The 144,179-nt window shown below is 41.6% G+C and overlaps 1 protein-coding gene and 1 pseudogene across 1 annotated transcript; both read left to right on the top strand.

The window, feature by feature from the left end:
* Positions 1-22,521: 22,521 nt before the first annotated feature.
* Positions 22,522-22,639, top strand: LOC126207391 (5S ribosomal RNA; annotated as a pseudogene).
* Positions 22,640-32,378: 9,739 nt separating this feature from the next.
* LOC126237524 (uncharacterized) lies at positions 32,379-108,653 on the top strand. Its single transcript, XM_049947704.1, has 5 exons — positions 32,379-32,461; positions 64,316-64,561; positions 91,896-91,960; positions 92,056-92,087; positions 106,033-108,653. The coding sequence occupies exons 2-5, from the start codon at positions 64,449-64,451 to the stop codon at positions 106,147-106,149; spliced, it is 327 nt and encodes a 108-aa protein (XP_049803661.1). The 5' UTR covers positions 32,379-32,461; positions 64,316-64,448; the 3' UTR covers positions 106,150-108,653.
* The last annotated feature ends 35,526 nt before the right edge of the window (positions 108,654-144,179 follow it).

Genomic DNA, 144,179 nt, shown 5'->3' with positions numbered 1-144,179 from the left:
CACTTTCTGTAATGGAGCTTGGATTAGGGTTGCCAACGTAGTTGTTTTGTGACTGCATTTAGAATTTTTGATCATAGTCAGTCGCTATAGCGAGGTAGGGAGGGAGGTGGGAGACGCATTTTATGGGAGACTGTAAAGATCACATTAACATTGACTTTTTCAGTTATGAATACGTAAGAGAAATAGTGAATACAAGATACGAAGGAATATGATATCGATGCAGTTAATGATCAAACGCCTAGTCCCCTTAATCGCACGTGGATCCCAAACTCCGCTCAAGCATGAGCCTGAACAGGGTCTAAATCATTTATGATAAAAATATCCAATTTTCAAACTAACAGCTCAATTCATGGTATCAATAGCAGAAACACGGATAATCTTCATAAATATTTTAAGTCACTTCCTTTTCTCCAGAAAGATGGCCATTATTCAAGAATACATTTTTAGCAACTTGCCAGCAACCATAACAATTTGACTACTGATGAAGTTCAGTTTAAGAGGGCACCAAATAACCTACTGGTAGCCAACTCCTCTTATTCCACTACTCCAATGACGAATTTCTTACCAGAAACGACTGATGTCTATAAATTATTAATAATATCGAATAACGTGAATATTACGAAACATTCTGACGTCTGTCTATCTTCACTGCAACCAGTATAAATAAATGTCGTAAACTGATTTTTTGTTTGTTGATGTGACAGCATAACCTGACAATTACCACATCCACTTCAGTGTATTGTGCGTACTACCTATTTTGTGAGAAATTTGTTACTGCTGTATCTGTTAAATGAAATGTCTGAGATTTTTCGTCTTATTCCACATCCGTGAGGACAGTTTCACTTAGGAGCTTGTTGTAAATGTGTATTATGTATTCCTGTTTTATGACACGTTCTACACCCTTGAGGATCTCCTCACTATGCATCTATGGAACTAAAAGTATATCTAATCTAATCTGCAAATTTTAGAGGATCTCCACCTGATTATTTTGATATGAGAAACCAGTTGTTGTAAACGAACGTTTTAGGTGATTGGCGGTCTAGAATGAGTAATGAACGTGAGACATGTAATTCTAGAGTACCTGTGTTTCTACATTTACATGGTAGCGGTTACTTGACACATAACACTGAAACATCCGTGACATTTTACTGTGGTATTCTTTTTTTTTTTTTCATCTGGACTTACACGGAGTAATTGGTGCGTGAAACTCCAGTACGAACTGAATAGGAACTGGTCGGTAGAGTAACCCTAGCTGCCTGTCTCACTGCACAACAAACAAGTATGTTTGAAAGAGTGTGTCAAAATTTTATGTGCAGTTGTAAAACATGTATTGTGACTGGTGACCGTCACTCTGAACAGCTCCTACGGACTGAATTTTTCACCATAAGGTATGCAGGGATGGATCTAGGATGGACTCCAGAGAATAAAGGTGGCTGTTGTTTATTACCTCATAAGTAAACTTTTTATGGTGCTTTACGCGATTTAGGACATATAGGGCTATTGAAAAAAATCGAAAGAATTACATCGTTTTTAGGCTGAGTTATGAGGATCCGGGCAGCTTCAGCACTGGTGTCTGTACTGTATTGGGGGGGGGGGGATCAAATGATCCTTCCCCTCCACCCCCCCACCCCCCAAACTCGCTTCGAGCCGTCTATGAGAGCATGCATTATTAATTCCAGCAAAAACATAAAAATCAATTTCTGACAATTAGTTCTTTATCTCAAATTAATCGTTTTAAGCTCCTCTAGTATTTGTAATATTTTTGACTTGAAAGCTTGGAAAACCTACATAAACCGACACGTTTATGCTAGGCGTTTTACTAGCTTCAGCGAAACTGATACACGACCGAAGAAAGTGAACACCTCTGTAAAAGACAGATTATTTATATCTTTTAATTTATATACATGTTTCCGTATCTACTCTTGTACTAACTTTAGCCTGTGTTTTCTTTTATTCGTATTTTACTGTGTATACAGTACTTTCTAATAATTTAGTGGCCTTGTTTTTTTTTCTTAAACAACGCCGTGACGTTCGTCTTTTGACTGAGAATGCCACTTCCTCCTCTTGTGTTGTTTTGACGCGCAATATTTTATATGGAAGCGGTTGCATATTTCAAATTTTTTATGTTTCCTTGGATGTTTCTTTCGTGTCATTTTTCTCGTTCTCATGGCTATATAGAACAAGTTAAGATAATATTTCAGCTGATTGAGTTTCTGCGACAGTGTTAACCCTTTAATGCATAGTGTAGCTGTTGAGCTACAACTTCATTTCTTCTATGTATCCTATACTGAGCAACATTTTGTAACAAATTCGTTGTGTAGTTAAGTGTATACACTCTACTGCAGCTGCTAAGCTGCTAGTAGTTCTTCATAACGATCGTAAATTGCAAGATGAACTGAACCAGTTTGACAATCAGCTGTGTAGATGTACTGCCGCGTGCGTGTTTTGGCGGAAAGTAGAGACTTTTTTTGGTGTTTGTGCACTGATTTGTGGGTTTGAAAAATACTTTTTTATTTTGAAAACCTAAGTAGATATGCTGAGACACTTAATTCGAGTGTCTTTACGATAGATTTGAAATTAGGCCTGTTTTTGTGTTTGTAGCGATCGTCAACAATAATGCTTTGTTAATTTAATTAAAATTTTTTTCAATATTATTTTCGTAAGGTAGTCATTATAAACTAGACGTGGTAATTTTTACAGCTTGAAATTAAAAAATCATGCATTTAAGGGGTAAGCTTTAAGAAATGAGTGTCGTAATCGAAAGAGAGCTACAGAAATCTATGTGACTGTTTCAAATAACACGTCCCACGCAGAAAGATGCAGTGGAAAAATAGGCGCATGAGAGAATTATAAAATCATAACAAAAAGCTGAACGCTCGCTGCAGATTGCAGTGGTGCGAAAAAGGTTGACGATGTACTTTGGAATAATGCCAGACTTTCAAATGAAGTGAAAAAGTGTTGTATGACGTGGCAGTGATATGAATATGGAATCAGCGAACGTTAGGTACATCGTTACATACATTGTTAACTACATGAATCTGGTGTTGGAGGTACGTGGGCCACCGTCCATTGTTCGATCTTTACCTGCTAGGTACTGTGCCTCAGTCCTGTCGGGCAATATCAACTCCGTCATACGCTGTAGCCACGAGTGAGAAAGTGCATCTGTGAGACGTGAAATTCGTAGTCTGCAGAAGTGGATTTCAGATCCTCTGCAGGTCCTCTTCATTTAGATTTTCTCTGGTTTCCCCAAAACTCTTTGGGCGAATTCTGTGTGGCTCCTTCGTTTTACGTCTCTTCTCATTTTGCAACTGAGCTCGAGCTCCGCTGGCTCTGTTGTTGGATTGGCCATCGTCATTCTCAAGAAGAAAATCGTCAGTTCGCGACATAAGTGACTAGACAAAACGAAAGTTCAAGAAATCGAACGGACTGCTGTGAAACGTGGTCTACTCTTAACGGAGAATTTGTGGAACGAATTGTAGCTGCGCTAGATAGCCAAAACGGGTAAAGGACGGTGGGTTGATCATTCATTACACTACCGAGGCGTGCATAAACAGATTTTTTTTTAAATACAAAAACAAACCAAAAAAACTTTGAACAAGCTATCTGAAATCTCACACTTGGGAAATGATGAAGCAACATGGATGCAAATTCAATTTCGTTTTATTTAAGAATGTGTTAGTGACATTTTGGTTAGTTATATCTCCGTTAGCTTTTTACGATGAGCATTTCATGTATTTTACCAATGTTTTTTCACAGAGTGATTGCTTTTTCCGTTTTTACGAAGTTAAACTGTATGTAAGTGTGCCAGTGTGCCAGTGATACCTTTCACGTATTTCTCTTGTAGAGCCTTTGCAAATGGCTTAAGACCAAAACGCGCAACGCAGTATAAAATCAATAAATACAGTGGTAAAGACGAATAACAGTTTTTGAGTGAATGGATTCTATTCTGAAGTCTGCAAAGTTACACGAAATGACCAACACAAGGAAGATAAAGGAGGAAATTGGCACAGACTAAGGAACTTTTCTTCAGTAAAAGGGTGTTATCAAACATGGACACAACATTTAGAAACTGCTTCTTGAAAGTATCTATGGGGCATATCACAATATGGAGGCGAAACGTGCAGCGTGCGACAACTGGAAAAGAAGAATTTAAAGTGAATGAAAGTTAGTGCTGGATAAGGATTTTAAAAATGAATAAATGATATACGAAATGCTACCAAGACCATGACAAAAGAAGAACACGGAAAAGTTTTACCATTAGAAGAAAGATCGCTGGACCATTCTCTAAGACGTCCATAAACAGTTCTGGAAGGAACAGTAGCCTGTAAAAAAACATCAGCGTTGACAAAAAATATAAGTGTTTCTTGAAACAGAAAATCGAGGATGTTAGCTTTAGGGGTAAGTTCCTTATACTAAAAACAATAAAAAAACTTCATATTAATTTATGTCCGAAAATCCTTATTTTCGAGTTACTAATGGAAGTTGACATTCAACGGCTTTCCAGATACAATCCAACAACTTCATTTATCCATGCATGCGTTTGACTCATTGTTTCCTAGATGGCGATATGTTGCCAGGAAGACTAGTTCACATTCGTTATCCGTCTATCTTCAGCGTGTCCATTGTGTACACGTACTACAAGTAGTGCGTTAGCTGAAAGTGTTCTATTGAAACGTGGCAAGATATGTTTTTCGTCAGTAGAGAGACATGACTCGTGTTTCCCGAGCACGGGGTCCCGGGTTCGATTCCCGGCGGGGTTAGGGATTTTCTCTGCCTGGTGATGACTGGGTGTTGTGTGATGTCCTTAGGTTAGTTAGGTTTAAGTAGTTCTAAGTTCTAGGGGACTGATGACCATAGCTGTTAAGTCCCATAGTGCTCAGAGCCATTTGAACCATTTGAACCATTTGAACCATGACTCGTGTTTGGCCGCGAGAAAGATAAATGGACACAAAGCCACTTGGCTGTCGGGCGGCGTTTCTAGAAGGAAGGCAGCCGAGTCATCCAACCTTCGGTGCTGTATACCGTCGCGTTGCCGAGACAGGATACGTACCACCACAGGCTATTCACCGAGAAAGACCACGTGTTGCTCGTGCGCCTGACCAGGAAGAGCACGCTCCTAAGGGCTGTCGCCACTTTTCCCTACACATTATTTTGAAACATTGAAGTTAGACTATCTGATCATGCATAAAATTTTAAAAAATCGGTTTTAACCCGATAAATATGGTGTGATCAAATATGATGCACATGGTCCATTTTAAACGAAGGATGCAGTTGGAAGCTTTATACTGCCATGTGCATCACTCCTGATGCACATTCATATATCCGAGGAAGATATTATTATTGGAAAATGAAAGCTCCAAATAGCTGTTATATAATTGCTCTAGTTATCAAAACAAAAAACTTTCCACACATTTGTGCATTGCAAAAAAAAAAAAAAAAAAACAGCCCATACACATGAAACTCTGAGGGAAAATTTGGCATTTCAGTGACACCTGCTTGCTATGTTTGATACCATGCTTTCGCCCATGTGCTTTGGAGAGTTTGTGGTAACAGCTGTTACAATGTCTTATCACTGGAGTTTCAATCAGTTTGTGATTGCCATTCATTGATGTCTTGCGAATCATCAGCAGCCCCGAGTAACGCAATGAGACCCATTTTTTGTTTTGTAATTTGAACATATAAAGTATGAGCATTTACAAGAATAGTATTGAATAGTAATTCAAAGGCCACTTTGAGGTACCACTTCATTGATATCCTCAAGCATGAGCCACAGGTTTTCTTTTGAGCTGAAAAGATCAATGAAGGGTTTGGCTGCATTGTAATTCACAACTGCGTTTGGTTTTTTCACTTCATCTCTCGTTGTTTTCACTGCCACAAGCTCAGGTTTGTGTTTGGTTGTCATAAAAATGACTCTTGGCACGCCACTTTCCAACAACAACCTTTGAGTTGCTTTCCGCAACCACCATTAACCCCATTCTTCAACATTTTTGTGATGATAGTTTTCTGATTTCCCTTCTTTTTGCGCTGAGTGTTCACACCAGATGGGTTTGTTTTCTAGAAGAATGGGCGCCAAGTTCATAGAAGTGTAGAAGTTATCTACAAAGAGTGTCCTTCCAGAATTCAAAAGTCAATCCATTAACTCAAAAAGAGCTGCTGTTGTTACATCTATAGCATTAACTTCTTTTTCACAATACACTTTAACATTTCAAGTATATTCACCTACAGCACACACTTTGTGTAATTTCACTCCGTATTACTGAGGAAATCATAACCTTGTTTCATCATACAAGCAGCTTCACATGGAATGAAAGCTTCCTGGAATTTTGTGTTCAGACGATTCACCAGCTTCCTGATTTTGAACACCTTGTCATGTCCATCAATGTTTCCACTGTCGCAAAAATGTATACAACTGAGGAAAAAATCAGACATATTTCGGGACATAATAGAAGATACCTGGTTTTTGTAAAGCGGATTCCGGAACCGATAATCCTCCATTCGTGGCTTATGATTAAGTCCATCCAAAATATAAGTCCCATAATTTTCCTCAAATCATCAACACAGATACCACTCCCTAAAGTCAGTCTGGACGATGACGATAATGTTTCTGCAGCTATTCCACTAACAATCTCTTGCTCAGCGTAACGGTTTGGTTCATTCACTAAGAAATTGCATATTTCTTCATAAAGAAAAAAATTGTAAGCGTCAATGGGACGAATATTTGCAGGTAGATTGTCCGAAAGCGCATTGGTTACCCCACAATTACCAGAAAAAAAACTGTTTAGGTTTCCCTATACATCAGACCACTTTATTCGTGCAATAAGGAGCTCGTCAGCACAAGAGATCTCTTCAAGTGACAGCTCACTTTCACTGCCTTGGTCAGTCGAAGATGAAACTTTGTTTTCCCCATTTGTAGACGTATTATTGGTAACTTTCACGTGTATCTTTGTTTCTTCAAAGAAATTACTTCATCTTCACTACTAGTCTCACTCTAGGAATGAGCATGGTAATCTGGGTCGGAGTCACTACCACTTCCAAACAGTGACTCCTCAGATAATCTCGATTCCTCCAACCATTTTCGGATCTCACCTCTCGTGAATCCATTTTTCACCGAACATCCACAAAATCTTACTGAAAACAAGCACTACACAACGCCACGTATGTAAACAAAATGCCAGTGCCAGCAAGGAACACTTACTGACGCTACATCGTAAACAGTTAACAATCTCCTGTCATCCATTGCTGTCACTACGATACCAAGGTCACAATACTTTTACCACTGGCCGGTATAATGTGACGCCCATTTCATTTCAACGCAGGTATGATCATGTATGCACCACAAGCAGATACTCACGAGCCCTCGCGTGATCGAATATGACGCACATGGCGGAAACGGAAAAACCGATGTGCATCAGATTTGATGTACATGGCGGTGAAAGTGTTAAAAGTCGCCCTGGCATGTCGTACATCGTAGCATGGAGGATACTGCACGAGCAACTCACGTTTCCGCATTATCTTCAACGTGTGCAGGGCCTGCGCCTGCCGACCATCACACGCCACGGGAGAACTTTTGCCGATGGTTTGTTTCACGAACTGTCCATCCGTTGTTCGTCTCTTCAATTTTGTTTACAGACGAGGCAACCTTAGGAAGAGGTGGAATAATACGTTTCCACAACCGACACATACGGACCGACCGCAAGAAATCATCAGTTCAGTGGGCTGGAACAAGTGTGCGTGACTGTCTGGTAAGGCCACACTTACATTCAGCACGTCTTACAGGTGTTGTCTACAGGGACTTTATTCAGGACACCCTCCAAGATATACTACAACATGTGCCCCTACAATTTACAAATAACAAGGAACTTGTAGTTTATGCGTGATGGAGCGCCATCACATTTCAGGTTCAGTGTTCCCGATGCGCTGGCCGGTATCTTCCTCGACTGATGGATAGCCGCGCGGTCTGGGGCGTCTTGTCACGGCCCGCGTGGCTTCCCCCCGTCGGAGGTTCGAGTCCTCCCTCGGACATGGGTGTGTGTGTGTGTTGTCCTTAGCATAAGTTAGTTTAAGCTAGATTACGTAGTGTGTAGGCTTAGTGACCGATGACTTCCCATAAGATATTACCACAAATTTCCAATTTTCCAAATTTCTGATGGATAGATAGGGGAGGCCAATTATATGGGCTGCACGTTGTGAAACTTCCCCTTTGAATCTAAAGAATGGCAGTGCTGGAAAACCTCTTACATTATTAGATTTTTAAACAGCTGAGCAAAACTGAACGTACTCAGACATTTCTCTGTTTACTTATTCTGATCAACACTAAACTGACACACAATATTTTTTTTAGCGCAACGCAATCTGACTTTCAATAATCCCTACAAAAGAATGGCCCTGACTAACTGCGTGTCATGAACTTATAGAGCGCTACGTGGCGTTACCAACATAAAAACCTAAACAGCCTACTTACAGTTGCCCCGACCTCATTCCTTTAGATTATTGTATCTGAGGGCACCTTAAACAACACTGGTCTATGCAGAAGAACACCCAGATGGAGAAACTCTTCATCCACATGTCATGGAAGCCTGCGAAACCATTAGAAACCGTCAGGGAGTATTTGAAAGGGTGTGACTGACCATGATTCGACAGGTACATGCTCGTTTAGATACAAGAGTAGAATATTTGCAGCACGTATTATGAGTCTGTCTGTTGATGAACTACAATCACCTAAATTGTAAAGTGCTTTTCGGACATAGATTTATATGAACGTTTCTCCTTATTTTGTTGTAAGGAGCCTGTTCCCAAAGTTTGGAAAAGTACACTGACGGGAGAAAATCATAACACCAAGAAGGAATTGCGCGACAAAAAGAAAAGTTGGTGATCGTGTTTCTGTATGCGAAAGATGATGTGTATTCGAATTTCATGCCAGTCATATAAGAGTGGCGCATCCACTATGAGGATGCAAATCAAATTTGCTTTTAATACACATTGTAGCGGTCGTGAGCGTTACTTAACGTTGAAGTTGGACGTGGTGTCCTATGAGATACGACGTGGTAAATTCATATTAGTCAAGAATGTCTTTAAGCCGATAAAGACGCCATTTTCAACATCTCCATGAGGCCGTGTAATAGGGCTCCGAGCAGTTGGATGTTCCTTCTGCGATATTGCACGAAGAGTTGGTAGGAATGTAGTCACTGTACATGACTGCTGCCACTGGTGGTCACGGTCACAAGAAGGGAAGACTTTGTTCGGAGTATGGTTCTGGAGCTTCATACCGCATCTGCAGTAGCAATTAGACGAGCAGTTGGTTTCACAGTGACACAGTGATTTGTTACAAACCAGTTACTTCATTGACAGCTCCGATCCAGACGTCCTGTAGCACGCATTTCACTGATGCAAACATCGCCATTTGCGACTTCTGTGGGTCAGACGAGAACTCATTGGAGAGCAGGGAGGATGAAAGCTGGTTCTGACTCGGTGCCAGTAATGGCCGTGCGTTGATGGGAACAAGGCCAGCTGAGGGCCTCCAACAAAACTTTCTGCGTGCTAGACACAATGGACCTTCAACTGGAGTTGTCGTCTGTGGTGCGATTCAGTATGACAGCAGGAGCTGTCTCGTGCTTATCCCACGCATCCTGACTGCAAATTTGTACGTCAGTTTATTGATTCGACCTGTTGTACTGCCATTCATGAACAGTATTCCAGGGAGCCAGCAGGATAACTCTAGCCCACACACCACTGTTGTAACCCAAGATGCTCTACAGTGTGTCGAAATGTTGCCTTGGACTATCGAGGGAGGTGGCGCTGTGGTTAGCACATTGGACTCACATTCGGGAGGACGACGGTTCAATCCCGCCTTTTGGCAATCCTGATACAGGTTTTCCGTGATTTCCCTAAATCACTTCAGGCAAATACCGGGACGGTTCCTTTGAAAGGGAACAGCCGACTTCCTTCCCTAATCCAATGAGACCGATGACCTCGCTTTTTGGTCTCGATCCCCAAACCAGCCCAACCCCCAACCCCTTGGACTTTGGTTCAAATGGCTCTGAGCACTATGGGACTTAACTTCTGAGGTCATCAGTCCCCTAGAACTTAGAACTACTTAAACCTAACTAACCTAAGGACATCACACACGTCCATGCCCGAGGCACGATCCGACCCTGCGACCGTAGCGGTCGCGCGGTTCCAGACTGAAGCGCCTAGAACCGCTCGGCCACTCTGGCCGGCCACAACCTAACATCCGACACCTGCACAACACAATATATGATCGTTTGCATGCTTGCATTCAGCTTTCTGGCTGTTACACCAGTTATTAATGTACTAGCTTAGCACTTCACCTTTGCAATGGATTATCTCGCACTTGCATTAAACCTGGATCTTGAATTAATCAGTTAAATAGGTTACCTAGACAGATGTATTTCAGAAATTTCATTATTCTACGTTAATTATTTTTGGTGTTGCGATTTTTTCCCGTCAGCATATTTTTGAAACCTCATGTACAGGGTGTTTCAAAAATGACCGGTATATTTGAAACAGCAATAAAAACTAAACGAGCAGCGATAGAAATACACCGTTTGTTGCAATATGCTTGGGACAACAGTACATTTTCAGGCAGACAAACTTTCGAAATTACAGTAGTTACAATTTTCAACAACAGATGGCGCTGCGGTCTGGGAAACTCTATAGTACGATATTTTCCACATATCCACCATGCGTAGCAATAATATGGCGTAGTCTCTGAATGAAATTACCCGAAACCTTTGACAACGTGTCTGGCGGAATGGCTTCACATGCAGATGAGATGTACTGCTTCAGCTGTTCAATTGTTTCTGGATTCTGTCGGTACACCTGGTCTTTCAAGTGTCCCCACAGAAAGACGTCACAGGGGTTCATGTCTGGCGAATAGGGAGGCCAATCCACGCCGCCTCCTGTATGTTTAGGATAGCCCAAAGCAATCACACGATCATCGAAATATTCATTCAGGAAATTAAAGACGTCGGCCGTGCGATGTGGCCGGGCACCATCTTGCATAAACCACGAGGTGTTCGCAGTGTCGTCTAAGGCCGTTTGTACCGCCACAAAGTCACGAAGAATGTCCAGATAGCGTGATGCAGTAATCGTTTCGGATCTGAAAAATGGGCCAATGATTCCTTTGGAAGACATGGCGGCCCAGACCAGTACTTTTTGAGGATGCAGGGACGATGGGACTACAACATGGGGCTTTTCGGTTCCCCATATGCGCCAGTTCTGTTTATTGACGAAGCCGTCCAGGTAAAAATAAGCTTCGTCAGTAAACCAAATGCTGCCCACATGCATATCGCCGTCATCAATCCTGTGCACTATATCGTTAGCGAATGTCTCTCGTGCAGCAATGGTAGTGGCGCTGAGGGGTTGCCGCGTTTGAATTTTGTATGGATAGAGGTGTAAACTCTGGCGCATGAGACGATACGTGGACGTTAAGGCGTCATTTGGACCGCAGCTGCAACACGGCGAACGGAAACCCAAGGCCGCTGTTGGATCACCTGCTGCACTAGCTGTGCGTTGCCCTCTGTGGTTGCCGTACGCGGTCGCCCTACCTTTCCAGCACGTTCATCCGTCACGTTCCCAGTCCGTTGAAATTTTTCAAACAGATCCTTATTGTATCGCTTTTCGGTCCTTTGGTTACATTAAACCTCCGTTGAAAACTTCGTCTTGTTGCAACAACATTGTGTTCTAGGCGGTTGAATTCCAACACCAGAAAAATCCTCTGTTCTAAGGAATAAACCATGTTGTCTACAGCACACTTGCACGTTGTGAACAGCACACGCTTACAGCAGAAAGACGACGTGCAGAATGGCGCACCGACAGACTGCGTTGTCTTCTATATCTTTCACATCACTTGCAGCGCCATCTGTTGTTGAAAATTGTAACTACTGTAATTTCGAAAGTTTGTCCGCCTGAAAATGTACTGTTGTCCCAAGCATATTGCAACAAACGGTGTATTTCTATCGCTGCTCGTTTAGTTTTTATTGCCGTTTCAAATATACCGGTCATTTTTGAAACACCCTGTATATACAGAGATGAAGTATTCCTTCGTAGAAAGAGATGAAGATCGATAACAGGGGTCGCTGTGCCTGCAACGGAGTTCAGTCCCAGATAGCGCACTGGCGTCATTAATATTTCCTTCCAGTTTTGCGGCTACTGTAATAATGGCAACAGTGTGTGCTCGTGCATAAATACAAGAAGCGACAAATAGTCTACCTTCTTTAGATTTTCCAACCCATTATGGATTGTTTTTCCGTGTGGCTTCATGTGCAAACGCGTTTTCGAGGGCGTCGTCGTACTCTCGATGTCTCAACTCTCATCGCTTAACTGCCAGGGAAGTTTTTCAGTTTGTATTTTGGGAACACCAATGAACAACGTTTTATGTCTTCTCGGTTACTCGACACAGCAGTTACCGTGTAGAACTGCGATCTTAATTTAAACAGTTTGCTGCACATCGCCAAGGTTTCTTGAATCACGACTTGTGGCGTCAGCATACCATTTGCTTGTTCCAATAAATAAGCTGTCCGTTGCGCAAGTCCGCAGCCCGAAATTAAACACTGGCTGGATTCGTAACGGGAGGTTAAAAGTGAACGCCATTCGAGAAACGATCCAACACTGTTCTTCTCTCCTCTAAGAAATTATTGTCCCGTTCATTGGAGTAGTCGTATGTACTTCACTGACTGACCTGAACAAAAAGTAATTCATTTAACTTATTTAGCGTATGACGATATCATATGCATATAAAGAGTAGTTTAATGGACGCATGTCTGCAAATCAGTAGACGGCCGCTGTGGCCGAGCGGTTCTACGAGCTTCAGTCCGGAACCCCGCTGCTGCTACGGTCGCAGGTTCGAATCCTGCCTCGGGCGTGGATATGTGTGATGTCCTTAGGTTAGTTAGGCTTAAGTAGTTCTACCTCTAGGGGGCTGATGACCTCAGATGTTAAGTCCCATAGTGCTTAGAGGCATTTGAACCATTTTTTGCAAATCAGTAATTGATTATCAGTCAGTCTTATGTTTTTCTTTCTAGGAACGGTAATAGTCTGTGTATCAGGAAAAATTGCGTTTTACCTTGATTTGGATTTCACATTGTACTGTTGATACCTTTACAACTGCTAGTATGAGCTGGTTATCAGTTTAGGGAAAGTCAAGAATATCGCTTTTAATGGAGGAATGTTTAGCATAGTGACAAAGCAGTGCCCAAATACACATCATACTGGGCAAATACACACTATACGAACAGTTATTCAAAAAGCAAACTTATACAGAAAATTCAGTTAATTCTAAATTTGTTGGGTTCAAATGGTTCAAATGGCTCTGAGCACTATGGGACTTAACTTCTGAGGTCATCAGTCCCCTAGAACTTAGAACTACTTAAACCTAACTAACCTAAGGACATAACACACATCCATGCCCGAGGCAGGATTCGAACCTAGCGCCTAGAACCGCTCGGTCACCACGGCCGGATAAATTTGTTGGGCCTTTTAAATTTCTGTACATAGATGCAGGTCACCAATTCTTTGAAATTTATCTGAAAACATTTTACGTGATTTCGAAAGCTCCAAGTAGACAATCGATAACTGCAGCAGTGAAATGGGATCTTTTATTTCTCTTCCTGTAAAGTGTTTCCATAACTTGTGGTGACAGTTCGTATGTGGTTTAGGACGCTTTACTTCTATAAAGGCAAATGAAATCCAGGAAGGCGCTCTGAGTAGTCGTTGACTCATAGTGATGAGTCAACGGACATAAGAAACAGAGCAAAATCTATGATTAGAACATGCAAGTGGGAATGTTCTCTCTGTACTAGTGTTTTAGCGGTACAGTGACAGCGGACCATCAGCACTGTTTCAGCTTCAGTGTATAGCTAGGGATTATTGGCGACCGCCTCGTGAGACTAGTCATCTTTCAACAAAGAAACACGGGCGAGGAGGTTTATCTGCATTCCCTCCCGGTGGCCCTGCCTCCCTTGCTGGAAGACGAGCCTTTGGTGGTACGAAGGGTATTGTGGCTACAAAATGATGGTGCTCCACCTTACTTCTGCGTTCCCGTGTGGAGGCATCTCGGCAACGTCTACCCCGACCACACATGGAAGCTCAACCAGTGCTAATTGTTCGCTGCGACCACACCAGTAAAATACTATATATATATTCTGAAGAGCCAAAGAAAATGTTACACCTGCCTAATATCGTACAGGGCCCCTGCGAGCACACAGAAATGTCGCAACACGACGTGGCATGGGCTCGACAAATGTCTGAAGAAGTGCTGGCACCATGAATCCTGCAGGGCAGTCCATAAATCCTAAAGAATACGAGGGGGTGGAGATTTCTTCCGAACAACATGTTGCAAGACATCCCAAATGTTCTCAAAACTGTTCATGTGTGGGGAGTTAGGTACTGTAAGAGTACGAGGGGTGGAGATCTCTTCTGCAAGGCACGTTGCAAGGCATCCCAGATATGTCTGGGGAGTTTGGTGGCCAGTAGAAATGTTTAAACTCAGAAAAGTGTTCCTGGAGCGATTCTCTAGCCATTGTGGACGTTTGGGGCTGTCGTATTGTCCTGCTGGAATTGCCCAAATCCGTCGGAATGCACAATGGACATGAATGGATACAGGGGATCAGACAGGATGCTTACGTACGTGTCACCTGTCTGAGTCGTATCGAGACGTATCAGGGGCCCCATATCACTCCAGCTGCATACGCCCCACACAATTACAGAGAGTCCACCAGCCTCAACAGTGCCCTGTTGACATGCAGGGGACTGTTCAAGTTGGATTCATGAGGTTGTCTCCATACTCGCACGCGTCCATCCGCTCGATACAATTTGAAACGAGACTATTCCGACTAGGTAAAATGTTTTGAGTCATCAACAGTCCAATGTCTGTGTTGACGGGCCCACAGGAAAGGTGTAAAGTTTTGTGTCGTGCGGTCATCATAGGTACACGATTGGTCCTTCGGCTCCGAAAGCCCATATCGATGATGTTTCGTTGAATGGTTTGCAAGCTGACACTTGTTGATGCCCCATCATTGAAATCTGGAGCAATTTGCGGTACGGTTGCACTTCTGTCTAGCTGAACGATTACCTTCAGTCGTCGTTGGTCCCATTCTTGCAGGGTCTTTTTCCAGCCGCAGCGATGTCGGAGATCTGATGCTTTACCGAATTCCTGACATTCACACTACACTCGTGAAATGGTCGTAAGGGAAAATCCCCACCTCATCGCTATCTCGGAGATGCTGTGTCTCATCGCTCTTGCGCCGACTGTAACACCACTTTCAAACTCACTTAAACCTTGATAACCTGCCATTGTAGCAGCAGTAAGTAATCTTACAACTGCGCCAGACACTTGTCTTGTATAGGCGTTGCCGACCGCAGCGCCATATTCTGCCTATTTACATATCTCTGTATTTGAATACGCATGCCTATACCAGTTTCTTTGGCGCTTCAGTTTAGTACAGGAAGAACATTTCCAACCACTTGGCGTATTCTGATGCGCGCTTTCAGTCACAGAAAGCTACACTGTCAAATATCTTTTATTTCCACTGTGCAGTGGGTGTATCTCGTCTGAAAATCATTTCCAGCCACATGTCCATATGGCCCCTTTAGCTCCTTATCCTCTCAGGGATAGTTTCATGCCGTTGTCCCTATTTAGGTAATCCCCCCTATATACTGCAGCCGCACAGCTATTGTATGTAATGCCATGTGTGCTCCTGATAAGATCCTGCTGAAGACGAGAACAGTAGTATCAGTACATAGGTCCCATTTCACGTTACTGGGTAGGAATGTAACACTCCATACGGATGTGCCAGACAAACAGATGACATGAATAGTCCATTCGTCTTAAACTACGATATATACATAAACAGAACACTACGCCAACGTCTACAGTGGGCAACATACCACACTCGTTACGCTCTGCACTGTCTTTGTGTGAGAGGAAATAATGTGACGGGTTAGGAATTAGAACAATGCCTCAAGATATAAACAGTCTGTCTAGAAATGTGTCATTCAAAGGATACCACAAGGTCTCTAGCTAGTGAAGGACTTGTTTTGTTTGGTCCTATTCGGACTGGGTCTTAGCTCCCTCCTCCTGCAATATCTTCCGCAGTCCTGAAATAACGTTACTGTTGGCTGGTTGGTTGATTTGGGAGAGAGACCAAACAGCGAGATCATCGGTCCCATCGTATTAGGGAAGGAAGTTGCACATGACTTTTCAAAGGAATCATCCAAGTTTTTGCCTGAAGCTATTAAGGGAAATCGGGAAGAACCTAAATCCAGATGGCTGGACGCGGGTTTGAACCTCCGTCCTCCCGAGTGCGAGTCCAGTGTGCTAACCACTGCGCCACTTCGCTCGGTAAACACTAGTGTTTACGTTCAATTTCCTGCACTGGCTGTGACTGCTTACTAATGTAACAATGTTCTGCCACACACAATGTACTCCACACATGTTAGACATGTCATCTTGCTTCCATATAATCGGAATACTGTGTGGCAAGTGCTCGCAACTTACAGTCAGAATATGCGCGAGTTCTTTGCCCCATAGTCTGTTGCAGGAGCACAAGGTGGTCTGTTACAAGCGTACCACGCTTATCACGTGTTTCTGTGTCTTAACATGACTGTTTAGTGTACTCATTGACACCGTAAGACAACGTTTTTCGCGAATCTCAAAGATTCCGTAAATGACAACATTGTCCAGCAAAAAGTGTATTTGATTCAACATTGTATAAGCCATTACATTCCAAACTCCAGACTTACGAAGATTAACGTAATCTGCCCTACACAATACGACTGAAACGAAAGGGCATAATTACGAAATAAGTTATCAGAAGACCGGCGATGCAGAGTTAAAAGTTGTCGTCTTCGCAAAGAGGGTAGTTCCAGCAAGTTGATCTCACATTGAATACTAATCCTGCTGCACCAACCGAAAATGCTGGTCAAATCAGGCCTGCCAAATTTGAGCTCTTTCAAACGGTATGTCCGTGATTGATACAGCGAATGACGTCCTGGGAACACACCGATACTTCGTATTAGGGGTTAACTAGGCTGAGGCTAGCTTCCACACTTAGTGTTTAGTGACGATGCAACATTCCATTTAAATGGAAAGATGAACCGTCATAATGTGAGAATATGGGGTGCGGAACAACCACCTGAAGTTGAGCAACATGGGGGGAACCCTCCAAAATTTAATGTGTTTTGAGCAGTTTTACGGGAAAAGGTGTATGGTCCATTTTTCTTTGCCGAGGACATTGTTACAGGAAGCATATATCTCGATACACTTGAGAACTTTCTTTTCCAACAGTTGGCTACTGATCCGAACGACTTCATTTACCAACAGGATGGGGAACCACCTCACTGGCATCTGGAAACGCGGGAATTTTTAAATCAAAGGATTATTGAACGATGGATCGGTCGCACTGGACCAAATGATTCAGCCTTACATTACTCGCCTCCAAGGTTACCGGACCTGACTGTATGTGGTCATTTCTTGTGGGGGTTTATAAAAGACTGTTTATATGCCTCCATTACCAACAACAATGAATGAACTGAGACATCGCATAACAGCAGCTGTGGAAGCTGCAACACAGGACGTGCTCGCTGCAATGTGGAAACAATTTGAATGCCGCCTTAACATATGCCAGGCATCTCAAGGGAAGGATATTGAACACCTATGAAAAGGTATAAAAAGCTTTTTGAGTTTCCCGTTCATCAAAAACCAAAATTCGTTATATATGTTTATTAGTTTCAGCAATATAGACGTGTCAAATCGGATCATTCTTTTTGATACATCCTGTATTTTATTTGCTGTGATATGTGCACTGAAATGCTGTGTTCAAGACAATTGCTGAACATTATCTGCATGAAAGAATGCAGAAGTGTCGTTGTCATGGAAACTTCCTGAATTTATAATTAAAGTAAGGCGATTTTTCTGTAATCGCAAGATTTATAACATTCAGACTTCTCCAACTCAAACTGCATCAGAGAAGCCGTGATATACAATCTTGATGACTGGTTCAGGAAATGAAATTACTCTGAATGTAACTCCCGTGTCTAAGATCTCCTTATTCAGTACACATATAAGCTTCTGGGAAAAATCATGTTCTGCGTCCGAAGAAAGGTGCAATCGATTTGTGTGTGTTTTCGATGTCACGGATTGGCAGAACTTTCCTTTTTGATGACTTACCTCCTGACTGCTATCGTTGTTCCATGCTTCTGCTGCATCAAATGGTTTTCTTGGGTATTCTTAAGATTGTGATCGGTGGAGACGGATTCAGCAATGCTGCTCGCCGTTCGTCTCTTCTGAAACTGTTGCTGAGCAACGCTATGGGTAGCTGCAGGGACACCTCTATTATTGAGAACGCAGTAAGTCACGATTTGTTTACTCTTTGATGAAACTTTCAGCATCTGTGAATCGAGAACGGAACGATAACAGTAACAATGAAAGTTGACACAGTCTTAACTAAAATTAGAATTAGGCTAATTTACACAATGAGTGACAATATTTATTCGCAACCAAATATCTAATTTTAGGTAACGAAATAATTCACAGACGCATGCGGTGCGATGATCTTCGTAAGCGCTTTATAGAAACTGTTCGAATAGAAGGCTTGGCATAGCTAATGCAAAACCATGCTGTTGCATCTCATACAACCTATGGCTATTGCAGAACCGGAGTTTTTTCTTTTTTTCCCCTTCAGCTCAAAAGCATTTAAAAAATATTTACATTGTATACTGGGTCAGGAACCTTTATCTGATTTGGCAATACTTTCAGTAAGAGAAGGGCAGTTTGCATGGCGACAGGCTTGTTTGATTGGCGAGCAATAGTAACAAGAATTTAAAACAATATTAACTGGTAGAAGTCTAAGCAACATTCAGCAGGCCGCATTTAGCAAGAACGTGTTCGGAGAATTCCAACACCCATCTTTCAGCTCATTAACTACAGATCTTCAGTAGAGATCACAGAGATAAATTAGGCGAACAACATCTCGCAAATAGACGTTTGGTTAGCCATTTTACCCACACTCCATCTGTGAGTAGAAGAGGGACAGACTTTACTGTGTGGTTCGATAAAAGTATCCCCATCCATTGACTTCACAGTGATTTTCAGAGTATAGATGAGCATGTAGATTCGTCCATAGCAAATGAAATAGCATGAAATATTGGTTTTTCTAAAATAATAGATCGTTTTGCATACACAAGAACGAGGTAAGACACATTTAAGTAAGAAGCGAATTCGTATTACTAAGGATATAGTTTTCATTAGCAGTCTACATTTTTACTTGTTCATACTTGGGCCAAGGAAATGACCTGGAGGAGTCTCTGCGAACACATTGAGATAATGGCAAGAAAAAAATTGGGGCGATACGCTGTTACAAGAGCTCAGCAAGAGAGTTCTCTGACCTCTGTCACATGAGTTCGCCAACTTCTTACCTACATGTGGTGCCTCTGTTGAGCCAAGCGACTCAGCGAAAGGTTGAGTAACCAACCCCATCGTGAAACAGTCGACTAGTGGATAGGTTTTGGAGCTCAGTGGAAGGCAAGAAAAACCACCTCTGAAAATTTTTCCCGAGAGTACCCCATGCCATTACTCAATTCTAAATTATCCGCAGCATAAAGCCTACCAGTAAAATCTCCAAGAGTGACAGGATTGAAAGTAATTATTATACCAGCACCACACTGCAAATTATCCCTGTGCATTGAAAGAAAGATTGTAACATAGAATGTTCTTGGACTACTTCGACGGGAAAGCTTGCCATAGTAGAAGGAGAAATGAGTGCGAATGACTTCGATATTCTTGGATTTAGTGAGGCTCACTGAAGAGGAAGTGGCCATTTCTCGACCCAGGGTAGAACACTATTTTTCAGGGGGTAGTGACCAAACAGAAACTGTGTTGCAATAGTCGTTCCTAGAAGTTTGAACAACTATGTTATGGGTTATGACTCCGTTAATGACAGGATTATGTCTACCAAATTGACTGTTTCTCGGTGTAAACGCAGCATCATTCACGTCTATGCCACTACTGCTGAAGCATCCCTTGAGCAGAGAGAGGAGTTCTATGAACAACTGGAATAAGTCCTTAGTAAGATCCCCAACAAACAACAGGCAGTAATTCAAGGAGACTTCAATGCTAAAACTGGAGATACTACACAAGACACGCAGTTATAATCTGTGATTGGACTTTACGGTCTAGGTGACAGAGATGGATGATACAGGTACTTACCAATTTTCTGTGTTAGTAACGACGTGAACGTCTGTAACACTATCTCCCATCATTATCCAAGAGGAATGTAAGCTTGGATATCACCTGTGGATCGATTTAGAAAACAGACTGACTTCATCTTAGCGTGAAGACGTTGGAAAACTTCGGTCTTTAAGTGTAAGATCTTTTCTGGAGCTGACTGTGGAAATAAGCACATTCTGCTGTCGCCGGCCGCGGTGGTCTCGCGGTTCTAGGCGCGCAGTCCGGGACCGTGCGACTGCTACGGTCGCAGGTTCGAATCCTGCCTCGGGCATGGATGTGTGTGATGTCCTTAGGTTAGTTAGGTTTAAGTAGTTCTAAGTTCTAGGGGACTGATGACCACAGCAGTTGAGTCCCATAGTGCTCAGAGCCATTTGAACCATTTTGAACATTCTGCTGTCCATGAAAATGCAGATTATGCTGAAAACCAACATCAAGTGCGGAGAACGACAACTATCACTCACAAACAAGGAGGCTCTTCGGGAATTTGGTGAGCTTAAGACCAAAACTCTACAACGTGAAGCCTGGTTAAGGAAGGTCTAGCATCACAAACATGAGACAGAATGAAGGAGGTCGTGTCCTTGTAAATTCCGACATCACAACGACCACAAAGAGCAAAAAATCATTGAATATCACAGTCCACACTACAGTTAATTGAATAGAGAAGCAATCTGAAAAAACTGGTATCCATACTACCCAGGATCAAGACAGATATTAGAACCCGTGCAGACACATACAAAGTAATTGTAGAAAGGACAAGTCACTCATCATTAACGGTATCTGTGATGAGGTAGAACAACATCATTATCACAGTCAAGAACGTGATATCTTCAAGAAACTCAACATCATCACCGGCGAATATAATTCTCTTACGTGGGTGGTAGACAATGAGAATGGCAACTCTATCAGAGATAAGGAAGATCCTGTTGCGAGGTGGAAACAGTACTGTGAAAAGTTGAATTCTGGAATTATGAAGAATACAGACAGTCACGCAGATGAACAACTTACATCGGAACCTATAATCTTACGCAGCGAAATAGAGAAAGCAACGTGTTGATGCGCTGCACTGAATGTGTACAAGAATATGGGGAACAGAGGAGTAGTCAGAAGACTGGTCTAAGTCTCTCTTCATGCTCCTATACATGAAAGGGTCAATATGGAACTGCTCCAATTACCGAATTACTGCTCTCATACACCATGGAAGCAAAATTTTGATCCACTTATTGAAACAGTGTTCGAAGCCGTATATTCTATCCCACATATCCACAGATAGGTTTTGTTGAAGGAAAAGGAACTCACGAAAAAATTTTCATCGTACGACAAATAATTGAGAAATCGCGAGAGCTCTGTGTTCCTGTGGCCAAGCGGTTCTAGGCGCTACAGTCCGGAACCGCGCTGCTGCTACGGTCGCAGGTTCTAATCCTGCCTCGGGCATGGATGTGTGTGATGTCCTTAGGTTAGTTAGGTTTAAGTAGTTCTAAGTTCTAGGGGACTGATGACCTCAGAAGTTAAGTCCCATAGTGCTTAGAGCCGTTTCAACCATCTGTGTTCCTGTTTTCATCTGCTTCCTTGACTATAGAAAATCCTTTGACTGTGTTGCTGGAGAAAATTGCGTCAGGTTGGGACAGGTATGGCAAGAATTCGATTTTTGCTCTGACGTTTGCCGGGTCACTCATGGTTTGTATATCGAATGTTTCTATAAAAAACCGTCAGAGTTTCTCCTCAAAATGAAATATATATGACATCTGTACAATGTTTAGTTCTTGTGCAATAAAAAACTGGAAGTTTTCCTGACCTTTATGTACACTCTGTATACATCATTGCAGTCAGCTATGCACAATATATAACAAAAAGACCATTACAGCTAGGGTTGCCATATCTAACTGGGACCTTGATGGAACACTCTGACATGGGGGTGTAGAAATGCAGTAAAAAATGTATTTGATATAATTTAGGACACAATTACATGGAACTTGTTGCGGCAGTAATAGTTGGTACTCCATATTTTTCGGAATATTTCACCTTTTTCAGCAAGTCTTTCTTTCCTTTTACTTATTTATAAAACTCCATGCAAGACAGCTTGTAGTTAAACTTGCCCGGTATGATAGATTCCACAGTCACTGGTAGCAATTGATTTCCTTAATCAGTCCATTGGGTCGACATCAGCGAAAATACTCTTTCCACAATGGCGTTGTATGCGAGAGTAGAAAACAAATACTCGCATAATTTTAGCAGTTGGCATTTGCGTTCAGGTTTTTCGGTTTTCTTAAGAAAGTAAAGCCAACGGCCTTGCCGCAGTGGTAACACCGGTTCCCGTCAGATCACCGAAGTTCAGCGGTGTCGGACTGGGCTAGCACTTGGATGGGTGACCATCCGGTCTTCCGAGCGCTATTGGCAAGCGGGGTGCACTCAGCCCTTGTGAGGCAAAATGAGGAGCTACTTGATTGAGAAGTAGCGGCTCCGGTCTCGGAAAGTGACATACGGTCGGGAGAGCGGTGTGCTGATCACATGCCACTCCATATCCGCATCCAGTGACGCCTGTGGGCTGAGGATGACGCGGCGGCAGGTCGGTACCGTTGGTCCTTCCTGTTCGGACGAAGTTTAGTTTAGTTAAGAAAGTCAAGCTACGTTTCTTCCAGGAAGTGTTTAGATTTCCATTCTTCCAAGTCACGCTTAGTTTCTAAAAGCTCTTCAGATACATATAATGCTGAAAACGATTGTCGCTTGAAATCTTCTCGCCATTTTTAGTCACGTGTGTAATAGTGCTTTCAGTCATCATCAATCTAGGGTTTCGCCGGCCACGATGGCCGAGCGGTTCTAGGCGCTACAGTCTGGAACCGCGCGACCGCACACATCCTGCCTCGGGCATGGATGTGTGTGATGTCCTTAGGTTAGTTACGTTTAAGTAGTTTTAAGTTCTAGGGGACGGATGACCTCAAAAGTTAAGTCCCATAGTGCTCAGAGCTATTTGAACCAATCTGGGGTTTCAGATAGCGTCATTCAGTCGAATACTTGATATTTATTACAAGGAACAGCCCATTTCTCTAAGTGATTAAATGCTATAGTATAGAAAGACATTGTCTGTTCATCAGTTTCGAAATCTATTTCTTGGTTAGGGTTCTTATTCTATAATTTGTTCAAATTCATCTTGGTTTGCATGCCAATAGAACTGGTAGCGGTTTTTGCATTCAGCCGTCTTTGAGTGTCGATTAATATATTTCTTATTCAGTTATCGAGACTTAATTGTCTCCATCCTATCTGTGAGACGAAGTTGCCAACATATACTTGTTGCCCGCATCTCGTGGTCGTGTGGTAGCGTTCTCGCTTCCCACGCCCGGGTTCCCGGGTTCGATTCCCGGCGGGGTCAGGGATTTTCTCTGCCTCGTGATGGCTGGGTGTTGTGTGATGTCCTTAGGTTAGTTAGGGGACTGATAACCATAGATGTTAAGTCCCATAGTGCTCAGAGCCATTTGAACCATTTTTTATACTTGTTGACATAAATATAACTAACTGAGGCTGTATTTACATGTTGCACTAACGGATGGCGTTACTTCAGTACTTCAGCCAAGCTCGTAACAGTATTTTGCAAAATCGGAACCAAATAGGATCTTTTCGGGATGTCGGGACAAGAAGGTCAATAACGGTGACGGTCCCGATACACCGGAACGGACGGCAAGCCTAGTTACAACGTGACAATATGTTGTAGCTTTGTATGTTCGATTTCGAAAAATCCAAAAGAGTCGTCAGGTATAATGTACATGCACAGTCGCTCAGAGTAAAACTTCAAATGTGTGAAGGAGTCACATTTTTGTCAATTAAGTTTTCACGTTATCTCGACGGCAAAAAAGATTTTTCATCATTTTCCCATACAACCTGCACACTAGGAATGAAAGCGTAACGAATCTTTGGTAGTTATGCAGAAACAGCTGAAACATATCAACTAAACCGACTACGGTACCCAAAGAAAACTTCGAACTCGAAGGCCAGACCGAGTTCTAAACATGATACATTCTGCGATTACCAGTACTCTGTACCATTCATTGTTATCACTTCTGTCCACGTACAGTAAATCATATACACACATCAAAAAAAGTTTTGCATCTCCCTGGTTCCCAGGACTCCTGAAGATAGACGTTGACTGTGGATGTTCTATCAGCGACATAGTCCCTTTGACTGTTTAGATATGTCACTAGCAGGCCGGAGTGGCCGTCAGTCTGGTACCGCGCAACGGCTACGGTCGCAGGTTCGAATCCTGCCTTGGACATGGATGTGTGTGTCGTCCTTAGGTTAGTTATGTTTAAGTAGTTCTAAGTTCTAGGGGAGTGATGACCTCAGAAGTTAAGTCCCATAGTGCTCAGAGCCATTTTTGATATGTCACTAAACCCGCTCAAAGATGTAAACAACCATGCATGAGCAGCGCCAATTAGACGGAGGGGGTCCGTCAGCCGACCAGTTCCAGTCATTCCACCAGGAAGGAGGTACACAGCTCGTGTTGTCTGTAGTTCGACCATGCGTAGACGGTCAATACCGCGGTTCGATCGCGCCCGCATTGTTACTTTGTGCCAGGAAGGGCTCTCAACAAGGGAAGTGTCCAGGCGTCTCGGAGTGAACCAAAGCGATGTTGTCCGGAAATGGAGGAGATACACAGACAGGAACTGTCGATGACATGCCTCGCTCAGGCCGCCCAAGGCCTACTAATGTAGTGGATGGCCGCTGCCTACGGATTATGGCTCGGAGGAACCCTGACAGCAACGTCATGCTTTTCGTGCAGACACAGGACGTCGTGTTACTACTCAAACTGTGTGCAATAGGCTATATGATGCGCAAATTCACTCCCGAGGTCCATGGTGAGGTCCATCTTTGCAACCACGACACCATGCAGCGAGGTACAGATGGGCCCAACAACATGCCGAATGGACCGCTCAGGATTGGCATCACGTTCTCTTCGCCGATAAGTGTCGCATATGCCTTCAACCAGACAATCATCAAAGACGTATTTGGAAGCAATCCGGTCAGGCTGAACGCCTTAGACACACTGTCCAGCGAGTGCAGCTAGGTGAAGGTGCCCTACTGTTTTGGGGTGGCATTATGTGGAGCCGACGTACGCCGCTGGTGGTCATGGAAGGCACCGTAACGGCTGTACGATACGTGAATGCCATCCTCCGATCGATAGTGGAAACATACTGGCAGCATATTCGTGAGGCATTGGTCTTCATGGACGACAATTCGCGCCCCCATCTTGCACATCTTGTGAATGATAACGATATCACTCGACTAGAGTGGCCAGCATGTTCTCCAGACACGAACTCTATCGAACATGCCTGCGCTGTTTATGGACGACGTGACCCACCAACCACTCAGGGATCTATGCCGAATCGCCGTTGAGGAGTGGGACAATCTAGACCAACAGTGCCTTGATGAACTTGTGGATAGTATGCCACGACAAGTACAGGCATGCATCAATGCAAGAGCACGTGCTACTGGGCATTAGAGGTACCGGTGTGTACAGCAATTTGGACCACCACCTCTGAAGGTCTCGCTGTATGGTGGTACAACATGCAATGTGTGGTTTTCATGAACAATAAAAAGGGCAAAAATGATGTTTATGTTGATCTCTATTCCAATTTTCTGTTCAGGTTCCGGAACTCTTTTGGTAGAATAAACCAAAAAGGATGAGGAGAAAGTGAAAGTGGTTGTCAACTTTTGAGGTATAGTGCTCCCTGAACCGTTCAACAGGAGACGTCGAAATCTCGAAAAATACCAATAGTACAAAAAAAAAAAAGAAAATGATAGCAATAAAAATTTTGGTATGAAACGGACACATAGTGACACTTCTATTTTTGTAATAAACAGTGTTCTTGGCACATAAAAGCGGCTTTTTTTGATTTTTTTAAATTGTGTCGTCCACAGCAAATGCTATCTTATTACATCTCTTAAGTTATCGGATTTATCATTTCAGTGATGTGTTTTTCATCTATATTCTGAGAATTTCCGCCTTGAGCAAATGGAAATATGTATCGTTCTGCTGGGATAGCTAAATCCAAAACGTTTTTATGGAGGACAGCTTTTGACAGAAGAGGCTGAACATATTCCAGGTTGTTGAACGCTTACTGCAAATTGCAGCTTATACGAAATTTAGGCGATTACAAGAATGAGTCTATTTTTACATGATGCCTCAAAACACGAATGCAGCTCAAATCTGAAACTGTTAAGAGAGTCCTACAGGCCCCAGAGCTACATTTGGATGTAGCGTGGCGAAAAGTAGAAAAAATGTTCAAATGTGTGTGAAATCTTATGTGACTTAACTGCTAAGGCCATCAGTCCCTAAGCTTACACACTACTTAACCTAAATTATCGTAAGGACAAACACACACACCCATGCCCGAGGGAGGACCCGAACCTCCGCCGGGACTATCCGCACAGTCCATAACTGCAGCGCCTCAGACAGCTCGGCTAATCCCGCGCGGCGAAAAATAGAGAAAGAGCTTAGGGACAGTCGGGATATTGTTTATGAACTGGAAGCGTGGAACGAAACGTTGGTATCTGTCTGTTACGATTAGATTGCGAAATGAAACTGGTGGAATTCACCAGTAATAAAAAAGCAAGAATGATTGGGTTTAACGAATGCGCCACTATTCTATGAAGTTAGTAGAGAAGAGACCAATAATTTTTTCAATGGGAGAACGTTGTCCAAGAGAGATCCAAAATAGCCTGTATGCACACGCACACACAAGCACGTGTCGGATTACTCAGAAGACATCTTGTTAAGAACGTGATTATCCACAAATCCTGTTCCGCAGTTCCGATTTTTGAAGGTACTGTAATCAGGAGCGAGCAGATATGTTTCGTGTCCTAGATCTCACTTCTTTCACTGACCTCCCCAATTCTGACGTCAAGGAAGTAAGTTTTTTCTATTACTTTTCGTTACTTTAATCTTTGTTTTCCTTAATCACATTCTGTTCAAGGTTACTAAATAATAAGGTTGGGCAGTAAGCGCTCTGCTCTGCCATTGGCTGGCCTAGTGACGTCAGCGTGGAAGGAAGCGCTCAGAAGCAGACGACACGGCATGCGCGTTTACGTCAAGTTTTCGGCGGAAGATTTTGTTTATAACCAGAATTGAGATGTCTAAACTGCTTTTCTGCTGCTAAAATATTGCAGTTAAAACTGATGAGTTATATTCTTTCGCAGATTATGCCTTACACATCGGTAAAATATCATAACGACACTGACATATACTTGAAATTCGAAACCTCGGCTCAAATAAATCAGAAACTATTCATTTAATCGCATTGAAATGAATTTACTTAAGAGCTCGAAGTTGCACACACTTGTTTGTAAGAACAGCGTTCCTTCTTTCTAATGCCGCTATAGTATTCATCAAAGTAACTTTATCTGTCTGAAAAAAAAACTGTCATCTGTACATGTGCTCTTATTATGATGTTTCTTACTGGGTGACAGCTTTTCCAGAGATCTCTTATGTACTTCTCGTTTCTTATACCGTTTGGTTCTGTCTTCTGTTGCGGGTGACACATTGACAGTCGCACTACTGCACGGCAAATTGCACGAAGGAACTGCATCCGGCTTGAGCATTCTTTTTTGGGGCAAATTAAGCAATTCAGACTGTAAATCCCTTAAGTAATCTCTTTCCGCGAAATGTCGAGAGCATATTCGTGCATGCGCAACATTTACACTGTCTTTCCTACAACATTTCGAAAACCATAGTTTTTGTAATGTTTCATTACGCGGGAAACTGTGATACATTACGTCAGTTCCCTTTGTGCTCCGGTTGTAGGAAAAACAGCCCGTAACAGCACAGCCTGGCATTGTAGAAATTAATTTTCCCTTTCACGTGTAGTTTCTCCAATCAGAATTTCACAGGACGAACCCTAAACTATAGAGTTGGCGAACACAATGTTGATCCCGCTGTCCACTATCGCTATTTCAGTTCGGAATCAAATATCAATTACAGCAAAAACCGTAACATTCCAGTGCTCCTTCAAACACAACACAACACACAACAACAACAATCACACACAATTCGAACTGTGTACTGTTTGGCACAGCTGCTACCACCGTGACGTCATGCGCACAACTGAGAAAACACGTTGCTTTCTGCGCCCCCCTACATTCTGTTCTAATTATGCTGATCATAATATTCGATAGTTAATTGTTACGAAGAGGTCTATAGTCTGTGAAACATACATATCTTTGGGATCTGTTGATCCTGAACTTCGTAACTGTTCTAACTTTTTGCACATCCCCATTAATTTCGACATGAAAGATAATCTGTCATGCTACCTTACGCTTGGATTGCCACAACCCAATCTTTCACAACTGGATAATTTTATTTCATCAACTTGAATTTTATTGGTATTGTACATTACTCCTATCTGTACTTTATCGTTTAGCTTCTCAGCATTTCGAGTATCTTATTGTATAGTAGATTGTCGAAGGCTTTCTCTTTAACCATTTACTCTGTGTATGCATTCTGGGTTTTTCTTTATCCTTCAGGTTTGCCACATGAATGTAATAATTCCATTAAGAAGTAATATCGGTCACTGCCACGGATATATAATTTCAATTGATTTTGCGTTTTCGACGACTTCAGTCTGCAGAGGTTAACGATACAGATGACCTAAGAGTATGCAGCTGCAACAATACAGATAACCTAAGAGTATGCAGCTGCAACAATACAGTATAAAACAAAACAATAGTAGGGACCTAATCCGCGATCTACAATGGCGTAGGTCAAGAGTGTATGTGGTACGAAATTGGTCCCATGGCATTTCTTGATGGCACAAGTACCGAAATAGAAAACAGAAAAATCTCAAAATGAAATACTGAATAACCTGCTTTCAGTTATTTCTTTCCAGGAAAGGCTAAGATTGCTGCCACCGTTGTATCACTGAAAAGAAGAAGAATATAAATCTTAGAACTAGTGGCGCTGAAAAGCAGCTGAAATTGCTAAAACTCAAAAATTCTGCACGGACCATCGTCAAATTCCTTTAAGTTTCTGTACGGAATTTGTAAGTGAATTAGCTGCACTCTTTATGCATCTATCCCTAATTTACTGCACATTATTAGGGAGATTTTTGCCAGTGATTAGAAGTAAGCACAGGCCACACTTATAAACAGGAGAGCTAACACTCATAAAAAGAGAAGCAGCAAAACTGACTCAAAGAACTATTGTGCTCTGTCTGTCAATTTTATCTGTAGTTGAGTTCTACAATGTATTCTGAGTCCCAACAGAATTAACTATTTGGAACGAAACAGCCTTCTCATTAACAAATATTTGATCCGGAAATCAAGTAGCGTGCGAAAACCAGTTCGTGTTGTATGGATGGTAACGTTCTAATAACAATGGTCATAGTGTGCACTCTCAAACCTTTCAAATGTGATCGAGGTTTTATCGATAAAAATTGCAGTGTTCAATTACATCTTGGCGAAATACAGGGCGAACGTTAATAAAACCGACTAACTGCGGGGCCGGATTCCTGACGGGAAATGGAGGAAGAAAGGTCCTATGAACACATATCCGAAAATGCATCGTTGTCACGATGGATGACGCTGATCACGTGCCATATGTTCCTTGTATGTCGCAGACTGTGTGATTGACGCAGCGTACTGGAAGCAGCAGAATGGTCCGGTATTCTAGTCGGGAGCGGAGATGGTGTCTGCCTACGGCCAAGCAGATGGAAACGGTCGAGAGGCAGCCAGGCTATAACAAAACATCTACCCTCACAGACACCAACCACACAGCACAGCATTTCAAGCCCTTTTTGGGCGTTTGCATGATCCATGGGTCCTCTGAGACAGACGAACGTTGTGTTATGTGGGCCATTCGGATTTAGGTTTTCTATGACTTTCGTAAATCGCTTAAAGCAAATGCCGGGATGATTCCGTTAAAGGCGCTGCCGTTTCCCTTCCTCACGCTTCATCAGTCAGAAAAGGTGACATCGAGGTCCTTAGAGTGAAACGGAAGGCACTAACTACTGCAAATGAAAGATTTTAATAGAGAACAAACAATGTATTTACCTTAATAGTCATAATATATATAGCAGTTCATGACATCCAGTCTAACAAATTTCAAAACTCCGCCATCTCTCTCCCCACATCCACCACTGCTGGCGCTCACCTCCAATTGCGCAACGCTATGCGCTGTTCACATCCAGCTGCCCAACACTACAATGGCCAACAACAATGCAAACCAGCCACAGACTGCACTCAGCACAGCCAGTGATTTTCATACAGAGCGCTACGTAACGTTGCCAATAAGAAAACATAAACAGCCTACTTACAAGAGATGGAGTACAAGCTAAGAATGTTTCAGGGCCGGGGAAGGAAATCGGCTGTGCCCTGTCAAAGGCATCATCCCGGCATTTGCTAGGAACTATTTATGGAAATCATACAAAACCCAAATCTGGATGGTCGGATTCGGATTTGAAACATCACTCTATCGAATGCGAGTCCCGAGTGTGCCACCTCGCTCGGCCCTTAAGGCCGACCTTGTGCCGTCTCTAATAGTCTCGCAGTCGATGGAACGTTAGACCCTAATCTTCCTTCCTTAATTCATTTGGACTGTACAATAATCCACATACATCTTCACTCACATTTCGTACAAGTACCTGGAAGTAGGAAGTAGTGAGGCTGTTAAGTGGTACTATTGCATAATTCCATTTGTAGGCGAAACAACTCGTTATAGGTAGCAACTCATTTGTAGGTTATTAAAAAACTGTAGCATCTCTACGAAACAGATTTCCTGTAAACCATTTGCAGGACCAGTGTCATAGTTCTGCTCAAGTAATTGAGAGTTGTATGTGGTTTACCCATGATGGGACGTCGAACGTACTCATTTATCTATCTTAACTAACAGACACCGAAAAACAGCCTAATACCGAGCAAAACTCTGCTTGAAAAATTTAAAGGACTTTTTTTCAGAGCGGATATTACGAATGATCTCAAGCCGTGTGCCTGTTACCGCCTACGAACCGCGAGGAAAAACAATGGTACGCACAGAGGTATACACGTTGTTTCACAGTTTAGGTTAAAATCAGCAGTCGAGATGGCTTACGCTAAAGCCATCTTCAGAATTTTTGGCCTCCTAAGGCTGGAACAGGCGGCTTCTCGGTTCTCTCGTGATACCACGATCGTACGCATCAGCAGGTGGCTTTAACATAAGCTGAAACCGGGAAAATAAACAAATATTATTGCGATCTCGACTGTTGATTTCACCCTATATATGGCACCACTCCATAGACAATGTTGTCTAAATTTAAGTTTCACAATTCCCATTACAGGTTGTTAGGAGTTGTAGATTGAAATTAGGACTTTAAGTTTTTGCGATGAGCCCATGTCCGGAAATGAACCGCTTGGAGATCGGATCATTTTCAAATTTCCCGCTTCACGGTACGGTAGGTAATGACAGAGCTACACCAACGCATGTATCGAGAACATTTTCCGGATCACCTTAGTCCATCGCATACCATTTTCGTCCGACTACGACATCTGCGAGAAAGTGGTACATTCACGACTAGGAGGTTTGACTGTTGCGTTCCACGGCCGCTCACCAGTGTTTGTGGAAGCATGCGTCGCAGATACAACTTGTGCAACGAGCAGCAGAGACACAGCGTCGAGCCACTCCTGATTTGAAAGTGATCCAATCTTCAAACTTATTTTATATCCAGACGGTACGTTTCTAGTCCTGCGTTCCGTATCTATTAAGTCCCCTCTACAATCCGTAGAAGCCTATAATAGCAACTGTGAAACATACTGCACAAAACGTGAGTGAAACGGGAAGCAACATTAACGTGAAAAGTGCCTTCAGCTACGCACTTTCATGTGGTGTATACAGTATAGATGCAGGTGTCGAAGCAATAGCTGCGAACGTGTTGTAAACTTCTGCACCTTATGAAGAGGTCTGGGAATATGAAAATGCATAAACGAAAAGCTTACAGTCGAATTATGAGAATTCAAGATCTGATGAACACGTAATGCTTTAGAAAACGAAAAGAATTTTTTCCCATAAATGACGCGCACACGCCAGGCAGCGATTGCAAGTGAAACATTCGGTGCGATAGTTGTCGGGGCAACCGCAGAGGGCCGTGGCATTTCCTGTCAGCGGAAACTCGCGGTTCCTTGAATTGGGCACCACAACAAGCAACTCACCTGGCAAGCAGTGTGGCGCTGACCTGCTCGTTGCACGTAACCTAAGAGTCTCAGGTAACACAAAACAACATACATTCTTTACTGTTTAGGAATTTTTGTTAGTTAGTGACACATACTTTCAGTGCTTGTGGCTACTTCGCATACGCTCCGTTCGCTGGACATCTTATTGTGGCGAACAGAGTGTGAACAGTCAAGCTACGATATTTTTTCGGACATTCTCGTTCGACACTTATATTCAAATTTTGTGGTGCTTATAATTCCTTTAGTATTAAAGGAGAATGTAACATCACAGCACAGATTTTATGCAACATTATCAAAAATTATTTATTTATTTACTGTCATTTACAAATGACCTGCCTTCTCGTTACTAAGACAGGTCGCACTTTCACAATATGAAATTGTACATGAACAGAATGTGATACTTATTATTTCTTATTTTTAATAACGCTTAATAATATTGCAGCTTTAAATACTTACTTCCAAGTAATTAAGAAACGAAAAATCTTAAAATTAGTGATTTATGAATGGAATTTTCCTGGAAAATTTAATGTCGGTATTAGTAACTTGCGACAAGTAGAGGAGAGGTACTGCGACCCACCATTTCGCATAGCTTCGACGTTTTAGTTAACGGCCACTCAGAAGTGACTCCTGTCAAAGTGTTTGTCACCAAGCTTCTGCTTCCGAAAAAAGTTAAGTCACATTCATGATACATGATTCAACTCGGACAAGGTCGAATCATTAGAACCCTCGAAATTTAGGAAATTTATTTTTAGGTATGAGGTATGCAACCTAATGCTTTCCGAGAAATGGAAGAAGTATTTCTATCAGTTGCAGGTACGCATTTATGAGGAGGAGGGAGAGCTCTTGCTGACTGTGGCGGCAGCCAATTTTGTAAGGCCTCCCTTATCACAGGAAACTTTGATGTGCATGGGTTCGAATCTAACTTCTTCCAATTCTTTTTTTCTTCAGTTTTAGGCACGATAATGGTGTCCGTTTTAGGGAGTGTGAAGATAGAAACACAAAGTGCTGCTTCATTTCCCCTCCCCTTCCTTTTTCTCGAACACTGACAGTTTTTTCCGTATTTTGGAAAGCATCAGTGTCTCAGGTGGTATGCATCATAGAAGCAGGGAAAGTAGAGAAATATTAGCTGATCACTTCCTTCCTCTTGTTTACAATAGCATTAATTTAAAATACGTAAATTTGCTGACAGTTTCCATACGCTTGCTAAAGAGAACTGCGACATGCATTGTAAGAACTAAAATTGGAACCCGCGCGCGTTAGTTTCTTGAGACATGAACGCAATTCCTGTACCACTTGACTGAAGCTGCAGTTAGCACGTCCTTATCTTTTTCAAGTGTATAGTATATGTAATGGGTCTAAATCAGTAATTCGATTTTCTGGAAACTGTGAAGCTGCAGGTGGGATGTGTGAATAGAACTTCCTTATTTGCGACTCGCGTTGTGACCTAAGCCTCTTTGCAGGAGTTGCTTTTCAGTGGCCCCCTATTAGTAGCCCCAAGTTCGTCCCAGATTGGCCAGCGCTACGTGGTATTACCAACATAAAAACCTAAACAGCCTACTTCAACTTTTGTAAATTAGTCATAGCTCGTGTCACGTGATCTCGTCAGCCAATGATAGCAGATCTTCAGAGCATAGCGCACGTGAGGTAGTCAGCCTATCGCAAACACTCACACAGTAAAAGTTAATGGTTTAAATTAATATACATAGTGTAGCTACAAGAGAAGCTAAGCTTTCACATATAATATTAGTCTTTCTTTCACTTTAAGATACATTACTCAAATGTGCCAGGAAAATTTTAAACAATGACGTAAATGTCTAGTCTTCTTCTAAGTCACTGGCCTTCAAAGAGTTAAGCTGTGATTTAAGAAATTCAAAGGACATTCTCGCACGCCACATGATTCATCTTGCATAAAACGAAATTTACTTTGAAAGTAACGCTTTTCAAACCACCATTCGCAATATTTTCTCGTGACCTGTTACAATTCGTTTCAGCAATTGTCAGAGCATCTGAAAACAGGCGATTCTGAGTGTGCGCAACTACGATGACTTAGGAAGCCCGTATCTTTGTACGTATATAGCATTAAGAGATCTTGCAGAGCGTTAAGAGTTTACATTACGTCATAAAGCGAAACAGAACATCAGATGATACTCAGAGAAGATCGGAATTTTGTATATCATACTAAAATGCATAATTTGGCTTAATGTGGACATTCTTATGTCTAGAACCACAAAGATGTAGGTCCCAACCTGGAATTAAGCTTTTCAATGTGGTTTTCTGGATGCAAATTTTCTTGGAGTATCAGTACTGTATTATCTCATGTTTGGTTCTTTATTACGGCATAATGCCATGCGTGCTGAAAGATGTAAATGTGCATTTGAAATTAAGCACACAGTTGAAATTGGTCAGTGGTGTGGAATGAAACACTTAGTTTCACATAAAGTAACTGACTCAGGGAGAATGACTAATAAAAGGCAAATTTCTTTAGCAAATCGAAAAAAATAACTTCGTTGTTCTGCAAGACTATTAATGATTTACTGCCAAAAACGTGGAAATAAAATCAGGAAACTGAAACTAACAACAAATTTGAGCCTTCCGTAATTATGTGATTGTAGTTTAATTCACTTGATAGCTTCCGGCCATAGAATTCTGTTTTGTTTTCATTTGACGTGAGAGCTGTAAGTGAAGAGGAAACAGCAAAATCACTGAAAGTAGAAACTGGGCACGTGGAAACTACTCCCTCTACCCACTATAACTCAGGCTACACTGCGAACGTGCGAATCTGGCAGCTTGGGTGCGCCAGAAATATGTTTCCGTGTAGCATCTGGCTTCTTGTTTGCTACTGCTCATACAGCCAACAGCCACACAAAAGCGGGAGAAGGTACTGCTCACACGCGACTGAACTGCGCATGGCCATGAGCCCGCTGGCAACTGTTCAGGCGACCTTATTACGAACAGTTATGAAGTCGTGCTCATCGGAAGCAGTTTGTTGTTATGAACTGCATAGTCTTCGTCCTAAAGGCTTTGACATGTTTTGCTGTTTTGCTGACATGTTTTGCTTGTGTGTGCATCGTGTTTCGTTGTTGTAAATGGCGCATTTCCTTTGCATCTTGAGTTTTATTTTCATTTTTTGTTTCGTTTATGTTTGATGGCCGCAGTATTGTTCTGCAGTCGCAGGATAAAGTAAAGTTCTTTGTCACAGTGTCAGTTCTTACCAGTCAAAATTACAAAAATTTAGCTGAAAACTAGAACAATGAAAAATTCCCGGAATTCTAAAAAAATCCCGGATTTCTGCCGGTTTTCTCTTGGATAAACTCCTGGGTTTTCCCCGGATTTCCCGTGGCGTATGCTCCCTGTAATATCTTTATTTCTGGATCTAAGGAGTTTGGGAAAGCTTCGTACATACGACATATAAGCAGCATTCTGCTCAAATTTTTGAGTTTTATTTTTCTAATAAAATTTTCTCTAGTTCCCAACTGTATCAAGTGGTTAAAAACCCACGAGCTTGAGGCCGGGTGCCCCTTGGCCATTGTCAAGTGATGCCAGTCACCATGGAATGTTCGCAAACATCCACGAAATCAAAGCAACAAATAGATTAAAAAGATTCAACAAATTCCACTACTAGATAATATCAGTGAATGCGGCGAAAAATGACTAATTTCGATTTTAGCAGACAACATTCTTCTCCGCTGTCAATCCCTCTCCCCCCTCCCCCCCCTCCCCCCGAAATGCTTCACATTGACGATCCGTTCCGCTCCGCTCCGTTCACGGCCTGTCTGCCATTTGAAATGCATTGCATTGCATTGCAGAATATTTCAAAGTTCCGTTCCGTGACAGTGTGTCCGTCGACCTTTACGCAGAGGCGTTCGAAAGACATCCAAAGCCTAATCCAGCTACACAGTTCTAAGTTTTCTACTTCTACATCCAGATGGTTACTCTGCAGTTCACAATTAAGCGTCTGTCAGAGTTCATCGAACCACCACCAAGCTATTTGTGTACCTTTCCACTCTCGAACAGCGAACGGAAAAACGACCACTTAAATCTTTCCACTCAAGCTCTGATTTCTCTTATTTTATTAAATGATCATTTTTTCCTGTGTAGAGCCGGCCGCGGTGGCCGTGCGGTTCTGGCGCTGCAGTCCGGAACCGCGGGACTGCTACGGTCGCAGGTTCGAATCCTGCCTCGGGCATGGGTGTGTGTGTGATGTCCTTAGGTTAGTTAGGTTTAAGTAAATCAAAGTTCTAGGGGACTTATGACCTAAGATGCTGAGTCCCATAGTGCTCAGAGCCATTTGAACCATTTTTTTTTTTTTTTCCTGTGTAGAAGGGGCCAACAAAATATTCTCTCATTCGGAGGAGAAACCTGTTGATTGAAATTTCATAAGGAGATCATCCCGCAAAGAAAAACATTTGTTTTAATGATTGCCACCCCGATTCTTATCATGTTTGTGGCGCTCTCCACCTTATTTCGTGATAATACAAAACGAACTGTCCTCCTCTGAACTTTCTCTGTCCTCCATCAATCCTCTCTAATGCAGATCCCACACTGCGCGGCAATCAGAAGGCGGACATGCGTAGTATGAGCAGTCTGTTTAGTAGACCTGTTGCATTTCTGAGTGTCCTGCCAATAAATCGCACTCGTTGGTTCTCTTTCTGCACAACATTATCTACATAATCATACCAATTTAGGTTATTCGTAATTTTAATCCCTAGGTATTTAGATGAATTTACAGCCGTGAGATGGGTGTGTTTTACCTTGTAATCGTATTTAGCGGATTTCTTCTAGTATTTATATGAATTCGTAATTTAAAGTCAACTGCCACTTTGCGCAATATACAGACATCGTGTCTTAATTATTTTGCAATTTGTTTTGATCATCTGATGAGTTTATAAGCGGTAAATGGCAGCGTCATCTGCAAACAGTCCAAGTCGGCTACTCAGTTTCTCCTAGATTAAAGTTTTCGTTCCACAGATCCAAAAATTAGATGATTTCCGTGGTGTGGAACATGTCATCGTTTATGTAGACCAGAAAAAGCAGGGGAACTAAAACACTTCCCCGGGGAATGTCAGATATTACATTTGTTACATTCGATGACTTCTCTCAATTACTTCGAACTGTGACCTTTCTGACAGGAAATCACGAATCCAACAACAGAGGCGATACTATATACACATACAGTTTGATTAGAAGTCGCTTGTGAGCATTGGTGTCGAAAACCTTCGGGAAAACTAAAAATAATGAATCAATTAGACGTCCCCTGTCGGTAGCACTCTTTACTTCTTGAGAATAAGGAGGTTGTTGTTGTTTCATAAGAACGATCTTTTCCGAGTCCATATTGGCCATTTGTCAATAAATCATGTTCTTCGAGATAATTCATAGCGTTCGAATATAGTATATTTTCCACAATCCTCCTCCAAATTTGTTAGTGATATGGTCTCCAATTCAGCAGATTACTTCTACTTCCTGAGTATTGACGTGCCCTTTGCAACTTTCCAGGCCTTGAATCGGATCTTTCTAAGAGCGGGAGTTGTATAGGATTCCTAAATATGGAGCTATTTTACCAGCATACTCTGAAAGGAACCCGATTGGTATACCTGGTATACAATCTGGACCAGAGGCATTTATTGTTTTAAGTTGATCCGCTACTTCTAAGTTGCTTATGTTGGTAGTTCATGATTCCAATTCTGGAATATTTACTTAGTCTTCTTTTGTGAAGGAAGCTGTAACGTCACCATTGATATCGCACAGTGAAGGTACTGATGGCGTCTTGCGGCTGGTGTACTTTACATGCGACCACTATCTCTTTGGGCTTTCTGCCAGATTTGGAGATAGTTTCGTTACGGAAACTATTAAAAACATCTGACATTGAAGACAGCGCTAAATTTAGAGATTCTGTAAAACTTCGCTGGTCTTGGAGATTTTGCTTTCTCTTTAACTTGGCATACTCTTCCGTTGTTTCGGCAACAATGGTCTCACTCGTTTTGTGTACCATGGGGGATCAGTACCATCTCTTGTTAATTTGGTATACATCTCTCAACAGCCGTCGATACTACTCGTACGTCTCTGAATTTAAACCACACCGGGCAGCCGAAGTCCCTAGAAGGGACACCTTTGTCAAAAATACCATACGTTCATTTCGTTTCATTTCATTTCATGCCGGATTAATCCCTCGTTTTATTTTCTGTAACGAGCCGCGCCCACGTTGTGGTTCCCCCCCCAGGGGATCGACAACTCTTTTGTGGATACGTGCGTAGCGAGCACGGGACCCCGAGTTGATGTGGCCTTCCTTCCTTTCCGGGCTGCATACCTTCCCTTTCCGCATCCTTCCCCATCCCCATCCCCCATCCTCGCCCCCCCCCCCCCTCACCTCTGGCTCTTTCTTTCCCTTTCTCCCCCTCTGGGGTTATGGTTTGTGCCTACATCCGGAGACGGACGCTTGTAAATATACTACATTCTTCGCCTTCCTTGCTTGTAAGTCTTCATCCTTCCTTTGTCCTTCTCTTTTCCTTACCTCTTCTCTCTACCCTTTTCTCCGCTGCGGCGTTTGAGACCTCTCTTCTTTCCTTTCCCTTTCTCTTTTTTCCTCCCTGTACGTGTCTGAAGGCCGACCCACGCACTTCCATGCGTAGCCGGTGATGGGGTAACGCATAATTCCCCACCCCGGGTAGACAGGTAGGACACGTACGTACCCGCTGGTAACGGCCAGGCCCAGGGAGGGGTGATTACCCGAGCTGATACCTTCCGAAAGTGCCGATTGGTCCCTCCGTCCGTTTGTCGGGAGGTGTGACCTGAGGTGTGAACAATCACCTAAGGCGGGTGTGCCCTCAGTGAGGGCCCCCACAAGGGAGGAGCGCGCCATCGGAGACGCCGGTAATCATGGGGGATTCTTCCGCAATGGTTTCCTCACCTTCCACTATGTCTGCTCACAAACGTAAGTTCACTGAGTCTCAGCCACAGACGGTTCTTCCATCGTTGCCACAGTTCCTTGTTGTTTCTCGGTCTGACGAAGGTCACGACTTCTCCACGGTCAACCCTTTCATTATTCAGAAAGGTGTCGACGCAATTGCAGGTCCTGTAAAGTCTTGTTCCAGATTACGGAATGGCACCCTGTTGTTAGAAACACACAGTGCCCTCCAGGCACAAAAATTGCTGCGTACTTCTCTGCTCCACACCTTCCCTGTCCGGGTGGAACCGCACCGTACCTTAAATTCCTCGCCTGGAGTCGTTTATACACGCTCCCTCGATGGATTGTCCGACGAAGAAATTCAGCATTACCTGTCTGACCAGGGCGTAACGGCTGTTCATAGAGTTATGAAAAGGGTTGACACGAACATCATTCCAACCCGCACTGTCTTCTTGACATTTGACAAAGTTCAACTCCCATCGAAAATCAAAGCAGGCTATGAGATAATTACCGTTCGCCCTTACGTCCCAAACCCTACGTGTTGCTATCGATGCCAGCGGTTCAATCACACCAGCCAGTCCTGTTCCAATCCGGCCAAATGTTACGTGTGGCAAGGATGCCCATGAGGGTGCTTGTCCACCTCCATCCCCTCGCTGCATCAACTGTATGGGTGACCACGCTGCTTCCTCTCGAGATTGCCCCGTTTTTAAGGACGAAAAACTCATCCAGGAAATAAGAGTGAAGGAAAAGGTGTCGACCTTTGCTGCTCGAAAATTATTCGCCAGTCGACAGCCCACCGTGCCTCAGACAGGAAAATACAGCACTGTCCTTGCTTCCCCTCGGCCAACAAAGGAGGCGGCCACGCAGACTTGCGACCTCACCTTTAGTACCACGGTCGTCAGATCGGCCAGCGCAAAGATCGCCCGTTCAACCTCACCACTTTCGCCTGCCCACTCTATGGCTCACCCTTCGTCGGGTTCTGCTAAATCTCGAGCCCAAAAGTCAGACGCAAAGTCTTCGAAAAAAGAGCATACTCGTGAAGAGTTTTTACGTACCGCAACTTCCCAACCATCGGTTCCTCCTTCATCTAAACATCATACTTCCAAGAAGGCTACAAAGAAACCCAGTTCCTCTCCTTCTCCGCCAAGGCGTGTCCCATCTACAGCACCACCTGGCGGAAATCGCCCTCGGCCGTCTTCTGTGTCGCCGAGGCGCACTGCTGGTGGCCGGTCAACCGGCCGATCGCTGGTGGCAGGAGCTGCTCCTGACCAACCTATGGATCAGGAACTTCTGCCTTCGGCTGAATGCCATTCCATGCTGTCGGTCGCAAGCTCTGAGCAGTCGTTGAGTTGACAGCACCCTTGGTCACATTCCTCCATTTTCTGTTCACCCTATGTCCATTATCCACTGGAATATCTGCGGCATTCGAGCCAATCGGGATGAATTGTCGATCCTCTTACGATCCTACTCGCCGGTCATCTTCTGTCTTCAGGAAACAAAGCTGCGTCCCCATGACCGCTTTGTTCTCCCTCATTTTCAGTCCGTCCGATATGACCTCCCCTCTGTTGAAGGCACTCCAGCCCATGGAGGACTCATGATTCTTCTCCGTGATACTCTCCATTATCACCCAATCCCCTTAAACAGTTCCTTCCAAGCTGTCGCCGTCAGTCTTTCCCTTTCTGGATACACGTTCTCTCTTTGTACTGTGTACATTCCATCGTCCACACCAATGACACGAGCTGATCTCCTTCATCTTCTTGGTCAGATTCCACCCCCCCCATTTGCTGGTTGGGGACTTCAATGCCCACCACCCGCTTTGGGGATCTCGACATCCTTGTCCACGTGGCTCACTATTGCTAGACGTCTTCCACCAAGCAGATCTAGTTTGCCTCAACACTGGGGTCCCCACATTTTTGTCTGCCTCCACGACAAATTTATCTCATTTGGACCTTGCGGTCGGTACTGTTCCGCTAGCTCGGCGCTTCGAATGGTTCGCCCTTGATGATACACACTCGAGTGACCACTTTCCATGTGTCCTTCGACTGCAGCCTCAACTGCCATATATGCGCTCGCGACGCTGGAAGTTTGCCCAAGCCGATTGGACACTTTTTTCGTCTCTAGCGACTTTCGATGACCGTCGCTTTCCCAGCGTCGACGATGAGGTCACACACATTACCGACGTTATTCTTACAGCTGCGGAACGTCCAATACCACGCACCTCCGAATTTCCCCGGCGCCCCCCAGTTCCTTGGTGGAACGAGGCATGCCGTGACGCAATACGTGAGCGACGACGTGCTCTTCGCATTTTCCGTCACCATCCTACCTTGGCCAACTGTATCCGCTATAAGCAGCTCCGTGCGCGATGCCGTCGCGTCATCCGCGATAGCAAGAAGGCAAGCTGGAAATTCTTTATTAGCTCATTTAACACCTTCACTCCCTCCTCGGAAGTTTGGAGTCGGCTTCGACGGTTCTCAGGTGCGCCTAGTTTCTCCCCGGTCTCTGGGCTCACTGTCGCGCATGATACGTTAGTGGACCCCGTCGCAATTTCTAACTCATTGGGTCAGCACTTTGCTGAGATTTCGAGCTCTTCAAATTACCCGCCAGCGTTTCTCCCGAAGAAACGTGCAGCGGAAGTGCGACCTCTTGCTTTCTCCTCTCAAAATCACGGAAGCTACAATACTGTTTTCTCCATGTGGGAACTCCAACATGCCCTCTCTTCTTCTCGCTCCTCCGCCACAGGACCGGATGGTATCCATGTCCAAATGTTGTTGCATTTATCAACCCGTAGTCTGCGTTACCTCCTTCGCCTTTATAATCGAATTTGGACCGACAGTACCTTTCCCAGACGATGGCGGGAAGCTATTGTCGTTCCCGTTCCGAAACCTGGAAAGGACAAACATCTCCCCTCTAGCTATCGCCTCATTTCTCTCACGAGTAGTGTCTGTAAGGTTTTGGAGCGTATGGTGAATTACCGTTTAGCTTGGTGGCTGGAATCCCGCAGTCTTTTAACACCAGCCCAATGCGGATTCCGAAAGCATCGTTCTGCAGTTGACCACCTTGTTGCTCTCTCCACTTATATCATGACCAATTTTCTCCGGAAACGCCAAACGGTAGCAATATTTTTTGATCTGGAGAGAGCATACGATACCTGTTGGAGGACAGGCATCCTCCGCACACTGTTCTCTTGGGGCTTTCGAGGCCGGCTGCCCCTTTTTCTTCGCGAATTTATGGCAGAGCGCACATTTAGGGTGCGGGTGAACATTACTCTCTCCCGTACTTTCTCCCAAGAAAACGGGGTACCCCAGGGCTCCGTGCTGAGTGTTGTACTGTTTGCCATCGCCATAAATCCAATTATGGATTGTCTCCTTCCTAATGTCTCGGGCTCCCTCTTTGTGGACGATTTTGCGATCTACTACAGCTCTCAACGGACCAGCCTTCTTGAACGACGTCTTCAAGGATGTCTCGATCGCCTCCACTCTTGGAGCATCGAAACCGGCTTCCGTTTCTCTCCCAGTAAGACCGTTTGTGTTAATTTTTGGCGACGTAAGGAGTTTCTTCCGCCCTCCTTGCATCTAGGTCCTGTCAACCTTCCGTTTTCAGACGTCGCTAAATTCTTGGGTCTTATGTTTGACAGAAAACTGTGCTGGTCCTCCCACGTTTCCTATCTTTCGGCTCGCTGTCTGCGATCCCTTAACACCCTCCGTGTCCTGAATGGTACCTCCTGGGGAGCGGACCGAGTGTTCCTTCTCCGCCTCTATCGCGCCTTAGTGCGCTCGAAATTGGATTATGGAAGCATAGTCTACTCCTCTGCTCGGTCGTCTATTCTTCGGCGTCTCGACTCTATCCACCACCGTGGATTACGTTTAGTGTCTGGAGCTTTTTACACTAGCCCTGTGGAAAGCCTTTATGCTGAGACTGCTGAACCTCCGCTGTCCAATCGGCGAGCAGTCCTTCTGAGTCGTTATGCTAGCCATCTGTCTTCCATGCTTGCTAATCCAGCCCATGACCTTTTTTTCGACGCCTCCTTTGATGTAGGGTATGCAGGCCGCTCCTCCTCCCTACTACCACCGGGAGTCCGCTTCCGTCAACTGCTCCATTCTCTTTCCTTCCGCTTTCCTAAAACCTTCTTGACAACTTGGGGTACAGCACCGCCTTGGCTCCGTCCCCGGATCTGCCTGCTCCGTGACCTTTGTCGATTTCCCAAGGATGGTACACCTTCACTTGTTTATCGTCGGGCATTTGCTGCTCTATGTGCACAAATGACGGACGCCACATTTATTTACACCGACGGCTCGAAAACATCGTTAGGTGTAGGGAGTGCCTATATTGTTGGCGACACCCCAAATCAATTTCGGCTTCCCGACCAGTGTTCGGTGTATACTGCGGAGCTTTACGCTGTTCTCCAGGCTGTCCACTACATCCGCCGCCATCAGCGGATACAGTACGTAATCTGCTCAGATTCTCTCAGCTCTCTCCTTAGTCTCCAAGCTCTTTACCCTGTGCACCCTCTGATCCACCAGATTCAGGACTGTCTGCGCTTGCTCCACCTGGGGGGCGTCTCGGTGGCGTTCCTCTGGCTCCCGGGACACGCTGGTATCTGTGGGAATGAGGCGGCCGATATAGCGGCCAAGGCTGCAGTCTCTCTTCCTCGGCCAGCTATTCAGTCGATTCCCTTCACCGATCTACGGAGCGTTTTATGTCGCAAAGTTGCTCATTTATGGCACGCGCATTGGTCAACACTTCCCCATAATAAATTGCGGGAAGTGAAAGCCCTTCCTTGCGCTTGGACCTCTTCCTCCCGAACGCGTCGTCGGGAGGAGGTAATTTTAGCTAGACTCCGGATAGGGCACTGTCTTTTTAGCCATCGACATCTTTTAAGCGGCGATCCTCCCCCACTCTGTCCCCACTGCTCTCAGCTGTGGACGGTAAGACACCTTTTAATTGAATGCCCCTATTTTAATCCGTTACGCTCCCGTCTACAGCTATCGCCTGATCTATCGTCGATTTTAGCAGATGACACGCGCTCAGCCGACCGCGTTCTCCAGTTTATTAGTGACAGTGAAATGACGTCAGTCATTTGAAGCCTTTTTTGGGGACAACCAACCCCTTTCTGTAGTGGATTTTTAAGCATTCCTTCTGCTTTTAGTTTCTTCAATTTTATGACTTTCGTTCTCATTGCTGCTGGTTTTAAATTTCGGTTTTTTACTGTTTCCTAAGTCACGGACCGGGCGCTAATGACCATAGAAGTTTTGCGCCCTAAAACCAAAAAACAAAAAAAACGTTGTGGTTCCGAAGCCTTACAGAGAGCAGCACACATCCTGGTAGAATATGTCGTCCTTCTGGCTCTTCATGCAGAGCATGGTGTTCTGGATTCTTTGCCCCTTATATTGACCGAAGGCTCGGCTAGTTGAAGTGTTTTTCTTTTTTCCTCCCTGAAAGTGTATTTTTTTATTCTCAGGCATAATGTTTTAAACTACTTGCGGGGTGGAGATGTGGTGGCTGGAGTTGGATGACTCCCGCCGCATGCTGGATCTGTGAAACCCCCGATCCTACCTTCTTTACTAGCAGCTGCCTGGATCATCCCTATTTTAATTTGAATTGCTTTTGAATGCAGCCAGCCCCTTTTCTGCCGCTCCCAGTTTTTCATTTCAGAGGTAGCGCTCCGATGAATAGTGCCTCTGCTTAACGCCTTGGCTGTAACAGAGCGGGAGGGGGGAAAGGGGGGGGGGGGAGGGACGGCCTCGAAAGCCAGGAGGACACTCGATTCACCCCACCCACCTGCTGACCTGGTTATTTCTCTCACCTTGTTGTATTATTGATGGTCCAACTGACAACCATTACTTTTCTAACATTCTCATTTTTACTATTAACGAATCTCAAAGCTACAGGTAATCTTTACTGGGCCTTCGTCCTTAATCGGGTTGGCGAGTGTCGTATATGGGTGGGGTTACTCTCGCCAGAGATGAGCTCAGGGAGACTGGTCTTCTGCTCTGACCTACACGGATGGACAAAAATGTGGAAACAACGAGAGAAATATATGCTTGCACGTAAAAGCTAATGCCTAGCCACACATGAAGGTTGCGCTGTTGTACTTGGCCACGAACGACACATGTGAAATATCTTCAATACGTTGCAAGTGTCAGTTGTGATGAGAACATTGTTCTGTGTAGTTGTGAGTGCGTTCTGTCAGAGCTCAATGCATTCAATGTGAATGTGAGCAAATTGTTGGTGCTCGTGTAGTAGGTGCTTTCGTAACCAAGGCAGCCGAAGTATTTGGCACCATATCAAAGATTTATGCCGCATACAGGACAAGTGGGAATAATCATCCATGCGGACGAAAGTGTGTTAAATGATCATAACCCTCATTGGAGACGGTTGTGACAAAAAAGAAGAGGACTGAATATCGCACTCGCGATACCTGTCAGCACCAAAACAACACGAAGGGAGCTTCAGAAGGCAGGGAATTGCAAGGCGAGCTGGAATCCCAAAACCATTCATCAGTGATGTTAACGCCCATAACGGGAAACCGCCCTGCCAAAGCCACACAACCTGAACTATGGAATAATGGAAGAAACTCATTTGGTTCGACGTCTAGTTTGTCTATTTTCAATTTCTGGCCGAGTTTACTTCCCAAGCGTGAAACATGGCGGAGATTCGATGATATGGACAGCCATATAGTGATATTCCATGGGCCCCACGGTTGCTCAACTAGGTCGCACTAGGGCCAAGTACTATGTGGCTATTTTGACAGATCAGTCCATCCCACGTTACAATCTTTGTTCCCCAATGGTGACGCCATGTTCCAAGACGACAGAGCCCCTGTTTCCACATCTCGCATTGTCCAAAACTAGGTTTGTGATCACGAAGATAAACTGTTGTATCTCTTCAGGCCATCACATACACCATATCTCTCTACTATTGAGCCCTTGTGATCTACGTTGGAGACAAGGATGCGTGATCGTTATTCATCTCCATCACTGTTATCTGAACTACTATTTTGCAGGAAGAACTGTATAAGATTGCCTTGAAAATCGTGCAGAACCTTTATTTATCCAATCCGAGATGACCGGAAGCTGTTTCAAATGCAAACGGTTTCCTACACCTTGTTAGGCGTGGTAATGTGTTGGGTTTTTGGTGCTTCCATATACTATACACTCCTTGTACGTTCCAGCCGGACTCCTTAAATTATTTCGCAGCTACGTCATTTCTATCGCCTTCAGCGCTTCGATTGCACCACTCTCTCTTTCTGGTGGACTTCACTAACTCCATATGAACCACCACACTTCCTCCCTCCCTATTTCAGTCAGTCAGTTCAATTTCTTGTGTGTCTATTACTGTATTACATGAAGTGGCTACAGCCATTTGCGTTCTTTTTATTCATAGTTCGAAATGAGCTTCTTAAATTGGCAGGGGACCTCTTTTATGCTACACACACACACACACACACACACACACACACACACACACACACACACACACACACACACACACACACAAATACGTAAAGTTTACATGATCGTCGTTTGTTTTGTTATGCTTTGCCGTGATGGATTCCCTCAGGCATCTGTACGTCTGTTGCAGGTTTTAGGAATACTTTTACGTAGTAACTGTGGAGATACAGCTGCAAAAAATTAGTGGTCTCCTGCCATCAGGTAGAAACCTCAATGTAGTTAAAAAACCCTCAGTTTTTATCTTCTCTCATCTTAATATTCTTTATCGCCAACTGTTGCTTGACGAGGTTTACCAGCTCATTTCTGGCCATATGTAAACAATTTGGGATATCATCGGATCCCAGCTCCTTCAGTAACAAAGTGCGGCTGAATTCATTTCATTGAAGCCATTTCCCTGCCCACAGACCGAGCGAGGTGGCGCAGTGGTTAGCACACTGGACTCGCATTCGGAAGGACGACGGTTCAATCCCGCGTCCGGCCATCCTGATTTAGGTTTTCCGTGATTTTCCTAAATCGCTCCAGGCAAATGCCGGGATGGTTCCTTTGAAAGGGCACGGCCGACTTCCTTTCCCATCCTTCCCTAACCCTATGAGACCGATAACCTCGCTGTTTGGTCTCTTCCCCCAAACAACCAACCAACCAACCAACCTGCCCACAGCTTTTTCCCCTTTTTCTGTGCTTGTCAGTTCTAAAGCGCCAAGAAAAATCCTAGTTTTTTGTCTCTGTTGTGTTAATCGGCATCTCGAGCAACACCTCAACAAACTTAACATAAACAAAGATCGGCCCGAAGGGCGGCGGGGTGAACGCTGCGTGGCGACGTGTGAGGCTCCTAGCATGTCGGCCGGTCGGCATATAAAACCCTTAGTTCGCGGATTCGCGACGACGTTTATGTAACTTCTAGTGGGGAAGATTTGGGGCTGTTTTCTTTATGCAACTCAGAGACCCACAACAACCCTAATTTAAACACTCCTCCTTTTCTGTGTGTTTCCATTTCTGTGGCCTCTATATAAATAAGCACAGTAATGATTGGATCTAGATAAAACTGCAGTGTCGGAAAAACGAATTTAGTGGTTCTCTTGTCTCACGTCAGTACTGATTCGTGTGTTTCCAAGGCAACAGTTCGTCTTACGGTCGAGTTCGTCACTTCACCGTTTCAAGCAATGAATTTCTGTATGGGGTGATTCTGTGATGTTGCACACTTTCGGGGCTGATGGAGAAGGATAAATGTGTCAATGTGAGGTAAGGGCGCCCTGGTCTGGAAACGACAGTCAAAAGTTATAAGCGAAATTATTCTAATACCTCTGACAATGGATCTTTTCTTACTGCAAACTCTTCGTTCTCCATATTTTCAGTGGAGGGACGCCCGGACTAAGGCGCCATGTCCCGCCCGAGGTTGGAGTCCTCTCTCTCTCTCTCTCTCTCTCTCTCTCTCTCTCTCTCCGTTTGTGTGTTTGTTCTTAGCATAAGTTAGTTTAAGCAGTGTGTAAGTCTAGGGACCATTGACCTCAGCAGTTTGGTCTACACAAATTTCAACGTTTTTCAGTCGAGGTAGTATGGACCACAACAAGAAAAAATTGTCCAGAACACATGGGCTCTAAAGCGAATACCCTAAGAGTTACGAGCACTTATTCAGTAGAAGAGAAATGTTTCATAGTAGCAAAGATCAAAAAGTGTTCATAGCTCCTAAGGTATGCACTTTAAAGCCAATGTTTACTGGACTTTATTTTCTTGTTTTAGTCCTCTCAAAACATGGCAAGCGAAAAGCTTGAATTGGATGAGGTCCACTGTACGAAGTATCAAAACCGTTTCCGTTTTTACTTTGGACTCTGTCGGTTATGGAGCAGGGTCTCTTACCTCAACTATATATTTACTCTTTCGCATCATCTATTAAAATTTGTAACATCACTAAATTAATCTGTCTAATAAATAAAATTAGCAATACATTATTGTGAATCCAAATTTGTAATGAAATCAATATTTTAGGGCTGTAAACAGTCATGTCCCATCAGTGCGACAGGTTCTTCATTTTCTTTTCTAAATGTCCAATTTCCCAACACAAAAGGCCGGTAGGCACATGGGGCAGAAGCAGAAACGCTGAACATCAAAGCTACATGTATGTATAACGTAATGACCACCCTCTAAAACGTAAAGTAAAAAGCAACAATACTTGGCTGAATGCAACAGTAGATTATATCGTGGAGCATAGGTTAAATGAAGGTAGGTGTCAACGGAGAACTGTCAGGTGAGTGAGCCGTCTGTTCTCCCATGCGGTTTCCTATGCCTTTCGTTGGGAAATATTTGCCTGATTCTGAACTACACTCCTGGAAATGGAAAAAAGAACACATTGACACCGGTGTGTCAGACCCACCATACTTGCTCCGGACACTGCGAGAGGGCTGTACAAGCAATGATCACACGCACGGCACAGCGGACACACCAGGAACCGCGGTGTTGGCCGTCGAATGGCGCTAGCTGCGCAGCATTTGTGCACCGCCGCCGTCAGTGTCAGCCAGTTTGCCGTGGCATACGGAGCTCTATCGCAGTCTTTAACACTGGTAGCATGCCGCGACAGCGTGGACGTGAACCGTATGTGCAGTTGACGGACTTTGAGCGAGGGCGTATAGTGGGCATGCGGGAGGCCGGGTGGACGTACCGCCGAATTGCTCAACACGTGGGGCGTGAGGTCTCCACAGTACATCGATGTTGTCGCCAGTGGTCGGCGGAAGGTGCACGTGCCCGTCGACCTGGGACCGGACCGCAGCGACGCACGGATGCACGCCAAGACCGTAGGATCCTACGCAGTGCCGTAGGGGACCGCACCGCCACTTCCCAGCAAATTAGGGACACTGTTGCTCCTGGGGTATCGGCGAGGACCATTCGCAACCGTCTCCATGAAGCTGGGCTACGGTCCCGCACACCGTTAGGCCGTCTTCCGCTCACGCCCCAACATCGTGCAGCCCGCCTCCAGTGGTGTCGCGACAGGCGTGAATGGAGGGACGAATGGAGACGTGTCGTCTTCAGCGATGAGAGTCGCTTCTGCCTTGGTGCCAATGATGGTCGTATGCGTGTTTGGCGCCGTGCAGGTGAGCGCCACAATCAGGACTGCATACGACCGAGGCACACAGGGCCAACACCCGGCATCATGGTGTGGGGAGCGATCTCCTACACTGGCCGTACACCACTGGTGATCGTCGAGGGGACACTGAATAGTGCACGGTACATCCAAACCGTCATCGAACCCATCGTTCTACCATTCCTAGACCGGCAAGGGAACTTGCTGTTCCAACAGGACAATGCACGTCCGCATGTATCCCGTGCCACCCAACGTGCTCTAGAAGGTGTAAGTCAACTACCCTGGCCAGCAAGATCTCCGGATCTGTCCCCCATTGAGCATGTTTGGGACTGGATGAAGCGTCGTCTCTCGCGGTCTGCACGTCCAGCACGAACGCTGGTCCAACTGAGGCGCCAGGAGGAAATGGCATGGCAAGCCGTTCCACAGGACTACATCCAGCATCTCTACGATCGTCTCCATGGGAGAATAGCAGCCTGCATTGCTGCGAAAGGTGGATATACACTGTACTAGTGCCGACATTGTGCATGCTCTGTTGCCTGTGTCTATGTGCCTGTGGTTCTGTCAGTGTGATCATGTGATGTATCTGACCCCAGGAATGTGTCAATAAAGTTTCCCCTTCCTGGGACAATTAATTCACGGTGTTCTTATTTCAATTTCCAGGAGTGTATGTCGCTAAGACACCGAGCTATTACGTAATGTACTGTAAATCTCAAAAAGACCTGTTAACAGTCCCAGGCACTGTCTTCCGCATTAGATAAGATTAAATTAATACCTATCTGATTACCAAGCTGTTTATAGAACATTAAATAAAAATCAGAAAGTGACATTTGATCGATGTCAGGTCATAGTGAATTCATTGGTTTTCAGTTTGCCCCATAAATAAGATTTTCGATCACGCTTTCAGTTTTACATTCTGACCAAGCAACTTTGAAATTTTCTTACCTTTAGTGTACGCTGTTGATCCTCCGTGTAGAAATCTGAGCTTTCCGAACAGATTTCTCTAGTTCCCTCTTTAGCCCCTATGCACGTGTGATCAAGCGAGATGGTTTTAGATTTTTTTTGCTTGTTCTGTCAATCATGTTGATGATAACTTGCCATAATGTGAACTTGTCTATAGGGTCACAAATAATTGCCTCTGTGAAAACGAGGCAATATGCTGGCCATCCATAAATAGATTTTTTCGCATTAAATTTAATTTAAAACAATATTTGGTAAAACTAATGAACTACATTCATACTAACTGCTCGAAATATCGTCCATGGACTACTGGGAATAGTAAAGTAGAAATGATTTAGATTCGCTGTAAAAACTTCTATTAGCTACCGGCGCCTTTACTGCACAGGAGATTGTGATAATTCTTTCTCCTTTTTTTGTGGCTGCAAACTTTGCTTCTTTTCGTGCAAGAGTTAAGTTGTGGATAGTGGTGGCTCTGTTCCTTGTGTTATATTTATGAATATCACTATTATTTTCCAATTATACACGATTCTTCCAGCGAAGTTCATAGTGTGTCACGGTATTTGAGACAGCAGTTAGTTCTTGTTCTTAACTTTCCTATATGGACATCAGATATTATCCTCACAGCATGTTTCTTTGCATCATTACTTTGTGTCTATTTGTGGAGGTTCGCCAGAAAAAATTGGTTCCATATGACATCAATTAGTGGAAGTATGCAAAGGAAGCTAATTTTCTGACACTTTCATCTCCAAAATCCGTAGTTATACACAAAGCAAATGCTACTGAAATTGAGCGTTTGAAATCATCTAAAATGCATACGATTAATTCGTTAAGTATTATTAGTATTATTATGGTTATTATGCGTCCTAATATTATTGCAATTAAAAAGTATACACGAGACGCTTTTCGCTTTTATTTATAAAGCATCTTCAGCGGTTATTGGTGTTTACATATTCTGCAAACAAATGCTTTTTCCTTCATTGTTATCGGACGTTGACATCGAAAGGAACTAGGTTGTACATTCACTCAAGCAATTATTCACCTTGTTGATTGCGGAGGACTTGTAACTACAGCTCTAGTTCTGTGAGAAATTCTAAAAGAGGTACAAAGGGAGTACCGCAATGGAGCGCAAGAAAATGTGGTTTCAAACAAGGCGAAAAACTGGCAAGACTGAATGTACGGTCAACTTTCGACCTCATACTGCTGTGAAAGGAAGAGTAAAAACAAGGGCCACAGAAGATGCTTTGTAAATAAAAGCAAAACGCTTCTGTTGTAAAATACTCTTCAATTACGGTAAGTTTAACAGGTCATAATCAGTAATAACTGGTTGTAAAAGCTGCTGCGAAACTGTCATGCACACAAAGAGAACTCAAGTAATCCACCCGGTCACATTTACCTGGTAGCAACTGGAAGACAGCTTAAAAACATTAAGCCGCACAATGTCTAGAATTTAAACGCATGCTGTAACTATTTCTATATTAACCTGCAAGAGATAGGCACCATAAGGTAACACCCGTTTAGCTGATGAACCTGAGAAATGAGAACAAGTGGCGTGGCATCTTCTTTCCGCTAAAGACAGAGCTTAAAATATTTTGTCTTTAACGTTTCATCGACAGCACATCGCAGAAGGAACATTAACTGAGTCTGACAGATAGGCAGGGCATTAGCCATTATCTTGTTGAAGTCGCTGTAAATCAGACTGACCAGAAAATATTTCAGGCCATCATCTCCATATTCGAGAATACTTGTCCGCAGTTCGTGGTCTCGCGGTCGCGTTCTCACATCGAGCACGGGGTCCCGGGTTCGATTCCCGGTGGGGTCAGGGATTTTCACCTGCCTCGAGATGATTGGGTGTTTGTGTCGTCCTCATCATTTCTTTATCTTTCATGAGAGTGGCAGATTGGACTGAGCAAAGGTCGGGAATTTGTACGGGCGCTGATAACCGCGCAGTTGAGCGCCACACAAACCAATCAGCACCATCTGGTTCATCATAGTGCGAACGAAACAAAACACCATATTGTTTCTTTCTTTTCATAAGATGGCACTGCTGATTACACAACTATACCAAGAAACTATTGGGCAGGATGTGAAAAGTGATCGTTGTGTAGACAAGTTATTCGCGGCATGTCAGACTCGGAGCCAAGAAACTTCGCTCCCCAGACAAATAAAAGTCAACGCTGGTGCGAAGAAGAAGCTGGAACACCCAGCAGTACTCATTAAAGCTGTATCCAGAATAACCTGAAACACTCGTCCCAGGGCGAGGTTACTCGTGAGTGAATACGTTAAAAATACACAGCGGACAGTCAAGTTACATCTGCTCCCTCCATGGTGCTTTAAGAATCTAACCCACTTCATCGACGAAAACTTCGACAAAAAAATAAAATCTACATTTTGTGAAAGGTGTTATCGATTGTTGCTGCTTTATACAAGGTTTATTAAAATTTATTAGCTTCTTTGTAGAAGTGATAGTAGCACTAGTAGTATTTTATTCATCTGTGGTACGCCACATATAGCAGAGTCCCGCTAATCCGTACGTTCGGTTAATCCGAACATGAAAAATGGTAGTTTAAGTATGGAAAACTGTGCGGTAAACTGCTGTTCATACACACTATTTTAATTTACACAGTACAGTAAACATGTATTAGAAAAATGGGCAAGAAAACATTAGGTTTAACACTAGAACCGCTGATATTTGGACATACCTAGAACCGCGGCTGGGTCACTAATGACACGCGGTCTTTTCCTTTATTTCCCCTATGTCAATGGGTTATTGTTACTGCCAATGAATCTATTGTTAGAAGCATTAGGAAATTTAGAATGAAATTAACAAAAATAAGCAAGGATTACATAAACTATAATTTTAATTTTAAAACTTACATGTATTTGCTGAGTGTTTTTACTGGCTACCGTTACATAATGAACACAAATAAGTCTTTTGATGTACATTTGTTGCACACAGTTTTCTTGCAGATGTGATACTTCACAAATGATTTGTTTCCTTCGCTGTTAGACTTTACAAGGCAACGTGTTCGCTTTTTTTGTCTGTCACGAATATCTTCAGGTCTGACAGGGACGCTAGTCTTTCTAGTCGCTGCGTAGTTCTCAGCAAGCTCCTCCCAAAGCTGCAGGATCAAATCCCTGCGTTTCAGTTTTTTTATCATTTAAGATCAGTTTGGATTTCGTAGAAATATTGGAACACGTGAGGCAATACTGACCTTACGACTTATCTTAGAAGAAAGGTTAAGGAAAGGCAAACCTACGTTTCTAGCATTTGAAGACTTAGAGAAAGCTTTTGACAATGTTGACTGGAATACTCTCTTTCAAATTCTGAAGGTGGCAGGGGCAAAATACAGGGAGCGAAAGGCTATTTACAATTTGTACAGAAACCAGATGGCAGTTATAAGAGTCAAGGGACATGAAAGGGAAGCAGTTGTTGGGAAGGGAGTGAGACAGGGTTGTAGCCTCTCCCCGATGTTATTCAATCTGTATATTGACCAAGCAGTAAAAGAAACAAAAGAAAAATTCGGAGTAAGTATTAAAATCCATGGAGAAGAAATAAAAACTTCGTGGTTCGCCGATGACATTGTAATTCTGTCAGAGACAGCAAAGGACTTGGAAGAGCAGTTGAACGGAATGGACAGTGTCTTGAAAGGAGGACATAAGATGAACATCAACAAAAGCAAAACGAGGATAATGGAATGTAGTCGAATTAAGTCGGGTGATGCTGAGGGAATTAGATTAGGAAATGAGACACTTAAAGTAGTAAATGAGTTTTGAGATTTGGGGAGCAAAATAACAGATGGTCGAAGTAGAGAGGACGTAAAATGTAGACTGGCAATGGCAAGGAAAGCGTTTCTGAAGAAGAGAAATTTAACATAGAGTATAGATTTAAGTGTCAGGAAGTCATTTCTGAAAGTATTTGTATGGAGTGTAGCCATGTATGGAAGTGAAACATGGACGATAAATAGTTTGGACAGGAAGAGAATATGAGCTTTCGAAATGTGGTGCTACAGAAGAATGCTGAAGATTAGATGTGTAGATCACATAACTAATTAGGAGGTATTGAATAGAATTGGGGAGAAGAGGAGTTTGTGGCACAACTTGACGAGAAGAAGGGATCGGTTGGTAGGACATGTTCTGAGGCATCAAGGGATCACAAATTTGGTATTGGAGGGCAGCGTGGAGGGTAAAAATCGTAGAGGGAGACCAAGAGATGAATACACTAAGCAGATTCAGAAGGATGTAGGTTGCAGTAGGTATTGGGAGATGAAGAAACTTGCACAGGATAGGGTAGCATGGAGAGCTGCATCAAACCAGTCTCAGGACTGAAGACCACAACAGAGAACTGAACAATACCCACGCATTTATCCCAGCCAAATCCAGCAAGTTGTAAAACGCATGAACAGGCCAACGTCTCGATGGTGCTTTGACAGAGTATTTGCGAGCCATTTGGTCGACCACGTCCACTCCATATTTAGAGCAGTTACAAAATCTAACTGTATCTGGCTTCTTTTTATACAATCCTCAATCGTCACATAAGGATGCATAGTGCTCAGAATCAGGACGTTCTTGTTGCTCTTGCCCTGATAAACAGTCAGTGTGGTATCATCTTTTTTCAACAATACTGTGCTGTATAACTGTTCTCTTGCCTTTTTGATGCAGACTGGTATGTCCCTGCGAGATCGATTTATTGTACCCACAAGACTCGTAGAATTAGCTTTCAGTGTCTCAGAGAGCGCTAAGGAGGTGGAAAAATTGTAAAATGTGACGTTTATTCCTTTGTTGAGGTAAGGTTGCATCCATTTTTTTTACAACAAAGTCGCCAAGACGCTCATCATTCCGCCTAGTGTCATCCTTTCCTAGATAAGGGATAGCATTCACAATGTATTTCGAGTCTTTATCTGCTGCCATCCAATACTTTTGCCTGAATTTGTCCGGTTTTGAGGCCATAAACTGTGTGAATCTGCAATGGTACTTTGAAGGAAAAAGCTGTTTGTCAATTGTTATATATGGACCCGATATGTAGCTAGACTGCATTCGCATTAAATTCATTCCAGATTTCTGATACCAAAGCAAACTTGTCTTCTCTTAGTCGTTCTGATCTTGTGAATCTAATGTCAAATCTGAGATAAAGTATTATCTCTCTGAATCTGTCACGAGCCATTGTTGATTTCACAAAATTATTTCCCCACTTCACTGATCACAATGTGTCTAGTTCTAAGCTCTTAGCTCCAATAGCACCACGGACGTACAATATAGCTATAAAAGCTTCCAGTTCTTCAATTTTTATAGTCCACTCATCTGAGCTCAGTACACGACGTGCTTCAGTTTCTGTACATTTTACAATACGTTTCAAGATTTTGTTCGTTATCATTAGATGCCATGCACTGTAACAGGTCTCATTCACGTTTCGTTTTGCATGCGGAGATGGTCCTGTCCTATCTTTGAAAACATTCTGTTGTCCATATCTTCCATCTGAACAGTCACCTATTACTCCAACTTTCCAGGTTGTTCCATCGGGTGCTAAAATATCGCTACCTGAAGGAAACTGAAGTAGTCCAGAACCCTGGGCATTTTGTTGTCCACGCCGACCTTGAGGACGTCCACTTCCTTGAGCTGACTTAGTCTTTGTGGCAGCTGTTCCTGTAGTAGTAGTTATACGTATTAGAACGCGATTTAATATTGAATATATTGCGTAATATTAGAATAAAAAAACACCTTCATAAATGTAATATGTAACTTGTAAAAATTCAACACAAAACAAAGTATAAACATAAGTGTTGCAATTGAAATTAGTGTCTACGCAACATATACATGAACAAAAATTATTATGAAACACACACACAAACAAGCATACCTTTCTCATCAGCATTCAGTAGAACCTTCTCAGGAGTAACATCGTCTACTGATGAAGAATCCGGAATTATTGGCGGTGGAAATTCTTCCTCAGATAGAGACTCTAGCGGTTCGCCCTCAGATTCATTATCTAAAATCTCATTTAGAGCATTTATAATGTCCTCTTCTGTGCGTAGAAATTTGGCCATAATATATTCGTAAGTTTCAAGCACTATCTACACAGACAGAATGGACTACTAAACCCGTTTTCGTGGTACAAAACTCTTGGTGCGCAATATCTGCATACAAGGTCAGACTTGTTTGAAACTCTCTCCCTCTCGTCCCCTGCTGAAAACTGGAACGTCAGCCGGATGTGAAGTAAAAAAGAGTTTTGCGATTGTTGACCACACACACACACACACAACACACACACACACACACTAACAATAGGCATGAAGCTACATGAAAAATGCGATTGTTATAGCGACTGCGCCGGGCGGGTCAGAACTGACCCTTCCGCAGTTATAGGTGAATCTTCATATTTCTCTTCCATGTTTTCGCCATAAAATGTGAAATGAAGTATAATCACTAATTACCTTATTTCTTAAAAGGCACAGAAATGTAACTATCTAGGCAATAATACAAAAGAGTGACAAACGAAAGAATTATCAAGTGGGTCACGAGTGACCTAGCCGCGGTTCTAGTGTTAAGCGAAGCGTAACAATGAAAGAAAAGCTGTCAAACTTACTAAAATACAGCGGACATTTACCCCTACTTTTTACATGACAAAACTCATTGTTTTTTGGCGTAATGAAGACAGTCTGTTATCTGAAGCATAGTTGCAACATAGTCTCATAAACATCAAATCAGCAGGTGTAGCAGTGGGCTGTTGCTCCAAATAACGTAGCGCGAGGCGAAGGGCTTCTGCTGCGTCACTGTGTGGCACCAGCTTTGTCCTTCGTCGCTTTCAGGCCCACTGTCACTTCCGTCACAGCAGTCCACTTCCTGGTCTCGAGTCACAGCAGCACTAAATCAGCGTCAGTGAGGTTCTCCACACATGATCCATCCGCTGCCATCCACTCATTTAAGTCTACTTCACTAGCTTCTTCACATCCAGGAATTGTCTGTATCATTTGTAGTAGATTTTCCCCTACATTTTCAACTATGTTGCCCTGAAATTCAAGAGATATTCTGTTTTTCTCCACTATTTTCTCAGAGTATTTTCTGAAATATTCTGCCATGCCTCAGCAGCCCAATAAAATTCTTCACATTGGTCTTCTTTATTTTGCCTACTAAAGGAATGCTATCATCTTGGATCAGCATTCTTAAAAATAGTTTTCTGTAAATCAGTTTTAATGTTTGCAGAGTTGCTGCACGCTAATAGTCACACGATCATGACACATTTTAAAACCAGGAGCATGGTCTCTGCATTTGATGCCAGGCTTTTTGTTGGCAATGCCCTAAAATTAAGGTCAGTCTAGTCAGCGTTATAAATATTTTGGGGAGAATCTTATCATTTTTTCAAACTCCCCCTTAGTATTCCTTCGCTGCATCACGGTCAGAAGAAATCTTCTGTCCAGTAATTGTTAGCTCACTGATTCCATGACGTTTTTTGAATCTGTCCAACCAACCCGTACTCGCATTAAAAGACTAATCACCATTCATTAACTTGTTCAGGCAAAATGCCTTCTCCTGAACCAGTGCTCCACTCAAAGGAGTTCCCCTTTCTCTTTCCTGCATAAACCAAAGGAAAAGAGCTTCATCCACTTTTTTGTACTGAGACCCTTTCAAAGTCTGCCGAATTTAGTGCGTTTTTCCCGAAGCCGCTGCACAGGATTGTTCAAGCTTCACTCGGTTCTTCTTCCAATCACAAATGGTTGCTTTCCCAACACCCAGTTCCGTTGCCAGTTTAGATAAATTCTCACCATTGTGTATCCGCTTCAAAGCATTCAGTTCTTCATTGAGAGTTAACGTTGTATGTTTCCGTATACTCATAACGAAAATACGTACACCACTTCACCTGAACGAATACAATACAACTGTTACTCGTGCCAGCGACCGATAACTAACATATCCAAGAGCTTTGCGAGCCAACTGGCAGTGCACTAACCTCAGACATTACTAAGGTCTCAACAATGCACAACAAGGGCAGGGAGTGAGAGTGAGCCATTGTTCCCACACTTGTTCCCACATTTGTTACCATGGTGTACCTACTTATGTTTGGTATACTTCATTCTAGAAACTCGTCACCGTAATTCCGGCTAAGAACAAATCGGTAATCCGAACAAGGTCCGGTCCCAGTTAGTTCGAATTAACGGAACTCTACTGTATCGTGATTTTATAAATAAAAGGAAAAAAGGCTATATACAGGCATGTACATTGTAGGTCCAGTCAGTTTGACACGGTTGGGAGGTGGTTCGTGTCCTTTTAGTAGTAACCATCCCACGGAAAACTTGGATCAGGATGGTTCGATGAAAATAAGAGCATCCTAATTCCCGATCTGTCTGTTTTAAGCAGATTGACCTCATTCGTTTATCCCAAGTGTACAATAACGATTTGTTTATACATTTCATTCTTGCAAATGAGGTTAGTTAATAATGTGAAAAGCTTGTGTTACAATCTTCTTTCATTTTTGAACACCGGTCACTGTACGAATGTTATTTCACAACGCAACACTAGACGCTTTTCACTATTAATAAGTACGTACGTTAACAAAATCAACCACGTAACTTTCAGCACAGTGTGACATTTTAAGCGTCAACGATTATTTGGGGTCTGATTTACTGATGAATAGCAACCCGATGTACTTGAGCTGCGCAATAAGGGTACACGTGAACCAAAAGTAAGGGAATAGGGAAGACATCAATTACTCGATAATTATTGCCAATAGTATGAGGTGGTTTTCGTACAGAAGTTCAGATAGATAGCCGAATGGAGGTGCAGATGGAATCCATCAGAACATTAAGAAATAGGATTTTTCCACAAAAGGTGTTTACAACAAACGAATTATTCTCTAAAACTGCAAAAGTTCAACAACATGTCACAAAACAATGATTCATCCAGAATTCACCTTAAGCGTTAAGGCTACTAGTCGTAGGACCGTTAAAAGGAAACAAAGAAGCCTGGGAAAAAAATCAAGCGTGTGCGAAGATATATTTAAAGTATTTAAACACGAAACTAGCGTTTCGTACCAGAGAAATCCTCACAAAATTTATCGCATTCGGGAAATGAAACTGATTCTACGAAAACTCACCATACTACAGATACTTCTTTCCACAAATGGAAAATAAAGTTTTCTCCTTTGGTAAAGGACAAACATAGCTAAAAAGTATTATGTTGAAACTTCGTAGTTACTCAGTAACGTTACCACGAAAAAGTCCTTAGAAAACAAAGAAGAAAAAATAGTTCACAATAACTGTTAGAGAACAGCTTTGAAGTTGGGTAGGAAGTTTATTTAGTGATGACTAGTTTCGGACGGCTTGTCCATTATTAAATCATGCTGAAGAACAGAGTACAGAGGATGGGATACATAGCAATGAAGGCTTAACAAAATTCCAAATCTGTTCTAAGGTAGATAACATAGGGCATGCGTAAGGTTTGCACTACAACCAGACGTGCAAGTAAGTTACTGACCACAAACGCATAAACTTGGCAATATGCAAGTAGCGTCCACACATGAACATCGCTGTACGTCAAAATATAAAATATTTAGTGGTACCTACAGCGGCCACGTAAGGTAAGCTAGTGGCAGCGTGCGTGAAAGGATTGGTACTTTTTCTGTAATACAAATAGTTTACACAAATCATTTGTAAAATAAATCTCAACAAGTTTTGAACCCTCTACATTAATAAAATGTTATAAAATAAATCGGGCGCTATGACGCCACACACGGCATACTCTATAGCTGTTACAAAGGGAAACGAGGAAAGGTCGTAGGACAGATCAACTAAATCACAAAGTACAACAAAATGTAACATGATACACACACAGGTGACAAAAGTAATGGGACAGCGATATGCACGTATACAGATTGCTGTAATATCGTGTAGCAAAGTATAAAAGGGACAGCTTTTTGGCTTTCAATTGTACTCATGTGATTCATGTGTAACACTCGCTGACCTCAGGCAAGTACCAGACACACACCTAACATTCATTACATTACGCAGACACCCAAAACACACAGAATTTATCACACACACAAGTAAACACGTGGAGTAAAAGCCGAAAGGCTACAAACTTCCCAACACACTTCCTCAAAGAGGGGAAAGTATCAGACGAGAGTGAGTCATTTCTAAAGGTTTCCGACGTGATTATGGTCACACAACGGAAATTAAGACTCTGAACGCGGTATGGTACTTGTAGCTAGACGTATGGGACATTCCATTTCGGAAATCGTTAGGGAATTAAATTTAAAAGATACACAGTGAAAAGTGTGTGCCGAAAACACCAAATTTCAGGCATTAGGCCTACCGTTCACCACGGAGAACGCAGTGGCCGAAGGCCTTCACTGAACGACCGAGAGCAGCGACGTTCGCGTAGAGTTGTCGCTACTAACAGACAAGCAATACTGCATCTAAAAACGCATAAATCAATGTGGGACGTACGACGAACGTATCAGTTAGGACAGGGCAGCAAAATTTGGCGTTAATGAGCTATGGCAGCAGACGACTGACGAGAGTACAGTTGATAACACATCGCCAGCAGCGCCTCTCCTGGGCTCGTAACCATACTGGTTTCACCCTGAGTCCCTATTTCAGTTTGCTAAGAGCTGATGGTAGGGTTGGAGTGTGGTGCGGACTCCACGAAGCCATGGACAAAGTTGTTAACAAGGAACTGTGTAAGCTGGTGGTGGCTCCGTAATAGTGTAGGCTGTGTTCACATGGAATGGACTGGGTCCTCTGGTCCAACTGAATCGATCATTGATCGGAAATGGTTGTTTGGCTACTTGCAGACCATTTCCAGCCATTCGAGTTCATCGCCCCAACAACGATGGAATTTTCATGGATGACTAAGTACCATGACACAAGACCAGTTGTTTGAGACTGGTTTGAAGAACATTCTGCACCATTCGAGAAAATGATTTGGCCACCCAGATCGCCACGACATGTATTTCACTGAATATTCACGGGACATAATGGAGAGCTCAGTTCGTGGACAAAATCGTGCAGCGGCAACACTTCCGCTTTTATGGACGGCTGTAGAGGCAACATGGCTCAGTATTTCTGCAGAGGACGTCAGCAAAATGTCGAGTCCACGCCACGTAGAGTTGTTGCAGTACACCGGGCAAAAGGTCGGGCTAGATATTAGGAGGTTTCTCATGACTTTTGTAACCTTAATGTAAGACGTCCGTACAGTGCGGGTGTAATGACCCACATTATGCAAGAAGACGTGGTGGTATGGTGGTAGCAGTTTGCTCCTGCACATCAAATATAAACGGACCAGTAAATCATCCTAAACAGACATTAAAACATAAAATTTTAAAGGAAGGGGTGTAATAACCCTTGTACAGTATACAAACGTACAGACCACGTTGTACAATGTCTACCATAACCCTTCTACTTTACTTGTCAATTTATACTTTAATGTCTGTATTTAGGATGCTTTGTTGTTATGTTTATATTTGATGTACAGGAAGAATATAACTACAACCACGTCCTTTTGTACGATACGAGTCACCACGTCCGTGCTATACAGACGCCTTATACCAGGTTACATTTTGTTGTAATGTGCTGTAGTTGATCTGCCATCCGTCCTTCCCTTGTTTCCCTTTGTAGTAGTCTGTGTGTGCCGTGTGTGGCGTCATAGTACCTGATGTATTTTATAACGTTTTATTAATGTAGACTATTCAAAACTTGTTAAATTGTATTTTACAAATGATTTGTGTAAACTGTATTTGTATTACAAAAAAAAGCGCCAATATTTTCACACACGCCGCCACTAGCCTCGCTTACGTGGTCGCTGCAGGTACCACTTAATATTATTTTACGTTTTGACATACAGCGATGTTCATGTGTGGACGCTACACTGTATTTTGCAAAGTTTGTGCGATTTGTGGCCAATAACTTACTTGTACGACTGGTTGTAATGTACCGCTTATGTACACGGTATGTTATCCGCCTTAGAATAATTCGGAATTTTGTTAAGCCTTCAGTGTCATGTACCCTAACATCCACTGTATTGCGTTCTTCAGGATGATTTGTTAACGGACAAGCCGACCGAAACTAGCAATAAATAATAAAACTTCCTAAGTAACTTAAGGCGGTTCTCCCACAGCTCTTGTAAGCACATAAAAGTTGCAGACCTGTTTAAACCCCAGCACATTGGAGATATCCATAACGGCAATCGCTGCTCTGCACAACCTTTTGATGTAAGAAATGCACCAGTGACACTGGATAGAACTTCAGTGAGTTTGATCAGTTTCATCTACTACTGTTCAGTCTGTTCCAGAAAAGCAATAGCGCTCGAAGACGTACTGAAAATCTCTGTTGTGACTAGGAAATGTCCGGCTCACAGCAACAAAAATTAAATTTCACGGATCAGAATATTAAATCTCCATTAAAAAATAGCAAGTACGGCTTGATCTGTAGTCATGCCACATTTAGCGGAATAACAGAACTCAGATTTGTCTTCTAGAGTTGTCAGAGTAGTAATCCAATGTACAGAACGCAGTTATAAGGCACCACGCAAGTGACCATGCATTTATTAGGTTAAAAACTTATTATCCTCCAAAGAGACATTGCGTAAAAATACTGTTGGTGTCAAGAGTGTTTTGACAGCTGAGAGTAAAATCAATGTGTTTCACAACAAGGGTAAGATTTTGGTGTGGAGGTAGATAAAGGGCGACGAGGACGTGAATCCCGTTGATGTGATGGTATGCGTATTGGCCTCTGCATAAGGGGACTAACCTTCAGAGATGAAGAGAAAATAAATGGAAACTTGACATAAATTCACTCCAAAAGTATACCACTAAATGTTTATTTTTGTCTTAATTAATTTCGACAGTTCAACTATCATTTCATTGCTCCCACATATCAGTTACCGTGATCTATCACCAAGAAACTTTATTAACCGTTGTTGCGAAGAGACATATTAATGGAGGATAAAAGCCATATATGTTATAGTACGTGCTGGCATCAAAGTGCCAGTTCTGTGAAATGCAGTAATCGTGCTGATCGTGCCTGGCGCATGATACCGCTGGTACACATTGTCTAAGTTCTACTCTGATCCATCTCTGGAAAAGTTTTTTTTAAACTGAAGTTGTGTAGCAGGGTATTGTAACTTTGAGCCGTGTATGGTCGTCAGATTTTACTTGGAGCAAACAGGATTGCCTCTGTTTACTACTGATAACCTATCTGTGCTGTCCGTTTACGACAAACTTCGTCTCTTTTAATTTACAAATGGTTCCGGTTAGCTCCTCAGTAGTGCCATATATCTTTTTCGGGGCCACGATGGCCGAAAGCGGGTTCTGGCGAAAACAGCCTTAAATTATTGCGCGTCAGTCTTAATTCGCGGGCGGGATGCCAAAACTTGGTTCTTCCTACCTATACGCTATGTTTTCTTTACTATTACAGTCGAAGGCTTTTAACCTCTCTACGAAATACGCGTTTGCAGTTTCCAGATGAGCACTACCAAGAACACAGAATAACACAGTTTTGTTTTCTCTGTTTATTCAGGGAACACCTATAGCTGCAAAGAATGTTCCTTGTTTCCCGGGCAAGGAAGTAGTCTTCTAATGCTCGTCACAATGGCTTTTCGAAAATGAACCTGTTTGTCAGGCCACCAGTGATCTAGCTGCAGCATTACGTGATGGCCAACAGCTGTGAGAAGCTGTGCATGTGGATGTGCTGTGGGCCTTACCACATAGTGAAGTCCTGCTGTGAAATACTCGCCTCTTGGATTTGTTGTACCAGGCTTGATATGTGAGTACTGTTGCTGTATTCTAGTAGTTTGACGTTTTTGTTCTCTATTTATCTACTTTTTTTAAAAAAAATGTAGTGGCATGTATGAATTGAACTCTGAAGTTCAAAGTGAAGATTAATCGATAATTAGCACTTTCGTAATCAACTGCGTGACTATTATTCTATAAACGCCAGGTTCAAGTGTTCAGTACTCGTGTAATTTTTCGTTTACAGTTTGTTCAATATCAGAAGTAACTAAATAATCTTAAAAATAAATCTGAACAAATAAGGGTTACCCTTCGCACGATCTAGTCTAAGAAATATAGAAATGTGATACTGGAGTGTGCCAGTGCCCCCTCACACCCCACCCCCCCCCCCCCTACTTTTCCTTGACTCAACGCGCGCCCGTTTGGTTTGGACGATATCTGAGTTTAGAATAGTCACTGGCAACATTCACTCCAAATTCTGACATGACAACCCAGCTTTGTGAGATCACTTCTAATTTCGAACAATCTGTCGTTGCCACTATCCATACGTAGTAAAAACGTCGTTTTGCCTCATGACATCAAGAAAATATTACACACTGTTAGAACCAAATTGGAAATTTGTTTGAGGTCGAACACTGAGCTCTAAAACAGCAACAGCACGAAAACCTTCGCCGGAAGTGGAGCAGTCAATACTGAATCTGACAGTTTGAGGTCATGCTACCCAGTTTGTAGGCCATGCACGAAGTCAGCTTTAAATGGTACTGGGAATGACAGTTCTGTCCGTGCAACAGAAAATTCATCTTGAAAATTTTCAGAATTTATTCGCCTTGTCGTATGAAGTTGTACTCGTGATGTCTGTTGAAGTGCACACTGTAAACTTAAATAGCCGTTTTTATGTTAATATTAATGCAATTTTTCATAAACTTGTGTGCAAAACACAGTGCAAGTGTTGACATTACCACAGTCATTTACTAAGTACCGACGAACTTATAGTATTCCTATTTACAATTCCCTGCAACAGTGATTATGAAATTAGTGTAAAATATTTTGCTTGTTAGGACCTATGTACATTGGCTAATTAGTGTACCAGGAGGTGTTGTTTAGGTTTAGATGTATCATCGTATGCTACAGTTCTCTGCTGGGTAGCTATCATTTCAGTTAGTGGCATAGCACCTACTGATTGGAAAGCCTCATGGTTTAGCCACTTTTTTCTCTCTTCGTTTTCGTCTATGGCAATTCATAAAATAGCGCATGCTGATTGTAAATACCTTAGGATGCGATAGTTCAGCCAATGACGGCTCTGTAGTAGCTTACAACCTTAACTCAAAACAAGCGTCTGATTTCATCACATCGATGTCCAAGTCAATCGTCGTGATAATAGGTAATTTTGCTTCATCAATATTGCTAATTATACTCCGTCGGAATTTGCTTGCTTTCTATAAGCTGACATCCCACATTAAACTGTTCACTTGTAAATGGAGCCAATTGTGGTTGAATCCTCTAAAAAAGAGCGCTACCTGGAAGTGGAAGACAGTGCGGACGAAGACGATGATGATTTTGTTATTTCTATACTGTTCACGAAACGACTCTTCTGAAACTTCATTTGTGCGTGTCACATATCTCATCCCAGCAAGGAAAGTGACAAAATCTGAAAGCGTCATCTTTCGTTTGTCACTGAGAAATACGCGTGAAATGCTTTAATGTGCAAGAAAAATGTCACTTATTGCCAATTGGTAACGATACTTCCTCGAGCGTATAGTGTTTCGGTAGTCGTTTTGTGACATTAATTGTTGCAGCTTTCTCAACTATAGCGTTTTTGAGTTGTCACTGTTGGTACAGGGGTGCGATATTATCTCGGAGAGCCCTCACCAAGTAGCCCGGTAGTTTCCATCGAAAAATTTTTTGCCTCAGTGAAATACCTACCGCACTTATTACGCTTATAAATTTTCGGTTTAATATCGGAGCAGTATAAGATACTGACGACTTGCGTGGAAACATTAAGGCAGAGGAAAGATCGATGCAGAACAAGTTCGCATTAGAAGATAGTTAGAAGTTACGCATTTAATCAGTTACTGATTTCACGTCGATTTCAACATGACTGGTGCCTTATGGTAGGGCAGTCGCATAAACAGTTACCATACTGCTTTTGTACTGTACTCTTATCCCCCATCCTGTTAGCTGAGCATCTGAACGCAAGCTAAAGCGAACATTAATTCGAACTGCTAGCCGCAATGCCCCTTGGCAGAGCTCATAGCTAGGCGAAAGGGCAAGGCGCTCATGACTCAGTACGGGAGACCGGTTTGACCTGCACGGAATGTTAGCCAATCAGCAGCGGAGAAAGTTGCCACAGCATCAGCGTGCGTTAAATTACAAACGGAAATTCAGGTTTCTTGCAAGTAATATTTCGGAAACAAACCGGTATCCGATAACAGAATGAAAATCAGTATTCGATAATAGAATGGAAAAAATAGTTTCCTCTGAGATTCCTTGCATAGTGCTGAGCTCGATATCACATATGAGCCATGACAAATCTTTTAATGACCTCCTTCCGCCATAAATGTTGAGGAGCCAGCTTGTTCATACATAAAAGTACGGTCCAAAATTTATTCAGAAAATTTGGGAATGAGATCACAAACAGTAATTTATTTTCAGTTGTTACCAATAAAACACGGAGTTCCTCAGGGCTCGATCCTGGATCCATTACTTTTTCTGATTTGTATGGGTGACGTCTTTTTTTTTCCCACCACAGTAACATTGTAGGCTACTGCTCTATTGTATTTTTGTTGATGATAGTTTATTACCCGCTGAATACAGCTTAGAAAGTTTGCAGTGAGCAGCAGAAAAATCTATGTCAAGACTTTCAGCTTGGATCAAAAGAGAGAACTGTAGAAAAACTAGTGCCACAAAATTTGTAGTTTTATAAGTTCAGCAGGACTTGAACTGAAATAGTAGACATATGCAGTGATGTGTTGGACTCTCAATAGTCTGCTATGCTCTGAGGAAATTGAAAGCTACAACAAGTAGAGACACTAAAAAAAGTAGACAGTGGTGCAGACTTCCTATTCACAGTTCCATTCACTGCTTCACATAGAATCATTTTCTAGGAAATGCTACTCAGAGTATAAACGTCTTCAGAATACAAAAAAAGAGACTGAGGATAATTTGTGGCCTTAAAAAGTGGAATCTTATTAATCTTTACTAAAATTAGTGTTATAAATCTTTCACTGAATTTTAAATTCAGTAACACTGCTGTGCAGCTTGTGAAAAGCTTAGTATTTTACCTCATGACTTAAGACAACCTTCCTCTGAGCTGGAAGATCCTAAAGACACATCACATATATTCAACCAAACGTCCAGACAAAGCCTGGGTGTCAACTTTGAATGAAATTTCTTATTAAAGTGCATGGAACATTCTGTTTCAAAGACTATAAGGTGATTCCAGTTGACTATTGCCTGTTCATACCACAATCATAGAATGATTTATTCCCAACAGAAGACTTCCCATAATGGTTCAAAGGGTTTGTGGCAGTATGACATGCTTATGCCCACAGTTAGTTTGCTGATTTGCTTGGGTTCAACATAGATGAGTGTGTGTCTTTCTGCAACACCATGTTGCTGCAGTGTGTAGGGTGTAGTAGTAAAATGCTGTATGTCTCTGGTTATCAGTATTCTGAAACTTTCTTGTTGTTGAAGTTTCTCTCTCCACAGAATCAGAACTGTTTGATAATAAGACTACATATCTGGCTGCATTCAATAATTATTACAGAACAGTGCTAACTTCTCTTCTGTTCAAAAAGGAAAATTCTACAAAAATTTGCTAAAGTCATCTTTGAATAGTTCAATTCATTCAGTGTTTGAATGATAATTAATGCATTTTTGCTAGGAGCATGTCAATCAAAAATATTCTTTGCAGCCATCCACATTGATGTTCTTTTGCTTAAACACACCTTTCATACATTCTTTGTACTGATTTCCAAGTCTCTCATGATATGTTTGCAACATATCTGATCGTCACAAAATTTACTTGAATAGGCTGTATGTGTATAGACTGAAGCAGTGGGTGAAAATGTGTACAAAGTCTGGGAATTGAACCAGTATGTTCTGCTTACTAGCCAGGTGCTTCAGCCACAAGTCACCTTGGCACAGCAGTTCTCACAACTGCACAGATTACTCTGGTATGCCACGCTCCTCAGTCCAAATTTTAACTGCCGCCCCAGTCTACTTTTTTAAATTCCCTCGTACACACAAACAAAATTGCTGAGACACTCAATATTCTGCAATAACACCTCACCATTGAATGTAAATGGCGATCTAGCCTGAAACCCAGGTACAGGTACTTAAACAAATGAAATGACACAATTGGTTCAGTCTCTGTACATAAAATCGTATGTTTGACACCAGTAAAGTCTCTGAAATTGTCATCCATTTCAATAGTTCGCATTTATTTAATGATATGCAAGTCAAGTACATAGAGACCAATGATCTTCGTTTTCCTAGTACCTTTGTCTTCAATTTTCTCTTTTGCAATCAAATCTTTTGCAAAAACCTTTCTGTGCAGTTGCTTGTACCCAAAACAAATGTCATTCCATGTCAAGTGTCCTAGAATGAAAAATGATTCCCACTTGATCATCTCAGATTCTGTTCAAAACTTTTTTTGTATAAATATGTATGTGTTAGGTCAATATGCAAAATTTTGGCTCAGTTGTTATAATGGTTCCAGAGCTAAAGTCACCTTAGTGGACCCATACCAAGTCACAAAGTGTATGGTGTAAAGAGTTCGGTTGACTTTGTTATAATTTTGTGCATTTTCTGTGATACCTATCACTCTGAATTTCTGTATCCTAGTACAACTTTTGTTGCTGAATGCAGCTAAGGTATTCAAATTCCTTAGAAATGTCTCAGTTATGCTACTTGGTCTGAAAGTGCCTTGTAAAATTTATCGCAAGAGAGTCAGGCCCTACTTTAACCATACTTTACTACACGGGAAAGGCAGCTGGAACCTTGATTTTTTTGGGCTGTTGACCAGCAACCAGATGCTCACTATACTACACCAGTATTAGCATTTGTGAATAAATAGTTCTGATTTTATTGACACTTGTCTCAAGTGTCAAATTGAAAATTGCAAATGTCTAGCACTTTTCAGGATCAGTTTTCTATATTGCTATCAACTCTGATCTTCCTTTTATTGACACCACTAAAAAGAGCACTTTTTCGCGACAAGGGATTTGAAAAAGTAGAATGGTAATTTTCCATATAAGGCGTTTAAAATACATTAAAAGAAATCTAAGATGTTACGCTTACTGCATGTATTACCGTGTTGCTAGCTGTTATGCTGGTGAATGTCAAGGCACCTGTGATGTGATTTGTTAGTGCAAATTATTTGCAGCATGATACTTTTGTTCCTCTGATGTGCAGGTACAACTGTTTCATAATGGGTTTCAGAAACTTCTGGAAATTAGATATGCAAGTATGACTATTTTATAACAGGGTAGGGGTTCCAGAAATTTCTGGATATTTTATATGCAGGTATGACTGTTTTATAACACAAAGCATGGATTCTAGAAACTTGTATGCAGGTACAACAGTGTTATAGCAAGGCAATAGAAACTTCTCGAATTTTCTGTAATGTTATGGAATTTTCTCCAGCATTCTCATTTTATACATTCACATTATATAACATGTAATTTGATTTTGGTATCACTCATGTTTATATGCAAATTGACAATCATTGTATCATTTGTGGTTATTACCTGTGAATGTTTACGTTGTAGCTTGGTTGATTCCTTCAATCCACTGCTGAAGCATTGCTGAAGTTACAACCTACGGCTTCAAACAATGGAAATATGGACCTAGAGAAGTGCACCATTGGACAAATCAACAAGTCTGTGTGTCATTTAACTGAGTTCACCAAGGACAAACACCTTCTGAAATCAATTAGTGACGTCTCTGAGGAGAATCGGAACTTGCTGATTTGACAAGTCGGATTTCAGCTTGATTTTGACACCAAAATAAGTTTACATCATGAAGCAGAACTGTCGACCAGGTTTCAATATATGCAGAAATCCTGCTTCAATCCATTTCAAAAGAAGAATCATGTGTTCAACAAAGGTCTGTGTCCTATTGATGTTGCAACAGCCCACTTTTTGAAATGACTTAAATCAGTTGATGTTAAGTCTGGACAGAAACTTTGCCCTGCTTGTAGAGTTGACATCAATGCAAAAAAAGGCCAACCCATTGCCATCATCAGTCTGATGAAGATGATGCTACAGTTGCTTCAGACAACTTGAACTCTAGCTTGACAGCAATTGGTGTGTTGCCACTAAAATTTCAGCGCATTTCAAATGTGGATTCTAGTGGATACGCAAAATGAAAGATAAGGCAAGTTCAAATGGTTGTGACTACAAAAACTGCTGAAATGAAGGGGGGGGGGGGGGGCTTAAAGCAGATGTCATAGAACTGCAACCAGATCAAAACTGCCACAACTTCTATTTGTAAAAAGAGCTTATCAATGAATTAAAGCAAAGCTAGAGTTGTCCAAAGCTGGTGAGAAAATTCAGATTTTAACTTTGGCCCCTAGCAGTTGAAGTATTAAAAAAAATGGAAGAATTCTACATGTGTGAGTGAATGGTTAAGGCTGACAGAAAGCTGAAGGAAGAGAAAGGCATTAGCGAAACTAGATCCAAGTGAGGAAAGACTCTGCAAGAAGATATTAAGGAAAGTGTAGCAAAATTCTAAGACAGTGATGAAGTCAGCCAAATCTGCCCTGGAAAAAAGGACTTTGGGACACCAGCTGGCCCAGAAGTTCATATGCAGAAATGGCTGCTGCTTTGTAACTTGAAAGAAGCCTATTAAGAATATTGCAGACAAAATTTAACAAAAGTTGGCTTTTCCAAATTTTGTGAGCTCCAGCCACAGTGGTGCATTGCAGTTGTTCAGCAGTAACACATTCAGTTTGTGTTTGTACAACTCATCAAAATGTCAAGTTGATGCTAGCAACAACTCTACTTAAGGATGACTAAAAGAGTTAGCCAAAACGGTTTGCAATATGAATTCAAAAGATTGCATGCTCCAACGATGTGACCAATGCCCTGAATTAGAAGTCTTGGAAAGATTTGTAGAGGCTGCATTTGAAGGGAACAACATTGATGAAACAATTGAATACTAGGAATGGATACACATTGACCAAGATACCCTGGAGACAAAGCAGTTAAAATTGTGAATCTCTCACCCCCATCATTATACAGCAAAGCATCAAAGTAACTACTTAAGAGAAACCGAATAAAATCTAGGATGAGGAAAGCTGGTAGTTCTGATGGATTTGGCAGAAAATTATTCATTGTGCAGGGTGCGGTACAAGGCTTCCATTGGGAAAATAGTCAGGCTACATTACATTCCTTTCTTATTTATCTGGTAAGATTGAGTCTCTTAGCTTCTGCATCATCAGTGATTGCTTGTGACGTGATACAGTTGCAGTTCATGTTTTCTGCTCCAGGCTGATTGATTAGCTGTGAACCCACTTTCCAGTGCTGAAGCACAACAGCTGTTGCAGCGATGTATCAGACGCCCAATACAAAAATTTCAAGAACTTCATGAATCTGTCAGCATTACAATGACTTTAGCATCAGTGCCGAATGGAACTTCTTCACCACAAGCCATGTAAAGTCTCCATTTGAAGGTATTGAGGCCACAACTAAATGATTAGCAGCAAAAGCAAGTCACAAAGGCCAACTTTAGATCAAGTTCTAACACAAAGTGATCTATTCAGATTTTGTGATGAACAAGTTCACAGAATCAAATTCCTTTTTATCACAAAGGAAGAAATTAATGCTGCAAGAATTTTGTAAGAAAGGAGATTTGAAAATGGTTGCATGGTTGCAGGAACCAGAGAAAACTACTGCTTCAGACCAATCAAAGAAAGATGGTTACAAATTAGCAGAGTTTCCAATAACAGTGTCATTTATTGCAAGTGTTGATCAATCAGCATACTTCTAAGTGTGTTCCAATTGACAGCATCCAATCTGGGTAATACATAGCCTGCATTTATGACAACAAATGATGGATTGGAAATATCTGTGATACATCACTGGAAGAACAAGATGCCTTTGTCAGTTTCATGCATCCACATGGTCCAACTAATCTGTTTCATTGGCACCTAAGAAAGGACACCTGCTGAATCCCAGAGCATTTTGCTAGCTTCAGGTGCCAATTCCATGGGTCGGAGATACACTTGGCCATCAGACATGCTGAAGAACATGAAGAGAATTTTAGATCCATGAAAATTATGTTCACAGCAATGTTGTTTATTTGCTCATTTTTGTATGCCATTCATTAAAGCTATTCTGTCAAGCATGCACTATGTGTAAAAACTAAGGTATCTTTGAAGCTAGTTTAAAAATCTTATAAGGAAAATTACCATTTTACTTTAAAATGTTCCTTGTATCAAAATTAGAACTCTTTCGAGTAGTGTCAGATAAAGAAAGATCAGAGATAGTAGCCATATTAAAAACTAATCCTGGAAAAATGCTGTAAATTTGCAATTTTCCATCTGACACTTGAGACAAGGGTCAATAAAATCAGAACTATATACTCATAAATGCTAATACTGTTGTTGTATAGTGAGCGCCTGGTTATTGGCTAGCAGCTAAAAAATCAAGGTAATAGCTACTTTTCCCTTATAGTAAAAGATGCTTAAAGTATGACTTAAATATCTCACAATAAATTTTCCAAGGCACTTTCAGACCAAGTAGCATAAGGGATAGTAGTTTCTGAGCAATTCGAGTGCTATAGCAGAATTCAGCCCTAAACGTTGTACTAGTGTACAAAAATTCAAGGTGATAGATGTCGTAACAGACGCGCAAAGCTATACCAAAAGACTTAATTAAAATATATTTGAATTTTCACAGCTTCTTCATGAGCCAGCATGCTTACATCTCATTTCCAAGGCAAAATATTTCCAGGAATAACAAATTTTGTGTATGACAATATTATCATGGTAATGTGATCTGATGTGCCACTGTTGCAGTACAATCTGTCCACTTCAACGTAATTACTAACTGAAGTACCCTAAACATGAAGCAAATGAAACATTTTTATCAGGCTGATGGTTGCTGGCCTGACTCTCTTCTAACGTACTCTACAACTGATGGCCTACCAGTACCTGTCCACATTTATGATTCAGAACTTCCAATATTCCACTTTGATTTTTCACTATCATTGCCTTTACTTCACTAGATTCTATTCTTACAAGGGAACCTCCCCATCGCACCCCCCTCAGATTTAGTTATAATTTGGCACAGTGGATAGGTCTTGATAAACTGAACACAGATCAATTGAGAAAACAGGAAGAAGTTGTGTGGAACTGTGAAAAAATAAGCAAAATACACAAACTGGGTAGTTCATGGGAAGATAGGTAACATCAACAACACTGGGACCGCAGGAGCGCCGTGGTCCCGTGGTTAGCGTGACCAGCTGTGGAACGAAAGGTCCTTGGTTCAAATCTTCCACTGAGGGAAAACTTTAATTTTTTATTTTCAGTTTATGTGACACTCTTCTGTTTTCATCACTTTTTTGGGAGTGATTATCACATCCACAAGAAAACCTAAATCAGGCAAGGTAGAAGAATCTTTTTACCCATTCGCCAAGTGTACAAGTTAGGTGGGTCGACAACATATTCCCGTCATGTGACGCACATGCCGTCACCAGTGTCGTATAGAATATATCAGATGTGTTTTCCTGTGGAGGAATCGGTTGACCTATGACCTTGCGATCAAATGTTTTCGGTTCCGATTGGAGAGGCACGTCCTTTCGTCTACTAATCGCACGGTTTTGTGATGGGCTTGCAAAACACAGACACTAAACTTATTACAGTGAACAGAGACGTCAATGAACGAACGGACAGATAATAACTATGCAAAAATAAAGAAAGTAAAATTTTCACTCGTGGGAAGACTTGAACCAAGGACCTCTCCTTCACCAGCTGCTCACGCTACCACGGGACCACGGCGCTCCTAAACTCACGTTCTCCTTGATGTTCCCTATGTGGCCCATGGACTACTCAGTTTGTATATTTTGCTTATTTTTTTCACAGTTCCACACAACTTCTTCCTGTTTTCTCAATTGATCTGTGTTCAGTTTATCAAGACCTATCCACTGTGCCAAGTTATAACTAAATCTGAGGGGGGTGTGATGGGGAGGTTCCATTGTTAGGATCAATTTGGCCAACAAACACAGGTGATTCCATTGTTACTAGATATCATTGATAAATCATACAGTTTTTCAATTAACAAGTTCAGAGTTTGATTTCTTGACACAGTTGTGCCCAACAAATTCTTAAGATTGTCATACTGTCTGCTGAGCATGGATAAGAATCATTGTTAAAATCCACAAAAAGCTTCCGCAACTTCGCAGGTTGTGTGCTGATGTCTTTCTTGTTGTCACGTTGAACATGGAAAAGGGGGGGGGGGGAGGGGAAGGAGGAAACCTTTGAGCAACATGTAGGGTTGCTGCATACCCATTGCCCCAAATTTCACCTGTTTCAGAGCATGTCTAAATGAGCTAAGCAACTTATTTTGCTAGTGAATTTTGTAACAATATTTGCCACTTTTGCATCACACTTAAACCATTGCTGAAGCGTCACAATTTTTTCGTAGTAGCTTTTCCATATTAACAGGACATTTGTGAGTATTGTTAACAAAATTTTCAGGTGCATATGCTGATACATAGCATTTACATTTTGCCCAGTCTTCTGATTTTCAGTTCAATTCAATTTTTATCACATAACATGCCTTATACAATCAAAGATTGTGACATAGGTGACTTGTCAGTTTTACACTATATATAATAATACTAAAAATATACAATAAACTAATAATATATATGGTGTAACATCTACAAAGAGGTATTTTAATTAAAATTTCATCTACATCTACCTATATACTCCACAAGCCACCTTACGGTGCGTGGAGGAGGGTACCCTGAGTACCTCTATCGGTTCTCCCTTCTATTCCATCTATTCCAGTCACGTATTGTTCGTGGAAAGGAGGATTGTCGGTATGCTTCTGTGTGGCTCTAATCTCTCTGATTTTATCCTCATGTTCTCTTCGCGAGATATACGTAGGAGGGAGCAGTATACTGCTTGACTGTTCGGTGAAGGTATGTTCTCGAAACTTTAACAAAAGCCCGTACCGAGCTACTGAGTGTCTCTCCTGCAGAGTCTTCCACTGGAGTTTATCTATCTCTCTGTAATGCTTTCGTGATTACTAAATGATCCTGCAACGAAGCACGCTGCTCTCCGTTAGATCTTCTCTCTCTCTTCTATCAACCCTATCTGGTATGGATCCCACACTGCTGAGCAGTATTCAAGCAGTGGGCGAACAAGCGTACTGTAACCTACTTCCTTTGTTTTCGGATTGCATTTCCTTAGGATTCTTACAATGAATCTGTCTGGCATCTGCTTTACCGATGATCAACTTTACATGATCATTCCGTTTTAAATCATTCCTAATGTGTACTATGGAAGCAACTGCTTCCAGTTGCTGACCTTCTATTTTGTAGCTAAATGATAAGGGATCTATCTTTCTATGTATTCACAGCACATTAGACTTGTCTACATTAAGATTCAATTGCCATTCCCTGCACCATGTGTCAATTCGCTGTAGATCCTCCTGCATTTCAGTACAATTTTCCATTGTTACAACCTCTCGATACACCACAGCATCATCTGCAAAAAGCCTCAGTGAACTTCCAATGTCATCCACAAGGTCATTTATGTATATTGTGAATAGCAATTATAATACATTGTTGCCATTCATGAAATCTTCTACACTATAGTAACATTTATCTTTCAGATATTTTTCGAGGTCTCTTTTGGTACCTTTTACATTTGGGTCATCCATATCTTTCCATATTTTATTTACAAATTTCATGCCCATGTAGTATGGGGTTTTTCCATATGATTTTAAACAGTGGGTAGGTAACATGAAGCTCGTTCTATATCTAGTATCATATTGATGCAAGAAGAAGTTGCCCTCAAAAAGTTGTGGGTTTCTTTTTGTGAAAGTGAGAGTTTCATAGATGTATAGGCTTGGAATGCTCATTAGATCTAGTTTTACAAATAAAGGTTTACAATGTTGCTTTGGTTTTGCTCCCACCATTGCTTGGATAATTCTTTTTTGTTGTCTAAAAGCTCTAAGTAAATTTGTTTTTTCAGGCCCCCAGATAATTATACTATACCTAATGACTGAAACAAAAATGCATTATATACAGTTTTTCTTACAGCTAAATCAGTAATACTATACAAGATATTCATAATATATACAAGGCTATTCAGTCGACCCAGTATGTTGTCCACATGGTGACTCCATAACAGGTTTTCATTGACAGATACATCAAGGAATTTGACACAGTCTGCAGTCTCTAATTTTTTGTCCATATACCTTATTTCACTTATAGACTGTGCAGATTGTTTTGTGGTGAAATGAACAAGTTCTGTTTTTGTAAAATTTAATGTCAAGTTATTGTTTTTGATCCATGCCTCCACTTCCCGAAGTGCGTGTTCAATATGATGAATTAGGTCTACCTCATTTTTACAACAGACTACAGCTGTTGAGTCATCTGCATAGAGGATTGTATCAGACTGGACCTGACATGGCATATCATTAATATAATACAGAAAAAGTAGTGGCCCTAATATTGAACCTTGTGGAACACCTAATTGTGTTACCAGCCAGAGAGAAATTTCTTGCCATTGATGTTAATAAGTACTCTTTGTTTTCTGTTTGCCAAGTATGATGACATCCAGCTAAGAGATTTGCCTTGAAAACCATAGTGTGCCAATTTTTGGAGAAGCAGGTCATGATTTACTGTTTCAAAGGCTTTGGACAGGTCACAAAAGATGCCCGACACACACACACACACACACACACACACACACACACACACACACACACACACACACACTCTATCATCAAGACATCTGCTGACTTTTGTGACTATTTCATTTATTGCATGGATTCTGCTGCAGCCTTTTCTGAAACCATATTGATGGCCTAAGATAATGCTGTTAGATGAATTGTGATTTTTGATCTGATCACATGCAGCTCTTTCAAACATTTTTTTTCTTTTTTTTTTTTTTGAAATGAAGTTATTATTTGCAGTACATTTTGCTAGTTTAACTATTTTGTCGAATGTTCTTTCGTATGTGCTTATATACTTAAGAAATTGACGGCTTCGATTTACTTTTGCCTCCATATGCAGTTTCCTCTTAGTAGCACTTGACACTCTAATTCCTAAATGTTGGAAGTGTATCCAGTTGCCTGTTGTAGTCATCAATGCCAGCAGCCATTTTGTTCAGAAAGAAACACAATGAGCAGATTCATGTTGCTAACCTGTTTTTGAGAGGAAAAAGTTGCAGGTAAAACAATTACTTCGCAGCTGTTAAAGTGTGTCTTGGTTCCATAACCAGTTGTAAATGATTTCTTCTAATGAATATAAAACAACCATTTTCAAATTCAGCATCTTGAATAGTCTCATTCACGAGATCATAGTACCATCACAATTGAAAGATTCTGTTCTGCTAGCATAACAAAGATAAGAAAAATCACGTTGCTCTTCATACACGTCATAATTTTCTTTTCAATGTTACAAACATCTGTTACCATCAGCAGTGTTCCTCTTCATCAGTAATTTGTATTCCAAAATATTTGCAGAATGTTCTGGTAATTACTCAAGGACTGTTGCTCTTCCATGCAACAGTGGAATACATAGCATCTGCTCTTGTGGCATCACCATCCCTGCTGTAGCATTAACATTTATACTTCTGAATGTCACAGCAAAATGGCGGCATTGTTGGAAGATAGCACATACAAATGCCTATCATACCTGTCATACAGTAGAAAAACGGTGGAGCTTGTGAAGAATATTGGTCTGCTAGAGGATGTCATCAATAAATCTTAGAGCACAAGCTGCTAGACCTCCTACGCTGCACAAAATACATCAAGTTCACAAGAAAGGTCTTCCATTGGTTTGATTTGATATGATTTATTGAGCACCCATTTTATCATGTACAATGATATGGGATTAGTCATGTGTTACATACAGAAAAAAATGAATGACAACATATTATGTAAATAATATCAGTGAACAAATCTGAATAAATATATAGGCAAAAACAATTATAGCTTACATGATATAAATTTGTGACAATATAAGATACAAATAAGTTACATATATTCTGTGTATATAGACAGCAACAAGAAACAATGATTATAACACTCTATATTGACAAATTAATTAATTTTTGTGTGTACATAAGAGTCTACCCCACGACACAGGTTTATATATGAGTGAATTATAAGATAGGTGAAGGCACGCTATCTTCCTGAAGAAGTCATGTATTCACTAACACTGTAAAAACAATTATTAATTAACGTTCTTTTGAGTTCACTTTTAAAACTGCTCAGCTTCTGAATCCTTTTAATTTTTAAGGGAAGAGCACTATAGAAATTTTCGGGTGGTATATTGCACTCTTGTTGTACTGGGCTTTCTTATGCACTTCTCTGTGAAAGTCATTACTCTGTCTTGTTGTATAGTCATGGAACTCACTGTTTAAAGAAGAAAACTGGGGGGTGATACTTCAGAAAGCATACACTTTCATGGATGTAAATGGATGGAAGAGTCATGATATTATATTCATTGAAAAATTCGCTACATGGATCTCTAGGTGCAGCTCCTTTTATGATCCTTGTCACTAGTTTTTGAAAAATAAGAGCTTCTTGCCTGACTTGAATTGCCCCAAAATATGACAACATATCGCAAAAGACTATGCATAAATCCATAATATGTACACAATACTGTTTGATCACTGCAGCAATTTTTGAGCATTCTAAATACATAGCAACATTTACTTAACTTTTTATTGAGCACATCTGTATGGTTATCCCACTTTAGATGGTCATCTAACCAAATTCCTAAGAATTTTGTATTTGGCGTTTGTAGTATATTCTGTTGGCCTAGCTTCACAGTTTTACTGGGCTTGACATTGACACATGTCTGTAATTCATCCATAATGTTTTTTTTTCTCATTCACAAATAAACTGTTGTCCATGAAACATTTACTTGCTTCAACTGTTGTTGTTTCAATTTTCCTGTTAAGGTCAGTCTCATTCTGAGCTTTAATAAAGAGGCTTGTATCATCAGCAAAAAGTACACAATCAGATTGTGTTAAATAGTTTGGCAAGTCATTTACGAAGATCAAGAACAACAGGGGTCCCAACACTGAACCTTGGGGCACCCCATAACTAACTTACTTATAACCAGAAAAGTATGACTTTCCATCATGAACTATTTCTACTTTCTGGCATCTGCCAGGTAAGTATGACTTAAACCATGCATGAGCAGTACCACGGACTCCATAGCAACTAAGTTTTTCGAGCAGTAGTTCATGATCAGTAACGTCAAAGGCCTTTGATAAATCTAAAAAGACTCCACAATTTACTTCATTATAATCAATGGAATTTAGGACAAGTTTTAGAAAGTTGTATATAGCTGTTTTAGTTGATCTATTCTTTCGAAAGCCATTTTGTTCATTGACCAATACTCTTTTTTTTTTTTTTTTTTTTTTTTTTTTTTTTTTTTTTTTTTTTTTTTTTTTTTTTTAAAGGAAAGTAGAGTGTCTTCCATACATTACTCTTTCTATAATTTTTGAAAAACAAGATAACATTGATAAAGGCCTGTAGTTTTTTATATCATAACGATCCCCATTTTTGTATAATGTTTTATAATTGATTGTTTCAGCTTTCTAGGGAAAGTGCCTGTACTGAAAGATGCATTAATTATATCTATAAGAAGAGTAATATATCTGCTGTGTTTAATGATTTTGTCTGGAATGCCATCGGTACCACAGGATAATTTATTTTTTAGTTTGCTGATAGCATTCTCTACCTCATGTACGGTTACAGGATACAAAAACATAGTTTTGGGATTCAGTGTGGTGTTATGACTGATGTCTGCACTACTTTGGGTTCATATGAGATTTTGAACTACACTTGTATAATGACAGTTGAACATATTGGCAATGTGTAATGGATCATTTATAGTTTTGTCCTCAGTTTTAATAACAATGTTGTTTCTTACTTTGCTTCTTCCTAAGTTACTATTGATCACTTTCTGAACTGATTTCATTTTTTTGTTCTCATTATTTCTACTGATATATGAATCATTATTTAACTTTTTTGCTGCAGAAATTACTTTCTTGTCTAATTTCCTATAACACTTAACACGTTGTTTCAAAGTGGGATTTTGCCTTGCTGATTTACTTAACATTCTGAGTTGCTCTCCAGATTTTCTTATGCCCTGTGTTATCCATGTGTTAATTTTGCCTTTTACTTTGCTTTTCTTAAGGGGAAAAGCAATTTCAAAGTTATGTTTGTAATTAGCTAGAAACGACTCAAACTTCATGTCTCTACTATCATGTTTATCTAGATCCCAACTTGTATTTTTTTTAGTGAGGAATTAAAAATCCTAACGTTGTCTTCATTAATACATCTCCTGCAGATGTGTTTCTCACTTGGCCTAGAGTTTTTACAGAGTACATTACGAGGTGCATTCAAGTTCTAAGGCCTCCGTTTTTTTTTTCTAATTAACTACTCACCCGAAATCGATGAAACTGGCGTTACTTCTCGACGTAATCGCCCTGCAGATGTACACATTTTTCACAACACTGATGCCATGATGCCATGGCAGCGGTGAAGGCTTCTTTAGGAGCCTGTTTTGACCACTGGAAAATCGCTGAGGCAATAGCAGCACGGCTGGTGAATGTGTGGCCACGGAGAGTGTCTTTCATTGTTGGAAAAAGCCAAAAGTCACTAAGAGCCAGGTCAGGTGAGTAGGGAGCATGAGGAATCACTTCAAAGTTGTTATCATGAAGAAACTGTTGCGTAACGTTAGCTCGATGTGCGGGTGCGTTGTCTTAGTGAAACAGCACACACGCAGCCCTTCCCGGACGTTTTTGTTGCAGTGCAGGAAGGAATTTGTTCTTCAAAACATTTTTGTAGGATGCATCTGTTACCGTAGTGCCCTTTGGAATGCAATGGGTAAGGATTACGCCCTCACTGTCCCAGAACATGGACACCATCATTTTTTCAGCACTGGCGGTTACCCAAAATTTTTTTGGTGGCAGTGAATCTGTGCGCTTCCATTGAGCTGACTGGCGCTTTGTTTCTGGATTGAAAAATGGCATCCACGTCTCATCCAATGTCACAACCGACGAAAAGAAAGTCCCATTCATGCTGTCGTTGCACGTCAACATTGCTTGGCAACATGCCACACGGGCAGCCATGTGGTCATCCGTCAGCATTCGTGACACCCACCTGGATGACACTTTTCACATTTTCAGGTCGTCAAGCAGGATTGTGTGCACAGAACCCACAGAAATGCCAACTCTGGAGGCGATCTGTTCAACAGTCATTCAGCGATCCCCCAAAACAATTCTCTCCACTTTCTCGATCATGTCGTCAGACCGGCTTGTGCGAGCCTGAGGTTATTTCGGTTTGTTGTCACACGATGTTCTGCCTTCATTAAACTGTCGCACCCACAAACGCACTTTTGGCACATCCATAACTCCATCACCACATGTCTCCTTCAACTGTCGATGAATTTCAATTGGTTTCACACCACGCAAATTCAGAAAACGAATGATTGCACCCTGTTCAAGTAAGGAAAACGTCGCCATTTTAAGTATTTAAAACAGTTCTCATTCTCACCGCTGGCGGTAAAATTCCATCTGCCGTACGGTGCTGCCATCTCTGGGATGTATTGACAATGAACGCGGCCTCATTTTAAAACAATGCCCATGTTTCTATCTCTTTCCAGTCCGGAGAAAAAAATCAGAGGCCTTAGAACTTGAATGAACCTCGTATTTACACTAAGTTTTAGTGCTTTATGATCCGAGAATCCAGTGTCAATCACTTCTACAACATTGTCTAGTTTATGTAAGTCAAGAAATAGTTGGTGTGTTATTGCTTCAGCATTCTTTCCATGTCTAGTGTATTCAATGTTAGTTGATGCTAAATTATGCAAACAAGACATTGGTCAGTTTTGTAACATTTAAACAGTTGATTTTAAAGTTGACATTGAAATCTCCATGTACAATAATGCTTTCTGTAGAATGTCTTAACTCACTAAAAAGACTTTCAACACTGTCCAAAAATTCCATAAAGTTGCCTGATGGGGAACAGTATACACACAATAATTATTTTAAAGTCTGTAACTTTGCAAACGCGATATTCAAATACTTTTTCAATGTTTTTTATCTTACTGAACTTAATTTCTTTACATTCGATTCCTTGTCTGACATCAATACATATTCCTCCCCCTTTAAAAGTTTCTCTGCAGAAGCTACTAACCATTTCAAATCTTGTTATTCTGGCAGTAAAAGCTTGATTTTCTTTTAGCCAATGTTCACATACACACACAACTGAAACGTCCTTTAGTTCATCAAGCAATAGTACTTCTAATTCTGGAATATTACTAATTACACCCTGTACATTTTGATACAAAACTACTAATTTTTTATGCTTAGCATCTGTTGCAGTGCTCACCACATTGGTTGATTGCTGCCTGCCTCCAATAAAAAATCTTTGAGATGACCTGGTGGTGACACTCTTCTTTTGCTTAAGGGGTGGGTGGTTTTCATTGCTTCTGCTGGTTTAGTTGGTACTGTTGTTGAACCTGTCAGTGATGTAAGTTGATCTGCTTCTACTGAAGACGGTGATTGTAGTACTGGACAAGATGCTGTAGACTGGGCTACTGGAGGCAGAAGAATAATGGGCTCACTTTCCTTAGTAGGTACTGTTGTTGAAGCTGCCAGCAGTGTAGGCTGATCTGCTTCTGTTGAAGATGGTGTTTGTTGTCCTACACACGATGCTGTAGACTAGGTTACTGGAGGTGGAAGAGTAATGGGCTCACTTTTCTTGCATCTGCGTAGTGAACAAAGGAAGTCTAGGATTTTTTGTCCTAATACAATCTTTCCCCTGTTGTTTAAATGCAGGCCATGTTGGGTATAGTGTTCTCTCTCCAGTGAATCTACGCTCATGAAATGTGAGTTCTGGAATGCTTTGCATATCTTCTTGAACCGTCTGTTAGCCTTAATGATTTCTTTATTTACAATAGAAGTAGTCATAAGATCGTGCCTATGGGGAATACCAACGTCAATTACAGGTGTTCTAGCGAAGCTCAAAATTTCTTTCAAACTATTAGTCGATTTGTAAAGTTCATTCCTGTAGACATCATTAGCTCCACCTATTATAATTATACACTGAGTTGTGCTGGAGCGATTTCCGACTTTTATGTTTGTTGTGATTTCAGGCATGGGTGCCCTCCGTTTTAGATTGGTGGTTGCAATTACACGATAACTATCACGTAAGATTTCAGTAAGACCACGTCCTTGGCTGTCAGAATATATACACACAATTGATTCAGAAATCTGTGAATGTAACACTGTATTAATTTGCGCATGTTCCTTTGTGTGGTTTACAGTACCAGTAGGCCTACCTGTAGTTATTTCACTCTGCGTATTTATCACTGTGTTTACAGCTGTATGAAACATATTTTTACACTGTTTACGACACACTGCACTAGACATAACATATTCTTCCCTGTACGTAGTTTTACCTGTACTCACATCTGCCTCAAGTGAACTGATGCGTATGTTTATTGCTGTGTGAAGCATGTTTTCACACTGTTTATGATGCACTGGATTAGGTGTAACATATTCACTACTGTTATTGTCATTAATACTATTTAAGTTGCTAAGAAGGCTTCTCATCATTTTCTTAAGTAGATTTGTATACTGTTCACACATTTCCGCATCAAGTTGTAGAGAACATAATACACTTTCGTCTTGATGCCAATTGTTAAAAAAATTAAACAGTTTAGAGTTGGCCCAAATGATATTTTAATCAGCCTAGATGTGGTCTCACTATTTACAAAAGTTCCTGTGGTGTACACATTGAAACTGTTGGCAGAGAATTCTCCTACTGCAAAGATAAAGTTGTTCAGACACGTTAAAAGAACCACCTACTTCTTGTGTAACAGTAAATTTTATGAAATGATTGATGGAATGTGGCTAACTTTTTTTAGGGAACATTTTGAGGAATGAGCATTAAAGTTGGCTCCCCTTCATCCATCTTCATTTTATCATCATGTTGATCAAACATTTACGCTCTGGCCAGATGGCACAGAAGCTCTTGATCATTTCCAGGGAAATATGAATAGTATGCACCCAAACATCCAGTTCATTTTTGAGACAACGAAAGAGGGAAGTCTCCCATTTTTAGATGTTTTGATACAATGAAGGTAAGAGGGACATCTTGGCTACTCAGTGTACCATAAGCAGATGCACGCTGATTTACATCTGAACCCCCAGAGTTTTCAACATTTCATCCAGAAGAGAGCAGCATTAAATACTTTGGTACACAGAACAAAATCTGTTTCTGGCAATGACCACTTGGATTCTGAAATTAATCATCTGAAATATGGGTTCTGAAAGAATGACAATGGGTAACATTATATGAAGTTGGCATTCTCCAAGAAAAGAAATGTGATGATGCTGAACATTCACGTGATGAGTCACTAATTGCATTCCTTTGTTTCTGTAGCAAAATAGGCAGAGCTCTGGGAAGACAATAAATCAGATGTATTTTCCAACTTCCTGAGAAGATAAGAGATGCAATATGCTGTTAAGGACAGTCTCGGCCTCATCATCCTTTGTGAGTGTGATAGCAATTATGTTGGTCAGTGAGTCCACAGTTTCCAACCACTGTGCAGAACTTTGTCATATTAAAAATCAAGAACTGGAGAAATTTGCCATTGTTGAGCAGTGTCACAAGCAAACTTAAAATACTGTTTACTGGGATTCTGTAATGGAAAAGGCTGTAGAAATACAGTACCCTGAGTGTTGGTTTGTTTTTGTGTTAAAGGCTTGTTTACTCTTTTTATGTGAATGTCATTGCACATTCTTGTATTGTAGGAATGAACATCTGAGTTGGTTTTAAAATTATCAATGTGCATTTTTATATTAACAACACTTTTTTTTATATAGAGGCATGGTAAGGGTAGAATATTTAGGTGTTGAAATAACTGTTTGGAAGGTGTTAGCCTTGTACTGTTTGAAATTATTCCAACAGCTCGTTTTTGTAGGGTGAAGATGGTTTTCATGTTTGCTTTATTATGAACCCAGAGGGTTAGGCAATAGGCGATAGCAGAATGGGTGTAAACAAAGTAGACAGTTCTGCTACAGTCTCTACTACACACAATATTAATTATGTGTAATGCAAAGCAAGTAGAGCTTAGCTTGTTAGTGAGGTAGAGAATGTTGGCTTTCCAATCTAAATTTTCATCAATTTGCACACCTAAATTTTGTGGCAGCAACCCTTTCAATTGGTTTATTTTGAATTTTGAGGTTGACATCATTGTTTTCCTGTAATAAGTTTTTGAAATATTTAGGGTCAGCCTGTTCAGTTCAAACCGGTTTTGTATGTATTCGAAAACTGTGGTTGCAGATGTTGGCAATACCCTGTTTATGTCTGTTACAATATTTGTGTCATCAGCAAACCGTTACGTGCATACCATTGACTGGGATCTTTATAGAACACTGCCCTTGGGTACTCCGATTGGTATGGTTTGCATGTCCGACCTGTACACAATGCTTTGGGTTTTATTGTTCGCTGAGGTAATTTCTATTACCTGTTTTCTATTGTGGAGATATGACTGAAACCATTTTAATGCAACTCCTCGTATACCTATACCTACAGCTTATAGTTTGTCTAGCAAGATATCATGATCAATAGTATCAAATGCCTTCGATAAGTCCAAGTTTATTCCTATTGTACTGTTATTTCTGTCAAGTCCTATTACAATGTTTTTGATGAATTGGGTAATTGCTGTTTCTGTACTCGTGCCTTTGAATTTTTCGAGGTAATTTGTAATTATAGTTTCTGTGACAGTCTTTATAATTTTTGAAAATACAGATAACAAACTATTGGTCTATAGTTTCCCACTTCATGTATATTACCCTTTTTATACAATGGTTTTATTTTTGAAATTTTTTATCTTTGTTGGAACGTCCCTTCTGTTAATGATATATTTATGGTATGTGAGAGTGTCACTTAAAGTAGTAAAGGAGTTTTGCTATTTGGGGAGCAAAATAACTGATGATGGTCAAAGTAGAGAGGATATAAAATGTAGACTGGCAATGGCAAGAAAAGCGTTTCTGAAGAAGAGAAATTTGTTAACATTGAGTATAGATTTAAGTGTCAGAAAGTCATTTCTGAAAGTATTTGTATGGAGTGTAGCCATGTATGGAAGTGAAACATGGACGATAAATAGTTTGGACAAGAAGAGAATAGGTTTTGAAATGTGGTGCTACAGAAGAAGGTTGAAGATTAGACTGGTAAATCACATAACTAATGAGGAGGTATTGAATAGAATTAGGGAGAAGAGGAGTTTGCGGTACAACTTGACAAGAAGAAGGGACCGGTTGGTAGGACATGTTCTGAGGCATCAAGGGATCACAAATTTAGCATTGGAGGGCAGTGTGGAGGGTAAAAATCATAGAGGGAGACCAAGAGATGAATACACTAAGCAGATTCAGAAGGACGTAGGTTGCAGTAAGTACTGGGAGATGATGAAGCTTGCACAGGATAGAGTAGCATGGAGAGAGCTGCATCAAACCAGTCTCAGGACTGAAGACAACAACAACAACAACAACAACAACAACAACATGTGAGAGTGGTTCTGCTATGACACTAGGACATTTAATTATGACTGAACCTGGTACCTCATCAATCCCAGAGTACATTTTATTCTTCATTGCTTTTATTATCTTAAGAACTTCTAATTTATTTGTGGGACATAGCAATATTGAATTACTACTTTGCTCTCTTTGAACTGTGGTACTACTATTTCTAGCAAAATTTTTACTCAGGTTGACTGGAGTGTTTATGAAATAGTAATTTATGTAATTTGATAGAGTACCATTTCTGAGTATCACACCATGATCATCTTTTAATACAATGTCATCTTGCTTTTTAATACTTTTTGTTTCCTTTTTTACTATATTCCAGATTGCTTTTGACTTGTTTGCTGTCCCTATGATTTGTCATTGTGCATTATCTCGGCTGTTTACTTTCTTATAAATTTTCTTATGTCTTAACATAATCTGCAGAGTGTTCATCTTGGCTGTCTTTTCTCAGTTGATTCAAAAGTTTCAGCTTTTGACTGGATACTCTGATAGCAGGTGTTACCCACTGGCTGCTGTTTCTTGGCATGACATTAATTCTTGTCAGTTATTTTGGAAAACACATCTCAAATATGGACATGAAAGTATTATAAAATGCATTAAATGATTCATCAGGTGATGATTTTGAGTATACATCTTCCCAGGTTTGTTTTGCTAATGAGTGAATAAAAGTATTAACCTTTTCTGGGTAGAAGTGCCTTTTATATTCCCACTTGTATTTAACCACCTCAGGTACAGAAGAATTTATGCATGTTACTAGTGTGTTGTGGTCTGAGAGACCTAAGTTTAAATTTCGTGCCTCAGTAACACCATTTTCAATATTTGTAAATGTATTGCCTAATAGGGATGGAGGACTCTGTTGTTCTAGTGGGGGTCTGTGAAGAGCGGTTTCATGTGAAAGCTGTTTAGGATACTCAGAAGCTGTCTCTTTCCTTAAATTTCAATTAACAGGTTGTTGTTAAAATCCCCACATAGTAATAAGTTCACATCATTGTTGTGCCAAATGTTCAGCACTGCTTCCAAATTTTTAAGAAATATGTTTGTCACCTACTGGTGACCTGTATATTGATATGACAATTAGTTTTTTACACTTCTCCTCAGATTTTAGCTGTATGGCACATGATTCAAAATGTTTCTTGATATTTAGATTGTATGTTTCAGATCTAACTTTATACTACTAAAAGAAATAAAAACGTTGTCGACATTCAAGGAAGCAATATTTAAATTCTTAATGACCAACTGCTATTATAGTATAAATGAATATCTGCAATAACCTTGTAGCAAGTAACTACATTAATTTACTATATGTTAATAGTACTATAAATCAAATGTTTGCCACAGCCTCAGTGTTAATTTTTCTTAACAAAAGTGTTAAATCAATTATTTACTTCTAATGTATTTCATGTAAAAGATCCTTCTCATACTTTTATATTACTACAGTGAACAAAGTTGTATTGCCCAAAAATATTGTGATGGGTACAATGAGCCATTGTATTCTGTAGTAAACTGTACACCCTTATCTTATTTTTTTTGTTATACTATGTTCCATACAATGTACATTGCCACTGGATGAATAAACTACTACTACTACTAAGAACATCTGACAGTGGATATAATCTTAGTGGTGCATGGAAGCGAGCTCTCGATGCAGAGAAGAGCAAGAGATGTTCATCAGAATGTTTATGCTATGGCAGGAGTGGAGGTGCCACCAGTGCAGACATTGATATCAACAACATGACGTAATTACTGACCAATCAGAAGCCTTCCTTTGGGCTATATAAAACCACTGCAGAAGCAGTTCTGACAATCAGTTCCTCCTGAGGAAGACAATGGAGGTGATTATCAAAAGCTTGAGGTTTTACCCTGAATTGAATTGATGCAGCAAGAAGTCAGAATGTTTTAGACAACAGTACTGTTGTGAAAGACTTCATTTTAGATAAAACATAAATTGAGCAAATTATCTGGAAACAGGATAGTTGCCATTGTGAAATAATGAACTCATCTAATTATAGTGAAATAGATAATTATTAAGCTGGCAAAATTTCACTCAAGTCAAGTTAAATCTGTTTCGTACTTTGCTTTAACTTATGCTATAAATCTGGAAGATTCTCCCAGTGTAAATGTTCATTGGAATTACAAAAGTATTTACTCTCCTATAGATAATAATACATTTTATCAGAAGCATTTGGTGGTATTTTACCCATCTTTTAAAATAGATCACTATGGACATCAATTAGCTAATAAGAATTAAAGGAAACACTTTAGTAGGTAAGTCTGTTTGGATCCATCTGTCTACATGACATATTTTTATTTTAATCACAAGACAGATTTCTTTTATCCTAAAAATTGTTTCATCGAGCTAAACAAAGGGACATTAATGGAAACAACTAATACTTTTTGTGCAGGTTACTACCTAAGTTTCCACATATGTGCTTGTTTTTAACTTTGATAACACATTTCAACAGTTTATGTACTGCTACTGTAAAAAAAAATCTAGTTTACCAAGAGTAAACATAGTAGAAATTTGTAAATTATTGGATAGTTATACTGACAAAATTTTAACTGATAAAACACTATAGTGGATCTGTGAAAATAGTTAGGTTCAGATGCACTGAGAATAAAAAATACTGCCAAAGATTTTTTGCAGATTTTATCACACTGAACCATCAGTTTAGCCTTGGTTATAACAGCAGTTGCTGTAATGGTCACTTTCAAGGTAACAATGGCCTTTGCAACAGAGGTTGAGCAAGAAACTAAATTGAAATAGCTATTTCTTGAAAAACTAATGTATCTCAGAATGTTGTCATTTTTCATCTGAGAATATAACAGAATCTGAGTTAGTGTGTACTTCAGACTTGAAATATCTCATTCTGTTTTTCTTCCTTGACATTCAAATGTAGGTGAAAAACACAGAAGAATGCAAGGAAAAAAGTTGACTGCCATGGTGTTCTATGATAGTGAAACTATCAGTAACATATCATGCTAAATACAGATTGTTAAAAATAAATTGTGCTATTCTTGTGGCATTGGATCATTTTCATTGTCAGAGAGCATTTTTAATTATTTTTGAAATTACCTTTGGTTTTCCAAAAAATATTAATTTCTTTAAAAGAATTCCACAACAGTATCCTCAATGAAAAAATGAATTTTATACATTTTAATGAAATAATGCTCTCACAAGTAATTTATTAGAAATTCAGAGCTATGAAACCTGTCATACTAGGTTTTATATTACAGCATATGTGTGTGCTATGTGGAAGAACTCTTCCAAACTACCCGAAATCCTAAAAAGTCTTTCCATATTGCTTACCACATATACAGATTCATTGAAAGGCAATTAAATTTTCCAGCTTTGCTGTTATACCATCATTTATACCACATGACCAATTGCTTTCAGCAATGTGCCATAGTCAGATGCTTCTCATATTATCATAGTTTTACACCATCACCAGGTGTTTGCATATACAAACATGCATTTGTCATTTAAATATACAACTGCTGTCATAGCTGACTCAAGTGAGAGCAATGTTCTGTAATTGTCAACGATTAAAAAGTAGTAATAGTAGGTAAACAGATAAAATCATTACATACCTCATAGATTATTGCTCTACATGGGCTGATTCAGCACTGAAGTGTATACAACTACACAGTATAATCATATGAAATTAAAAAGAATAGTGGTAGCACTTGAATGTGGTACACTGCCAAAATTAGCTGGTCATGTGATATAAATTACACTGATAGTGTAACAGCCAAGGTGGAAAATAACATTTTTAAATGGTAGATTTGTAATCTGATTTAGATTAACTAGATGGATATATGATAAAGATACTACACCTTCATTCTGCCTAATCCTCAACATATTCTCTCCAATCAATTTTACTTGGTCCTCTTCTGCTTAGTGGGACACCTTCATGGTCATCAGCATTCACTTCAGATGGTTCCATTACATCCTATGTCCATATTAAACCAACAAGCAACAATATGTCCATGTTCATAGCTATCACCCATCTCTCTCCTGCAGCCTTGGTGTTCATTATTGTTGCAACTACAGTGCTAAGCACTCCCTCTCCCAGTCTTATGAAGGACTTGAGACATGTCATAGTCTAGACAGCTGGGTCATTATTACACTAATCTATTCACACACACTGAGTAAATATGAAAGAACAGCCTCTGCCCTTTCACACAATATCACTTTTGACAGGGGCAGCACTACCAAGGCTTTGAGCACATGGTACTTCTTTGTCTGTACGCTGCTCCTACTCCTAACCATTAGTCATATGTGGTCCAGATTTGTAAAAGACCCAGGAGAAAGACTTATCAATCATATATAAGTGGAAAATGTAGTTTTAACACAGTTGGTTATACAAATTTCCCCATTTCATTTTCCTCTAGTTACCATGATCCAACAGCTTCTCTCCTTTCCAAATCCACTCTATTCTTCCCCTTGTCCTTCACTTGGGAGCATTTTAGCTACTAGGAGAGAAATTAGTTCTGAAAGCTGTAATGTACAAAATTAGTGTAAAGTGTTTCAGTTCATAATGTACGTAATAAATGTGCATTTAATTTCTAGGGGTGATTCTGACAGTGAAGAAGAGATACCACTAACTCGAAACCAAAGGCGTGAAACTGTGAGAAGTATGAAGATTATTCAACCTTTTTTGTCTTGTTAGACTTTCATAACATATCACTACACCTTCTCCACATACTGAAAAAATCCTATTCATTTTCAGAAATGAAAGGTGTGGCAGCTGGTGATCGATCAGTAAGTTACTCTATTTATTCTGCATAATCCAGTATTATATTTAGAACAGTTATACAAGCCTGTATGAATAAGGTATGATAAGATACTTTGTCACATTCAAAAATTCAGAAAATGCTAATCAAATCTTGAAGGTTCACATTATTTCTAGTAAAGACAAAATAAGATAACATGTGTAACTGTGAAATCGTGTAGCAGAAAAATGGGTAACACCTGGTGTTATGAAATCCTTTGACATTTATGAATAAGTGAATGAATCCAGCCACACACTCCTATTACATGTTGTTCTGGGAAGTTGATTAAATGTTTCCATGATGATCACTTACTCATTACTGTGTAATCACATTTCTCTTGTAACATAACTGATACTTCATCCGGTTTCTCAAAGTAAACTACCTTAATTCCTGCCATCCTGAAGGCATCACATAATTCAATTCATGTATGGCAGAACTTAAAACACAATTTTTTGAATTACTGGTTGGTTGTAATAGATCTGTTTCTTAGTTACCTCCATTAACAGGTTCTCTTAGTTTCTTTTGATGGGATGCTGACAGACACCTTCCTGGACATATGTCTGCAGTTGCGTTTTAATCACAATTTAAAACTGCATTGCCAATGGTATTTTAAAATGTTACACTGTGTTGTATAAAAAATCAAAATAAATGAACTATGCAAAAAATAACATTTATCAACATAGTAAAATGGACTTGTAAATTTACAAAACAACAAACAAATGGATACAGTAATGTATTATGTAGGAAAAAGTAGGTTGATACCACTGCACAGATAGGCGCTAAAATGCAGGCAGGCACAGTTAAGACACTTACACAAAAGCTTTTGGCCACAGCCTTCCCACCCACCCGCACCCCCTTGTGGGTCTGGGGGTTAGAATAGGTCCGAGGTATTCCTGTCTGTCGTAAGATGTGACTAAAAGGAGTCTCTCACATTTCGGCCTTTATGTGATGGTCCCCTGTAGAGTTTGACCTCCATTTTTCAAAACTTTCCCAAAGAGCGAGCCAATTGGGGATGGGCATCTTACATGGTGCATAGTATCAATCATGTGCTGAGACCTCTTGCATCCTTCATTGATGTGGATCTGCACTCCTGCTCATTCTCCAGCTGTTGGGTGAGGTCACCTACCTGGGTGTGGTTTCCTCCATCCTCTGTGCAGTATTGCTTTCTGCACTGCCAACGACAATGGACATCTTGGCTCGTTTGTGCTGGATATCCATCATGGTAGCCAGTCCGTTGCGGTGGGGCTGCCATGTACCCTGTTGATTGTAGCCCCCGACCACAGGGATCATTTTGCTGATGCCTGCACTGTTAACTCCCCATGTATGCCAAGGAGTAGATGCTCGTCATCCTGGGGCATCGGGACTCCAGGCAATGGCCATTCTGCCAGGTGGCCTTTCCTGTGCCTGGGTGGTGCCAGTGGGGAGGGCCCTGGTCGGAGTGGAGGGCATCAGGTTGGATGACTGCCATGAAGTTTAGTAAGTCATCTCTTGCTAGTGGTCAAACACCAGCAGTTTTTAAGCAGTCAAGATATATGGTAGCTTCAGTGCTAAGAAATAAGACCCCAAATCCTAACCCCCCTTGCCACACCATGGGAGAAAGTCAGGCTGAGGGTGGCAGCGAAGCTTATTCATCCCAGTACCTCATGTGTAAGTTCGGGGAGGTGGAGGGCTTGTCCAAAATGTGGTCAGGGTCGGTCTTGATCAAAACAGCATCCTCTTCCCAGTCACAGGCACTACTAACCTGTGATATACTGGGGGATGTTTGTTTCAATCACACCCCATAAAAGCTTAATTACAGTCCAGAGTATCATATTTCAAAGGCACCTTCGTTTGAGGTCTGACGATGAGCTGCGTGCCAATTTAGTGGCGAGGTGTCTGTTTTGTTTGGCGCTTCCACCGGGGTCCAAGGGATAATCAGGTTGCCACCAGTGCCTTCATTTTGGCCTTCGAGGGTGACATATAACACAAGGTGGTCAACTGCTGACAGGTCTACCTCTGTGGCATAAAGCCATATATCCCTCCTCTGATGTGGTGCTTTAAGTGCTGGAAGTACGGCCATATGTCTTCCTGCTGTACTTCCAGCATCGCCTATTGGGATTGTGGACATTCTTCATATCCCAATAGTCCCTGTGCCCCGCCTCCCATCTGTGTCAACTACTGAACTATGGAGAGCACCATTCACCTTGCTTGCCAGACTGCAGGAAGGAAGGAAAAACAAACAAACTCCACTGCCCCCCTTCATGGTGGGGGGGGGGGGGGGTACTTACCTCCCTGTTGCTCCTGCACAACCTACTTCAAGATCATCCCCCCCTCTCAATGATTGGGGATGTCAGTCCCCACTTCTCAGTTGGAGAAGAGAAGTGTTAATTCTTCTTCAGATCTTCTCGCCAGGAAGGGATCCCTTGTTGGGCCACTCCCTTCCCAGGTTCCTACAAGTGGCAAAGCTGATACCTGCCAGTGGCTGAAGCAACCACAGGTAGCTGGTCATAGGGCTTCAGTCCTCCTCAGTCCCTGAAACTGAACCAGACAAACCTAAGGAGCAGCGAGAGAAACCTAAAAAGAAAAAGACCCACAAAAACCAAGGCACTGTGGTGGCACCCACACCACCACTACATAGAAGCTCTTTGCCTGAGGATGAGGTGGAGATTCTGGTGTCTGCTGAGGACCTAGGTCTTGCTGGTCCCTTGGACACAAAGGACGTTATTGCACAGGTACTCATCTGGTGGCAGCAGGTGACCATGAGGCTTAGACTGCCTCACTGAGTGTTTCATGCCTTCCCAGTCTCACAATCACGTAATCCTCCAGTAGAATTGCGGCATTTTTTCCACCATCTGGCTGAGCTACGACAACTGTTAAGCTTTACACCTACATTCTGCATTGCCCTCTAGGAGTCCTGGTTCCCACCAATGCAGACCCCTGCCATCTGTGGCTATAAGGGATATTACAGGAACCATAGTGACTGTAATAGTGTCAGGTGGAGTTTGCGGCTCTGAACTAAGTATGTAATGAACCTGTGCCCCTTCAAACCTCTCTTGAAGCTGTGGCTGTCAGGATAAGGATGGCACAGGAAATAACTGCCTACAATGTATATCTTCCTCCAGGTGGTGCAGTACCCGTGAGAATATTGGCTGCACTGATTGATCAACTCCCTAAACCTTTCCTACTTTTGGAAGATATTAACGTGCATAACCCCTTGTGGGGTGGCACCAAGCCTACTGGCTGAGGTAGGGAGGTCAAAAATTTACTGTCATAACTGCCTCTTAAATACAGGTGCCCCCACACATTTCAGTGTGGCACATGACACATATTCAGCCATTGATCTCTTGGTTTGCAGTCCTGGCCTTCTCTCATCTATCCACTGGAGAGCACATGATGACCTGTGTGGTAGTGACCACTTCCCCATCTTCCTGTCACTCCCCTGGCATCATGCCCATGGACGCCTACTGAGATGGACTTTAAACATGGCAGATTGGGAAGCTTCACCTCTGCTGTCAACGCTGAATTTCCCCCACATGGTGCCATCGATGTTGTGGTTGAGCAGGTCACTACAATGATCGTTTCTGCAGTGGAAAACGCGATTCCTCATTCTTTAGGGAGCCCCTGGCGAAAGACAATCCCTGGGTGGTTGCTGGAAGTTGCTGAGGATAAGCAGCATGCTCCCTAGAGAACCTAATAGCCTCTTAAGTGGCTCTGGGAGAGGTACGTGTCGACCATTGGATGCCAGATGTTACCTTCCCAAGTCTGCATGAAAGATCAGACATCTCTTTTGGTACCAGACACCAACAGGTGTCCCTGGCATTAAAATCAATGGCATGTTATCTACCGATGCAAACGTGATTGCCGAGCACTTTGCTGAGCACTATGCTCGAGCCTCTGCATCAGAGAACTACCCTCCAGCCTTGTGCAGCCTCAAACGGCGGATGGAAAGAAAGTCCTCTCGTTCACTACATGCCACAGTGAACCCTATAATGCCCCATTTACTGAGTGGGAGCTCCTAAGCGCCCTTGCACATTGCCCCAACAGAGCTCCTGGGCCAGACTGTATCCACAGTCAGATGATTAAACATCTCTCGTCTGATTACAAGTGACATCTCCTCGTCATCTGAACACAGATCAAGCATGAAAACAGCAAGAAGGTATATGAAACTGTGGAAGAAGCAAAATAGAAACAATGAATGATCAAAGCTCAAGATGTGCAACATTGAGGAATGTGTAAGTATCATGGTTGAGTTGTTGCAGTGTTACAATGTGAAGTGGGAGATCTGAGTTGAAACATCCCTCATGCCCCATAATTTTTTTTTTTGTTTTTTCAAAAAATTATGAACTTTCCAGCTGATCATTAATGTCTTCTCCTTTTGAAGTCTTGACAGTTGTCATACTATGCATTGGTTATTTTGATTCTGCTTCTATTTTCACAGTTCAGTACAAAATCTTCCTGATTTCATGCTTGATCTGTGTTCCGTTTTTGTCAGGCTATGCAATGGGCCATCTTATCACGAAATCTGATGGGGGTGGGGTGGGGTGGGGTGGGGTGGGGTGGGGTGGGGTGGGGGGGGGGTTACAATTACAATGAGGAGTTTACCTTGTCGGAAGCAAAATAACATGAGATGGATGTAACAAGAACGAGATGAAAGTAGACTAGTGCAAGCAAAAAAGGCATTATTGGGCAAAATAACTCTCCATATCAAATGTAATTCTTATTTTGAGAGAGAAATTTCTGAGAGTGTAGGCCTGGAACACAGCACTCCATGGTAATGGATCAGTGACACTGGGAAAAATGGAAAAGAAAACTGAAGCATTTGAGATATGGTACTGCAGAAGGATCTCAAAATTGAGGTAGACTAGTAAGATAAGAAATGGGTGGTTTTCTGTAGAACTGGCAAGGAAAGAAACATGAACAAAACATGGGCAAGAAGGGACAGATGCTAATGTGTTAAGGTGTCCTGAAATAGCTTCCATGGTACTAGAGGGGGCTTCAAGATGGTAAAAATGGTAGTGGATGACAAAGATTGGAATAAATGCAGCAAATAACGGAGGATGTTGGTGCAAGTGCAACCCTGAGATGAAGGGCTTGGTAAAAGAGTGGAATTTATAGTGGGCCACACAGAACCATTCAGAATACTGGTGAAAAACAACTGCAAATTTTAAATCAAAATGTAAAATAATTTTCTGTCCAATACCTTGTGTGCAGTATAAGTACTGAAAAAAGCTCTTTATGGACAAGTAAGTAAATAAACATTATGCTGTGTAGCTCTAATGCAATTGGCCTAAACATAAAAATAATGGTAAGATTTAATACAGCAAGCTTGAAAATACGCATGAAAGTAAATTAAAACCAAACTAAAATAAGCAATATTAAAAAAGAAAATTTTACTATTTTAGTAGTAGTAGTAGTAGTAGTAGTAGTAGTAGTAGTAGTAGTAGTTGTGGAAATGCACAATTTCTAGAAAATAACATTTTATATTATCATTCACATACTTGCAGATCCAATTTTACAAGGACTGGACTGGCAGTTTACCATGAACTCATAGCAGGAACCATCTTGGCATTTTCCTGAAGTAATTTACTCACACTAGAAAAAAAACTAAATCAGAATAGTCAAATGCAGTTTGGAGTGTCCATCACCCTGATTCAAAGCTGATTGATCCTTTTAAAACAGCACAACCTCACTTTGTTTTGTAAAGGTTATTTAATAATGTAAATAGCTAGTGCTACACTGTTGATTAATTTCTTTGTACTTATGACTTCACAGACATTATTTCATAATGTAACACAACACACTATCAGATGACACCAGGATCACAATGACAATTTTTGGTTTCCAGTATGTGTACCACAAATTCCCTTTTACTTGTTTGAAAAATTGAGTCGGCATTCCCCCATAATGAGTGAGAGGTCAAACTCGGAAAGATGATGATAGTATGTCCCACTGCAGAGTGTGGGAGTAATCTTTTCCAGAAAAGAGAAAAAATGTTATAGTTGAACAGTGTTTTGTGAAATACCAGAAATGTTACTAACACACTAATTAAAGTCATGAAACAATTACTGATTTCACTCAAATGATCTGTAGCGGAAGATATTAACTATAAATGGTCAAAATAAATTAGGGGATTAATTACATACACAAAACCAAGCACAAAATTAGACCTGGTGCTATATTCCTTAAGACTGAGGGCCAACCTTTCTCTTTTATGGAAATGCAGGTTATACTCATGCATGTTAATGGTAATTAGGGAAAAATGAATTTAAGGAGGCAGCTGGCAAAACAAGAGAGGAAGTAAATAGATCCCAGTTTGCTTCATTACAAGTTGTTGTTGATGTTGTCATACAGAGTATATTTAAGATAAGAAATCAGGAGCATCTTAAATGAGTTAATAAGATTATTTGTTAGGAACACTGCTTCTGTATAATACTTTGCAATTATAACATATGAAAGTGAATGAATGGACAAACTCCTAAAAAGATTTAGTGAACTGTATATATGACACAGAAAGTGGAAAGGGGCCTCTCATCAAACACTTTGGATTTTGAGGTATTGTAATTCCTATGTTCAGCATTAAACCCTGAACAATTTGAAAAAAAAAAAAGAAAATAAATTATATTTCTGTCTCTATATTTGAGTGAATTACAACAGATTGAATATTGATGGTGAAAAATAGGTGTTTTGAGATAGTATGTTTTAAAGTTTCACTTAATTACCATTGTTTATTTTGGCATGTTCAAGAAACAAATTCTACATATGTACATTACCTCAAAATATCCTCTGTCAAATGGTGCAGACGTTTTTAAGTCAACATTACACATTAAGTGGTTAACCCTTTCAGACCTAAGGCAAATTACAGTATACAAATTTTAAAACAAAAGAAATTGGCTTTAAACTGAGAAAATTACTGTACTCAGCACATCTCATTTTTGGCAAAAATTGCTATTTTTGCTCTGTCATGGCAACTTTTAAATCAAATTTTCATTCTGACTCATTTATGGGACCACAATTTTTTAATTCATAAAACCTCCAAAATACTTGAGGTCCCATGTTTATAGTGACCAAAGGATTTGATTTTCTACTTCTAAAATATTTTTGAGCCATCTTTTATTCTGGAATATCTGGCTAATCAGATTCTATGTCAGGATCCTCATTGTCCTGATTTGTATTTCTGGTTCTGGTTGTACTTGGACACAGAATGTCTCTTTGCAGTAGGTCCTGATGTTTTTGAAGAGAGAACTTTTTTGTTGTCTGGCCATCCCTGCTGGAATTACTGCATCAGAAAACCCTTCACATCCATTTTCTTTGGGACAGATGCAGTGCATGAAGTTTTGCTAAGTACACTACTCTATTAGCTAAAGATAAACTGAAAGTGAATTTAATTAGTTGTGTGAGGTACTTTATTATTATTATTATTACTTTTCTTAGAGAGACTTAGCCACTTCTCGGTATTCGTGGCAACTTCACATTTTACATTTCTAGTGGCAACAGCACAGTTAATGTGTTGCAGGTGTAGATTTTTGTTGCTACAGTAATGTCAGCTGTCATTTGGTGTTATAAGGCTGCCAGCTATTGGTAACATTCATAGACATTGACAACTGTCATGTAGAAAGGGACCACTTGTCTTCTTTGGTATTATTATACTCACAAAATGTTGTTTAATGCAAAACTAATCTGAGCTTCTTAAAATCTCTCTAAAATTTAGTAGATATTATTTCATGAAGCACTCTTTACACAGCTGAGAGGTTTAGGAAAGGGGCCTCTTGTTGGGCCAACATTATTTCCCCATAATGACAAGAGGTCTGTTTTCAGAACATACTTTTAGTGATATTATTGACTCCTGTAGATTCAAACAACTTTCAAATAGATATGAGCATGTGCAGACTGAATTAAATTATTAAAATATATAAAAAGTGAAGGTATATGTGTTAAACATTTTTGCTTGTACTGAAAATTTTACTTCTCCAACAAGAGGTGGTCCTGCTATCTGTCTTTCACATATACAAGACGTAACAATAATGGTGTTGGCAAAATTTTTGTGTGGCAAATATGTCAAAAGTGCACTGTTTTCCCACAAGGGTCCATCACTAATTTGACACTAGTGGTCTAACAATTTTCATAACATAGTAGTTTGAACACCATCTCTGAACATGACTAGTGTCAAAACCTTCATAAACTCCTAGTGGAGAAATGATGCACCTGTGACATTTTTGATGCCTAAAAAAAGTTTACCTTCTCAAAAAGTCTAAAATTATATATATATATATATATATATATATATATTGGTTTTTATACCTTGCATAAGTATTGCTTTTTGTGTTCATTTTATTCCTATTGCAGTGTTTACCTTTTTTTTGTGTGTGTGTGTGTGTGTGTGTGTGTGTGTGTGTGTGTGTGTGTGTGTGTGTGTGTGTGTGTGTGTGTGTGTGTGTGTGTGCGCGCGCGCGTGTTCATTGCATACATCACTTCTTGTGGAAGGAACCACTTTGGGGGTAGGAACCATCTACATCTCAAAGGGAGGATGGGTGGACATGAAAACAAAGGGTGGCTCACAATGTGCAAATAGCCACATTAAAATTCATCCAGTATTGGACAATGAGAGCATGTGATGAGTTGGAACAAACTTCACACATAATTTCAAACTTTTGAGACTTTTCTTTGCTGACAACACTAAATGATACGAAAAATGAGTTCTTTACTATTAATTCTGTTAGCGCCACACTTCGGAGGAAATATCTGCTTATACCACTGGATGTACCGGCAAAATTACACTGAGGTGACAGAAGTCGTGGGATAGCAACATGCACATACACAGATGATGGTAGCATCGTGTACACTAGGTATACAGGGCCAGTACACTGGTGGAGCTCTCATTTGTACTCAGGTCATCCATGTGAACAGGTTTCTGATGCCATTATGGCCACATGATGTAAATTAAGAGACTTTGAATATGGAATGGTAGTTGGAGCTAGATGCTCGAGACATAGTTTGGGAATTCAGTATTCTGAGATCCTCAGTGTCAAAACGGTGCCAAGACTACCAAATTTCAGGCCTTGCCTCTCGCCACAGGCAACACAGTGGCTAATCATTTTCACTTTACGACCAAGAGCAGCGGCATTCACATAGAGTTGACAGTACTAACAGACAAGCAACACAGCACAAAATAACACAGGTATCAATGAGGGAAGTATGCAGACATATCCGTTAGGAAAATGTGGCAAAATTTGGCATTAATGGGCTATGGAAGTAGATGTCCTACAATATTACCTTTGCTAACAGTACAACATTACCCACAGTGCATCTCCTGGGCTCGTGACCATATCAGTTGGATCCTAAATTACTGGAAAACTGTGGCCTGGTCAGATGAGTCCCAATTTCAGTTGATAAAAGCTGACAGTAGAGTTAAAGTATGGCACAGACCCCACAAAGTTATGGACCCAAGTTGTCAAAGTACTGTGCAAGCTGGTGGTCGCTCTATAATGGTGTGGGCTGTGTTTACATGGAAAGGCCTGGGTCCTGGGTATGTTAGAGTCCTTGGAGGCCACTTACACTCGTTCATTGCCTTCAGATTCCCAAACAGTGGAATTTTTATGGTTGACAGTGCACCATGTCATGAGGCACAATTGTTTGTGACTGGTTTGAAGAACATTCTGGGCAATTTTAGTGAATGGTTTGGCCACCCATGTTGCTTGACATGAATTCCACTGAACAATTATGGGGCACAATGAAGAGGTTAGTTCGTGCACTAAATCCTACACTGGAAGCACTTTAACAGTTATGGATAGCTACAGAGGCAGCAGGGCTCAGAATTTCTGCAGGGAACTTGCAATGATTTGTTGAGTCCATACCTTGCTGAGTTTCTGCACTCTGTTGGGCAAAAGGTGGTCTGACATCGTATTATGAGGTATACAGTGACTTTTGTCACCTCTGTCTGTGTCATGGTATGACACATAGTTCAGGAGATATGACGTCATAAGTATGGCGTTGCCTGAAAATGAAACTACAGCACAAATTTTGATAGAGATAGAGGTGAAATATGTGCATCAAGATATGTGAACTATAAGTTTATAAGCTACTACAGCCATTGCCATGCTGAATAAAATAACTTTGAATATTAGGCCATGTTACAAAATGTTAAAGCAACTAAACTTTCAAAGTTTCAGCAGACTCGGAGTGGTCCTGTTCGAGGTGGCTAACTGCTAGATACTGGTGAATACATTCCCTTACATACTGTCTATTTTGGTTATTTGGTGGCTACCAGCTAGACATATGTTGGATGTCATTGGACAATTTGAAGAAAGATTGTTATGTAGGGGATGCTTGTATGATAGGTTATTGCCTGCGCTTCTTCGGTGACTGATTGGAAGGCAAATATAGTAGGTGATTGGCAGATAATAGCTTATTGGCAGGCTATTGCCTGTGTCACTCTAGTAATTGATGCTAGGCAAATCCTAATGGTGATTGTTTGGCAGTTGCAAATCAGCAGCATGTGTCCAAGGGTTAGTGCTTTCCTGCAGTGAAGCATTAAAGCCTCAAGGCAGTTCTCTCATGGCCACTGTAAACCTGAGTCAAGTGGTGGTGGTAGTGCTGCTGGTGGGCAAACACAGTCTGCCAGGCTGGAGGCACTGGCAGCCAGCCCATGGGTAACTTGTAGCCATCCTCCCTGTTTTTGGTGTTACAGTGTTTGATTATTTCAATAGCCTCTCATTTTCCACTACTGTTGAGCGAGCACGCAAGGTCCTTGAGAATTGATAGAATGGACTCATTCTTGGTAGTGTGCATGCTACAGCTGACTTTTTGTTTTGTCCCAGCAGTACATAACATTCATGCTCAGTTTCAGGAGTGCAAATAGGTTTTCCAGTTTCACTGACAGACTTCACTGCATTCACACCAAAATTCTTGGATGCCTGCAGTGTGGAAAGCATCCACAAGATTCTTAGGGGGCTTCAACAGATCTCTCATTTTGTGGCCACTTTGGATTACGGGTTTAACTTCTCCATGATGGAGAACCTTGCCTACACAGTCACTCATACCTCTCGTAGAAGGTATGAGGGCAATAGGGTAACAAGACAACAGGAAGAGTTTCTTCTGTATCTCAGGCAACTATGTCTGCTGTATCTCATAGCTCATTACACGCCTCTGACATATACATTTGTATGGAATGTTGTCTGGAGCTCATTAAATTCATGTTGTATATGGTTAGTGTCGCTAATCCGGTAGCTTGGGCTGTAAGCATACATAGCACAGTGTTATTTTGTGCTGGACGGTGATGCAAATCCGCATGCAGGTAGCCATTGGTGTGCATCAGTTTCCCTTAGAACTTATTTCCTATTTTGCTGCTAGATTCTCTGCACATCTCCACATCCACTAAAGGAATCACTCTGTTTTTTCACATTTCTATTGTGAACTGCATGTTCTTACATAGCTATTGGGGTTCTCGTCAAATCAGGTTACTTCTACTTCCCCATGTGACCATACGATGAATGTATTGTCCATGTACCCCAGGCAACAGCATGGGCACAATGGATTTAGAGCAGTATGTTCAAAAGCTTCCATGAATGTCAGATGATACAGATGAAGGGGGGGACACCCATTACCATTCTGTCTGATCATTAAATTTTAACTGCCAACGAAACTATGTTGATAAAAAGCACAACTGGACAAGATCACTGATGTCTGGTGATATTTACTCCTGTAGAATTTTTTTAGTTTCAGCTAAATGCACATTGGTAAACAACAGTTTTATGTCAAAGCTGACTGCAAGATGGGTAGCTAGAACTTGCTGTTCACATATAAGCTGGATGAAATGCATCCTTAACAAGACTCCCTGTGGCTAACCAGACTGCACGATTTGTAGGCCAGACATTTTGACAGTATGTAGGCTAGCTGATCCCATACATGACCCATCTCAAAGGACACCCTTCATTGTGAACCTTTGATACTCCATATATTCTGTGTGGCACTGCAAGCATTTAAACTTTTCTGTGATGCTCCAGCACATACTAACAGAGGATATTATACAAGGAATTGAAGTGTCACTCTAGAAACTGCCTCAAGTAGAAGCAGAGAAGATCCAACAAGAAACAGTTAGAATACTACAGCATACATAGTTTCTGAAGCGGAATGTCTCACTTGAAGAAAGTCACCCTAAGTGGACAAAGGAAATACTGCAGTAGTATTGTACATAACATTATATGAAGCCAAAATAAATGAGTTGCTGTTTGACTCCATATACAAAGAACTTAACTGACTCCACACTGAAGCAGGCACAAGCCCCTCTGAAGAGTTTGAGTCAATGTTGATGTAGCTAGGGGGGCTCATGTCAAAAATTCCAGAGCTTCCAATAATATATGGACTGTCAAAGTGTTCCACAAGGTAAGCTGTCCTTGGAGACTGGTTGTCAATGCGACCAACTTACCACATATTACTGCAAAAATATCTGGCCCACAAACTGAGCAGTCTAGTTGGCCACATGTAGTATAAAAATTTCATCCACCTTGTATGGGAACAGCAAGTACTATTCATGGATCTTATGGTTAGCTTTGACATAAAATTTTTGTTTACCAATGTGCCCACAGCTGAAACCATAAACACCTGCAGGAGCAAATCCATGAGCATCTGTGTTCTGGTGCAATTGTGTTTATCAACATGTTTTAGTTGGCAGGGCAAATTTTATGAGACAAACAGAATGTAAAGGGCTTTCCCTCTCATCTGCAACAGCCAACATATTCATGGAAGCTTTTGAAAGGCTAAATTCCATGTCACTGCACCTACACTCGTAGCACAGTTTCGTAGAAGGCACATTCATCATGTGAATGCTTGAGGAAACAGAACTAAGCAGATTTCATGAGCACCTCAACATCTTGTATAAGAACAGACATTTCACTCTACAAATGGAAAACAACTGAGTGGTTCCTTTTCTGGATGTGGAGGTGTACAGAACACCTAGCAGTAAACTAAGATGGTCTACAGGAATCGTCCAGGACAGATGAATACTGTGCTATGTCTGCTTAAGCCCAAGCTCACTGGATTAGTGATGTTAACCATGTAGGCAAGGTTCTACATTGCAGAGGAATTAAACCCAAACAGTGGCCCTGAGAGAATGGCTGGGTGGTCTTAATGCTTTGCTGGAGGAAAAAATTACTCCCTGGACACAAGCTGCTGATTTGCTATTGCCTATCAGAGTTGTCTAAATCACTTACTAAAGTAGCATCATACAGCTATGTGACATTGGCAGCAGCCATGTAACCAAAATAGAATTCATATAAGTGAAGACATTCACCAGTATCCATCAGTGACCTGCCCTGAAGAGGGCTGCAGATAATCAGTCAAAGCATTGGTAATTTAGTTTCTTTGCCTAATACCTAAAATTATTTTATTCAAAATGTGTGAAATATATTAAATATATGTGAACTACAGAACATGTTCACATGCAGACAGCCATGATAAAAAGCTCCTGTTAAACCCATGAATACTTTATGTATATATTACTATCTGAAAAGAAATACTGTGGAAGTAAGAACCAGCAACCTCCTATTAGGGTGAGGTGATAATGTGGAGAGAAAAGGGGAAGGATGAGATGGGCACAGATAATTGGAGGAAGAAATGGATGGAGAGAGGGAGAGGAGGAAATAGAGAAAGGGAGGATGAGGAGATAGAGAGAAGGGGCAGGGACAGTTGGACAGAAAAGAGTGGGAGGGTGAGGACTAATAGAACTAGAATAAATATGTACTTGGGTATTGTTGGTACTCATTTTTTATATAAAAAGTCCTTTGTGGCTCCAGAAATATTTCATTGTATGCTTAGGAAATGAACTACCCTCCTGTTCAAAGCGCTCCATTTATTAAGATATCTATGGAATTATTGAAGGCATTTAATTTAGTTTCAAGATACACTTGATATACTACTAAAATACAGTTGAAATGGCTAATGACAAATTTGTTTCTGTTCAGATTCTGATGTCTCTAAGACGCAATGATGTGACATCTCGACTGGTTCATCGCAAAACTACAATGATTGATAGAAGAAGCAGCAACAGACGTGTCCCTGATGATGAAGAAAAACGTTAATTTTTAACAGGCAGACAGCGTTTTCCTTTATTGAATCTCTTCTGTACTTTTGTATGAATTCAGAGTTAGTATTATGACTTTGTGCACCTAAAATAAAATAAACTAAACAATTTTTTTGGGGGGTTCAGTTGTTCTTACACAGTTCTTGTAGAGTCTTATGAACATAAATGAATGTGAAACTTGACTTTTGTACATAAGCGCTGAATCCAATTAAAAACAAAGAAAATTTTTGTAAGATTAGATTAGTAGGATGCTTGTACACTTTGAATAGAATTCCCTTTAAAATAGTTGAAAAAAAATTACCATTGTGTCTTCTAAATGTTGGCGAGTTAATTCAGTGTACAATCCAGTTCTCAAGTCAAAGTATAGAAGTATTATGTCATTTACATACACTGCTAGAGATCTAGAACAAGTATTATGTAATAGTTGTGATAGGCATAGTAAAAATGCACTGGCTAGAAAAATATCAAAGAGGAATTAATGAGTACAATAAACTGTGAATATCTGACAGTCTAAATTATTTGAGGAAAAAAGGAATAAATCAGTGAATATGAAGGACACTGTGATGGGATTGTTATTTGGAACATCCCAAATAATACATTAGACAGTAAAAAATTGTGTTGAAATGTCAACAGAACAGATTAGCTAAACTGATTATCATTAGAAAGTGTCACTAGCATGAAGTTTAACAAGTAAGTGTACTGTGTTTAAAAAGACAAAGGACTACTGGAATGATTATGCTGGCAAGCTCTCAAAGGCAAAATCAAAATGGTATTCAGTGAAAAGCTGTTCCTTTTTAGAGCAGAAAGTTGTGTGTGTAATTAATAGTGGAAATAAAATGTGTGTTAAATGTTAGATAATGTATCAGTGCATTCTTTTGATACATTAAACTAGTCAAAGAAATATATTAAAATATTCTTAACTTGTATCAGAAACTTCTCATGTGTGCTGTATTTATTACTGACACACAGTGATTATCACCTCATTCAAATAAAGTGTTATCCTTTTCCGTGGTAATGTGGGACTTGTATTCTGATAGAAAGAAATTCAGCTGCTTACCTTGTTCATATAGTGAGAATTGTATGTACAGAAATTGTAATTGTGTTATATTAGTGAGAGTTAGACTATTAATTACAAGTGAAAGTGTCTCACAAAATGGACCATTATATGGTACATTGATTTATTCTGAAAGCTTGGATTTGCAAATAGCAATATGCTATTGCAGTACCTGTGTTAACATGAATTACAATGTAATGCACATTCAAAGGAACAGACACTGCAGCAACTACAGCTGTTATGAAAACTACCGTCAGCTGTATAATGAAATGTGGTTGCCTATGTGGCTATCAGCGCATGACTCACAGCCAGACCCAAACTGCCATATGTCAACTATGCATCTACAACCTGTACTCGTACATCCATTATGTATATTCTCGAACTCCGTTTGAACAGGCCTTGGAAGGTCCAATGGTACTGCCAGCCGCCGTGTCATCCTCGGCCCACAGGTGTCACTGGATGGGGATACGGAAGGGCATGCAGTCAGTACACTGCTCTCCTGCTTGTATGTCAGTTTGAGACCAGACCGCTACTTCTCAATCAAGTAGCTCCTCAGTTTGCCTCAAAAGGGTAGAGTGCACCCCGCTTGCCAAAAGCACTTGGCAGACCAGATGGTGACCTATCCCAGCAAGCCCAGCTAGCCCAGCCCGACGGCACTTAAATTCGGCGATCTGACGGGAACTGGTGTTACCCCTGCGGCAAGGCCATTGGCGTATTCTCATACAGGCACAATAATTTTACTTAAGTCACTTGCCTGATGTTTGCAGATAAATACAATATTGCAGTGGCTGTGTTAATCCAAATTACAACGTAAAGTTCCTTTGTACATTCAGGCACGTCCAAAGGAACTTTACTTCGTAATTCAGATTAACACAGGCACTCCAATATCATATTTATGTGCTGACAGTGGGCAAGCAACATTGAAGTAAATTTGTCTTTCCTGTATGGAAACATACATAATGGATGTAAGAGTACAGGTTGTAGACATAGGGTTTATGACAGGGAAGTGTGGGTCCGGCTGTCGGTTGTGCTTGGATAGCCAAGTAGTAAGGTGACAGCCTGTGAAAAGCACAAATTTTCATTTTCATAATTCCATTATACAGCTGATGGTAGCCTATATATGAAACTGTGAATACATTTCATTTGGATAGTAAAGTAGGCTTTTAAATTTATTTCTTCTGTTCATACCCATTTTTTGCCTTATAAATGTTGTAATACTTGTGAAAGCATTTCACACCTGAGAGTACTACCTGACTCCAAATATCATGAGCAGATAAGGCTGTGAAGTATCTTAAAAAAATAATTTCTGTTGGGTGGTTACATAAACTTAATTACAAGCCCAGAAAACTGAATGTTAGATTGCATCAAGAAAGATTGAGAAGTCTCAGCATAAAAGGTGCACTTAATTTTTGTTTTGTATTCACATGCATAACAACCAATAAAAACCTAATTCCTGTTGGTATCCAAAAACCACTGACATTTAAATACATTGACATGCAAGCTTGAAGTATCAGACCTGAAGACTGTTACCAATGAGTTGAAAATAAAAGGAAGTGTGGGACTGATCACTTGAACCAAAGTGTTTAATAACTTAGCTATAGCAATATGACAGAAGTGAGATAACATAAATGTAACTGTAATGATAGAATATTCAGGACAATGAAGTATCGAGTCACTAATCTCCCATATCCTCACCACCCTGGCCAATTTCCAGTAGGCCAACCAGCTGGTTTAATAACATCCCTTAAATCTGTGGTTACGAGGATGACAGGCCTTGGTAGCCAATCTCAACCTGTTTGTAATTATTTTAATCTTACCCAGTCCCACATGAGGCAAGGAAGGACGTCTTCTTACAGAAGTGCAATATTTCCAATCCAGACCTTTAGTGGTTTGCCAGTTTTGTGTGTTGTTGGAGCAATACGTACTCTTCACTCAAGAGCTTCCAGAAGTCCTCAGATGTCTCAAGCTTAAATTTCCTTACCAAGTCCGTTGCTTTTGGTAGCCCAAGGCCCATGGGATAGTCTGGTAAGTCTCCCTCCAACAAGAAAGTGAGCTAGGGAACACTCTTGTCCTCAGTTTGTGTGACAAGTATAGAATTAAGGGTGGCTTCTGTGTTTACAAATATGATTTGTAAGTCTTTCTCATCCATGCTGCAGCACCCTAGCCCTAGCACTAGCACTTTATGGGGGCATTGTCTACTTGAGCCTAACATACATTTGCACCATCCTCCCCACCAAGACATTATGGTATTGTAAATTTCCATGTGATACTGCATTGTGTGATAGACATGTCTTTTCAGCAGAGATAGTGGTCCTTATTTCTGTTATCTCTAAATGGTTCAAATGGCTCTGAGCACTATGGGACTTAACTTCTGAGGTCATCAGTCCCCTAGAACATAGAACTACTTAAACCTAACTAACCTAAGGACATCACACACATCCATGCCAGAGGCAGGATTCGAACCTGCGACCGTAGCGGTCGCGCGGTTCCAGACTGTAGCGCCTAGAACCGCTCGGCCACACTAGCCGGCGGGACTTAACTCCTAAGGTCATCAGTCCCTAACCTCACACTTCGTTATTTAGCGTCAACTGCCAATTCAAATATCTTTTCTAAATCGTTGCAGTTTGCTTTGATCTTCTGATGACTTTATTACTCGATAAACGACAGCGTCCTCTGCAAACAACCGAAGACGGCTGCTCAGATTGTCTCCCAAATCGTTTATATAGATAAGGAACAGCAAAGGGCCTATAACAGTACCTTGGGGAACGCCAGAAATGACTTCTTGTTTTACTCGATGACTTTCCGTTAATTACTACGAAGTGTAACCTCTCTGACAGGAAATCAGAAATCCAGTCACATAACTGTGACGATATTCCATAAGCACGCAATTTCACTACGAGCCGCTTGTGTGAAAGTGTCAAAAGCCTTCCAGAAATTCAAAAATACGGAATCGATCTGAAATCCCTTGTCATCAGAACGACTGACACGGATGCTAAGATCATGCACAATTCGGCCAGACTGAACATAAAACACTTCAGGTTACCGTTACACACATTGAGAACTGACTATTGTGCGCTCTTTGGGTCTCTGTCAGTTTTCCAGCCAGTGCATGGGCCCCACCGAGTATGTCTGGTGACAAATAGGGATATCGTGCGGCGAGGTCAGAGAAGTGCCCCGGTAAGACCGTCAGGAGCTTTCAACACCACGTCAGTGGAATCACTCTGCTTGATGCCTGGATCCTTACCTAAGTACATAACCATTCGGTTTCGGGCTGCAATGTACTGGTTGAGGAGTGAGAGACAGGATTAGGTAATCGAGAGTACCGGACAGGACGTCACCAAGAAGCGCCAACTTGTTAAATGACGGGCGGATATTTGGCAAAGGGAATGTAAGACAAGCCGCAAGGACCGTAGGGTGTTCCATTTCTTCCCGGACATCAGGGAACGTCTGATACTGAACCACGTCAATTCCAGCCGCGGTATGGTTCACTTTCTGACAGATCACGGCACTTACCTTGCGCACTTCACCGCGTAGGAGGTGACCAGAATGCTGCTCGTACACTTGGGGATCATGCATACCGAGAACACATACTTTTTCACTGTCACCAATAGGGAGAACCACACCAGACACCGACTTGGTGCGACAATGACATGATACAGGCAATAAGAGACAAAGACGACTGAGAGATAAATAAAATCGCTGATGTCTCAAGGACATTAAATGACGAAAACAGACACGGCCGTATAAAGAACACTGCAACACACACGAAACACGTAAGACAGCAATTCCAATTCGTACACCAACACAGACGGCAGTACCGAAACACCATTCACTCAAACAGCGAACACTTACACCAATACGTACCCGGGCGACCTCACACTGCAACTAGAATAATTAAATCGTATTAGGATAAGCAGTGAAATGCAATCAATCCTGTAAACCTGTTCTAGCTTGAGGATAAACAGCAGGTATATCCATCCTGCGGTCATTATACCACTGTTGGGATGTAACGCTTGTAACTGAAGACTGAGTGTATAAGCAACATTGTAGGTAAAATTCAAAACACACAATATTAGAACTGACGGTTAATTAGTAACAGCAAGGAATAACGTACTTTATACTCAAACACCACTGAGCTTTCCGCAATGTGCATAATACTGTAGTTAAAGTGTTTTTGTAAATAATGTTTAGAAATATAATCCATAAATTAAACTATAGCGAGCCGGGACTGCAAGGCTCGAAGTAGTTCCGAGGCTTTCAGACCAGGCTGGCTCTGACAGAATAACATTTCTCTCTGTCTTTTTGCCAAGTCTTTCCAATCACCTGTCACCAATTCAACTTCAAATTTAAATATTTTTTGAGTGTTTCTTTAAATTTCTAATGTACTTTTAATTTATTATTACTTCCACTGTAATTATTGAAAACAATAATTGCTGTTTGTAATATTGAATGTTTTGTAATCTACACGAAAAGCTGTAAAATGAACGACCTGTTATAAAATGTAAAGCAACAGGTCTGTAAATGAGCAATAAATCAAATTCAAATTGCAAATTCCTTCCATCTTCCAAATTATGGATAATTGTTTCGAACTAAACGCACACTAAGACAGTGGTAATTTTTTTTTCTTCGTTAGCGAAAATAGTTCATAATATAGCGGGAGTAGACAGCCTTCTGATTCAGTTCCTGGAGCAGTCATCCATGTACATGTTCTGATGCAGTAAGGCAGCAGCTATACGGAAGTGGGTCTGTTAGTCCAGCATGGTAGCTGAAGGCAGAAACGGGCTGCATGCGCGGCCAAACCGATAAATTGTCCTTTGTTTTGGATTAGTTGGAGTTGATCTTGTACCAGAAGAATCTAGTAAGATGCTTATCGTCAGGGTATATAGAGTGCTGCAGAAAGGGTTTCATAATTTCACAATGACCGCAAAGTGTCACTGACGGAATATTAAAAGAATCACAATCACTTCAGAAAATGAGATAGGCCTGATTTACAAAGTGTCATTAAGAGAGGGTACGCCTTGCTCGTGCAAGAATCCTATCCTAGAGAAGACTATTCGCCATGTTGTGCTCCTGTCTCTCTCGCTTGACCAGTGATGAGGCAAAAAAAAAAAATAAGTCACTTAATTTTTATCTGTTTATCTTCTACTGTTTGATCATCTTTGTGTCATTTATTTCGATGTGTTCTTTTAAAATAAGCTGAACTCTGCCACTACTACAATGGGGCCTGTGATTTGGTTTCCTCTTTGGTCGATACTAATAGCGCACAAGAACTTATTTCATGTTCGTTGTCTTCTCCTCCGCATAGAAGAAGACAACTGAACTGAGGATAAACACTGATGAGCCAAAACATTATGATCATAGCTTGTTTGTCCGTCTTTGGAACGAAATACGTCACTGATTCTGTGTATCAGGACTCCGACAGTTTGTTGGTAGGTTTTTGGAGGTATGTGGTGTTAAATGTCTACTCACAGGTCATGTAATTCGCGTAAATAACGTGCCGCTGATTTGCGGAAGTGTCGATGGCGTCCGACAGCGACCCAGATGGGTTCTATAGGATTTACATCTGGCGAATTTGGTCGCCGATAAATCAACATGAGCTCACTATAATGCTCCTCAAACCACTGCAACACGGATCTCGTAATTGACGATGTCGTAGGGTCAACATGTGAACACATAGGGATGGTCTGCTGCGAAGCTCCTTGTTCAACAATGTACGATGAACGGTGTGCTCCGAAACACTTTTGCGTGCACCAGCATTGTGCTCTTGCGGCAGAGATGCCAGAGATCACCATGTATCCGACTTACCATAGCAGACAAGCCTCCGAACCCCACGATCTTTGAAGAGTAGTGGAAGTCCAACCATTTAGCATCTAATGGTAGTTTCATTGTCATTCTACAGTACCTGCTTGATTAGCGAAAATAGTTCATAATATAGCGAGAGTAGACAGCCCTCTGATTCAGTTCCTGGAGGAGTCATTCCAGTTGTGCGACTGGATTCGTGATTTCCTGTCAGGAAGGTCGCAGTTCGTAGTAATAGACGGCAAATCACCGAGTAAACTGAAGTGATATCAGGTGTTCCCCAGGGAAGCGCCCTGGGACCTCTGCTCTTCCTGATCTATATAAATGACCTGGGTGACATTCTGAGCAGTTCTCTTAGGTTGCTCGCAGATAATGCTGTAATTTACCGTCTAGTAAGGTCATCCGAAGACTAATATCAGTTGCAAAACGATTTAGAAAAGATTGCTGTATGGTGTGGCAGGTGGCAGTTGACGCTAAATAACGAAAAGTGTGAGGTGATCCACATGAGTTCCAAAAGAAATCCGTTGGAATTCGATTACTCGATAAATAGTACAATTCTCAAGGCTGTCAACTCAACTAAGTACCTGGGTGTTAAAATTACGAACAACTTCAGTTGGAAAGACGACACAGATAATATTGTGGGGAAGGTTGCGTTTCATTGGCAGGACACTTAGAAGATGCAATAAGTCCACTAAAGAGACAGCTTACACTACACTCGTTCGTCCTCTGTTAGAATATTGCTGCTCGGTGTGGGATCCTTAGCAGGTGGGATTGACGGATGACATCGAAAGGGTGCAAAAAAGGGCAGCTCGTTTTGTATTATCACGTAATAGGGGAGAGTGTGTGGCAGTAAGCGAGTTGGGATGGAAGTCATTAAAGAAAAGACGTTTTTCGTCGCGGCGAGATCTATTTACGAAATTTCAGTCACCAACTTTCTCTTCCGAATGCGAAAATATTTTGTTGAGCCCAACCTACATAGGTAGGAACGATCATCGAAATAAAATAAGAGAAATCAGAGCTCGAACAGAAAGGTTTAGGTGTTCGTTTTTCCCGCGCGCTGTTCGGGAGTGGAATGGTAGAGGGATAGTATGATTGTGGTTCGATGAACCCTCTGCCAAGCATTTAAATGTGAATGGCAGAATAATCATGTAGATGTAGATGTACCTTTTTCTATAGATGCTCGCGAAAGTAGCACGTGAACATAAGACCAACTTCGTCGTCTTCGAGATACTCGTTCACAGGCTCCGTGTAAAAATAATCTGGCCATTGTCAAGGTCGTTTATGTCAATGGATTTCCCCATTTGCAGCCCATATCTTCGCCATGGTAATCCCCCGTTTGGGTCTGCTCCGCATACAGTACTTTTGTTAGCGCGCCACGTGACCGCAACGCCACCAGGCGGTATCCAACGTCGCGGTGGGCAGTGGTCATAATGTTTTGGCTTATCAGTGTTGGTAGATGTTGTGGCGTAACAAGCTAGTCACGCCACACTGAGGAGGAAGCCGAAAGGCACGCGTACACACACGCCGACTGGCGTCAAGTCTGGAACAGGATAAGTTATGACTGCTATAAAGAAAATACGTAGCTTTGGAATATACTTAACTTTTAATGCTTCCTTTGGTACATCTCTCTTGACTATACAAATGAGACTCGTAAGATTCATGCACTGATACAATTGGCGCCTTGCTAAGTCGTATCCATTAACTTTAGCTGAAGCCTATTCTAACTGTCTCTCGGCAAATGAGAGCAAAGGCTTCGTCAGTATACTCGCTAGCAACGTCGTCGTACAACTGGGGCGAGTTCTCGTACGTCTCTCGAGACCTGCCGTGTGGTGGCGCTCGGTCTGCGATCACACAGTGGCGACACGCGGGTCCGACATGTACTAATGGACCGCGGCCGATTTAAGCTACCACCTAGCAAGTGTGGTGTCTGGCAGTGACACCACAGTAGATATATTAATTTGCACATAAGGTACGGTCTGCCAACTGTCTACTCGGAAATGTTCGATGGAATATGTTGTTGTTGTTGTTGTCTTCAGTCCTGAGACTGGTTTGATGCAGCTCTCCATGCTACTCTATCCTGTGCAAGCTTCTTCATCTCCCAGTACCTACTGCAACCTACATCCTTCTGAATCTGCTTAGTGTATTCATCTCTTGGTCTCCCTCTACGATTTTTACCCTCCACGCTGCCCTCCAATGCTAAATTGGTGATCCCTTGATGCCTCAGAACATTTCCTACCAACCGGTCCCTTCTTCTTGTCAAGTTGTGCCACAAACTTCTCTTCTCCCCAATTCTATTCAATACCTCCTCATTAGTTATGTGATCTACCCAGTTAATCTTCAGCATTCTTCTGTAGCACCACATTTCGAAAGCTTCTATTCTCTTCTTGTCCAAACTATTTATCGTCCATGTTTCACTTCCATACACGGCTACACTCCATACAAATACTTTCAGAAACGACATTTAAATCTATACTCGATGTTAACAAATTTCTCTTCTTCAGAAACGCTTTCCTTGCCATTGCCAGTCTACATTTTATATCCTCTCTACTTCGACCATCATCAGTTATTTTACTCCCCAAGTAGCAAAACTCCTTTACTACTTTAAGTGTCTCATTTCCTAATCTAATTCTCTCAGCATCACACGACTTAATTCGACTACATTCCATTATCCTAGTTTTGCTTTTGTTGATGTTCATCTTAGACCCTCCTTTCAAGATACTGTCCATTCCGTTCAACTGCTCTTCCAAGTCCTTTGCTGTCTCTGACAGAATTACAATGTCATCGGCGAACCTCAAAGTTTTTATTTCTTCTCCATGGACTTTAATACCTACTCCGAATTTTTCTTTTGTTTCCTTTACTGCTTGCTCAATATACAGATTGAATAACATCGGGGACAGGCTACAACCCTGTCTCACTCCCTTCCCAACCACTGCTTCCCTTTCATGCCCCTCGACTCTTATAACTGCCATCTGGTTTCTGTACAAATTGTAAATAGCCTTTCGCTCCCTGTATTTTACCCCTGCCACCTTCAGAATTTGAAAGAGAGTATTCCAGTCAACATTGTCAAAAGCTTTCTCTAAGTCTACAAATGCTAGAAATGTAGGTTTGCCTTTTCTTAATCTATTTTCTAAGATAAGTCGTAGGGTCAGTATTGCCTCACGTGTTCCAACATTTCTGCGGAATCCGAACTGATCTTCGCCGATGTCGGCTTCTACCAGTTTTTCCGTTCGTCTGTAAAGAATTCGCGTTAGTATTTTGCAGCTGTGACTTATTAAGCTGATAGTTCGGTAATTTTCACATCTGTCAACACCTGCTTTCTTTGGGATTGGAATTATTATATTCTTCTTGAAGTCTGAGGGTATTTCGCCTGTCTCATACATCTTGCTCACCAGATGATAGAGTTTTGTCATGACTGGCTCTCCCAAGGCCGTCAGTAGTTCTAATGGAATGTTGTCTACTCCCGGGGCCTTGTTTCGACTCAGGTCTTTCAGTGCTCTGTCAAACTCTTCACGCAGTATAGTATCTCCCATTTCATCTTCATCTATATCCTCTTCCATTTCCATAATATTGTCCTCAAGTACATCGCCCTTGTATAGACCCTGTATATACTCCTTCCACCTTTATGCTTTCCCTTCTATGCTTAGAACTGGGTTTCCATCTGAGCTCTTGATATTCATACAAGAGGCTCTTTTTTCTCCAAAGGTCTCTTTAATTTTCCTGTAGGCAGTATCTATCGTACCCCTAGTGAGATAAGCCTCTACATCCTTACATTTGTCCTCTAGCCATCCCTGCTTAGCCATTTTGCACCTCCTGTCGATCTCATTTTTGAGACGTTTGTATTCCCTTTTGCCTGCTTCATTTAACGCGTTTTTATATTTTCTCCTTTCATCAATTAAATTCAATATTTCCTCTGCTACCCAAGGATTTCTACTAGCCCTCGTCTTTTTACCTACTTGATCCTCTGCTGCCTTCACTACTTCATCCCTCAGAGCTGCCCATTCTTCATCTACTGTATTTCTTTCCCCCATTCCTGTCAATTGTTCCCTTATGCTCTCCCTGAAACTCTGTACAACCTCTGGTTTAGTCAGTTCATGCACGTCCCATCTCCTTAAAGTCCCACCTTTTTGCAGTTTCTTCAGTTTTAATCTACAGTTCATAACCAATAGATTGTGGTCAGAGTCCACATCTGCCCCTGGAAATGTCTTACAATTAAAAACCTGGTTCCTAAATCTCTGTCTTACAATTATATAATCCCTCTGATACCTTCTAGTATCTCCCGGATTCTTCCATGTATACAACCTTCTTTTATGATTCTTGAACCAAGTGTTAGCTATGATTAAGTTATGCTCTGTGCAAAATTCTACCAGACGGCTTCCTCTTTCATTTCTCTCCCCCAATCCATATTCACCCACTATGTTTCCTTCTCTCCCTTTTCCTACTCTTGAATTCCAGTCACCCATGACTATTAAATTTTCGTCTCCCTTCACTACCTGAATAATTTCTTTTATCTCATCATACATTTTATCAATTTCTTCATCATCTGCAGAGCTAGTTGGCATATAAACTTGTACTACTGTAGTAGGCATGGGCTTCGTGACTATCTTGGCCACAAGAATGCGTTCACTATGCTGTTGGTAGTAGCTTACCCGCACTCCTGTTTTTATATTCATTGTTAAACCTACTCCTGCGTTACCCCTATTTGATTTTGTATTTATAACCCTGTATTCACCTGACCAAAAGTCTTGTTCCTCCTGCCACCGAACTTCACTAATTCCCACTATATCTAACTTCAACATGTCCATTTCCCTTTTTAAATTTTCTAACCTACCTGCCCGATTAAGGGATCTGACATTCCACGCTCCGATCCGTAGAACGCGTTTTCTTTCTCCTGATAACGACGTCCTCCTGAGTAGTTCCCGCCCGGAGATCCGAATGGGGGACTATTTTACCTCCGGAATATTTTAACCAAGAGGACGCCATCATCATTTAACCATACAGTAAAGCTGCATGCCCTCGGTTGTAGTTTCCCCTTGCTTTCAGCCGTTCGCAGTACCAGCACAGCAAGGCCGTTTTGGTTAATGTTACAAGGCCAGATCAGTCAATCATCCAGACTGTTGCCCCTGCAACTACTGAAAAGGCTGCTGCCCTCTTCAGGAACCACGCGTTTGTCTGGCCTCTCAACAGATACCCCTCCGTTGTGATTGCACCTACGGTACGGCTATCTCTATCGCTGAGGCACGCAAGCCTCCCCACCAACGGCAAGGTCCATGGCTCATGGGGGTAGGCGATGGAATATAAACATTAAATATTACAGAATTAACTTCTAGCAACGATACTGGCGAAAAGGACAGATACGTGCGAAAGAAACGTCGCTTTATCTTAACCCTGGCACTTAGCTGGGATCCTGAGAGCTTTTCATCAGTACAGATATACACAGAGGTGACAAAGGCCATGGGATAGCGACATGCACATATACAGATGGCGGTAGTATCGCATACACTAAGTATAAAAATGCTGTGCTTTGGTGGAGCTGTCATTTGTACTCAAGTGATTCATGTGAAAAGGCATCTGACATGATTATGGTCGTAGGATGGGAATTAACAGATTTTGCAAGGCGGAATGGTAGTTGGAGCTAGACACATGGGGCATTCCATTTCGGAAATACAACACATAAATTAAGGATAACTGCAGAATGTGGAGCCACACAACGTGGAACTACACAAAACTGGCGCTAATAGCATAGGCACATAGGGAAGACACACGACACAGATCAGAAAGACCACGGTATTGGTGATAAGGTGAGAAAACCGTCCCGAAACACATGCGCTGCGAAACGCCACTGTTTCCTGCGCAGGTACCCCCGACTGGGATATAGCCTCCCATTCTTGCACCAGTGCCTGTCGGAGCTCCTGAAGTGTCATAGGTGTTTCAACACGTGCAGCGATACGTCGACCGAGAGTATCCCACGTGTTCGATACGGTTTAGCTCTGGAGAACAGGCAGGCCACTCCATTCGTCGGATATCTTCTGTTTCAAGATACTACTCCATGATGGCAGCCCGGTGGGGCCATGCGTTATCATCCATCAGCAGGAAGGTGGGACCCACTGCACCCCTGAAAAGGCAGACATACTGGTGCAAAATGACGTCCCGATACACCTGACCTGTTACAGTTCCTCTGCCAAAGACATGCAGGGGTGTACGTGCACCAATCATAATTCCACCCCACCCCACACCATCAAACCACGACCTCCCTTTCAAGGACATTAAGGGATTGGTTCCCGGTTGACGCCAGATGAAAACCCGGCGAGAATCACTGTTCAGACTATACCTGGACTCGTCCGTGAACATGACCTGGGACCACTGTTCCAATGACCATGTACTGTGTTCTTGACTCCATGCTTTACGGGCTCTACTGTGACCAGGGGTCAGTGGAATACACATTGAAGGTCTCTGGGCGAATAAACCATGTCTGTTCAGTCGTCCGTAGACTCTGTGTCTGGAGACAACTGTTCCAGTGGCTGCGGTAAGGTCACGAGCAAGGCTACCTGCAGTACTCCGTGGCCGTCTGCGGACACTGATGGTGAGATATCGGTCTTCTTGTGGTGTTGTACATTGTGGACGTCCCATACTGTAGCGCCTGGACACGTTTCCTGTCTGCTGGAATCGTTGCCATAATCTTGAGTTCACACTTTGTGGCACACGGAGGGCCCGTGCTGTGACCTGTTGTGTTTGACCAGCCTCCAGTCGCTCTAGTATTCTACCCCTCATAACGTCATCAGTATGTGTTCTTTGAGCCATTTCAACACACATTCACGTCTGAAAACGTCTGCACACTTACTCGCTGCACCGTACTCTGACATGCACCAATACACCTCTTCAAATGTGGACCGCTGCCAGCGCCACCGTGCGACGACCGCAGGTCAGAAGCACCGCATGGTCATACCCCGAGGTGATTTAAACCCGCAAACCGCCCACCAGAGCGTTGTTTCACCATGTATCAGCATTACCCTTAATTTATGAGCATGAGTGTAGTTAAGGACTTCAGTATTCCGAAATTCAAAGTGTCAAGTCTGCCGAGAATAGCAAATTTCAGGCGTTGGCTCTCACCACGGACAACACACAGTGGTCGATGGCCTTCACTTAATGACCGAGAGCAGCGACGTTTGCGTATAGTTGATAGTGCTAACAGACAAGTGACACTAAGTGAAATAACCACAGAAAACAATGTGGGACGTACGACGAACGAATCAGTTGGAACACTGCGGCAAAATCTGACGTTAATGGGCTGTGGCTGGGTCCTCAGCCAAACTGAATCGATCACTGACTGGAAATGGTTATTTTCGGCTACTTGGAGACCATTTACAGCCATTTGCGATGGAATTTTTATGGATGACAATGCGCCATGTCACTGAGCAACAATTTCCGCGATTGGTTTGAAGAACATTCTGGACAATTCGAGCGAATGATTTAGCCACCCAGATCAGCCGATATGAATCTAATCGAACATTTACGGGACATAACCGAGAGGTCAGTTCGTGCACAAAATCTTGCACCGGCACAGTTTCGCAATTATGGATGGCTGTAGAGGCATCATGGCTCAGTATTTCTGCAGGGGACTTACGACGACTTGTTGAGTCCATGCCACGTCTAGTTGCTGCACTACGCCGGGAAAAAAGAGATCCGACACGATATAAGGAAGTACCTCAAGACTTTTTCCACCTCAGTGTATTGCAATAGCACCTACTGAAGCTCATTTTGGCCATCCCTCCGACATGCCCCACTGCATGTCAAAGCGGTTGCCTGTTATCTACTTGTTGCTTGAGGGCACAGACGGTTTTCCCACACAGCACATGGTAATGGTACCTAGCTTTCCGGGGCCCACATTATAACGCCTATTTCTTTTGTGGGAGAATTAATCATTAGCAGTTTTTAATTGAAAGTAACACTGTTTTATGATTGGCTATGTGCATATAATTCGAAAGATTTTTTAAGCAGTGGAAGTAATAGATCACGGAGTTAAAATTGTGTATATTTTCGAACGTTTGAGGGAAAGATTCGTCGTTATACTGTCTCATTAAACCATGTTTTAGGTATTACATATTGGCATGATGGTTTTATTTGCATGTTCCGTTCCACTGTGGTCCAGCGTGCACTATTACATACATGCATGCATACATACATACATACATACATACATTAATCCTTGTTCCATAGATCACGAATACGACGTTTCGTAATGATGTGGAACGTGTCACTTTAACGTAAGACAAAATAATTAATTAATTAATTTTTTACAGTTAATACTTCATATCTAAGAATTCATCTATTGAGTAGAAAGAGTTGTCATTCATAAATTCTTTTAATTTGCTTTTAAATGTTGGTTGGCTATCTGTCAGACTTTTAATACTATTAGTCAAATGACCAAAGATTTTTATGTCAGCATAATTCACCCCTTTCTGAGTCAAAGTGAGATTTAATCCAGAATAGTGAATTTCATCCTTTCTTCTAGTGTTGTAGCTACGCACTTCGCTGTTATTTTTGAATTGGGATGGGTTACTAATGACAATTTTCATAAGTGAATATATGTATTGCGAAGGTACAGTGAATATCCCGAGTTCTTTAAATAAATGTATGCAAGGTGGTCTTGGGTGGGCTCCAGCTATTATTCTGATTACACGCTTTTGTGCAATGAATACTTTCTCTCATAATGACGAATTTCCCCAAAATATATGCCATATGAAAGCAGTGAATGAAAATAGGCATAGTAGGCTAATTTACTGATATGTACTGTATATCACGAAAATTTGCAGTAGCCCTAATAGCATAAGTAGCTGAACCTAACCGTTTCAGCAGATCATCGATGTGTTTTTTCCAATTCAATTTCTCATCAATGCACACACCCAGAAATTTTGAGTGTTCTACCTTAGAAACAGATTTCAGTTCATAGTCTATATTTATCAATGGTGTTATGCCATTTAATGTACAGAATTGTATAAACTGCATTTTCTCAAAATTTAGTGAGAGTCCATTTGCAGAGAACCACTTAATAATTTTCTGAAAGACATTATTTGCAAATGTACCACAAAATGTACTGAGGTGAGAGATTATTCGCTTCATATTGATGCTATCACCAAATGACATTTGTTGATGTACCCCCGCACCAAATGGTGTAGGCCGACCAGCCAAGCGGCGGCCGATGCGGCCGAGCGGTTCTAGGCGCTTCAGTCTGGAACCGCGCGACCGCTACCATCGCAGGTTCGAATTCTGCCTCGGGCATGGATGTGTGTGATGTAGTTAGGTTTAAGTAGTTCTACGTTCTAGGGGACTGATGACCTCAGATGTTAAGTCCCATAGTGCTCAGAGCCATTTGAATGTGAACCATCAGCAAAGCGATCCGAAAACGAGAATACTCTCAAAAACATATGTTCAAATGTATGTGAGTTCCTAAGGGACCAAACTGCTGAGGGAATCGGTCCCTAGACTTACACATTACTTAAACTAAATTATGCTAAGAACAACACACATAGCCATGCCCGCGGGAGGACTCAAACCTCCGGTGGGAGGGGCCGCGCAATCCGTGACATGACGCCTCAAACCGCACGACCACTTCGTGCGGCTCCCAAAGTCAGACGACTATTTATTTACACTGAGATTAGAGCTAGTCCAGCTCAATAAGTGCTGTTTTTCGATTCTATTAATATATTATCGTTCATTCACTGATTTGGTGCCGAGGCAGAGTGCGTTTTTACAGTATATCTGTCAACAGTGTTTCAGCAACCCTAGGCAAACTTATCATGCACGCTTCCGTCATGAACTCATTTAGATACACCTGTGTTGTCGTACTTTCTTGCCAAATGGTGCAGTGTTAAGTTTCCAGATTCCACCACTAAGCATAACGTAGATTAAGTATTACCAATGGATATGCCACGACGTTTTACTGTTGTGGCACGAACTACGGAGTGTGTCGCAAAATTTTGTTCTGTCCTGAGGTCTAAGTTTTATAAGATTATAATACGACGTATTTTCCCTTTAAGCGTGGGCTGTATAAGTACGCTCATGTTCAGAAGAAACGGAACACCTTGAACGACTAGAGATAGGCTGTTCATATTCAAAGGACGTGTACATTAGTACATTACTGGCCATTAAAATTGCTACACCACGAAGATGACGTGCTACAGACGCGAAATTTAACCGACAGGAAGAAGATGTTGTGATATGCAAATGATTAGCTTTTCAGAGCATTCACACAAGGTTGGCGCCGGTGGCGACACCTACAACGTGCTGACATGAGGAAAGTTTCCAACCGATTTCTCATACACAAACAGCAGTTGACCGGCGTTGCCTGATGAAACGCTGTTGTGATGCCTCGTGTAAGGAGGACAAATGCGTACCATCACGTTTCCGACTTTGATAAAGGTCGGATTGTAGCCTTTCGCGATTACGGTTTATCGTATCGCGACATTACTGGTCGCGTTGGTCGAGATCCTATGACTGTTAGCAGAATATGGAATCGGTGGGTTCAGGAGGGTAATACGGAACGCCGTGCTGGATCCCAACGTTCTCGTATCACTAGCAGTCGAGATGACAGGCATCTTATCCGCATGTCTGTTTCGGTTCGTGCAGCCACGTCTCGATCCCTAAGTCAACAGATGGGGACGTTTGCAAGACTACAACCCTCTGCACGAACAGTTCGACGACGTTTGCAGCAGCATGGACTATCAGCTCGGAGACGATGGCTGCGGCTATCCTTGACGCTGCATCACAGACAGGAGCGCCTGGGATGGTGTACTCAACGACGAACCTGGGTGCACGAAAGGCAAAACGTCATTTTTTCGGATGAATCGAGGTTCTGTTTACAGCATCATGATGGTCGCATCCGTGTTTGGCGACATCGCGGTGAATGCACACTGGAAGTGTGTATTCGTCATCGCCATACTGGCGTATCACCTGGCGTGATGGTATGGGGTGCCATTGGTTACACGTCTGGGTCACCTCTTGTTCGCACTGACGGCACTTTGGACAGTGGACGTTACATTTCAGATGTGTTACGACCCGTGGCTCTACCCTTCATTCGATCCCTGCGAAACCCTACATTTCAGCAGGATAATGCATGACCGCATGTTGCAGGTGCTGTACGGGCCTTTCTGGATACAGAAAATGTTCGGCTGCTGCCCTGGCCAGCACATTCTCCAGATCTCTCACCAACTGAAAACGTCTGGTCAATGGTGGCCGAGCAACTGGTTCGTCACAATACGCCAGTCACTACTCTTGATGAACTGTGGTATCGTGTTGAAGCTGCATGGGCAGCTGTACTTGTACACGCCATCCAAGCTCTGTTTGACTCAATGCCCAGGCGTATCAAGGCCGCTATGACGGCCAGAGGTGGTTGTTCTGGGTACTGATTTATCAGGATCTATGCAACCAAATTGTGTGAAAATGTAATCACATGTCAGTTGTAGTATAATATATTTGTCTAATGAATGCCCGTTTATCACCTGCATTTCTTCTTGGTGTAGCAGTTTTAATGGCCAGTAGTGGTGTAGCTGCAGAAGTGATTTGCGTTTGAACCCTGTCGGGCCGCGGGCTCAAGGTCAACATCGATATCGCGGCTCACAACACCACCTACAGTTAAAATCTGCCGGTGGCTCTCGTTATCGCTAAAAAACGAAGGTAATGGATCAATGTGACTTGAGCAGACGTGCAAGATGCCTCGCAGGCGTATGCGCGAAACTCACCGTCAAAACAGTGAGTTTTAAACAGGGCGCATTATTGGCATGAGAGAATGTGATGATCCATCCGCCATAATGTTGCTCATATGGGACGAAGTGTTTCGGCAGTGCAACTGATATGTATAGAATGGTTCACGGAAGTCCACGGAACACGACGAGATGGGTCGGGTCGCACCACCCAGACCACCTCCCGAGAAGATCGATACCTCATGCGAATGGCTTTGCAGCATAGACTGCTTCCTGCTCGGCTCTGGCGCATCAGTGACACAGTGTAACACATCGTGCACTATCGGTGGTGACTGTTCGTCGTTGTTTACTACAGCACGGGTTGGGTGCGCGTTGTCCACTTCTCCGCCTGCCTTGGACGAATGTGCAGAAACATGCTAAACGGCAATGGTGTATGTAATGTCGTCACTGAGGACAGGAAAGGCATCATTTAGTGTTTTCGCAGACAGGGGGTGCGACATCACATTGACTGCACTCGGACAAGATGTACAGCGCCGACAGAAGGCCTTATGATGTGGGGTGCTGTTGGGTACAACCACAAATCACAGTTGGTGTGTGTCCAGGGCACTGTGACAAGTGTGACCCACCTGAATGACATCCTGCGACCCGTAGCAGTATCCGTTCTGCACAACACCCCACACGGCATTTTTCAGCAAGACAATAAACGACCACGTATTGCTGCACAAACACGTGACTTCTTTGTGTCGCAGAATGCCAGCCTTTTGTCCTGATCCGCAAGATTACCAGACTTGCCGCCAATCGAAAATGTGTAGGATATGATGAAACGGCGGGTGCAGCACTGGGACCCAATGCCAACCACCACAGATAAACTCTGGAACCAGGCGAATGCAGCACGGATGGCTATATCACAGGCGCCATTCGCAACTTATACGCATGGAACAAGTTATAAGGGCCCATGGGGGACCCTGTGCCTCCTAAGCACACTTGATGAACCGAGTTCACTGAAAGGCTAATCATATCTGCTGAACACACTAATGTATATATCCTGTGGATATGAACGTCGTATCTCTAGTCGTCCAACGTTTTCTGTTTTTTTCTGAACATGTGTGTAGTTTCGAGGCAATCCACAGAGGTGGCCAGCTGTAACTTTTGCTTGCTGATAATTCGAGCTATGGTACTACGTGTGTACGTGTTTGTTTATGGATTTAGGGCGCTTAATGGTGAGATTATTAGCGTACTTATAAATATATAATAGTGACTACCTTGCTACCCCTACGTGGTCAATACAAGAACGGGAATGCCTGGATCACATGGTCAGTTTCAGTGAATGCACGGCATAAGCAGATTGTCATCGAAAAATATTATTTCAGTTTTACAATTTAGCTTCCTAGCTAAATAAAACTAATAATTCATCTGTGATGGGTAGTTTTAGTGTCTTTGAATAATCTCAACATAGGATTATACCGACAGCTGGTTGCTGATAACTGTTTGGTACGCTGACCTAGATTTCGACATCTACTAAGAGTGTCTTCATCACAATGAAATTTTGAGAAACCGTATAAAATAATACATAGAAAATTAAGTAAGACAAAAAGACATATTAACCAAGATGACGATTGTCATGACGTACAAAGGTTGCTTATGTAAAATTACACTGCGAAAAAGCGATGGCCCGAATTTAGAGCAGCTATCTCAAGTCAAAAATAAAATAAGCCCCGTTCCAGTCTTCGCTACGTGTGCCTAGCTAGGAACATCATCAGACTTGTCGGCCCTGTGGATTACGTTGCTACCACGAAAATAATACTGGTTGCGCCTCCTATCGGGCGCGGACAGTGACATGTGCTCATCTGAAACATTATAACAGAAATAATTGGAAAAAACAACAATTAATTTTAAAAACAAAATACAAACGAAGAGAACTTACTGTATTTTTGAAAATACACATTAGTCAGGCAGATTAATTACAACTAAGAATCATCTATTAGGCTATACAAAATTTACTATTACGTAAAAGACAGAATAATATACAAAAATTATACAAACAGCTGTAAAATCCAGAAAATATCTGCACGAAGATAACTTCAGTAGCATACGTCTATGAGTTTCGAAGAAAATTATGTTTCCGAATCAGAGGCAGGAAAATATAGTAAAAGGTGGAGGAATCAAAATTCCTCGAGCAGTGAATTGAAACCATTGAAAAATTTTTGTTACGTAGATGTAACTATTCGTTGAGGATTAGGTCATCGTTCTTAGAAATATGCTTTAAAATCTCCAGCTCTTTGCGTTCGTAGTGTCTATGATCTTTCTTTTCTCTGTGTAAGATGGATGTCCAGAAATCAGCAACGATCAACAAAAGTGGAACGGTATACATCGGTGTCTCTTTTGACCCTGTAAATGTTCCTTTTACCTGACACTAAAAGACCTTCCAGTTCGTCCTATATAATAAATGGACACTAAAAGACCTTCCAGTTTGTCCTATACAATAAAACGGACACGTATCACAAGTGTGACTTTATATACTCCTAAATTGTGTATAGAAGCAACTGTAGACTTGAGACAGTGTCTGAGATTTTTTTGCAAGTTACTGTTCGTGGAAAAGATAACTTTGAATCCATAGCTTTTAATCAGAAGACGATGGATTTTACGAGGGTGAGTCTAATGAAAACCTTAAATTTGTAATAACAAATTGAAATTTCGCGTCGTTATCCTGTAAGTTGGTAAACGTGCTACAAACAGCGTGGAGAATGGCCTGTAGATGGCAGCATAGTGCAGATGCACACATACCGTCGCAGTATCAGTATAATGAAGGCCGCCCCACTTGCGACTTGCACCAGGGAGGAACAGCGTTCTGTTTTTCGGTTTTTGTGTAGTGAAGCTGTGAAACCTATTGAAATTCATCGACGAATGAAGGTTCAGTACGGTGATGCATGTTTGTCACAGCAGCAAGTCTACGAATGGAGTAGGAAGTTGGAAAATTGTGTGACTTCAGTGGAAGGTGCTCCTCGTCCAGGTCAGGCACAACGAGTTGTGACTCCACAGAATATTGCAGCAGTTGAAGCCATAGTGAAGGAAAACAGCCGAGTGACACTGAATGACATTGCAGCATGTTTACAGATTAGTCATGGGTCAGCACATCACATTTTGCATGATGTGCTCCAGTTTCATAAAGTGTCTGCAAGATGGGTGCCACGGCAGCTGACTCCATAAATGAGAGAACGACGTGTTGATGCTTGTGAAGAACTTCTTCGGCACTTTGAACGAGAAGGTGATGACTTCCTTGCAAGATTCGTTACTGGGGACGAAACCTGGGTTCACTTCCACCAACCGGAAACGAAGAAAGCGAGCAAGGAATGGCGCCATTCCTCATCACCAAAACCAAAGAAGTTTTGAACAGAACCATCAGCAGGGGAGGTTATGATGACTCTCTTTTGGGACGAAAAAGGCGTCATTTTGGAGCATTAATTGCCTAGAGGGACCACTGTCACCAGTACATCATACACAGATCTAAAAATCATCTGCGGCCTGCAATCAAATCAAAGCGACGTGGATGGCTGTCAGCAGGTGTCATTTTGCAACACGACAATGCGAGGCCCCACACTGCCCGTACAACAGTTGCAACAATCACAGACCTGCATTTTGAATGTCTTCCTCATCCACCATACTCACAAGACCTTGCCCCAAGTGATTTCCATATGTTCTAACCACTCAAAGACGCAATGAGAGGAAAGAAGTTCCGTTCTTATGAAGAGGTGCGCCACGCGCTGCATGAGTGGTTGCGCGGACTACCAAAAGAATTTTTTTCTAAAGGAATTTATGCACTTTGTAAGCGCTGGAGGACTTGCATTGAGCGTGGGGGAGATTATGATGAAAAGTGATACAGCCTTGTACCACTTCTGCACAACAAATAGTATTAAAAAAATATTTAAAGTTTTCATTTGACTCACCCTCGTATACGAAGTAGGGGCCTAAAAATTGAATCGAGAAAATATTTTTGTACTCCTTACACCACTGCTGCCTAAAGTGGTTACGTGGTCACTTTAGCGTCAGTTTCAACTTTGAAGACATTGTCAACTAACGTGGGACTATAGCCATTATTAACTACAATAGTTTTTATTATATTCATTTCTTCATTAAGATTGTCAGGTGATGAAGGTACAGAAAGTGCACGATGGACGGCTGAACGGAAAAATGCTTTCTTATATAGCCACTGGGCCGATCAGTATCATGACGTTCTTAGCTAGGCACACGTAGAAAATGCTGGAATGTGTTTTATTTTATTTTTGACTTGAGCATATAAATTTTGACCATTGCTTTTTCGCAATGTAATTTTACGTAAGCAACCTTTGCACGTCGTGACAATTTTATCTTGGTTAATGCGTTTGTTTGCCATACTAAATTTTCTTTGTATTATTTTATAGGGTTTCTCAAAATTTCAATGTGGTGAAGACACCTGTAGTACGTGTCGAAACGTAAGTCATTGTACCAAACAGTTATTTGCAACCGGTTATCTGTATAATCCTATGTTGAAACTAGTATACGGTTTCTGAGAAACAATCATGTTTAAAACTGTAAGTCTTTGAATAACGTTAAGGACGTTGCTAAGATGAAGATCTCAAAATTAAGATGTGTAGCGTCAGTTAGTTTTTAAATTAATGAAATAACATTGTTAGACTTTACCTTCACAGTTTATATAGAAAAAATAATATATTTTAAAAGGTATGGCTTCAGAACTCTGCGTCGGTCCCTTCCGGTCCAACCATCCCCATTTGAGGGTGCTTACAAAGTCTCGCTAGTGTGATTAACTACTTTTACATAAAGCTTAGGCTGTTTTCAAACAGAAGTTCTAACAGAAAAAGCTCATATAATGTTGATGGAATTCCAATCAGAATTATGGAATGTTGTAACTTAGTAAATAATGATCTTAGAGATATATGTAATCACTGACACAGGCATTCTTTCCAGACAGATTAAAATATGCTGTTAAATCTGTTGTTAAGAAAGCTGACAAAGATGTTAATAATTATCACCTAATTTACTTACTGACGTGTTTTTCCAAAATATTTGAAAAACTGACGTACTCAATTCTAGTCTCACGTTTAAGTAGAAACATTTTACGTAGCACATCACCGTTTGGATTCCAAAAGGGTTGCTCGTCTGAGGACGGTATTTATACATTCGCTCGCCGAATATTACAAGCCTCAAGTAATAAAATATCGCCACTTAGTGTTTCTGTGATCTTTTCAAGGCGTTTGCTTGTGTAGATTATGTTACATTCTTAGAAGAAAAAGTTTTATGGAATTGATGTTTTTACACGCCATGATTCTTAACAAACAGAATGAATAACGTTTTTCTGAACGGTATAAACAATGTTGGAAGGGGAAAAATTTTAGTGACCGGAGAGAAATCACGTTGTGACTCCCATAAGATTCAATTTTAGGTCCATTCCTATTCCTTGTGTATGTCAATAATTTTCCACTTTAACATTCATCATGCATAATTGGTACTTTTGCAGGTGATACCGGTGTTAAAACAAATCCCTTTAGACAGAAAATAATATAAAGATTTGTAAAGAGAAAATAATATAAAGATTTGTAACGAATGTTTTTAAAGAATTATGAAGTGGAGTTGTGAAAATGGATTCTCCCTAAATTTTGAGAAAACTCACTATATTCAGTTTCGCACAACAGTCACTCCAATAATTGATGTAGCGCATGAACAAGAGTCAGTAAACAGGTCAGAACGTTCCGAAGTTGAACTTTACATCTTGATGAAAAGTTTAAGTGGTTGAAGTGGAAGAAGCTTATCACTCAGCTGCTCAAACAATTAAGATCAGCTACTTTTGCTCTTTGTATAATTAGTAGTCTTGGAAACAAACGAATCTTCCTTTGACGTATTTTGCATGTTTCCACTCAATAACGTCTTACGCAATAATGTTCCAGTGTAACTCTCCATTCAGAAAAAAGTATTGAGTGTAAAAAAGCGTGCAGAAAGAATAATATATGGGGTTCACCCGCGGCGTCACGTAGGTATCTCTTCAAGGAGTTGTACATTTTAACTGCACCATAGCAAGACACATATATGCTTATGAAATTCGCCATAAATAAACCATCAAAATTTGAGAAGAGTACCTAGAGCAACAGAGGAAAAGACTACCTTTATTATCTGTAATTACAACTGTTCAGAAAGGTGTTCAACATGCAGCAACAAACATGTTGGATAATTTCTCCAGTAACATAAAATGTCTGACAGATAGCAAAGCAAGTTTTAATTCTAACCTAAAATCATTTCTCCTGAACAAAACCTTTTCCAAGTGCTAAATTTTATTTAAAAACTGGTAGCTTGTAAAAAACTATCACCTAGCATGCAATCGTAATTGCGTGGGTGGATGTAAAAAAAATAAAATATTCATCGAAGTTAACATTAATCCCGTTTACGTACCCTGTAAATCATTCGTTCCACATAATTTCGATAAAAGAATCGTTCAGATCATCTATGGAACATGTAACTAACAAACCTCACTTAATTATTTCTTTGTTTTATTTCATCTCTGAAAGTCTACTTCACCGTCATATAAACCCGCTGTATTTTCTGTTTGGCTGCAGTCTGAGAACCGCCCAGTGATGAGCGTGTAGCGTGCTCTCCGGGGGGGATTTCAAATTCCCGGCCGATCACTCTGGTTTTCGTTTCTCCAACTTTCTCTAAGCGATTTAGCGTAATCGCGGAGATAGTTGCTTCTTAAATAGATAGATTTCTCCCCTTTCCTTGCCCACGTAATACGACACTCCGATTCTAAAGACCCATTTGCCGGCGAGACATAATACTCATTCTATGGTGTGTTCACTAAGCTATTTAGCTTAACCTGCACCTATAAGCCGGCCGATGTGGCCGAGTGGTTCTAGGCGCATCAGTCCGGAACCGCGCTGTTGCTTCGGTCGCGCCGGCCGCGGTGGCCTAGCGGTTCTTGGCGCTTCAGTCTTGAACCGCGCGACTGCTACGGTCGCAGGTTCAAATGCTGCCTCGGGCATAGATGTGTGTGATGTCTTTAGGTTAATTAGGTTTAAGTAGTTCTAAGTCTAGGGGACTGATGACCTCAGATGTTAAGTCTCATAGTGCTTGCAGCCATTTGAACCTGGACCTATATGATTATATGATCACATCTATTAGCGAAATAGCTGTTTGCTAATGTGTCTGAACTTAAAGTGGAGGTCACGCATCATCCAATGAAATGTTTGAAATTACACAGAAGCTGTTTTCCATGTGGTGCCCACTTCTCTTGCTGGCAATTCGGATGCCGTACAACCTGTACTTTGCAGGGCCGGTGTGAGTGGAAAATACGAGTTTCCTTTCTATGTTATTACCGATAAGCATCGGCTGCAAGGTTCTAAGGTACTAACTCGTTTGTACCGGCGTGCGAGCGTCACCGAAAGCGGCGCCTTGCAGTAACCTGGCGGCTCGTTCGTCAGGGCTGATGAAGCTGTTTGTCCTCCGTTGTTTCGTCGCCTGCGCAACGCCATAGTGCCCGCACCCGCCTGCGTCAGCAGTCTTCCTTTTAACCGTGTAGCCACAAGGTTGCACACGTTTCGCTTTCTCGTCCTGCAAAGACGACGAATGTTAAAGACAGGCGGCACTTTTGCCGTATTCTTTAACTATTGTCTTACTTGTTGCTTTTGATTCGTACAGCCAGGGGGCGTAAATACTTGAATCAAATCTGGTTCTCAACCTACTTCAATATGAATTATCTCTCCACTCGTATCGGCACACAAGCGACAGCATGCGCTACCAATATGTTCAAAACTGCCTCGCATAAAAACTAAGTTTTTCTAGGGCACATACCTCGGGTTCTATTAATAATAGAAAAGTATAGTTAAGTGTTTTGATAGCCCTTGGCTTACAGATCATTTGTGTAACCAACAGAAGGATCATCTTGCTGTAACTATCCTACACTGAAGGTTCAAAGACTGAGTCTTACACATTTCCTTCGGCTTACGCAAATGGAACAAAGTGTTTGGTTCTTTTTGCATTAGATGTGATCTACATTGCGCCTTGAGAGACTTACAGATGTACCATTTAAGTCATGGGTGGTTCTCGAAAAAATAGTTTTTCAGCATTTTTCACCGTTAGCAGCTGATATCAAAATAAATAACCTTAGCAAATTGCTCAAATTTTAACGATATATTCTCCAGGCATTTGTCTACAAGTGCCAACACCACAAAAACATGGTTTTTGGGTACCAAAACTGAGCCGCGGATTCCAAGACGGCTGTGCGCAGCAAATGGCTGTAATTTTTACGATATTTTCCTAAGATGCCTATCTCGAACAACTGAAATTATTTTCTTGATATCTTTATCCGGTTCCGAGATACAGAGATTCAAAGCTGCCCTACTGGTACTCGTAAAATCAGTTGTGAGGCGAAAACTTAGTCTATAAAACGATGTAGTACGGAGAAATATGCTGGAACGTGTCTACGTTATTATCAGAAGGATTCTGGGAACCCTATGTTGTAGTACTGAAGTACAAGCATAGTTTTTGTGTATGTAAAATCTTTTCAGTCTCACATAAGTAAACTATCAAAATTTCACTGACCCATAAAGCTCTTTCCATAAGAGCGATATGCCCTGCTGTGACATGAAAAAGAAGGAAATTAGTGGAAAAATGCTCTTATCGGGGCACAAAAAAAGAGAATATGCCCCTGTTTAAAAGACTGACTGGAAAATGGGATACCAACTGCCTCACTCCACATTCCTCAGCAACTTTAAAAATGTTCGCAAAAATTTTGGCATGCGAACATATTTGTGCTTTTTTATGCTGAGCGAGGAGGAAACAGTCAGTGGGAAAGTGAGAGAAAAATAATAAATATTGGATTTAAGTAGACAATGGTTGTGGCATAGGAATAGCGAAGGAAACAATAGCAGTGTGTGTGAGACTGAGGAACAGAGTGACAGTGGAACATAGTTGACAGTGACAGAATAGTGCCAGGAAAAGAATGTAGGAGACAGTGACAGAGGGGAGGGGAGGAATAAAGAGAAAGAGGTGGAGGAAGTAGGTGAGAGACAGTGATAATGAGAGAATATATACAAAGACAACGAGGAAGAGAGAGATACTGAAAGTGAAAAGAGACAGTAGCGGTAGGAACGAGGGAATGAGATATTTGCAATAAGGGGGATACAGTGACAATGAGAGGAGGCTAGTTGTGTAACATGAACGAAGGAGACTGTGGCTGTGACGCAGGAAACAACGACAGACGCAAAGAGATGATGACAGTGAGTTGGACTGAATGAGTGATTGAGAAAGGGCAGCTGGAAATGGATGGGTAAGAGCGACTTACAGCGATGCACTAGTGGGTGTGAATGAGCTACTAGGGAACCTTGTGCGAGTTTGAGGTAACTTGCATGTTAAAAAAGAGCGCGAATATGTTCGCATGCCAAAATTTTTGGGAAAATTTTTGAAGGTGCTGAGGAAGATCTTTTAACTTGGAGCGTATTCGCCTTTTATGTTCTCCGACACGAACATTTTTCCGCTGGCAGACAGATTACAGATTTATTTACACGCACAATGCAGGGGCCATAAACATGGCACCTACAGTCCTAACGCTTTTTCCTTAATTTCCAACCATGGCGTTCTGATATACCTACATTACATCTATACCACGCGAGTAAGCTTACGGTGTGTGGCGGAGGGTACTTCAGGACCCGCCATAGTTTCCCATCTACCTTGGTCAAGATGTGAATAGTGAATGGGAAGAATGATTGTCAGTAAACTTTTACTTTCCCTGATTTTCTCATTGTGATCATTTGGCGAGGCGTATGTGGGAGGAAGCAATAAGTTGCCCGATTCTTCTTGAAACGTCTGCTCCCCAAATTTCAATAGTAAAACCATCCGTGATACAAAACTCCTCTCTTGTAGCATCTACCATTTGAGGTTGTTGAGCATTTCCGTAACGCTCTCGTGCTAAGTAAACGATACTGTGACGAAACGCACAGCTCTTCTTTGTATAAGGGGCGATCAAAAAGTTTCCGTTTGAGAGCGTTGTTCAAGTGTATATGCGACTCAGATGCGGGGACATAACACCGACATGTAGGAATGGATTAGTGTGGCATCCGTGTATCTCAGACGTGCGGTTAATGCGGAAACGTGAACTATGGTGACGTTATGGACCAACGTGCTGTTACTTTTTCCTTGGCTGCCAAAGGACAACCGGTAGACATCCATCGGAGCATGTCTGACGAAAACTGCCATTGTCGAATGGTGCACCAAGTTCATAATAACGCACGTCCACATATCGCAAAAGTAGTAACATAGAAGTTACGCCAACTCAACCGGGAGACACTCGAACACCCATCCTGTAGCCCTAATTTCTTCCCATGCGACTATAACACCTTCAGTCCCTTAAAAAAAGGCATTGAGGGATCGATGACTCCTGCCGGACGAGGGTGTGCAACGGACGGTTACGGCCTTCTTCACGCAGCAGGACACGGACTTTTACCAAATGGTTATCTTGAACCTGGTGCATTGATGTGATGATTGTCTCAATGCTCACGGTGATTTTACCTGATTTACTCACCGATTCTGGACTGTACGGCCTTCGAACGTAAACTTTTTGACTACCCCTTATACACTACTGGCCATTAAAATTGCTACACCAAGAAGAAATGCAGATGATAAACGGGTATTCATTGGACAAATATATTATACTAGAACTGACATGTGATTACATTTTCACGCAATTTGGGTGCATAGATCCTGAGAAATCAGTAGCGAGAACAACCATCTCTGGCCGTAATAACGGCCTTGATACGCCTGGACATTGAGTCAAACAGAGCTTGGATGGCGTGTACAGGTACAGCTGCCCATGCAGCTTCAACACGTTACCATAGTTCATCAAGAGTAGTGACTGTGACGAGCCAGTTGCTCGACCACCATTGACCAGACGTTTTCAGTTGCTGAAGGATCTGGAGAATGTGCTGGCCAGGGCAGCAGTCGAACATTTTCTGTATCCAGAAAGGCCAGTAAAGGACCTCCATCATGCGGTCGTGCATTATCCTGCTGAAATGTAGGGTTTCGCAGGGATCGAATGAAGGGTAGAGCCACGGGTCGTAACACATCTGAAATGTAACGTCCACTGTTCAAAGTGCCGTCAGTGCGAACAAGAGGAGACAGAAACGTGTAACCAATGGCACCCCATAGCATCACGCCGGGTGATACGCCAGTATGGCGATGACGAATACACGCTTCCAATGTGCGTTCACCGCGATGTCGCCAAACACGGATGCTATCATCATGATGCTGTAAACAGAACCTGGATTCATCCGAAAAAAATGACGTTGTGCCATTCGTGCACCCAGGTTCGTCGTTGAGTACACCGTCGCGGGCGCTCCTGTCTGTGATGCAGCGTCAAAGGTAACCGCATCCATGCTCTCCGAGCTGATAGCCCATGCTGCTGCAAACGTCGTCGAACTGTTCGTGCAGATGGTTGTAGTCTTGCAAACGTCCCCATCTGTTGACTCAGGGATCGAGATGTGGCTGCACGATCCGTTACAGCCATTCGGATAAGATGCCTGTCATCTCGACGGGTAGTGATACGAGGCCGTTGGAATCCAGCACGGCGTTCCGTATTACCCTCCTGAACCCACCGATTCCATATTCTGCTATCAGTCATAGGATCTCGACCAACGCGAGCAGCGATGTCGCGATATGATAGACCGCAGTCGCGATAGGCTACAATCCGACCTTTATCAAAGTCGGAAACGTCATGGTACACATTTCTCCTCCTTATACGAGGCATCACAACAACGTTTCACCACATAACGCCGGTCAACTGCTGTTTGTGCATGAGAAATCGGTTGGAAAGTTTCCTCATGTCAGCATGTTGTAGGTGTCGCCACCCGTGCCAACCTTGTGTGAATGCTCTGAAAAGCTAATCATTTGCATATCACAGTATCTTCTTCCTGTCGGTTAAATTTCGCGTCTGTAGCACGTAATTTTCGTGGTGTAGCAATTTTACTGGCCATTAATGTATCTTCTCTGTCAATAAAATATGGTAAGGCTCCCAGACTGATGACCAATACTCAAGAATCGGTTGCACGAGTGTTTTCTAAGCCTCTTCTTTCGTGCATGAATAACATTTCCTTAAAATTCTGCCATTGAATCTTAGCCAGCCATCTACTTTCCTAATGCTAGTTTTGTGTGACTGGTCTACTTTAGTTTGCACCTGTCTTCATCTGCCTGTACCAACACACTTCGTCATCATCTCCAAGTAGATATTCATTTAACTCCCATTACTATGTCACACAGTCCGCCATAAACAGATACTATACATCTGAGTTCAATAAACTTTAGCACCAGCCGTATACTTTATGTTATTTTATTTTTTTTCGAACGCAACTAGTTTCGGCAATTCATTTTGCTATCTTCAGGCCCCATACGCTTTTTTCGAGTCAACGAGCTTATCGTATAGTGCCATAAAACTGGATACCGTGAATCCTAATCGTTGTGCAACTGATTCATACGAAATGTGTCACCCTTTCATATGAATCAGTTGCACAACGACTATTATTCCGCGATCAAAGGCGCATACCACAGGACTTGCTGCCACTCGACTACACTCCCACGTGTAACAAACCGCTCAGCTTTCGCGTCTACTCTCGCCTCACCCTGTCATCTAATCGCATCATTTGGATTTCATACACGGTACGTTTCCAAATGGGACAACTCATCCATTATTTGCCACTCGCTTTATTCCGAGCATCAAATCAACTTAGAATATCATTTAGTGGATTGAGATGATTGCACGTCTATTCGTATTTTGTAACAAAATGCTGTTGTCCCTCTTCAAGGAAAGCCGAACATCTTACGGCTTGTCAGTGAAATACTGTTTCTTTTGGGAAAAAATATGCACTATTTTTGATGAAGTTCCCTTTTAGGTCAATGGATTTTGTCCAGCAGTTTTCCTGTGTCTATATTCCATTTATCCCAATCACATTTATTTCAGCGTATACTGATATAATAGCTCCGTATTTTGTATATGTATCACACCAGTACTCAAGACAATAAGTAGGAGTAATCTAACCAATTACGGACTCATATCTCTGTCGTCGATTTGCAATATGATTTTGGAACATGTAATGTGTTCGAACGTTATCGATAACCTCGAGGAAAACACTCTGTTGACAGACTGTCAGCACTGATTCAGAAAATATTGTTCTTATGAGACACAACTAGCTCTTTATTCTCATCAAGTAATGAGTGCTACCGACAGGGATCTCAAATTGATTCCATATGTCTAGAAATCCCCGTGTCGTTTGATACCGCTCGTCACAAACGTCTCCTAATGAAACTCCGTGCGTATGGGCTATATAGTCTCGGTTGTGCGACTAGATTCGTGATTCACAGTTCGTACGACGGAAGGTCATCGATTAAAACAGAAGGGATGTCTGGCGTTCACCAAGTAAGTGTTATAGGCCCTCTGCTGTTCCTAATCCATGGGAAAGATTTAGGAGACAATCTGAACGGCCACCTTAGATTGAAGATGACGCTGTCATTTACCGTCTAAGTTAGGTCATCAGAATATCATAACCAATTGCAAAATGATTATACAATATGGCTATATGGTGCGAAAAGTGGAAATTGGCCCTAAATAATGAAAAGTACGAGGTCATCCACATTAGTACTAAGAGAAATCCGTAAAATTTCGGTTACACGATAAATTACACAAATGCAAATGATGGCAGTTCAGTTGCATATAACCAATAAAGGAAGAAAACTCAGCCTGTTAGAAGCACTTGAGGTAAACAAACATTTAGCTCAAAATCCCCAGGTGGTTCTAAATGATCAATTACAGCTGAGTACATCCCTATCTTTAAGCTTCACATGACGCAATCAGCCAGCCACCACCACAATGTCACATACTGCTACACAGAATAAAAACAATAGAATTTCCTATTCCTTACCTTGAGTACCCCACAAACTTCAACAATATAGCTTGGAATACTATGATACTGAGCGTTTTAATCATGTACTGTGTTTAATGTTGCCCACTACATAAAATGTAATTTACAATGTAAAACACGTTTCTTGCACAACATAAATGAAGAGTGCTCAGTTTAACAGTATTGTTGTGCGGTGAGGGATCCGCATCGGGTGGGACTGACGGATGACATCGAAGAAGTACAAAGAAGGTACAAAGAAGGGCAGCTCGTTTTGTATTATCGCGAAATAGGGAGATATTGTCACAGAGATGATACGTGGATTGGAGTGGCAATCATTAAAACAAAGGCGTTTTTAGTTGCGACGGGATCTTCTCATGAAATTTCAATCACCAGTTTTCTCCTCCGATTGCGAAAACATTCTTTTGGCACCCACCTACATAAGGAGAAATGATCATCACTATGAAAGAAGAGAAATTAGGGCTCGCACAGAAAAAATTAAGTACTCGTTTTTCCCACGCGACGTTCGGGAGTGGAACGGTAGAGAGACAGGTGGTTCATTGAAGGTGGTTCATTGAACCCTCTGCCAGGCACATTATCGTGAATAGCAGAGTAATCACGTAGATGTAGATGTAGTTGTAGATGAACAGTTTCTTAGCCAATGTTAAGATCTCACAAACTTTAGAACTATAACAATTTAACCTGTAATATTGTGTAATTTAATTATTTACTGTGGTTAACGTGGTCCATTTTGAAGTGTAATTTCAACGTTAAGAAACAAGTTTGATGCATAGAACTCTATGCAAGCGGATTGTATCTTTGCTAATAATGTTTGGTTACGTAAGAACTAGTGTCTCTTTCAGACGCTAGTCAGTTGTTTCCTGAAGATAGCCCAATAAGCCGAAAACTAGTTTGAAATAAGCAAAAATCAGTAGAACTGAACATTGTACCTGTTATTCAATCTTAAATATGGAACTATTCTACCAAGAAGTAACGGAAGAACATGCAAAAAAGTACCTAGGAAGTATAACAACAAACAACTTAAACTGAAAAGATGACATAGCAAATGTTGTGGGGAGGCGAACCAAAGACATCTACATCTACATCTATACTCCGCGAGCCACCTTACGGTGTGTGGCGGAGGGTACTTATTGTACCACTATCTGATCCCCCCTTCCCTGTTCCATTCACGAATTGTGCGTGGGAAGAACGACTGCTTGTAAGTCTCCGTATTTGCTCTAATTTCTCGGATCTTTTCGTTGTGATCATTACGCGAGATATATGTGGGCGGTAGTAATATGTTGCCCATCTCTTCCCGGAATGTGCTCTCTCGTAATTTCGATAATAAACCTCTCCGTATTGCGTAACGCCTTTCTTGAAGTGTCCGCCACTGGAGCTTGTTCAGCATCTCCGTAACGCTCTCGCGCTGACTAAATGTCCCCATGACGAATCGCGCTGCTTTTCGCTGGATCATGTCTATCTCTTCTATTAATCCAACCTGGTAAGGGTCCCATACTGATGAGCAATACTCAAGAATCGGACGAACAAGCGTTTTGTAAGCTACTTCTTTCGTCGATGAGTCACATTTTCTTAGAATTCTTCCTATGAATCTCAACCTGGCGCCTGCTTTTCCCACTATTTGTTTTATGTGATCATTCCACTTCAGATCGCTCCGGATAGTAACTCCTAAGTATTTTACGGTCGTTACCGCTTCCAATGATTTACCACCTATGGCATAATCGTACTGGAATGGATTTCTGCCCCTATGTATGCGCATTATATTACATTTATCTACGTTTAGGGAAAGCTGCCAGCTGTCGCACCATTCATTAATCCTCTGCAGGTCTTCCTGGAGTACGTACGAGTCTTCTGATGTTGCTACTTTCTTGTAGACAACCGTGTCATCTGCAAATAGCCTCACGGAGCTACCGATGTTGTCAACTAAGTCATTTATGTATATTGTAAACAATAAAGGTCCTATCACGCTTCCTTGCGGTACTCCCGAAATTACCTCTACATCTGCAGATTTTGAACCGTTAAGAATGACATGTTGTGTTCTTTCTTCTAGGAAATCCTGAATCCAATCACAAACCTGGTCCGATATTCCGTAAGCTCGTATTTTTTTCACTAAACGTAAGTGCGGAACTGTATCAAATGCCTTCCTGAAGTCCAGGAATACGGCATCAATCTGCTCGCCAGTGTCTACGGCACTGTGAATTTCTTGGACAAATAGGGCGAGCTGGGTTTCACATGATCTCTGTTTGCGGAATCCATGTTGGTTATGATGAAGGAGATTTGTATTATCTAAGAACGTCATAATACGAGAACACAAAACATGTTCCATTATTCTACAACAGATTGACGTAAGTGAAATAGGCCTATAATTATTCGCATCTGATTTATGACCCTTCTTGAAAATGGGAACGACCTGTGCTCTCTTCCAGTCGCTAGGTACTTTACGTTCTTCCAGAGATCTACGATAAATTGCTGATAGAAAGGGGGCAAGTTCTTTAGCATAATCACTGTAGAATCTTAAGGGTATCTCGTCTGGTCCGGATGCTTTTCCGCTACTAAGTGATAGCAGTTGTTTTTCAATTCCGATATCGTTTATTTCAATATTTTCCATTTTGGCGTCCGTGCGACGGCTGAAGTCAGGGACCGTGTTACGATTTTCCGCAGTGAAACAGTTTCGGAACACTGAATTCAGTATTTCTGCCTTTCTTCGGTCGTCCTCTGTTTCGGTGCCATCGTGGTCAACGAGTGACTGAATAGGGGATTTAGATCCGCTTACCGATTTTACATATGACCAAAACTTTTTAGGGTTCTTGTTTAGATTGTTTGCCAATGTTTTATGTTCGAATTCGTTGAATGCTTCTCTCATTGCTCTCTTTACGCTCTTTTTCGCTTCGTTCAGCTTTTCCTTATCAGCTATGATTCGACTACTCTTAAACCTATGGTGAAGCTTTCTTTGTTTCCGTAGTACCTTTCGTACATGATTGTTACACCACGGTGGATCTTTCCCCTCGCTTTGGACCTTAGTCGGTACGAACTTATCTAAGGCGTACTGGACGATGTTTCTGAATTTTTTCCATTTTTGTTCCACATCCTCTTCCTCAGAAATGAACGTTTGATGGTGGTCACTCAGATATTCTGCGATTTGTGCCCTATCACTCTTGTTAAGCAAATAGATTTTCCTTCCTTTCTTGGCATTTCTTATTACACTTGTAGTCATTGATGCAACCACTGACTTATGATCACTGATACCCTCTTCTACATTCACGGAGTCGAAAAGTTCCGGTCTATTTGTTGCTATGAGGTCTAAAACGTTAGCTTCACGAGTTGGTTCTCTAACTATCTGCTCGAAGTAATTCTCGGACAAGGCAGTCAGGATAATGTCACAAGAGTCTCTGTCCCTGGCTCCAGTTCTGATTGTGTGACTATCCCATTCTATACCTGGTAGATTGAAGTCTCCCCCTATTACAATAGTATGATCACGAAACTTCTTCACGACGTTCTGCAGGTTCTCTCTGAGGCGCTCAACTACTACGGTTGCTGATGCAGGTGGCCTATAGAAGCATCCGACTATCATATCTGACCCACCTTTGATACTTAACTTAACCCAGATTATTTCACATTCGCATTCGCTAATAACTTCACTGGATATTATTGAATTCTTTACTGCTATAAATACTCCTCCACCATTGGCGTTTATCCTATCCTTGCGGTATATATTCCATTCTGTGTCTAGGATTTCGTTACTGTTCACTTCCGGTTTTAACCAACTTTCCGTTCCTAATACTATATGCGCACTATTTCCTTCAATAAGAGATACTAATTCAGGAACCTTGCCCTGGATACTCCTGCAGTTTACCAATATTACGTTAACTTTTCCTGTTTTTGGTCTCTGAGGACGGACGTTCTTTATCAACGATGATAATGTTCTCTCTTGTAAGCCGTCAGGTATTTTATCGTTTCGCCCAAGGGGGGGTCCCTCTAACCTAAAAAACCCCCGTGTGCACGCCACACGTACTCTGCTACCCTAGTAGCTGCTTCCGGTGTGTAGTGCACGCCTGACCTGTCTAGGGGGGCCCTACAGTTCTCCACCCAATAACGGAGGTCGATGAATTTGCAACCATTATAGTCGCAGAGTCGTCTGAGCCTCTGGTTTAGACCCTCCACACGGCTCCAAACCAGAGGACCGCGATCGACTCTGGGCACTATGCTGCAGATATTAAGCTCAGCTTGCACTCCGCGTGCGATGCTGGTTGTCTTCACCAAATCAGCCAGCCGCCGGAAGGAACCAAGGATGGCCTCAGAACCCAAGCGGCAGGCGTCATTCGTTCCGACATGTGCTACTATCTGCAGCCGGTCACACCCAGTGCGTTCAATAGCTGCCGGAAGGGCCTCCTCCACATTACGGACGAGACCCCCCGGCAAGCACACCGAGTGCACACTGGCATTCTTCCCCGACCTACCCGCTATTTTCCTGAGGGGCTCCATAACCCGCCTAACGTTGGAGCTCCCTATAACTAATAGGCCCGCCCTCTGTGACTGTCGGGACCTTGCCGGAGAATCGGCCACTGGCCCAACAGGCGAGGCATCCTGTGGTGGCTCGGAAACGATGTCATCACCACTAGGAAGCACCCCGTACCTGTTGGAAAGGGGTAAGGCAGCCGCCACGCGGCCAGATCCCACCTTCGCCTTTCGGCCAGGCACGCGCGAGCCCACCACTGTCCGCCATTCACCCTGGAGTGATGGCTGACCGGTAAGATGCTCACTGCCGGAAGACGCAGCGACATCAGGGGTTCCATGTGATTCCAAGGCCACCGAAGTAGGCATAGGTCTCACCACAGAACACTTACAAGATGCAACAGGTCTGCTAAAGAGACTGTCTACGTTACGCCTGTCCGTCCTCTGCTACAGTGTCCTCTGCTAGAGTGTCGCTGTGCAGTATGGGAGCCTTACTGGATGAGATTGACGGAGAACACCGGAAAAGTTCAAAGAAGAGTTAGTTCTGTATTATCGCGAAGTAGGGGAGGGAGTGCCAGGGATATGAGACGCGAGTTGGGGGGCGAAGGTGTTTTTCACAACAGTTTACTTTTCACGAAATTTCAGTCTCGAACGTTCTCCCAAAGCGAAAATATTTTTTTGACCTATCTACTTGGGAAGAAATTATCGTTGTAGTAAAATAAAGAGAAATAGAGGTCGTACGGAGATATTTAAGAGTTCGTTTCTTCCGTGCGCTGTTAGAGACTGGGCGTAGAGAATTATCGTGAAAATGGTTCAAAATGCTTCAAATGGCTCTGAGCACTAAGGGACTTAACATCTGAGGTCATCAGTCCCCTAGAACTTAGAGCTACTTAAACCTAACTAACCTAAGGACATCACACACATCCATGCCCGATTCAGGATTCGACCCTGCGACCAGCGCCTAGAACCGCTCGGTCACACTGGCCAGCTGAAAGTGGTTCGATGAACTCTTTGCCAGGTGAATTGCAGAGTATTTATGAAGATACAGATTAAGAAACCAGAAGTTGGATTCTGGAATATCTGCAAG

Source organism: Schistocerca nitens, chromosome 1, assembly GCF_023898315.1.
Source record: "Schistocerca nitens isolate TAMUIC-IGC-003100 chromosome 1, iqSchNite1.1, whole genome shotgun sequence".
NCBI lineage: Eukaryota > Metazoa > Arthropoda > Insecta > Orthoptera > Acrididae > Schistocerca > Schistocerca nitens.
Note: the sequence above shows the minus strand (reverse complement) of the source record. Positions and strands in the feature narration are given on the sequence as shown.

Excerpts from the sequence above, each read along its gene's own strand:
- LOC126237524 (XM_049947704.1), top strand. The coding sequence starts at position 64,449 with ATGGCCAACAGCTGTGAGAAGCTGTGCATGTGGATGTGCTGTGGGCCT. Across the intron at positions 91,961-92,055 it reads AAGGCGTGAAACTGTGAGAA|AAATGAAAGGTGTGGCAGCT; the intron begins GTATGAAGATTA and ends ATTCATTTTCAG. Across the intron at positions 92,088-106,032 it reads TGGCAGCTGGTGATCGATCA|ATTCTGATGTCTCTAAGACG; the intron begins GTAAGTTACTCT and ends GTTTCTGTTCAG.